Source organism: Mya arenaria, chromosome 2, assembly GCF_026914265.1.
Source record: "Mya arenaria isolate MELC-2E11 chromosome 2, ASM2691426v1".
Taxonomy (NCBI): Eukaryota; Metazoa; Mollusca; class Bivalvia; order Myida; family Myidae; genus Mya; species Mya arenaria.
This window is the reverse complement of record NC_069123.1, coordinates 62,075,652-62,219,830: the sequence shown is the minus strand read 5'-3', so window position 1 is coordinate 62,219,830 and position 144,179 is coordinate 62,075,652. Positions and strand designations below refer to the sequence as shown.

The 144,179-nt window shown below is 36.0% G+C and overlaps 6 protein-coding genes and 1 long non-coding RNA gene across 15 annotated transcripts in view; 3 read left to right on the top strand and 4 right to left on the bottom strand.

Moving 5' to 3' along the window:
• Positions 1–17,632, bottom strand: part of LOC128206877 (E3 ubiquitin-protein ligase MGRN1-like) — a 19,013-nt gene extending 1,381 nt beyond the window's left edge. Inside the window, exons 1-15 of one of the 3 annotated variants that reach the window (XM_052909600.1) lie at positions 17,493–17,632; positions 15,995–16,095; positions 12,668–12,786; positions 12,191–12,279; positions 11,001–11,150; positions 10,509–10,626; positions 10,104–10,167; positions 9,458–9,621; positions 7,624–7,857; positions 6,426–6,546; positions 5,902–5,971; positions 5,427–5,603; positions 5,130–5,232; positions 632–776; positions 1–360 (exon numbers count right to left, since the gene is read on the bottom strand). The exon at positions 1–360 is cut by the window's left edge and continues 1,381 nt beyond it. In XM_052909600.1, coding sequence (XP_052765560.1) covers positions 113–360; positions 632–776; positions 5,130–5,232; positions 5,427–5,603; positions 5,902–5,971; positions 6,426–6,546; positions 7,624–7,857; positions 9,458–9,621; positions 10,104–10,167; positions 10,509–10,626; positions 11,001–11,150; positions 12,191–12,279; positions 12,668–12,786; positions 15,995–16,091 — 1,899 coding nt within the window. In that variant the 5' untranslated portion in view covers positions 16,092–16,095; positions 17,493–17,632 and the 3' untranslated portion in view covers positions 1–112. Of the gene's footprint in view, positions 361–631; positions 777–5,129; positions 5,233–5,426; positions 5,604–5,901; positions 5,972–6,425; positions 6,547–7,623; positions 7,858–9,457; positions 9,622–10,103; positions 10,168–10,508; positions 10,627–11,000; positions 11,151–12,190; positions 12,280–12,667; positions 12,787–15,994; positions 16,183–16,341; positions 16,454–17,492 lie in introns of those variants that run through there. The other 2 variants (XM_052909592.1, XM_052909582.1) reach the window with 2 other exon arrangements.
• Positions 2,813–4,146, bottom strand: LOC128206896 (uncharacterized). 2 transcript variants are annotated; one of them, XR_008256612.1, is made up of 4 exons: positions 4,022–4,146; positions 3,560–3,737; positions 3,184–3,248; positions 2,813–2,962 (listed from the first exon to the last, which is right to left on the bottom strand). It is a non-coding gene; the product is annotated as an uncharacterized LOC128206896 (long non-coding RNA). The 2 variants fall into 2 exon arrangements; XR_008256613.1 differs by having other exon boundaries at positions 2,814–2,962; positions 3,591–3,737; positions 4,022–4,144.
• On the top strand, positions 16,492–18,765 carry LOC128206894 (UBA-like domain-containing protein 1). The gene is made up of 3 exons (XM_052909614.1): positions 16,492–16,696; positions 16,851–16,934; positions 17,483–18,765. The coding sequence occupies exons 1-3, from the start codon at positions 16,580–16,582 to the stop codon at positions 17,648–17,650; spliced, it is 369 nt and encodes a 122-aa protein (XP_052765574.1). The 5' UTR covers positions 16,492–16,579; the 3' UTR covers positions 17,651–18,765.
• A 9,939-nt stretch (positions 18,766–28,704) lies between these two features.
• On the bottom strand, positions 28,705–30,160 carry LOC128216498 (histone-lysine N-methyltransferase 2D-like). Its single transcript, XM_052923078.1, has 2 exons — positions 29,739–30,160; positions 28,705–29,233 (listed from the first exon to the last, which is right to left on the bottom strand). The coding sequence occupies exons 1-2, from the start codon at positions 30,158–30,160 to the stop codon at positions 28,705–28,707; spliced, it is 951 nt and encodes a 316-aa protein (XP_052779038.1).
• Positions 30,161–34,708: 4,548 nt separating this feature from the next.
• Positions 34,709–67,680, top strand: LOC128203567 (MICAL-like protein 2). 6 transcript variants are annotated; one of them, XM_052905047.1, is made up of 13 exons: positions 34,709–34,779; positions 46,542–46,788; positions 49,588–49,636; positions 49,898–50,039; positions 50,312–50,418; positions 51,362–53,608; positions 53,972–54,086; positions 60,202–60,298; positions 60,744–60,817; positions 61,167–61,281; positions 62,100–62,146; positions 64,542–64,595; positions 65,506–67,680. In XM_052905047.1, the coding sequence occupies exons 2-13, from the start codon at positions 46,640–46,642 to the stop codon at positions 65,559–65,561; spliced, it is 3,252 nt and encodes a 1,083-aa protein (XP_052761007.1). In that variant the 5' UTR covers positions 34,709–34,779; positions 46,542–46,639; the 3' UTR covers positions 65,562–67,680. The 6 variants fall into 6 exon arrangements, with proteins under 6 accessions (XP_052761007.1, XP_052761000.1, XP_052761040.1 ...); XM_052905040.1 differs by lacking the exon at positions 34,709–34,779 and adding an exon at positions 45,764–45,922; XM_052905080.1 differs by lacking the exons at positions 34,709–34,779; positions 64,542–64,595 and adding exons at positions 45,764–45,922; positions 64,194–64,235.
• Positions 67,681–70,242: 2,562 nt separating this feature from the next.
• LOC128246705 (UPF0193 protein EVG1 homolog) lies at positions 70,243–76,849 on the bottom strand. The gene is made up of 7 exons (XM_052965059.1): positions 76,745–76,849; positions 75,027–75,089; positions 74,775–74,871; positions 71,964–72,052; positions 71,542–71,694; positions 71,093–71,193; positions 70,243–70,605 (listed from the first exon to the last, which is right to left on the bottom strand). Exons 1-7 carry the CDS (start codon positions 76,824–76,826, stop codon positions 70,519–70,521), a joined length of 672 nt encoding a protein of 223 aa, XP_052821019.1. The 5' UTR covers positions 76,827–76,849; the 3' UTR covers positions 70,243–70,518.
• Positions 76,850–77,768: 919 nt separating this feature from the next.
• On the top strand, positions 77,769–116,943 carry LOC128211929 (lysosomal alpha-glucosidase-like). Its single transcript, XM_052917077.1, has 21 exons — positions 77,769–77,904; positions 81,153–81,952; positions 82,167–82,318; positions 82,503–82,545; positions 83,533–83,658; positions 84,415–84,511; positions 85,008–85,246; positions 89,634–89,765; positions 93,267–93,377; positions 93,832–93,945; positions 95,075–95,168; positions 95,447–95,564; positions 95,834–95,970; positions 96,705–96,853; positions 97,014–97,165; positions 107,517–107,601; positions 108,672–108,856; positions 109,270–109,355; positions 110,095–110,144; positions 113,273–113,419; positions 114,608–116,943. The coding sequence occupies exons 2-21, from the start codon at positions 81,272–81,274 to the stop codon at positions 114,671–114,673; spliced, it is 2,964 nt and encodes a 987-aa protein (XP_052773037.1). The 5' UTR covers positions 77,769–77,904; positions 81,153–81,271; the 3' UTR covers positions 114,674–116,943.
• Positions 116,944–144,179: the final 27,236 nt, after the last annotated feature.

The window sequence follows — 144,179 nt, the reverse complement described above, 5'->3', positions numbered from 1 at the left end:
CTGCCGTGATGCACACTATCCAGACATGTTCATCTTTATCCTGTCTATGCCACCACACCGTCCTGCAGGGGAGTGGCTTCAACAAGGATCCCATGTTTTGTGCGCATCCTGATCACAAGTCAGTACGTTCATGATGTTCCAGGAGGTTTTGAGAGCTGTGTCTGCTGCTGGCCGAGTCTGAGGAGGAAGGAGGGGACTTGGACAGGCGGAGAGGGACAGGGGCGGCCATTAGTTCATCGGTGTCAGGGTCTGTGTCCTCCTCGTTCATCACGGAGGCGTAGTCTGGGGGCGGGACAAATGCAGACTCTGATATGTCCTCTGTAAGGTCACCCCCACTCGCAATACTGTCAAGACGATCCTCTGTAGACAAGAGAATATCTGTTAACATCTTGTATACATCTGTAAGACATATTTCTTGAATACTTTCACATGCCCATGATTTGGTTCACAAGATAATTACATGTCACTGTCTTGAGACAAAAAGTCATATCTAATGCAACTTACATAATGATCAAGAAATATTTCAATCATGGATAATTTTTAACATTCATTCATTGAGAACCAAAGGGTCAATCACATTGAGCTTTCCTGGCCCTTTCGGAAATCAACAAAGCATTCTATTTCTCCATACCAAGACTGCACTCCTCCTGCTCATAGTCAGGTTCCGGTTCCCCCTCGGAGGTGTCCTCCCGCTCGTCATCTGCCAGGTTCTCTGAAGATATGGTCGGGTAGCCACTCACTAGCTTTTTCACCTCACGCACAGGCTCAACATGTTGCTGTAAGTGGAAAGCAGATTTCTTGGACCTTAGTTTATACTCATATTTTTTATTATTTCTATATTTTTTTGTTTTTGTAATGAATACTGCTGTCAAATGATTTATACCTATTCATACATTATAAAACTTGGCACCCTTAGTATTCTGAGAAAACCTTCACTTTAAAAACTTCCCAGAGGGTATCACCCAATAAACTAGAAATGTGTCCATAGGACACGGATGCCCCCACTTCGATTTTTTGTCACAGAAAATAAGCCATAATGATTATTCAGGATAATCTGCACAAGGGCAAATCCTTTTCAAAAATTAGATCGGATAAGATATTTTTTAAGTATTGTTGGGAAATAAAGGGCCCTAACTCCTAAATGATTAAAGCGATTTCCATGGCTATCGAACTTGATCAAGGTATTATGGTCACAAACATGTGTTAAAAGTTTGGTGAGGATTGGACAAACAGTTTTCAAGAATTAGATCGGAAACAATCTTCGGGACGTATTTTTCAAGTCTTTTTTTGCAAATAAAGGGCCGTAACTCCTAAATGACAAAAGCGATTTTCATGGCTATCGAACTTGATCAAGATATTATGGTCACAATCATGTATGTAAAGTTTGGTGAGGATTGGACACATACTTTTCAAGAATTAGATTGGAAACATATATTTTTGAAGTATTTTTGGCAAAAAAGGGCCGTAACTCCTAAATGACTAAAGCGATTTCCATGACTATCGAACTTGATCAAGATATTATGGTCACAAACATGTGTTTAAAGTTTGGTGAGGATTGGACAAACGGTTTTCAAGAATTAGATCGGAAACAATCTTCGGGACGTACGTACGTACAGACAGACAGATGTACGTACGGACAAGGGCAACCCTATATGCCGCCACTTTGTGGGGGCATAAAAATAATGTTGGAAAACTGAAAAAAAGAAACATACTAGGGATCGCTTTTTTGAAAAAACACTTGTCTCCCCCATTGTGTGGTCGTCGGTGAGAAATAATCAATGATGGACATGAAATTTGTACTTTTGGACTGGAGACAAACAAACAGGAGTCATCTTCTGGTCATGACCAACCTGCATACAAAGTATGAAGTTCCTGGGTCCAAGTATGAAGTTCCTGGGTCCAAGCTTTCATAAGTTATTGAGCGGAAAGAAGTGTGACGTATGGACTGGTGACCAACTAATTGTTTTTTTACCTGAAGGTCACTTTGACCTTGACCTACTGACCTGGAGCCGTATACATCGATCCGAGATGCCAAGATAAGCTTCGCCCACTTAGATATTGTTACTATGCGCCCCAAGCGTAAATTCAAAATGGCGGCTCACGCGCTGCTACGATAGCATCAGAATCCGATTCTCTCGCGAAGATTTCGGACAATATCAGTTAAATATTTACCAGATCAAGCCAAATTATCGGGAAAGGTGTAAGAAAAGGGATTAAATTACTTTCTACAAGGTAATATTCATGACATTAAAGTTTTGGAAGAGGAAATATCTGCCATGTTACCGCGAGATGCTGGCCTTCAATGAGAAAAAAACGACAAGCATCATATGTTAAGTGTCGATGTGGAGAGGGATTCCATACGATATAGGTATTGCTCATGAAAACCAGGGTATGTGAATTTCCAATTGTATTTAACAAATGTTATTATACTAGTAATTTTATTCTTAAATATACATTGTGAATTATAAGCAATTTTGGATCGCCATGTCTTTTACATTTCATGCCGTAATACGGAATGCGAAAAAAATATTTTCAAGTCGTCGAGTAGAGAAAGAAGTAAGATACTGTATGTTGTATTTCAATTTATTGGTTTTCATATTTCTAGTTACTGCCTCGTTTTAGACATTTAACATCTGGAAAGTCAAATGATACTTCATGGGTCAGTGTAGGATAAACACATGCCAATTTCACAGCATGATATCATGCTTTTGTTTTGATAACTTGTCAACAATCTCTGTTTTCATTTTTTTTTATAGATTGAGCGGTCATTGTTCACACGTGGTTGGCTTAATCAAGTCACTTCAGGAACTCAAGTTGCACAACTTCACCCATGTTCCTGATCAACAAAGTTACACAAGTATTCCCCAACAATGGAATGTGCAACTTGGACTTCTTTTTGTGACAACTGTTCTTTTAGGGAAGCATTTTGAGCGGTAAGTGCAAACATCCAAAGGTGACGTCCCTGAAAATAAATGCATAATAAATTTTACATTTAAGACAAGATGTTTAAAACTGACTCCTACCATTTCTCAAGAGTGTGGGAATACCTCTGTTTGAAATGCAGCGCCTATTGATTTACCGAAAGAGTTCACACCGTTAAATACCACACAACATGTGAAGACCCAAGTAAAACAGAACTGACAACAAGATCATAGGCATTGTTAGAGTGTTGGTTTCACTTACATGGACATTCGGTCTGTGTTTCTACTCCTGGTACAGTGTCTGCAGGATCCTGGACCAGCTTTTCTCTGAAAGAAATTATTGTTATGTTGATATATTTATATGCAAATTTACACACACAAAAAACTGTGTAATTTCCATGTAATAATGTTCTCTTCAGTTCTTTTGAGTGTTCTTTTCTGTAACATACAAAATACTTGTATTAAAATATATGTAACTATAATGCTGTTGTTTTGTTTTGAAAAAGGAACAGTGGCATTTTAAAAATGAGTAGAAGTCTACAAAATAATACAGTCTCAGTTTTGCAATTTATCCTACATGGTACATGTTATTCAAGTCTTCCGCGCACTCCATAAAGATAAATAAAACTCTAACGCACAGGCATGTGATATCTTGTATTAAATGCATACACTTGCATTTTGTGTATAAATGCTGCCATAAGTTTCCTTTCCAAGTGACCGCTTTGTGGGGAGTTTTCTTGAAGATGTTATTCTCCAGCCATCAGCTGATGGTGGGTCAGGATACTCTTTAGATGGTCCATTTCCTCCATGAAAGTGCTTAAATATGCATAATAGTAAAATATAATTAGTGTGACAAAACTCCACAATGCCAGTCAGTAACATATTATACATATTATACAATAAAACAGTAGTTTAAACTTGACACATTCATAACCTGATGGAAACTGTCAACTAGCATGATCTCCATATGGAGGTCAATATTTAGGACACAAGAAAGTAAACAAAATAAACATTTGGCATGATTTGCAGAATTCAGAATAATAATTGAAATGATTGTATTTTGATCGTTTTACGATAAAACCAAATTTTAATTTACTAACCTTCGAGCAGACATCTTCGTGCTGGTTTGTCCTGTTGACATTCAGTTTCTCTTGTGGCCGTCCACAGGCTTTTTAATCCAGCATTTGCACTTCTCAATATCGGATTATAGGTCGGAAATCGTTTAAATCGGCCTCCATTTAGTCCCTCCGGATACCTTAATCTGCATAACAGATTCCCCATCCGCATCGTTTAACCATTTTCACAAATCAGTCTTAAAACTTCAATAAAATGTCCGGTTGTAAACAGTTATCGCTGCTTTGTTTGTGGGTAAAGATGGCGGACGGGACTCGGTGAATAATTTGCAGCTTTCTCATTGGTCAATAATGATTAGTTTGATTGACAGGTCGGATCGATGTATTCAATATGCAAGATTGAACTAAAAGATTATAAACTGAATGTTTTGATTGGCCTGTATAATTAGCTGACCAATAGGCAGAATGGAAAAACGGAGGCATGTCTAAGGATAAGGATAAGATCAATATTGAATACCAGCCCTGAAAATCAATAGGGGTCATCTAATAATCAAGACCAACTAGCAAACCAAGTATGAAGTTCCTGGGGCAAAGTGATGTTTAGTAAATCAGGGGAAACCATTTTTAAGCTTAAGGTCACCGCCAACATATCGTTTTTTACCTGAAGGTAACCTTGACCTTTGACCTTTTGATCTCAAAATCAATAGGGGTCATCTACTAGCATACCAAGTATGATGTTCCTGGACCCAAAGGATCTTTAGTTATTGAGCGGAAACCGTTTCTTCACCTCAAGGTCACGGCGACCTTGACCTTTGACCTAGTGATCTCAAAATCAATAGGGGTCATCTACAAGTCATGACCAACTAGCATACCAAGTATGAAGTTCCTGGGTCTAAGCGTTCTATTGTTATTGAGCGGAAATGAAGTGTGACATACAGACTGACTGACGGACAGGGCAAAAACAATATGTCTTCCCATAAATGGGGGAGACATAACTAACAGTTTATTTTTGTACAAGTTTGTCTTTGTTCTTTCCTTATATATTTCATCCTTCATTAGCACCAACTTAGAAAATGTCTTGATAATCTTTATGAGGATATTTTTATCTCTACATCCCATTCCCTAAGCCACTTACTAGATGTTCATTGACAACATGGAGGGAGTCTACAGGAACTTCATGGTCAGATGAAGGTGAACGTGGTAACCCAGTACCCTCCTCACTCTCCTGCTTACGAATCCTACAAACAGAAAAACAATGTCTAAATAGATGTATAGCATCTTTTGTAATTTATGCTATAATATAACCATATTTCTGTTTCCATTTTATTCCATAATCCATACTCGTTTTTCAAAAAATCATTTTAAAGTCAAACAGAAAACTTTTATTTTTTTAAGTTGTTATTTTTTTTGGGGAAAAAATAATGAGGACAACCTGGCTGAACTGTTTATCTGTTTCTGTGTTGGAGTCTGCTGGGAGTCTGTGAGGGGGGCAGAGGACTCTGTCTTCACGGATGTGTCCGTCCGTTCACCATCCTTCTCCTCCGCAGACGCTTTCTTGTCATCCTCACTCATTTTCAACTCCTTCACTGTCTCCACTGTGGTGTTTCGCCTGATAAGAGATGGAACAGTGTGCTTTCGTACAGACATTGTCGATGATGAAAATGATGACAAACACCAACTGGATATCAAAAGCATGTTATACCGGTACTTTTCTTGAAAGACAATCAGTATATATATGCAACATGTCAAGCTTTATGTCTATCTTTCAATAATTCAATTTGCTTAATTGAACATCAAAGTACCTTCCAATCTTTTGGTCCGTGCAATGGAATATCCACATGAGTACAAGAATGTTCCTTTTATGGAAAAAAGCACTGTTTCATAACAGATCAGACAGTTTTACTTACTTCTTACTGGACCTGTGTTTGTGTCGAGATTCAATGTCACCAAGTACTCTCGGTGGGGGAACATGGATACCTGAAACACATACATGTATACTTTGTCTGCTCATCTCACATCCAATACTTTGTTATTGTCAGATTTTAGGTTATAACCTTATATTTACAAATGTATTGCACTGTTCAATTGCATCCACATTCAGATTATTGCACATCTTCAGAATATCTCTGATGCTTCAAGATCACAATTGTGATTGATCAAAGGACATTTCCTTAAGGTAAAATGAATGTGACATCAATGTTACAGTGTACTGATAACTGACCAAATGTTTTATAAACGGATGAACAACAAAACTCAAATATTTAACCATTAAATAATAGTATATATTCAAACATACAGTATTTGGGCTGCTATAATAAAGCTTTACTTTGATGTCTCATTTTGAAAACAATAAGCATTTAAAAAGCATGTGTTATGATGTGTTCCAGTGAGGTGATTAAATATAACTACCAGTTTACACAAGATTTCATACCTTCCATAGTGTTTGGCGGTGGGAGGCCACAAGGGCCATTGAGTGCCTCTATGAGTGAGACAGCCTCATAGCCTGCGGGCACACCCTCCTGGTTCACCGGCACCTCCTCTCCCTCACCACCCTACAGGGAAATATGATCCATGTGAATATTTTATATCATATGAATACATGTACTATTTGATCCTTCTTTATCTATCCATGGCAGCATTTCTTGAGAATGTAAATTTATATATGTATGCCATATATGATGAAGATCACTTTTTCTCCCACCTCAGATAAGTAGATCCAAAGATTTGGCAGTGCTGGAAATGCCTTATCTTGCCCACGGGCAAAAATCAAACAAGTGTAGTATGAAATTACATATTTCATACTACAATGGTATAAAATACCATAGCTGCTCGTCAAATTAGTATGGAAGTGTTCACGCTGCACTCAAGAAATAATGCTGACCTCTCCTCATAACTATTTTAAGAACAATTTGACTACCGGTATTAAAATAATCTGAACCATTGTGCACATATCCATGACAACCATGATTTATCACTAATCTATACCCAATTTATTTTCACTATGCTCAAAATATTCCAGCGTAAAAATACATTTGAACTTTATTTTGTTTAACTGAAGTGGGAGAAAAACATCTACCATAGACCCTCGTGTGAGAAAAGTTCATCCCAACCCTTGGCAGGGTGTTCTGCAAAAACTCAGTAAACTTTGTTTCCGTAAAACACCCTACTCTGGGGTTGTGATGAACCTGTCTTACACCAGTGGCGATGGAAGACACTTATACTCATGCATACCAGATGTGGTCCAGTCATGTGACCAGTGCAGGAAAAATTCAGTCTCCAAGCCCTAAAGAACACGCAACAACTTACCAATTGTGATCATGTGACATTCAAAAAGCAGCAAAGCACATGCCCTAGATGGAATTATACCATTCGCACCGAAAGCACATGAAATATACTTATAATTCTAATACTAACTTCCATTGGGCTTGAACTTTTATATTGTTTTAACAATACAGTTGCCACTGTACTGGCTAGTGCAATAAGACCAACCTGTATAACTAAATTGCTATGGATACATGTATCTTATTATGAAAGCCTCCATGGAGCAAAAGAGTACACACTCAGAGTGTTAAAATGAGTATCAGAATTTATCCAATCCCTTTTTGCAGAAGCTGCCATGTATACCGCACCTGTTGAAGTGGGAGTGGAGCCTGTTTCTTTCTCATGGCCCGTATCTGGAGAAGGGCACGAAACGGGGACCGGCATATCGGGCAATTTGAGGCTTGGTAGCGGAGTGATTCTGCGCATGTGGAACACAAGCACAGGTGTCGGCAGGGAAGGATGAGGGTGTCACGCATGTCTGACATACAGATGACACACTCGGCACCGCTGTCCTCCAGCTCATCTTCCTCACCATCATCATCCTGGAATAAGGGTTGCGTTAATAATTCGTATAATTATAATAAGTAAATATGCAATTAGGTTCACTTCAAATGTATTATTTTTCTCTTCCCAATGCTTTTCATTTATAATATAAACCACTTAATAATGACAGATTAAGATTCAAAAAGTAAAAAAAACATCAATTTTTCTGATTTTAACTTTATGCTGTTAATATTTTTCATGCCGTACCAAGTTGGTTTTTTTCCTTTTATAACCAAGGAAATACCGGTATGAATTATATTAATTCAACCTGAGTCAGATATGTTAGGTCATTGGAAATGGACAGCAAGCAAAATCAATTTTCATCATGTGGATTAAGTTTCCATAAAATCTATTAAATTGTTTTTGAGTCTAGGTGTATGCACAACTCTGCCACAACTGTTGATGACAACATCAGTGCTAGTTATGACAACTTTGAAAATAAAACAGTATTTTCTGACACCCTATGGTAATCCTGAGAAATCTCAAGAACGTTCCCATACTGTTATATTTATCTGCCATACACGGACATAGTTGAAACCTGAAGGGATTATGAAAAAAATATGAGATGACTGTCAAGTGACTGTCAGCACACAGGTTGGATCAGATATGGAAGATGGAAGAAAATAGATTTCTTAAACAATGAAAGTGTTATCTGCGTATGACTCAGTTACATGGTATTTGTTCATGTCAAGAATTCAAAACTGTCAAGGTGAAGGAATAAATGCATTTAGTCAATATGGTGCATCACATTACCAATAAGAATGGTTGCTCTGTGCAACATCTTTCTTTTAATCAATAGTAAATATGGATATGCTAACAAATGCTGATACAAACTGCAATATGTACCTTGAATGCTTATTCATCTAGAGGCCGTCCAGATTGTTTATAAACAAGGAAAGATGTAGGAAAATACCATCAATTTTATTTAAATGGCCTTGTTTCATTTTCTATTGCAAGTGGTCCCATTTAGTGGAAGTAAAATGCTTACAGCACTTGCACATAGTTTGGACATTTACATCCAGGCTTGCTGAAAAATGTTTCGTCTTGTTCATTTGAATTTAATGTTTAATTTTGATGACATGATGACAACAAAATTAATACATTTGAATGCAGTCAGCAGATCAAATAATGATACCTATTTAGATAATGGTTGCTCAAAAGATACAATAAATTTATTTAGGCTTCTTAAACAATGACAATTTTTAATTCCTTGAAGTGTAGCCATTCATAGCCATTGCCTTACCTTTCAATGCATTTAAATGACATCATTCTGTGGAACCAAATATTTCATGGATAAAACTATGTTTAAGTTTATAGAAGTCTAGTCTAGTTCCTGGGACTGAGGTGTTGAAGTTGGTTCATCAGAATAACCTTTCTCAGTCCATTTAGAAATAAAATTCTATCATCATGCATATGCACATTTATTACTGATTGGACTCATCCAACTGACTCAATAAGGTACAAGAAATTCCCTAAATGCATGAGCCTCTCAACAGCTGTCATTAAACTGTCAACTGGGATTTATTAAAATTAAGTTCAGTACAATTATTTTGAACCATAGTATTCATACTTTTTTCCTTTATAACAACGACCACTCACCTTGACCTTGTCATTGTTTTTGTTCTCTATGCCATATATCTCCTGGAGGAGGTAACACAGGCCATGTATAAACTGCTTCTGTTTCAGCGGCTTGATCACATAGCCGCCCTCCAGAGAACTCTTCTCTATCATCGCAAACGTCATGTGGGCATGCAACGAACTCTCTGTAAGACAGATATATTAAGATGGAACAAGGGCACTGCTGGTGGGTGCCACCACTCATAAATCAACTGTTTAGCTTTGGAAGGAGCCAAATTCAATAGTCTCACATTTTTGTTACTACTAATCGATGAGCCATGTGACACTGGTGCCAATAACATCAATCAAGCAATCCTTTATCCTATCCCCAAGATGAACAGTTGATGCTTTAAGTGCACAGCACTTGTTACCCGATGTAATGAAGCCAATTTATTGGTTATGGCCATTTATTAAAATGTGCATGTTACTGATAACTCCTTTGACACTAAGACTTTCACAATATTTCAAACTTATTTCTTATAAAAAACACACACAAACACAAAATAAAGAATTGTGAGCTGTGACATAAGTTTTACAATCTTTTGATCCCAATATGTCTAACACTTTTTGTTTTATATTAATGCACATTTTTTAACTTTTTTTCATTTACTGTCAGTTTGTAGCTTACCATCATCCTCTGCAATACACTGGATTACAACGGGGATTTCCTCCCCATCTGGGTTGTACTGTAGCTGTAATAGACAACAAACACCATCACTCATCAATGTGCTAGCTTATGTCTTTATTGTATTGTATTTTTAATGTACCTTCTGCTCAATCACTATTAAAAGTATGCAATAATAATAATATGATGTTTTTGCTAGTGAAGCAAGCCTGTGAGCTCATTGCTGATGTAACAGATATCCTGTCTAAAGTGAAGTTTCTAGAACTTTAAACTGTTAAAGCTATATATCAAATATCAAACTTTATTCACATCAAGTACTTTTTGGCCATTTGATAAAAATGTTTTGTGGGAATGTGTATTATTAGTTAATGGTAAAGCTTTTGTATAAAATCTCAACAACTGAGTTACCTCCTCTTCTGAGAAAGTTGAAGGATCAAGAACGTAGCCAGACTGTTGGAACACCTGACTGGCTCCCCGCTTGTAATGAAACGTCTCTGAACTCAGGGCTGGCTCTCGTGTGGAATAACTGTAGGATAAGTGTACATGTACCACAGTGTTCATTGTTCCAATTGTGACACATTTTTCAATCTACATTGTACTTGTATGTGGCAAGATTTTATTTTTATTTTGACACTCTGAAGTCCCATAAGTCATTATCACACCTAATATCAATGTTGCATGTGCATGGCTGAAAAATATTTATGTTACACATGATGTCTCTTAAGTCTATCACATTAATTAGATGGTATGAAACTATAGATTTTGAAATAAGAGAGAAAGAAAAGAAAACTTTCAGGAACCAAGATTGTGTCTTCTTGGTCTGCTAAATGTGGTTCTACTAAAAAGTAGGCAAATATTACACCAAAACAGGGCTAATTCACCATCTCGTCACTGACATACCTGATCTGTCCATTCACAATCTCCTCTGTGCAGAAGAGCATCACCTTAATGGAACATTTCACATCAGAGTCAAACACAAACTCAATGTTGTACTTGTTGTTAAGAGTTTCATTGTCATCTTCTGGCTGTAGCTTCTCAACCTCGGGAATTCTGAAACAAACATTTCATAGTATTTTAGGACCATCATCTTGAAAGGTCAATAAAAGGCCTAAAGGATCTCGTTATCATATGTAAGAATAATGGTATTTTTATAAGAGAGCCATAGTTAACACATTGTTGTGTAGATTATACAAATCAAAACACACACATATTTATTTTATGATGACCTTAGATTGTCAGATGGTTAGTTTTTATTGCCTCATATAGTGACTTACCATTAAATGATTATACTTATTGTTAACACCTAGAACACAGGCAGGCATGTATGATGTGTTTTTTTTCTTTCAATAGCAACTTCTCTGTTTCTACCTCAACTGGGTAGTGGTATTAACCTATTTTTTATAATTTATCTTCACATTCACATACATGTCAAATCCCATGATGCAGGAATAACCCACCCTTTTCGTAAATCCCCTACCTCCTCGTTTGGGCTGAATTTCCCATAAAAAACAAGAGCTCACAGGAGAAGATGGTTTGCTCAAGGCCTTGCGGCTTTTGGGGAAGATAAAAGTTTTTCTTATAAAAAACCAGTCAATTTGTAATTTATAAGTCAATGAAGTTATGAACCAACATGGCTTGAAAGGAATTGATAAAGGGAGACCTATGGAGTATTGCTGCGACATTATTCAGTGGTCAAAATTAGCACAAGCCCTGCAAGCCCTGCACTGGTAAACTGCATTCCAGACTTGCTCAAATTCTGGATTTAAGACAGTAGGGCTTGTTAAAAGATTTAATACCAAGCAATAGTATATGAATCGGGCTTGTTCATTCTAAGGGCTACTTTCGTTGACTGATTATTTTGAATTCTGGCCAGCAGTTTTTGAGTTTTTTTATATGTTCATATTGTGAAATCTAGCATGTATGAGGCAAAATGAAAATCCCTTGGTTTTCTGAAGTCCCCCAGAAGGTCTCAAGAAATATGGCATACGGTATATTGATATAAGCCTTCCTAGTGTTAATGTTTTATTTTCATTTCATAATTTCAGGTAATATGCCATCACTGTTTTACTAAAAACTTACAAAAAACAGACCTGACAAGTCGAAGGGTATCCTTTCTGATATTTACGAGGCTTTTCAAGGTTTTGGTTGGCTCACTGGTGCCTCCAGCTGGGTAGGGAAACTGAAAAAAGTTCATGCTCATGTTTTAAACTGATGGGAGTAAAACAACTGAAAATGACACTGCTGTGCACAACTCTAAAACAATGACTTTAATGAGACATGTCCTTAACAAGTATCCATATTGATGTTGCTTAAGGACATGTCTTATAATAGTACTTGTTAAGGGCAGGTCTTTTTCCTTCATTGTTATCTTTTAATCTATTTTCATCCTGCGAGAGAAGATGCTTTATTTTGGCATTTCACTAGAGAGACACACACATCCAGAAGACACACACCTCTAGTTATTTGGTTAATCAAATAATGTTTAAAACCATTAACAATAGAACTTACTAAGACACCTAAACTTAACAAATGATTCATTTTGCTAAAAAGCTGCAGCTGTTACTTACTGGGACAGGCTTGCTCCCAAGGAAGTTTAGATCAGAATTTTCACCAAACAAGTAAGACTCAGGCTGTGACATGTCAAAGCGCTCTCCTCCCATGATAAAATGAGTTCCAAAGTAATTTCCTGCAAGAGATATCATTGAAAGTACTCATGGCAACACTTTTAAGAGAAAATTGGGAAGAGGCCTTCCCTTCCATTATAGGATTTTTTAAATGCTTTTAATTAGGAAAATCTACCACTTAAACACATTTCAAGCTCATAAATTAATAAAAAAAGTTAAGATTGACATACAATTACATTCAAGATTTGGAAACAAACACAACAACATCAGCACAAACAATGAATTTTACATGTTTTTTAAGAAGTGAATGTATAAAAATTAGGACAAAATATACTCATTTCAATTGGAAAATTACTGAAAGTGACTAAAACTACTAAAGCCTTTGCTAAAGTTTATATGAAAACACCCTGCTTTGAATGATAGCCAAAATCATATCTTTACTAACTTGACACACATAATATTTGTATTTTTATACATGTACATATAGTTTGATACATTTATCATGACTAGAGCACTTCCTTATAGACAGAAATAGACAGGACATGCAATGATCCAAAATGATGATATGTGTGTTGAAACACTGCCATATACCAAGGCTCATATATGTTTTATTACATATTATCAAAACACCTGGCTCACAGATGTACTCGACTTCTCTTCAAATATCCTGATCAATTGAAGCTGTATAGTTTTAAACAAAAACTGTCCATAATGTCCTCTCTATTAAAATCTTATTGTGATAGAGCAACATTTCATCACTTTACATGGTATGGTAACATTGGAATGTTTTAAAGTACTGTTTTATGCATCTGAACAAATAAAAAAATCTTCAAACTTCAAAGGACACTAGCTTTTCCTTGGCCGTAACAAACATGGGCTATATTACATAATTTTCGATGACAGGGTGATGTTTTAGCAGCTTATTGATATCAATTAATGATATTATTTTTATTTGAATTCATAATTATTTTTATTTGAATTCATAATCATCATAGGAATCTGTGTTTTCAACATAAATTCGCTGGTTTCATCAATGATCATATACAACTAATTATTACCAGGCTTTTAACCTTTGTAAACTATGCAATGATAACATGTATTGGTATTTTATTCCATGTTTTAAATAATGTAAACTGTTATTATTGCCCAAAGTGATTAAAAACAAGTTGAATAATACTGTATTTCAATACAAGTCTCTCATTCTTGTCAAAGAAATATATTTAAATAATTGAAATTATCATGAATTAAATTACTGTAAGGCATTGTTTTATCACTGCGCTATCCATTTCCTAAAAAATCCCACCAAAATTAAAATTCTCTCATCAGTTTTTTCATGATAATGGTAATTTTGTCTCCTTGCCCTCATTTAATAATTCTCCTCTTACAGTCAGTGCACCAAAATGTGTTATTTGGCAGTGGAAATGTAAAAAAAAAAAGGCATGCCCATCCCCTCCAAAAGTTGCGTCTGAATTATTTTCGGGGGTTCCAAGGCATGATGAGGTGATAATGATAATAATTATTATCTCTGATTACTGGTTGCATTTAGAAATGCAATTGCACATTTGATGCAAGCTTCGTTTCTTTCTCTCATAGTACTGGTTATGATGAAAACGTAGAGAAAATGGTTTACAATGATGAATGATTCTTCAAGGCTGTATCCACTTTGGATGTTAAGTGTTCTTGAACTGTTATTATTGTGTTATAACATTCACATTAAATGAACACTAATGAACAGTTCACAAAAAAAGTTGTTGAAAGTAATGATGATTAAGTAATGATTCAATACTAATGACTGAATTAATGAAAACTGATTATTCATCAGATTCGTGTCGGCCCACTTCTATAGGTTAATGTAAACAACATATGTCAAAGACAAAGAATTGGGGCTTACTGGTACTGAGCCTTTTTCAAAAGAGGGCCATTTTGACAGGTTTTTGCTCTTGGTATGATTTTGTCTATATATAATAAATCTGTGAAAAGTATAACTCTTAAACATCATAGTTTTGCATCATTATTTTTAGGTAGTTTAAAGGGAATCAGTTACTCTACAGTACACGCTTACAAGTAACACAAAGTAACAAAAAGTCTGACAGAAGCTAGTCCATATAAACAGCCGCTTCAGAGTCTTTGACAATTTTAGTGTTGGCGACTTTACGCCTCCATATCCCACTTGTTGTTTTCCGGGCCAAGAATGACAGATCTCAGTGCTTAAACTTAGTATATGAGCTGCATCGCGCGATTTTGGGCCTTCGGACATAAATATTACAAATGAAATAATCATTAATAAAAAATGCCCAAAATAATTATTTTTCTATGTAAATCAATTTTTTCCAAACTTCTTTCTTTTTAAGGTTTGTCATTGGTGCGTCATTTTCTCGACAATTTATGATCACGGTTTACTCATGTTTCCATAGCAACCATGGATTTCGTCCCGACATATTTTGCCTGCATTAATCATCTGTGTTTAAAACTGGCAAATGTATTAAAAATACAAACTTGATTCATATCTTTATTTATGGTCATTGAAGATTCTATGATAAGAAAATAATTTAAATTATAAGCTAAATGTGATATTGATACATTAATTTTGCACGTCATTTAAATAATGTGCTTTCGTAACGACGTCATTTGAATGACGTCAAATTTAGTATTCAAAATGCGCAATACATGGTCTTACTTGTAAGCAAGTATCTTATGCAATTTAAGTGATATCATCATGAAATTTTCAGAATATCTTCCTGAAATATCATTTCATTCAAATACCTTAAAACATTGTAATAACAAATATATGACCGAGGGCCCAAAATCGCGCGACGCGGCTCATATTGAGCAGAAAGATAACGGGCACCTGTTAGATAGTAAAAAGATGGCGATGCCTTGTTGACAGATCGATCTGAATTTGTGTTTCATAAAACACTTTAAAAGTGTAACAAGAGAAAGGTATTGGCTAAAAATAATTTATGTTTAACTGTGTTTTTATTTAACAATGCAGTAGTAAATATTGTGGAGTTACAGATAAAGAATATATTTAACATTGGTATGAATCCGTCAACTTGTGGCGTTTAGGGAACAAAATGAATATCCAAATGTTAAAAAAGTTCCCTATACGCGCATTATTGTGTCTAGAAAGAAGCCTAGTCACTCTAAAATGCCGTCCAGGCTTTTTTTATGATGGTTAGCCTGTATTTTTATGATGGGCTAACCATCATTAAAAAAAAACCTGGACGGCATTTTAGAATCACTAGAAAGAAGCCTGTCTCTGCATTTTACCTGCTTTTGGAGGATATCTATAGGCATTGTTGGAGGTTGTATCTGGGATCTCAACACCCCCATTCCGCCCAGTAAGTGTACTAGAAAATGCGCCCATTGTGCTTTAAAATAAAAATAATCAAATTATAAGAAAACGAAATTATTCCCTGCCATTTTTTGACAATTCAACAACTTCCGTGTGTTCTACGTCATCACTTTTTGTATTTGTTGATAAAAGTGGCATGTGCTCGTGACGTCAATGAATTAAGAAAAATAATCAATTTGTACAGTGTTAAGAGATGCATCGCGGTTTTAGCAGTATAGACAACGGTACATAATATTAATTCTAGTACTGTCCATATACTTGCTTTCGATATCAACGCTTCTTTCATCATATTTTTCATTACAACAACAATAAATAATAGTACGAAGAAAAGAAAGATGTTCCGAAATAGAGCAGAAACCGCGCCCTTGTTGTCACGTCTTAGCCAATGAAATTTGAATATTGTATTATTGTTGCCTGTCAATCAAACGCACGCTTTACTTCCCGTCAAAAACATCAACATTGAGTAAGTAAGGACGGCTAGGAAATTTAAACTTAAACAAATGAGAGAAATGGATAATTTGAAGCAACAAGTAATGATGAACCAGTTTATGTTTGCTACAGGATGCCAGCTCGACCAAGCAAAACAGTTTCTAGTCGCGTCTAAATGGCAATTTGAGGTAAGTTTTGAGCCGGTCTGACAAAAAATTCAAGATGGCGTCTTGTTTACATTTTGATCAATTTATAAACAAAGAAATACGGGATCGTTTTTTGGAACTTTTCACTTTTTATGAGAGTTTTGTTGTGTTCAAATATATCTTTATATGCTTTCAGAGTGCTCTTAGCATGTTCTTTCAAGAATCGTCTATACCAACATGTAGAACTTGCAATGGAAATCACGCCAACGGAAATTACTCCGTAAGTTGACCTCCATGTTGTGACATCATTCAGGATTTTCGTGATCACATCGATGGTTGAATTTTAGATGGAATTTCCGTACAGCTATCTTTTCAATATCAAATTATGAAAAAAGATACATTATTTACGATTATCATTGGCTTTAGAGAAAGTAAGAGTAATTGGGTCAGTGTTTGTCTTTCCAGTCAATGTGACCTAGTTTCACCGTGCTACGCATGAATGACTGTCTGGTTAAACATAAATACACTAATCTCAACTTGGAGGCGTAGTAAACAGAACGCATATTGAATTGCGTTGTATCGTCTAGGAAGTTAAAAACGTTCAAGTGGCACAAATAAGATGTTTACTTACTGTAAAACCCCAAACTGGTTAAAACATCACCACTTAAAGATATCAAGTAAAATTATCTTGTCATTTCCGATATTTATTTAATTTAGGGTGCAGATAATGTAATTTTATCAGTCCATGATGTTCAAGTTTCAAGTTCATTTCCTTCTTAGAATTATTAAAAGAAGTGAATCATTTTCACAACTGGAGTTTTATTTCAGCTTTGTGCACCTGCTAATACTCCAGCAACTCCGCCCAATTTTCCTGATGCTCTTATGGCCTTGTCCAAATTGTCCACCACAGAGAAGTTCAGTTCATCTCCATATGCTACATCACCTACACAAGTTTCCCATTCCCCTCACACCATGGAGATTGAGGCACAGAGATAAGCTACACAGGGACAAGGCATTTATTGTGCAGCAATGTTCAGGAACAGTTTTCTATATAATTATATATTGTGATGGTTTATTGGCTGGAGAGGGACTTACCTCCTAAGCTAGATATACTAGAAAACACGTTTTCTAGAACTTGTCATTTTGTGTAAAAGAACTGGTGTGCATATGGTGGGTTTTAAAGTGTAATGTTTAAGTCTGCTGACTAGAAAGCAATTCTCAATGAAAAGTCCTTGTTTTTGCAGCACTGTATTTTCACTTTTATCATTCATTTTGTTTATACAATGTAGCATTTTTTTGTAAAATAATAAAATAATATACCTATAAATAATCATGATAAATTTCCCTGTAAAGCACATATAGTGTATAGTCTTGATAGTGACTGTGATGAAATCTTTAAGTGTATGTATTGTCTAGCAATATGAACAAAGAAGTTTCATAATATAAATTCATCATTACCTGGGTAAACATCCTCTACGAAGTTTTAATGACTGCATTTAGCCACTAGATATATAATCAGGTCTAAATAGTGCAGCAGAAAGTTCTTGTGATTGTTTTACTCAGGTTATTATTCAGTGTATCTCAGTAACATTGATATGTCAACCATCATAGCTTTCCATTGCATGATATGTTGCCCAGACAACTACTGCCCACACTGTATTCTGACAGTTATACATATATGTAAACATTTGTAATCTTAATTTATCATGATTTTGCCCATTTAAATTACATTACACAGTCATTTATACAGTGCTATGTATTTATGTATGAAAAGTATGTATTCATGAAAATGAACTTTGAAATAGTCATTGTGCTGACTAGCTTAATGATAAATCTCTAATGTCTCGTTAATATTTTTTCATTGTTGTGTAAATAGTGTTTCAAATCATGCTTTCATTATGTGAATGTTCATTCTAATTAAAGGCAACTAAAATAGTTCACCCATATCATTTTCTGACCTTTTCCATGTGAACATAATTATTTTATTAATGTTTTGTATGACTGTTCTTTTTGTACAAATTATGGTATTATATGTTGTATTGTAGCTTTGTTAAACCCTTTTGATGATACGTGAAATATGATAAAAATCCTCATAGGATGTTACCGTTAAACAGGTCTTTGTTCTCTTTACTCCCATGTGTTATTCACCTTGTTGGATAAGCATTAAAGCATGGGTGCATTTATACAAGAAACAATTATAGGAGCTAAGTTTAGCCATTATGGTGTTCGTATATATGCGTTTTACAAAATTAGATGTGGCGAGGCATGCGGACGACCTCTTAAATTTGATAAATGCATTTTAACACCCACTTACATCCAAAGTGTTTAAAATTATGTTGTTTACTGGATCAGCCTTTGTTTCAATCAGTCGATTAAATTGGTTCAAGTCAAGTTTAATGAGTGGTTACATCACTGCCTAAGCCAAAAGCTGCTGCAGCACAATTTTGGAAAACCAACAGGTCAACTCACTGCAATAAATACTAAAAATAGCATTTTATTTTGGAATATCTCTAAACATTTATGTTCTATTTTAGTGGCGATACGCATATTTGTTTGGTATGTTGTGTAGGAGATATCGAGTATTTACAGGTCGTAACGAAGGATCTTTCTTACAAACCGCTAAAAACATGTTTGACCCTAGACTGAGAATGTAAACAAACGACAGCGAACTAAGCGGCATTGATCGGATCGTATGATGACAATAACAATTACTAGTTCATTTGTACTTGGTAACTACAGTCCTACAATTTAATATTCAAAAGTGACAAAGCTTTATTTATATTTATATTTAAAACATTTAAGAGTGTCACGTAAAAAAATCGGCATATTTGTTTTCACTCGTGTGTAAAACAAGCTGTGGAGTGTTATTGACCTGAAAGTGAACCAGATGCTGGACAGTTAACCTGACCCCTTCGTACAGATTCTATTCGTGAACTATATATACTTAAGTTACATAAATATACCATACAGAATAAGTATTGCTCATTCAACATCTCCGTTGTTCATAAATATGATAATAAAAATAAGTTTGTTAAGAAAAACGTAAGATATTGACCAAGAGGCGAAGGATCCTGGTGAATGAGGATCCTGGTTATATAATACTGAAACGTTCTTTGAGATAGATGATGGCGCGATGAAAAAACCGGTCACATGCTTGTAAATATTTAAAAAAAAACTTCCAAAGCGCAACCAAATATTTACTTTTTTCGTAAGTAAAAAATAAAAGCTTTTTTTGGAATTTCAGTTGTCTATCGAATATGTGTCAAACTTGTTTTCCTTGTAAGCAGGTCATAACCAAGGTCCCTCATAAAGTTACAAGTTGTCTCAATTATGACCACTCTATTCGTGGTACTTTTTATACAAAACAATGAATACATGTAAGAAACGCTGAAGGCGGCTTAACTTGACTTGCAACATATACTGTAATAATGACAACCCGAACACAATCAGTTTGTGATTTCCTTTTCTTCCAGAATGATTTATCTGGGTCAGTAAAGTAGTTCAATGATAAGCTTGACGAAAAAAGATTCGATAATTCGGTTAACTGATTCTGTGAATTCCACTTTGTATACTAACACAGCAGTGCGTTTGCTAACATGCAAGTTAAGCAACGCTTATGATTTGCTGAAAAGCGAATTATATGTACCTGCAAGTAATATTATCTTGACTTGATACAGTGACTCACATAAATGAATCAATACCTGAGCTCCGATACAATCAACACTCATGAATTTAAGTTTGCCACGTATATAGGTCAGTCAGTCACTGCACGACGCCGTAAAAACTGTAACCGATTTATTTTGGACAAAATGTTTGGGGTTGTATATAAGATAACTAAGTCAACGACATACCGGGGTCACTCAAGTGCACATATAAAGTATAATGTGACCTTGACCTTTGATCGAGCTATGTGTAAGGCCAATGATGCTGCGCGGTTGTTAGTTTCCGTTTTTCAAACAATACATATAATAAAGTATAGTCGACCGAGTTTCAGCTAAGACTAAACATAATATGCTAAACACATGTGGTTTGGTATGAAGTTTGCCCAGCGTGACCATAACAATTTTAAGCAATATAAGGACATACCTTCCGAAGGTGGAAGTGTGAACCTCCATGTCCGTTTTTTGGAACAAATTTGCAATGCTGAATGGATGTTGGGTGTATACCAAGAACCTGACAACAGAACACTTGAAGCATGCATTAAAATGCTAAATGGTGGCACTTTCTGACCCAAAATCATGACTTGGCCACGCTTTTACCATATATGCTACGTGTAGGGAGTTTTGCGATTTCTTTGTGACTTTGTTATTCTATTTCAGCGTGGGCCTATGCTCTACTGTCCAGGCTTTATTGGTCATTTTCTCACCAGAGCATGTACGCATGGGTAATAGACAACATACTGATAGTCACATTGGAACATTTCGTGTAAGTTAATGGACGGTGTCACCACTACAGTCTTGAAACATAAAACATGCTACGTGAATATAATATGAAGGCTCTATTGATTACAGAAATGTTGCCAATTTCAAGGGCCATAATCCAGGCATGTCTGTGTATCTGGCTTGTGTTCGAAAGGGAACCGAAAGGGAACCGAGGTCACCAATATTTATAACTACTGTCTAATTTTGGTAAAGATCAGATAAGAAATGGAGGCACTTCCGTGATATACAGTAACAATTTTGACAAACTCAAGGGCCATAATCCAATCATGCATATGATTGGAGGTTTTCGAAAGGAATCGTGATTAATGTCAATATTCAACTACTATTTATAATCATAGGTTAAGTACACATCGGGTAATAAATGGAGGCTCTATTGTGTTCACAAGCTCAAATATTATGAAAAAGAAAAAAAAGCTCAATTATAACCTTGAGATAACTAAGGCAAGGGAGAGTAAAACGAACGCTGCGATGTGTTCAGTAGGGCCATTCGGAGCTCCTCGGCCATTTTATCGAAAACAACCTCGGATATCTTTGGACGGTTTACACACTCAAAAAGTGGTACGTTTAAGTCCGCTGCAAGTAGATCGCGTAGTAATTTTATTTAGCAGGTAAACTTTGTGACTTAACTCTTGGGATTCTTCATTATGTTTGCTATAATACAATTCAATGACAATAAATTTAAACTTAGATCAATAAATACAACTCTAAAACACTACATTTAACTAATGATATAATTCAAAATTTTACGAACTACTTCAACAGATGTACCGGAATACATCCGAGGTTGTTTTCGATAAAATGGCCGAGGAGTTCCGAATGCAGTAGGGCATGCGGCTACCTAGCGTTTGTATTGTATTCCTGTGGCAACGCAGCGCATACACTGCAAGCGGGAAACCGAACAGCAAATGCTCGCCGCAAACATGCCGATACTGGCAGGTTTACGAAAGGAACCAAATGTTCATGGATACCTTGAATTAATTACAGCGGTCACACATAGCCGTTTTTTTGCTCCCGTTTGAGATCAGACAGCGCTGCGACACGAACAGTGAATACGTCGAATTACTACTCCCAATGATCTGGATTGTCCTATCATAGCTTGGACGCAGTCGTATACGTTTGTAACAGATTCCTACGGATCAGGAAGAGTCCTGAGAGGTCAGCCAAGCACTCCCACCAATTAGGTGCAGTTTCTCACCACATTAATGTGTTAAATTCAGGCATTTTTGAAACTCCCCAACGCATAAGCGACCATTATTGTGCCTATGCCTATATAAAAAGCAGAAAATTATCCAATACACGTGATAAATTAAAAAGCAAAGCTACTCGATCAGGTCATTTGCGTGACTGGATCGAATATAAAAGGGTTAAAAATAAAGTTTCAAATATGAACAAACACGCAAAAGAACTCTTCTTTAGTAACCTTGAGGATAATTTTACGGAGTTTAATTCATCCAATCCACGTCTTTACTGAAAACTGTCATAATGCTAGTAAAACAAAACAGTGGTAAAGAAAATGCAATACCGCCACTGAAAAACTTAGACAATTCTTACTCAATTAATGATTCAGAAAAGGCAAGTTCTCTTAACGACTATTTTGTTTCCATTTCGAATATAGACGACGTTAATGTACCATTACCCAATTTACGAATGAAGACGAATAGCGAATTAAGTCATATTGATATTACTGACACTCAAATAAAAGTCCTTGACAACATAGACATTAATAAGGCAAGTGGTCCCGACGAAATTAGTCATAGAATGCTTAAAAATACTTCAGCCACTATTTGTATTCCTCTACGTATCATCTTTAATAGATCTATTCGAGAATGTATATATCCCACAAGATGGAAACTTGCAAATGTAATGCCTCTTTATAGAAAGGGTGACCGTACTTTGGTGTCTAACTATAGACCTATTTCGTTGATAAGTTGTGTGGGAAAGGTAATGGAACGAATTATTTTTAAACACATGTACAATTATATGCACCATAACAACCTCATTTACAAATATCAGTCGGGTTTTATTCCTGGTCACTCAACAGTGTATCAACTTATTGATATATATCACCAAATTTGCAAATCATTCAATGACAAACAGTCAACAAGCATTGTATTTTGTGACATATCTAAAGCGTTTTACAGAGTTTGGCATCGTGGTCTCATATTTAAACTCCAAGAATACGGAATTTCAGGAAATGTACTAAGATGATTATCACATTATCTTCTGAATAGGTCTCAGATGGTTTTTATAGGAACTTCATTCTCTAGCATTAAGCACATCTCATCTGGAGTCCCACAAGGCTCTGTTCTAGGTCCACTACTGTTTCTAATTTATGTAAACGATATCGCTGAAACCCTTACATCGTCAACTAGGCTTTTTGCAGACGATAGCTCTCTTGCGGTTTCATCGAACAACACGCGCTTCATGGAGGTTATAATTAATAGTGATTTACAGAAAACATTCGAATGGTCTAAACAATTGCTGGTACAATTCAATCCTTCAAAAACAGAAGCTTTATTTTGTTCTCTTAAAAACAGCTGAAACCATCTTTTATGTTTGAAACCACACCCCTAGTCCTAAGTGACCATCATAAACATTTAGGCGTAACACTTAGTGCAGATGGAACTTGGCACAACCATATAGACAATATTACGGTTCTGCCCGAAAGATAGTTGGTTCCAGGCAAGCGTTTAAATATAAACTACACCGCAAAACTCTAAATCAAATATATATATATATCATACCTACGACCAATTCTGGAATACGCCTCAATAGTCTGGGATAATTGTACACTTTATGAAAAGGAAACAATAGAAAAACTTCAATACGAAGCTGCAAGAATTGTTACTGGACTCACACGATCAGTATCAATTGATAGACTTATCAAGGAAATAGGATGGGCTTCTTTGTCAGACAGAAGAGAAATGCAAAAGTTAATTTTAGTTTACAAATATTCCCGCGGTGAATTGCCTACATACTTATCTGAACATTTTCTAACCATCGTTAACGATTCTACTCGTAATAATTTGCGGAATAATGAACATTTTGTAACAATGAATAGACGTTTAGAAATATATAACCGCTCAACTTTACCATCATCCGTGTCATTTTGGAACACGCTCAATATAGATATAAGGCAATCACCGACTCTTTCGTGTTTCAATCACAAATTAAAAGACAAATTAAAACAACGCGCTGTATCGTCTTTTTATCTATAAGGCGAACGTCGTCTATCCGTTTATCATGCGCGATTAAGAAATAACTGTAGTGATTTAAATTCAGATTTGTTTTACAACCACGTTAGAGACTCGCCGCTATGTATACATTGCAAAGAAGTCGAAGATGCTGAACATTTTTTCTTTCATTGTACATTATTTACAGAGCAGAGATTAACATTGTTCAGAAACACAAGACAATTTCATCCATTGAGTACAGCTAAACTACTTTTCGGACATTGCATGGTTTCCGCCGATCAAAATGTTCAAATATTCAGAGAAGTTCACTGTTTTATTAAAAACACCAACCGTTTTTAAGTAACAAGATCAGTAGCAGGAGCCTATTTTTCTATTTTTTCTCTGTTTCGTCTTCTTTCTATATATCTTATCTCATATTGTTCTCTATATTTCTTTTTCTTCATGTCCTTTTATAACAATACAAATTTATATTGATATAAAAACTAACTTTGATATTACAACACCTTTGCTTGGTATTTAATTTGACGTTTTGGGAGAGGGCCGTAACTGATGTTGGTATAACTCGTGGCCCGATCCCTTTGCATGTCAGATAATCACTCATTTGCTTTAAATAAGGTATATATATGATCTAATTGTATTGATTTATTGTCAACATACATGCAATAAACTATTATTAAATTAAATAACCAATTAGGTGCGTCCCGTAACATTAGGGAAACTCATCCAATTTTGTCACGTCGGATTACAATCGTGGCTATATCGTGACAGAATCTGCTCGTAACAATGTCCTGTGTTGTCTGAAAGGTGTTAGAACGGTGTTCTGTGAAATGGGTATGATCTTGAATTATAAGTCATACATCGCTATGTCGAAGTCGTTTGGACCTCGGGAAATGCCATTCGAGATAACGAACACTCGATAAAACCAAAATAAGAAAAGTGAAAAACTAAACCTTACACATTCGAAAAATATTCGACATAACAAGAACATCGAGATACTGACCGAGTACGAAATACCGAGTCACAGTTCGACTGTATATCATTGCCGTGTCTTGCCGATTGAGTTCAGAGTGCGTCTACATTTTGCGGATGTCTTCCTTTCTGAATAATGTCCGATCTCTGTCGGATCGCATAAGGGAACATAGGGATGCCTTTGAGACACGGATTCGGTCGTTTTTACCAAACATATCGGTTCAGAATCGGATTTAGGACGGGATAATCGGAACAACTACAAATTCAGCTGGTTCGGGAAGCTTCATGAACACTGTCTGATGGTTGTCGTGATTAAATGTTTTTACATTTTTTTTTCCATTCACGAACCACAGGATCTTGATCAGACTTTTAATTAATTCTTATCGGGAATGATTCTTTGGATAGTAGAGCTAATAAGCATCGAAATATATGAAAACAACCAAAACACTGACAACTTCCAGAGGATTTAAAGTTATAGGGGACGTTAAAAGTGTTTGGAGCGAAATGAGGCGGTTAAAAATCGAATATAGTAACTTCGGGCATATAAACCATGTCCGTGATTCTGGTGTTTTATTTTTATTTTTCTCCTATATTGAGGCCTAAAAAAAATGTGTCTGTTTAGGGTAACCCGACCCTACCTATAAAAATGCGCCGACCCTCACTATTTTTTTCCGTTTCTGAGCAAAAAAAATATTCGTTAGCGAATAGAGAGTTACGAAGGGCGGATAAATGCATATTTTAATCAGAATTATTGTTTATATGATAAAACATAGTCAGGCGATGACAGTAATGTAGGAAAGACTGCCATGTGCAAGAAAACACTCTGAACTTACGACAGATTTTGAAAAAAATAATAAAAAAAATCCCTACCTACCCTACCTAAAAATTTTGGGAAGGTTACCATTTTTTGGCCTGATATAAAAGTCAAACCGAGAAATATTAGAGTGGGCACACATCAAACACGTGAAACACACTAGCACGTTCCGATGGCGAATACATACGAAAGAAAAGTAACCCCCAAAAGACCACGACTTGCTGTTTTTAATTAAGTTACGTCCCTTCAGCAAAACTTCCACACAAGTTTCACATTGAAGTCTAATAATTATGTCTTGGTGACTCTCATGGCAGTATGTTTAAACACTGACGCTTTTCCAATTATTCGTTTCAGTACTATAGTTTTGTATGACTGAGTCTGTACTACAACTTGAAGAATAACGTCATTGGGTCGCACCGTATGGGTTGCGTCATTGGGACGCACCGTTTGGATTGCCTGATTGGATCGCACCGTATGGGTTGGGTCGCACCGTATGGGTTGCCTGATTGGGACGCACCGTATGGGTTGCCTGATTGGGTCGCACCGTATGGGTTGCCTGATTGGGTCGCACCGTATGGGTTGCCTGATTGGGACGCACCGTATGGATTGCCTGATTGGGTCGCACCGTATGGGTTGCCTTATTGGGTCGCACCGTATGGGTTGCCTAATTGGGTCGCACCGTATGGGTTGCCTGATTGGGTCGCACCGTATGGGTTGCCTAATTGGGTCGCACCGTATGGGTTGCCTAATTGGGTCGCACCGTATGGGTTGCGTCATTGGGACACACCGTATGGATTGCCTGATTGGGTCGCACCGTATGGGTTGCGTCGTTGGGTCGCACCGTATGGGTTGCCTGATTGGGTCGCACCGTATGGGTTGCCTAATTGGGTCGCACCGTATGGGTTGCCTGATTGGGTCGCACCGTATGGGTTCCCTAATTGGGTCGCACCGTATGGGTTGCCTAATTGGGTCGCACCGTATGGGTTGCCTGATTGGGTCGCACCGTATGGGTGGCCTAATTGGGTCGCACCGGATGGGTTGCCTAATTGGGTCGCACCGTATGGGTTGCGTCATTGGGACACACCGTATGGATTGCCTGATTGGGTCGCACCGTATGGGTTGCGTCGTTGGGTCGCACCGTATGGGTTGCCTGATTGGGTCGCGACGTGAAACACACCAGCACGTTCCGATGGCGAATACATACGAAAGAAAAGTAACCCCAAAAAGACCACGACTTGCTTTTTTTAATTAAGTTACGTCCCTTCAGCAAAACTTTCACACAAGTTTCACATTGAAGTCTAATAATTATGTCTTGATGACTCTCATGGCAGTATGTTTAAACACTGACGCTTTTCCAATTATTCGTAAAGTGCAGTTTTTGGCCAGTGTCAGTTTAAAATAACAGTGGATGGGATCTAATTCGTGCACTCTTGTTTTTTCTTAGAAACTGTTGCAACCTGTAATCTGGAATGTTTTTGTCTAACAGCTGGATAAAAGGAAGGATACAATTTTAAATTAATAGAAGACCTAAGCAAATTGACCTCAAACAATTGCCGTTTAACATTAGTTTTGTACCATATTTCCCATAAGGTTATAGTTTATTTTGGCTTAACATATTGTGCGACATATATAATGGGTCCGTAATCAACATCAGTCAACCAGTCCAACGTTAAAAACTGTGGAATGTTAAGTAAGGGAAATGGGGAATTATTAGGGTATTTTTGTTACAGCCCGTTTGTGTTTTTACGAACACTTATATTAAAGCTGCACTCTCACAGATTGACTGTTTTGACATTGTTTGTCTCTGAATCAGCTAAATTCGGCAGCAATGCCTTCAAATTAATCAAATAAGTTAATTCACAATAGAACGAATCTCAATTATTTAGACAACTGCCAAACATGTCATTGTTCTGAAAGCATTAGTACGGCTTTTAGCTATAAAACGTCAGTTTTTGAACGTAAAAATGAAAAATTGCAATCTGACGTTATCAGCAGTCTTGTATCACTCGTTTCCAGACATTTACGCAAACATTGGCTCATTCCTAGACAAATCATTAAAAAAATATGTCTAAACGGTCTCTGTGAGAATGCACGCTTGTGTTAGTCTGATTCTGCACCGAACGAAAACTGCATAAAATTTCCACGGCAAACATTAAAGGTGTTTAAACATAAAAAGACGGCAATGTTGTACCCATTTTATGTGCACAGTAAAGAAATAGATGAGAAAAAACTTGATAATAATCTAGCTAAAATAGTGCCGAAAACGGTACATTTGTTATTAAAAACCCCTTTCAAGTCCCGCCATGTTTTTGCCACGTTCACCTAGATTGTATAAGTTTACGCATAGACCATTTCTATATTTAATGTCAAATGCTATCTTAAAAGCTATAAATGCACAGGCTAAGCGCTTTTTATCATTCAAAACATTACTTATGGAAACATTTAATACCAAAATAGCATCTGACGAAGACAAGGTGAACGTATCGAGAACTGTTTATGAACGAACTAGGGTCGTACTATAGACATTGTATGACCAAAAGCTATACGTTCTAACCAGACCACCATTTCACGAGGGTTTTATGACGAGTAAGGAGAGTTTCAGTACTATAGTTTAGTATGACTGAGTCTGTACTACAACTGGAGGAATAACGGCATTGGGTCGCACCGTATGGGTTGCGTCATTTGGACGCACCGTATGGATTGCCTGATGGATCGCACCGTATGGGTTGCGTCACTGGGTCGCACCGTATGGGTTGCCTGATTGGATCGCACCGTATGGGTTGCGTCACTGGGTCGCACCGTATGGGTTGCGTCATTGGGACACACCGTATGGATTGCCTTATTAGGTCGATCCGTATGGGTTGCGTCATTGGGTCGCACCGTCTGGGTTGAGGTATTGGGTCGCACCGCCTGGGTTGCGTCATTGGGCCGCACCGTATTGGGTCGCACCGTCTGGATTGCGCCATTGGGTCGCACCGTATGGGTTGAGTCATTGGGTCGCACCGTATGGGTTGCGTCAATTGGTCGCACCGTATGGGTTGTGTCATTTGGTATGGGTTTCGTCATTTGGTCGCACCGTAAGGGCTGCGTCATTGGGTCGCACCGCATTGGTTGCGTCATTGGGTCGCACCGTATGGGATGCGTCATTGGATCGCACTGTCTAGGTTGAGGTTTTGGGTCGCACCGTATGGGATGCGTCATTAGGTCGCACCGTCTGGGTTGCCTTACATTCGGAACTCCTCGGCCATTTTTTTCAAAAACAACCTCGGATGTATGCAGGTACATCAGTTGAAGTAGTTCGTAGAATTTTAAATTATATCATTAATTAAATGTAGTGTTTTAGAGTTGTATTTATTGATCTAAGTTTAATTTGATTGCCATTAAATTGTACTATTGCAAACATAATTAAGAATCCCAAGAGTAATGTCACAAAGTTTAACTGCTAAATAAAATTACTACGCGATCTACTTGCAGCGGACTTAAACGTACCACTTTTTGAGTATGTAAACCGTCCAAATACATCCGAGGTTGTTTTCGATAAAATGGCCGAGGAGTTCCGAATGGGTTGCCTTATTGGGTCGCACCGTATGGAATGCGTCATTAGGTCGCACCGTATGGGTAGTATTATTGGGTCGCACTGTATGGGTTGTATCATTGTGTTGCACCGTATGGGTTGTCTGATTGGGTTGCAGTGTATGGGTAGTATCATTGGGTTGCACTGTATGGGTTGTCTTATTGGGTCGCTCTGTCTGGGTTGTGTCATTGGGTTGCACTGTATGGGTTGTCTTATTGGGTCGCTCTGTCTGGGTTGTGTCATTGGGTTGCACTGTATGGGTTGTCTTATTGGGTCGCTCTGTCTGGGTTGTGTCATTGGGTTGCACTGTATGGGTTGTCTTATTGGGTCGCTCTGTCTGGGTTGTGTAATTGGGTTGCACTGTATGGGTTGTCTTATTGGGTCGCTCTGTCTGGGTTGTGTCATTGGGTTGCGCTGTATGGGTTGTCTTATTGGGTCGCTCTGTCTGGGTTGTGTCATTGGGTTGCACTGTATGGGTTGTCTTATTGGGTCGCTCTGTCTGGGTTGTGTCATTGGGTCGCCGTCTTTCACTACCTTTCTTACTTTAATATAAATTCATCAAGCACAATCAATGTATCTGAATAAAATTTGACACATTTAGAAAACTTATTCTGTTATATGTATAAATATAGTAATTACGAATATTATTATATATTAAGAATAGTATGTACGATGTCTACCTATTTTTGAATGACCTCATATATTTTCTTTTGATTGTACAGTCTTTATCATATGCAACAAAGTTTTCATGTTGTACATATATTTGTGAGAAGAAATGTGTTCACTCGACTGAACTTATAGGCCAATATTTCAATAAAATCTGCAGCACGGGAATATATCTTTAGTAGCAGTCGTATTTACATGACAAGATCAGAGAATACTGCATAATTGACATTTACAAGGGCATGTACATGTAGCTTGCCCTAGCCCGTCCCAACCAAAGCTGGAAACAAAACTCATTCAAGGTTTTAGCAAGGTTTTATAAAGAACATGGTGCTACAGAAAAGAAACAGGGTTCTAAATGCATAAAGGGCACACTGCACCAACTGAGACTTGGAAGAATGATGCAGATTCCAAGAGCTACCCCTGACTTACTTTAAATAATTGCCTCGGACTCAGTTGGGTAAAATCAGTCTTGACCCTGAAAAAAAAAATATGGTCTGCTTATCACGTCATGGTACACACTACAACTATTAACCATGCGTTGTCGACGATATTTCAACATATTATGAAAGCTAAAAATCCACTAGGGTAAAACATGCATATAATTTGATAAATGGACAATTACTTCAGATTTTGACCCCAAATTTGCGCCAAAATCTTTCTAATGAATTACTCTTTAGTAACTAACAGAAACTGCAAATATCACTTTTGCACCATTTGGACGTATTGAGTAACAAATTGCCTTTTGTTATAACTGTATAAGTAGTATAATTATAACATGGGTTACAGCTCGTGTCATAATTACACTTACATCACCGCACACTTATTCTGATTCTGAAACTGCGTTAAACTTCCACATATATGAAAGGTGTTTAAACATGCCAAAATTGGTCATTTTGTACCCATATGTTAAGTGCACAAGACGTCGTTAACAAAAATAGATGCAAAAACTCGATAAAAGTTAGATAAAATAGGTACAAGAACGATATATTTGGAAAAAACACAGTTTTAACACACGCAATTTTCTACTTGCACTTTGTAAACAAACAATCGGTCAGCTTATAAATTCAATAACTTTTTTGTTCATGCCTCTAGAAACAAAGGTGGATAATCCGAGAGGAGCTTGCACGTCTGGCCTCCGGGAAGGCGTATTTATATTGCGATAAAAGTGAAATAGATTTTCTAATCAGGTCAAAATATCATTCGAACACACCAAAATACTCAAAGAATCCGCCATTTTGTTCGGCATCGAACATGTCCCTCACTTATAAATCCGCAAATATAATTTACGTTGGACCCTCTAGTAATAAGACAATTATAGTAATGGAAATCGTAAGGCTGAAAATTCCATAGTAACTGAACACGCAGCAAACGCAGATGTTTTTTTAAAAGCAATACACGTCAGTGTTCACTTGAAAACCGCCAGACCAGCTTCCAAGTTTGGACGGTCACCCGGCCTCCAATGGTAGACATAAACTTCACCACACCCGACATCGAGAATCTCCTTCTCAACTTATCTAAAGTAGCAGACCAAGAGCTGACTGCGGCAGATGTCGCACCCATACTGAGAATGATATTCCAACAGACATACAATACTGACGGAGTCCCTACCGAATGACAGCAAGCTAATATAAATACATGTATCGACCAGTTTTGTTGACCTGTATAGTATGTAAAACCATGGAACACATTAGTTTTTAGTCAAACTATGAACCACCTAGACAATAACGTCTTAGTTAAGTTTCTGCATGTTTTACAGCTGTAACGGTCCGCTGTGTGTGTTCATAATAACGTTCCGTTATAAAACGGAAGTACGTTTATAGCGGATGTATACTTGGTTGGTAATATGCAAATTAGCAAAGCCCGGGCTATGTGAGAATAGAGAAGTTAGTGTATATAAAGACCAGTGGACCCCTTCAGGGTCGAGCATGCTTTTCCCTGAAGGGATCTGTTGGTGTTTGTTGGCGGCGCACGTTAAAAATGGTGGCAGCGGTGGGAAGATGACAACTGCCAGAACGGAGTTGCCTTACCCATAAGATTCCCAGACAAGACTCAGGACGAGTCTTCTCGGAGGGGAAAGTAATGTAACGGTCCGCTGTAGGCGGCGGATGTGCGTTCATAATAAACGGAAGTACGTTTATACCGGATGTATACTTGGTTGTTAATATGCAAATTAGCAACGCCCGGGCAATGTGAGAATAGAGAAAATAGAGTATATAAAGACCAGTGGACCCCTTCAGGGTCAAGCATGCTTTTTCCCTGAAGGGATCTGTTGGTGTTTGTTGGCGGCGCACGTTACACAGCTAAATATTCCTGAAAAACCCAGCTATTACATACAGTCGAGGATCTATCCAGGTGACTCGATCAGAGGCAGACCACCGACCTCCTGATACTTGATTTCAGTAAGACCTTCGTCATCGTACCCCATAGCCTCTTACTATACATACAAGTTTCATCACCGTGAACAGATGGAATGAGTCCTTGTTGTGTAAATACCAATAGAGAGTGGTCCTTGATCGGCCTACCTCAAGGAACATTGTTAGGTCCCCTGATGTTTTACTGCGTATCAACGACATCGCACACAAGGTCTCACCATCTAGGATCAAGCTATTCTTTTACGATTGCATTTGTACAGAGCTATCAACATCGTCAATCACCAGATACAACACAAACAAGTTTTAGATTCACTCGTGTACTGTTTAACCACATGGTTAATGAGATTCCATGCCTCAAAGTACCACCTCCTTAAAATTACTAGAAAAAGAAACTACGTCGATATGCAGTACTCCATCACCAATACACCATTCAAGGTAGTCCAACATCAAACACATCTTTAATGAACTAAATTGAATTATAATTAATTAAAAAATACTTAACATCAGATTTAACCTGGAAAACTCATATTGGCAACATTACAGGAAATTAGGGTTCAAAAGACACTCGAACTCACATATATTTATAACTGGAATCAAGAAGTAAAAGGAAAAGCATTCAACTCTTGTATGACCACATCTAAAATACTCTGGGTCTTTAGTCTGAGACCCACAAGGATAACGCAAGGGAGCCGGGAAGAACTCGTAAGGGAACAGCTTAATATCTATATGCTCAACGACTTGAACTGGCAACCTCTTCAGCATAGACGCAATGTTAAGAGACGACTGACCCATTTACAAAAGGAGTACGCCCTTCCCCAGTTGAAATACAGGACTATGTTACTTCAGCGCATCGCTTTTGTACTAGGAGACATAACAAAGCCATAATTAAATATAATGAACTCCGGGCCAACTACAAACTACAAACAATACAAGACCAGCTCCCTGCCTGTCGCGTTGCCACTGCGATTGCACGGCGTTGCTAAATTTCCCAGAGCGCAGTGAGATCGCTGAATTTTTTTATAGTTTTCATGAAGATGGCGATGTCACGGCGTTCTCACGGCGACTTTGGCGTTTATACGGAGCTCCATGGCGTTCTGCTGCGTTCCTACGGAGTTCTAGTTGCGCTCTCACGGCGCTTCCACTGCGTGCATCGAGTTGTCACGGCGCGCGCATTGGATGTGCACTGCGCTTTCACGGCGCTCACATTGTCGGCGTGTTATTTTTCAGTGCCTACACAAACTATATCTTCATCGTTTTACCATTTGTTCTCGAACAGTTTGAGACCATGCTGCAACCGTCTGCCTCCGTCCAGCCAGAGTCAAAACAAAAGCCTCATACGCCTTGGGGTCCTCCTTCGTCGTCGTCTCAGAAAGAGATCCAAAGCGTCTGCATCATCCTTGTTCTGCTCGACCTACATATAGCTAATTAAGGAGTAGCAATGCTTGCTGTTGCACATCTGCCATTGTGAAAGGAATGTTTATTTAATTGCATATATATACATGTATATACTCTATACACTCTTCGGTTGGTTCATTGTCATGCAAACGCCGATTGACGCGGAATAAGCGCATCGAGAGCGAAGTAGCAGCTCCGTACAGTCCGGTTGTTAGGGCGCACTAAGAACAATGAAATTGATTGTACGCGCCGTAGACGCACCGTATTTGTAAGCGCTACAGTATAGGGACGCAGTGTCATCTCAGAGAACGCCGAACGATCGCCATCGATAACCATTGCGTTTGAACTGCGACCTCTTTGAGCGCCCGTGGCGATCCTGTGGCCTTGTAGGAGCCCTAACTGCGCTGCTACGGCGACCTCACGGCAATCCCACTGCGCTCTTATTAGAACGCCGGGTGTCGGCGTTTGTTTTTGGGCATGCTTCAAGTGCGCGCAGATCGGCGTTCTTGAATTTTCTGAACGCCGTGGGAACGAAGCCTTGGTGTGACAGGGGTTGAACAAAGAATCATCACTTCGATGATTACAATACGATTGTAGCTAGACGTTTTGACTTGATATTGTGTGTATGGTTATGAGTTACCTCCCTTGAATGCTGTTGTGTCAGAGAAGAAAACGACACGAATTGTTTAACGTTTACTAGTAAGTTCATTACTGGGTTGTTTTAAAAACCATCGGTATACCTTAAGCATAATCTGTCAAAATTGTTTATACTTGTTTTTGACAGGAAACATTCAAACCATGATTGAAGCCGGTATTCGGATAAAAGAAAATTCGGACCATTCCTTAATTTTTGTCATCTTTGTAGAGGGACCGGACACACCGTAAAAATCAAACTACTTAACAACTTATTACATTAGTAATAATAGATGTTATAAACGGGATTGTTTTAATCTCTAAATGTCTAAATGGGTTTGTTAAAAAACAGGCTGATGGTTTCTCTCTTAATTTTTTCTCTCTGTCCACTCACAGGCATCTGAATCATTGTTTGTCACTAAAATGTTGTTTAAAACCATTTTGGGTACATACAATGAGATAAACAACACATCTGAAGATATTTAGTGTCTTTGATATACAAAAAAGAAACAAGGTATGTAACTCAAACTTACCCGATTTCACGGTAGAGTCCAGTTTTATGTAAATTTCTCAACCAACATATAAACAATCCATTTTTAAATAAGTGACATGGAAAGAAGAGTCAATTACCTTTAAAATGGTGTGCGATATGTTGGTATAACTATATTGTCTTTAGACAAACAAGCATAATTCAATGTCCAATTCTCGTGTTTTTCTTTAGTCGGAAAGAGTACAGCAAATTCAGATCGTCAATTTTCCCCGTGTAAACAGTACTAAAACAGACCTATTGAAGTTATTTTATGCTTCAGTGTACAGATAAAATTAATTCTATTCCATAATATCACGAAAACCCTAACATCACAATGTTAGAAACAACTGTATCAGTCTTTAAACTAAATCCTCTTTAAATTTCGTAGGCAGCTGGCCATTTTACCCACAAGCGCCCAGATGATGTCATTGACATGTACATTTAACATCTTTGTACCGGCTTGAATGTGAGCCACACAAGCTTGGATGGGTCAAATACTCTTCTTTGGAGGTTGATCAGAAACATCTGAGCGCTGTCAGGAAAATGTCCGCCTCAAACAAAATTTTAAAGTGGATTTAATTTGAAGACTGATACGGTTGTTTCTTAAACTGTGGTGTTAGTCTTATTGTGATATAAAGGAATATAATTAATTTATCTGTACACTGAAGCATAAAATAACTTCAATAGGTCTGTTTTTAGTACTGTTTACACGGGGAAAATTGACGATCTGAATTTGCTGTACTCTTTCCGACTAAAGAAAAACACGAGAATTGGACATTGAATTATGCTTGTTTGTCTAAAGACAATATAGTTATACCAACATATCGCACACCATTTTAAAGGTAATTGACTCTTCTTTCCATGTCACTTATTTAAAAATGGATTGTTTATATGTTGGTTGAGAAATTTACATAAAACTGGACTCTACCGTGAAATCGGGTAAGTTTGAGTTACATACCTTGTTTCTTTTTTGTATATCAAAGACACTAAATATCTTCAGATGTGTTGTTTATCTCATTGTATGTAACCAAAATGGTTTTAAACAACATTTTAGTGACAAACAATGTTTCAGATGCCTGTGTGTCCACTGTCATCTGCCTGTCCTTAATGAACTTTTTTTCATCAATATCATCTACACATTTGTTTTCAAGTATTTTGCGACATGGATCAGTTTTGTTTTTCACAACCCGGATTAGTTGTGTTTGCTGTGGTTTCAATCTGCATTTAATAATAAGCATCTACAATATCAGAAGCTTTCTAAAAAACCTCACAAAGTCAGTGATTTTTTTTGTGAAATTTACCGCCGAATAATAGCTGTTTCCCCTCGCCAAACATCGTCCAATTTCCCCCCAAAATAGTCATATTTTCTCAAAAAAAAGGTAATCAATTCCCCTCAGAAATGAATAAAAAATACAAATATGAATAGTGCTTTTTGTTTTTATTTCGTAAAACAATGCATTTTAAACACAATGCGAATGCGCAGCAATAGCAGGAACTGGTTCGATCTGGGATAGGGCCCGGGATATACACCATTTCTGATCGTCATTACCAAGACGCAGGTAATTCGCCTAATGACACTGATCAATTTGTTTAAGATATATTGACGTTTTGACTTCAACTTTCTGGCAAACAATAACAAATAATAAGTGATAGCATTACCTTATAGCAAAATGTAACATTCAACTTAAAAGTTTAATCATAAATATGTCACAAGGAAATACTACATTAAAGCTGCACTCTCACAGATTGAACGTTTTGAGAACTTTTTTATTTTTTGTCTTGGAACTACCCAATTTTTGCGAAAATCCATGGAAACCAATTAAGTAAGACTGCTGACAAAAATTAGATTGCAGATTTTTATATTTAAGTTTAAAAATTTATGTTTTGTGAAATTTTCTTAAACTGTTAGTAACGGTTTAGGCCATTAAACATTTATTTTTAAATGGAAATATGAAAATCTAAGATCTGATATTTTGTCATTAATTTTATATCATTGGTTTGCAGATACAGTGGAAACTCACTAAACCGGACAAGGTCCGGACTGGGAAAAATTTCCGGTTAAGTGAGGATTCCCGTTTAGTGAGGATTTGATGTACGGAGTAAGTTTACTCAAAAATACCTTGATTGTAGGCTAAGGGATTTTCTCAGAATCTCTAATGAGATTCATTTTGTCCTCTAGCGACAGTTCAATTCTTCGATGTTTAGACGGAGGTTGAGACATGATTAAAGCACATGCAAAAGTGGTAAACATAATTAAACATTTTTGCGTTTTTATAATCATCTTTTTTTCCAAGTCTTAAAATCTTTTTTTCCAAGTCTTAAAATAAAACAACTCGCGTAATTTAATGTTTCAATCAATTTTCTTTTCACAAGTTTAATTATCGTTTGATTATCGCGCGGCAGTCAATCCACAGCGCAATCATCATTATCGATTATCGAGTTAACACAACATCACAGGTGCAATATTTAACGACGCACTGGCTGTCAAAACAAAGTGTCAAAGTGACACGCGATTCGCAAATTTCTAATACACAAAATCATTTTGACATATTTGAACAAATATACGTCTGGTTTTGTGAGGTAAAATTACGTTGACAACTAACAAATTTTCTCTCGATTTTTGTCCGGTATCCAGAATTCCGAGATTCCGGTTTTGTAATGATTATTTTACATTGAAAATAGAAGGGGAAAACCGGGACTCTGAAAAAAGTCTGGTATCCCGAGGATTCCGGTTTTGTGGAGATCCGGTTTAGTGAGTTTCCACTGTATATACGCAAAAATTTGCTCTTTCCAAGACCAAAAATAAAAAAGTTGTAAAAATGGTAAATCTGTGAGAGTGCAGCTTTAAAAGACTCAACAAAAGTGATGTCAAGTCATTGCCAAAAAGATCATTTAATTAACATATCACAAGACCAGAAAGCTGAAATTGCAATTTGTTTGCTGTGAAAGTGAAAATGCTTAATAGGGATCATTTGGCACAAAAATCATGTTTTACATGTTTTGATGATAGTAACTGTCATTAAAGAGAGTTGAAACAGTTTTAATAGGTGTCTTTGTTACTGGTTATTTTAAATGACCATTTTAATGTTCATTGTATTTTCCCAATTTTGGGAATTAACACGCTTGTTTTCGCAATTGTAAAGCCACAGGTGGTTTTGAAAATTTAAATAAAAATCACTGAAAGTATCATCTTTACAATTAATTTACAATTAGGTAATTGTATTTGATGTAAACTTTAAAATTCTCACAATCTTTATAAATTTTTCAAGATATTTTACATAAAGAAAAAGACCAGAAAATCTTGAATGTGCATGATATGTAAACTGTTATTATTGCCCACAGTGATTTAAAAGTTAAATAATACTCTAACATCGGTTTATTTCAATACAAGTGTCTCATTCTTGTCAAAGAAATATATATATTTAAATAGTTGATAATATCATGAATTAAATTACTGTTAGGCATTGTTTTATCACTGCGTTATCCATTCCTTAGGTGTCAACACTAACGGGGTCCCGGGATCCCGAGGATCCCAAATTTCAAGGAGGGAACCCTACTTTTCCAAGTCAGTATTCCTGCGGGATCCTCGCTTTGGGGTCTAACTGTTACTAATAATTAATAAAAAAACATGACGAGGAATAACATTAAAAATTTAAAAAACAAACAAAAGATAACGTCCACCATTTTTTAATGACGCTAAACTGGTAACCCATCTTGGCGACCTTGCTATTTTCTAAGATCAAAGTGAAGTCAACTTCTCCGACTTTTTCAGATATAAAAAAACTGATATCGCTCTCAAATACATCCGACATTGATCAGAACGTACGCTTGTCAAAACAGAGTGACTCCGCCTCACGTCTGTCTGTGCAATTCATCATTGACAAACAGCCCATCGTGTTAAACCTAGTTAATTTGCTCTATTGACTTCGGCCAATGAGAACGCTTGTTTTATTCAATCGAGGCACCTGTTTGCACCATTGATTTTGTGTACATGCGCTTCGTCATCGATGTAATAAAATTGTAAGGGATTAATATTTACACTTGCCATTGTTTGTAAATGTCAATTAGTGCCAATTATATGTATTTTTATTGCAGTATGTAATGTTAATTTTGGGAGGGGTCCCTGGTTTGAGGGATCGACCCCAAACATTAAAAAGAGGAGTCCCTGCAGGATCCCTACAAAAAAGTTAGTGTCGACCCCTGTTCCCTATAAAAAGAAATCCACCAAAATTAAAATTCTCTCATAAACTTTCAACGAATGGGAACAAGTCTCTAATTGAAAATCTGATATAGAATTTACCTTGTTATACTCATACATGTGATAATTTCTTGGGTCGATTCCGGGACACTCGTCGTAATGTCAACGCACACTAGGGGGGTCCGGGGGCATGCCCCCCCCCGTAATTTTTTTTAAATGGGGAACGTCTGTGGTGCATTCTATAGCATATCTGGGGCTATTTTAGTCGTTTTTAACGTCGGGAAAATGTACCTATTTTGACTGCCAAGACGTATTTTTTACTTGACATGGTTGTTTTTTTTCTGCATTTTCTTGAAAAAATAAAACCACCAGATATTTTCCCAGGCTTTAAATGAAGTGCTAACCAGGAGGATATGCAGTCTACTTTCGGTTTCATCAAAACAGGAAATAAACAACTATACGGGCACCTGTTTTCCCGCGCTTTTGAGAACATGCGTTACAAAATATTTATTTTTTCATCACATTTAAAACGTTTGCAATTTATGACACACAATATTTTCCAGACGATAAAGAAGATTTTCCAGTCGATGAGCTTTTTTTCCGTTTGGAGATGCATATAATTTTGATAGAGGGACGTGTCAACAATCGGCTGTATAAAGCGATCACGTGACTTACCATGGTCACGTGATTAAAGCACTCTATATAACCACCTGTAAACCCCATATCGTCAGTTTTATTTCGGCGTAAAAATACACACGATAGTTCGGAAAAAAGGTCAAAACACTAAAATTCCTTATGGACGCGTAAGTTGTTTAAAGTATAACGACGTATCGACTTTGAAAGGAATATGGGATGTTTTCCGTGTTTTAATTTTGTTTTTTTACTCATTTTGTCACTTTCTTTGAACTTACCTTCATGCTCGTTTGTTGGTAAAATGTGTGAAAAATATCAATTCACCAATTAAAAGCTATCATTCATAAGACCAAACAAATCATATGAAAACAATGAATTTGTATACAAGAACCCTCCCCGACTCGTTAAGCACAACAATAGGCCGATAGATCATTTATCGGGTGATTGACGATGACCTCGACGACACACGTACCAATTAACGGATTAGTGTCAACATGTCCTGTGTTTTACGACTAGTGTCCCGGACAGGCAAAATAGCTGACTTACATTGGTAAAATTAAGATAATCGATTCAGATTCCGAGATTTTTTTCTCGTTTTTTTTTTATGACTTTCCGGGACAAACATGCACCCTCCGTGACTCCGTGACAGAGATACGATTTCCGGGACAATCCCGGACGTCCGGGACATTATCACATGTATGGTTATACTTTACCAGCAGGCAAGAAGTTCTCAAACACTTTTGGAGGTATTTTTTTGCAATATCCACCATAATTTTGAACATATATATGCTCAAAACTTTCCTTACAATGTAAAACAGCTCATCTGTCCAAATAATGCAAATTTATCTGGACTTGATGTACTGAAACACACTGACACCACAGTGTAATCATATACTTTTAGTAGCAACCCTATGATTATCAAGTAGAGCCAAATAACTGTTGCTTTCTTACATGCCATATTTCTGGACCATTTCAGGGGATTTTGAGTCTGACATTAGTCAAGGGGATTTTCATGAAATCACATAATGATTTTACCTTTTTGCACATCCAGAAATATTTTATTGATGCTTTTATATAAATCATTATTTTCTTATGAGACAAAGCAATGTGATATGTGAAATACTGAATATTACAGATCTGTAATGCACTTGCAGAACATAATATGTCATTCCAAAAAAATGTAAAAGTCAATAAAAAATGCAGCAGAAATGATGACTTTCAGACTAATAGAGAATGGAATTAATTGTTCAAATATGTTTCTTTTCTTCCATTTCCAAAATAGTCATATTTGTATGCTTTTAATAATTATTATGCCCCCCTTCGAAGAAGAGGGGTATATTGCTTTGCATAGGCATGTCATGTCTGTCGGTCGGTAGACCAAAGCTTGTCCGAGTGATAACTCAACAATTCCTGGACGTATGGTCATCAAACTTCACATGAAGGTTGGGCCTGACCAGTGGATGACCCCTATTGATTTTGGGGGTCATCAGGTCAAAGGTCAAGGTCACAGTGACTTTTAATGGTAAAATAATTTTAAAGCTTGTCCGAGTAATAACTCAACAATGCCTGCACCCATGGCCCTCAAACTTGACATGGAGGTTGGGCCTGACCAGTAGATGACCCCTATTGTTTTTGGGGGTCATCAGGCCAAAGGTCAAGGTCACAGTGACCTTGAATGGTAAAAGGTTGTCCGAGTGATAACGTGACAATGCCTGCACCCATGGCCCTCAAACTTGACTTGGAGGTTGGGCATGAACAGTAGCTGACCCCTATTGTTTTTTTGGGCTCAATGGGTCAAAGGTCAAGGTCACAGTGACCTTGAATGGTAAAAGGTTGTCCGAGTGATAACTCAACAATGCCTGCACCCATGGCCCTCAAACTTGACTTGGAGGTTGGGCCTGACCAGTAGATGACCCCTATGGTTTTTGGGGGTCATCTGGCCAAAGGTCAAGGTCACAGTAACCTGGAATGGTAAAAGGTTATCCGAGTGATAACTTGACAATGGCTGCACCCATGGCCCTCAAACTTGATTTGGAGGTTGAGCCTGGCCAGAAGATTGTCCCTATTAATTTTAGGGGTCATTGGGCCAAAGGTCAAGGTCACAGTGACCTTGAATGGTAAAAGGTTGTCCGAGTGATAACTCGACAATGCCTGCACCCATGACCCTCAAACTTGACTTGGAGGTTCGGCATGACCAGTAGATGACCCCTTTTGATTTTAGGGGTTATTGGGCCAAAGGTGAAGGTCATAGTGACCTTGAATGGTAAAAGGTTGTCTGTGTGATTACTCGACAATTTCTGCACCTATGGCCCTCAAACTTGACTTGAAGGTTGGGCCTGACCAGTAAATGATCCCTATTGTTTTAGGGGGTCAGCGGGCTAAAGGTCAAGGTCACAGTGACCTTGAATGGTGAAAAGTTTTCAGAGTGATAACTTGACAATGCCTACACCCATGGCCATCAAACTTGACTTGGAGGTTGGGCCTGACCAGTAGATGGCCCCTATTGATCTTAGGGGTCATTGGGCCAAAGGTCAAGGTCACAGTGACTTTGAACGATAAAAGGTTGTCCAAGTGATAACTCAACAATGCCTGCACCGATGGCCCTCAAACTTGAAATGGAGGTTGGGTCTGACCAATAGTTGACCCCTATTGATTTTAGGGGTCAAAGGTCAAGGTCACAGTGACCTTGAAAGCAAACTAGACAATTCCTGGACCTATGGTCATCAAACTTGACATGAAGGTTGGGCCTGACCAGAAGATGACCCCTCTGGACTTTGGGGGTCATCAGCACCAAGGTCAAGGTCACAGTAACCTTTAACGCAAAAAAGTTAACAAATCTTTTCACAGTGATATCTCAACAATGCCTGAACCTATGATCATCAATCTTGACATGGAAGTCGGGCCTGACCAGGAGATGACCCTTATTGATTTTAGGATTCATTGGGTCTAAGGTCAAGTTCACAGTCACCTTGAATGCGAAAATGTTTCAAGTGATAATTCGACAATGCCTGCATCCATGGCCCTCAAACTTGACTTGGAGTTGTGTCTGACCTGTAGATGACCCCTTATGATTTTAGGGGTCAAAGGTCAAGTTACAGTGACCTTGAACGAAAAAAGCTTTTCTGTGTGATTACTTGTCTATGCCTGCACCCATGACCCTCAAACTTGACATTTAGATTTTTGGTGACCAGCTGATGACTCCTATTGATTTTGAGGTCATAGAGTCAAAGGTCATGGTCATAACACACTCTATCCTCAAACTTTGAATGGTCAAAATCTTAAAACTGCCTCAACCGCATCCAATGTCAGTGACAAATCGGCTGTCATTTCGGTCCATGCATATTTCATTCAATTGTCCATATAATCCTGACAACATGGTGATCAGGGAGGGCATAATGTTTGACAAACATCTCTTGTTTTTATATGAAGTGACTGTTAATTTTTAACAGTCACTTATTGTTTGTAGAAATTATAGATATATGTTGTGTACTTGGAAAGGTGCATCCAGCAAAAGATTGATAGTCACACATGGACATGCAGTTTCAAGAGTTTCTAAAATTACTGAAATATGAATATTTACTCATTTTGTTTTGTATAAAATTGTATTTTATTTGCTATGCCATTAATTTAAAAGAACAATGTATGAATAATGTATGAATATTGGCAAAAGGAACAATGAATGAATAAATTTCCAGGGTCTTTTCTCTTTATATAATGGGCAATCTGTTGGTGTCTTCTCTGGCTATTTCTTTGAAATCAGATCCATGACTTTGAAGTTACACACAGGGGATTAAGACGAAGTGCTAATGTGCTAATGTTATATTTCCTTTTAGGACTCTTTGTCTCTGAATAGACAACCACTCTTACAATTAAAAAATTCCTTACATTGATTTGAATACCTGAGTAGCACTTGGACGTTGAGTATTATACACATGGATGTACAAATCCATATGTTTATATGTATAAAATGTTTATAATATATAGCATTCAATCATCATATCAAATAAATCTATTTAAGTTTATAAACATAATGTTCTTTCAGATATCTCATTCTGTAATAATGCTTACACTAGTTTACACACACAAACACAAAAACGATAATCTTAGATATCACTAAATGCTGATCCAAACATTTTACCATATCTAAATTGCTACAATTATATAATTTATAAAATTATTTTAGAAAACTCCACTCATTCAGTTCAACGCTCTGAAACTGAATGACTATTTAGCGCCTAAAAATCACCAGTGTAGAACTAATAATTACACTCCATCTACTGTACATTACATCAAATCAAGGAAAATAATTTTCTTGTAATAATATCCCACACCCGGATCAAGGTCAAAATCCCTGGGACTAATGTGAAAGACTATCTTACTGTCTGATACTTTTGTGACTTAAATGGCCCAACCTTTTTGTACTTTGCTTTGAAATTTAAAAGATTATTTTTCAAAGTATTAAACTGTTTTGTTGTCCTGTTTCTGTTTCATTGCCAGAGCTGTTTATGTGGAAAGCATACAGCTATAGTTGTTTTAGCAGTGATTAATTGAAATGTGTAGGTGATAGTACCGGTCAGTTCATTTATCACAAATATTCCACTGGAGCTATAGGAACAGTTACTGCAAGAATAAATATTAGTATTCAGACTCATGGCCTGCCAATGAGATCCCTGGACAAATTTATATTTAATCATTTAGATGAGCCTTGACAACCAAAAATTCTTTTAGCAGAATACAACAGCCAAATTTCAATTTAGTATTTTAGTAGTGTTTAGAAAACAAGGGCTTAAAGGGACTGTACACCAGATTGGCACCAAAAAAAGTTTTTGCTGTAACGAATCTCAGGACAATTGTTCAATAAAATGTTTTACCGATACTCTTTGATATCATAACTGTAAAAAAAATATACCATAATGTAAAAACAAAATCGAGTCGGGGACCGGGTTCGAACCGGTGTCGCCAACATTGCAGTCCAGTGTTGTATCCACTGTGCTACGAAGGCTTACACTTAACAGTTGGAATATTTTAGCTAAATATCTATCTTGATAATATAAATATAAATGTAAACTATGTGGTACTTCAGTTAGTAAGTTTCAATGCATTGTTAACATTGATACCAAGTTTATGTCAGTTTCCGCCAATTTTCTCCTTTTTTTTTCGCGATTTCATCATATGGTGTACAGCCCCTTTAATTTTCCATTCAGTCACTAATCGTTTTATTACATGAATTATTTAGAAGCTAGTGCATTGGCACTTGCTTATATGAAGGCATTCACTGGGCATTTTGCGTGGAACACTTAAGAAAGTTAATGTCATATTTTGTCTCTTATTACTTAAATGATTAAGTTGGCAGGTGGGCACAAACTCATAAAAAATAAACTCTAAGTTACTAGAGTTATTTAAAATATACAAGTCGGGAGCATGCTTTGCATAGTGATTCAACCATATATTTTGTTGTGTTACCATAGTTTAAAAAAAAAAATCAAAAAATAAATTTACATGTTGATTTATGAATCATCCAACCAATTGACAATAATTATATGTAAACAATCAGGATTTTCTTTGTTTATAATTGTTTGTCAACATCGTATCTAATAATACAGTATCGGAAATTTGATAGTGAACCCATTCAATAACACTGGTGTGTACTGAGGGCGGGAAATCAACTGATAATGAGTAAGTCACTCAGTGAGAGACAAGTTGCAAAATATTTCATTAGGTATTTGCTGTCTAAAGGCTTTAAGAGGTTTGTGGGGTATTAAAGGAAAGCTTCAGTGTAGCTAACATTCTTGACAGTGTTGTGTGAATAGTTCAGATTTCATGGTTTACGGCAGGGTTTATATACTGAGGTAACTACCAGCCTACTATGTGTAGATATACATTTAACTGTTCGTCTGTTGGTTGTAATAGATTCAAACTATGTGAAATTTCTGTATTATGTAGTTAGAATTAGTTTTTAAATAATTGTAAGTTGCAGTTGTTATAAAGTTTATCAAAAATATAATGTATTAATTATCAATATTGTTGGGAAAGTCGAGATAATCATTTTAATTCAGTTTGGATTAAAATGTTAAAATCAAGTACCGGTATAAATTTCTGTAAATGTGAATGAAGTAGAGCAGACAAAATCCTGTTTAGATATTGAATTATTTACAATAACATTAACAAACAAACACACATTATCTTCCTGGTTATCTTTATGTGTACATTTCTAAAACACTTGATAAACATTAGATGGCCTTTATGGTTTCACACTATAAGATTATAGTTAAACTGTTGGAAGGTAGATTGTCAGCTAGTAGTTGTTAAAGTACACTTTTGGTATTATAACATTGCATACTGATAAAACTACCGGAATAACCATTTTGCAAAATACTGTTTGTAGGATATAAGCATTGTTGTTAAAATGAACATTTGGACTATTTAATAATTTGTTGAAATTAAAGATGTGTTAAATTTTGTTTCCAGTGGTGTCATTTATTTGCAACATGATGAGAACAAAACCTGACCGCCTATAGAACCATCGAAAGCCTGCAGAGAGAGCTTGTCACCAACCTCGTGTCACCATGGCAATGACCAAGGTGAAGAACCTGCAGCTATGGTGCGCCAAGATGAGTGCCGGATACAGGGATGTGGAAGTGAACAATATGGCTGCCTCATGGAAGTCTGGCCTTGCGTTCTGTGCCATTATACATCGCTTCAGACCAGACCTCATGTATGTATCACTTAATTTACTTTTATTATTTACAAATTTGTTGTAATTGTATTGGCACATTTTTTTGCCCTGAAGATAGGAGGCAAAGATGGTGATATTTTGAAATAACTTATTTTTATAATGATTATTTATGCCAAAGATTTTGTGACACATTTATTGCATGCATATTATATTCCGCAAAATAGTTGTTCAAACCATTTCACACATAATGGTTTTCACTTTTTATGTTTATTTTAAATATAAGTAAATATTTGCTCGAAACATGCATTCATGCAATACTATTTGTTTGTTCAATGTCAAGTAAGTTATTGACTGTTGCTGTTAAATTAATATATAATTCATGTACTTTTTTAATGAAGGTTTTATTATATATGATGCTTTTCTGAGAGCAAGGTTTTGAGGAAAACCCTTGAATAATTCATTACCAAGCCATGTAACATTGAGCCAGTTGCCAATGTTTTAATTAATCTGATTCATCTATTGATATCTCCATTAAGATGGGTAGACAACAAATTAGAATTAGAAATAATTGAGGTAGAAAGTTGGTCTACCTAAATGATGTTGGTCTAATATATCTCAGCATGAAATAACAAGTCATTTTTTGACACCTGTTACCGGTAAATACCTTTTACATTTTTTTTTACCTTCAGGATGTCTGTTTTTTGAAGAAAACAAGTGATGGTATCGCCACAGCTTTGGTGTGTGTGGTTGTCCACACCAGCATATATGTGGTGCAAAAAGGTTAACTTTGGCCATAACTCGTGAATCAAAAACACATGTCGCCAGAGACCTAAGCCCTAGCTTGTTCAGCAAGGCCCATAACTCTAGTTAAAGATTGTTGAGTTATGCCCCTTGTTTAATTGGAAAACCCCCAGATAAGCATTGGCATTTGCTCCTGCAAGAGCTTCTGTTTGACTTAGATGGATATTTATCCTCCAGTTATCAACATAGTCCTTTTGATAATATTTCACATAAAACCCCACAGCTGTATGATCAGATATGTAACATCTGGCTTGGTACATTACATCAGTATATATTTATGTATATCCATATCTATAACAACAAACAGACAGATTAAAATTATCAGTATTGCCTTTAAAATGCAGAAAATGCAGTAATAGCTAGAAGCCATGTCCTGACTTTTTGTTCATTATTTGTAAGTTTGTGTATATCTGACATGAGGCTAAATAACTTTCAGTATTATGATGCCATTATTGAAGGTCATGTTCATGAATAGTACATGGTATAATTATGGACCATGTTAATTTGTGCACATTTTATGAATGAAACTCAGAAGAGAACTAAGTTATACATACATACTTTAAGTTCTTTAAATGAAAGCTTACAGTGCTATGAAGTTCTGTAGTCAAGCGCAGGATTCTGTATATGGTAATCATTGAGAAAGTCTCAGGTGAAAACAACTGCCAAATATCAATTAAGTCAGTAATTGCTTTTATAGTAATTCAAAAGCTTGTGCATGCACATTGGGTGGTATCGATGCATTCAAGAGGCATTTTGCGCTGAACACTAAGAAATAAGACATTTATTTCTGTTTAATATTCAGTTGTAGTTTTTCTTCTCATTATGGCTTATATGTTGTAAGGATGAATCTGACACAATAGCTGTGGTTAAGTATGTTGGCTTCATTGTTCTTCTTTAGTCTGTTGTGTTATTTTCAGTACAGGAAGAAATTACCATGCAAATGTATTTCTCTTTGTAGAATGTTAACAAGAATGTGTTAATGAATCAATTTAAGTTTAGTGTACCATTTGTAGGTCTCTGCTTTGTAGTTGAATTTTGGCCATGTGAAGAATTTCCTATGTATAAGGGTAATAGGCATGACTCATCTACTTGTTCAAATATTTAGATTTCCGTATTATATTGACAATAGATGTTTGCATCTTTGTATAAGCTTATATTGTTTGAAGTCAGCCCACGATACCTTGTTTAGAATGAAATCAGGATGGTGTATTGTATATGTTTCCTAACCATGTACCTTAATTCTTTACTGGTATCTGTATAAATCTAGCAAAAAAGGTGGGAAGCAAAGCATTATGCAGAAGTGTCTTTTGTCTGGTCTCTTATAGAATGTCAAAGTTCATTGTTAATATTTTGACTCCTAGGCTCATCATTGTTTTTTTGAAAAAGAATTCACCAATATATAGATTCATTGTCAGACTTTGCAAGGTTATACTTAAATTTACATATCTTTTGTACCTTAAATATTCATCCATTTTGAAAACTGTGATCGTACATATTGCATTCAAATATAGCGTGAATGTTCGTTTTCAATAAGCAATTTATGTTGAAATTATATAAGGAATTTCTGTACCATTCATTATCAAATTTCAATAATAGTTTTAATTTAAAGGTAATAGTTTTAATTTAAAGCCACCACTGATATTGAGAATCAGAAATATTTCTCTATCTTCTAAAACTGTCAGTTTAAGCTGATTAAGATAGTTTTGGGTAAATAATAGCTTTAATTAAATTCCCATGTTATGCATAGAGTGACTGTTATGTTTACTTTTTGCAAAAATCTTTAAAGCTTCACTCCCACATATTATCCGATTTGACAACTTTTTCATTTTTCATCTCCGAATCAGCTGATCTTGACATCAGTGCTTTCAATCATATTAGATCTCACAAAAGAACAGATCTCAATTGATTGGAAAACTGCAGATTTTTTCATTTTTCTCCCACATAACCTCTCAGACTCTCTGTTTGACTGTTCATGTTCATGCTACAAGTAATTGAAGTCATACAAAGTTTGAAATATTTTCTTTTTCTCTCTTTCAGAGATTATGACTCCCTATCGAAAGAGAATGTTTTCGAGAACAATAATTTGGTAAGTGTTGCTTTTTCAAATATTGATGATTACAATTACTGTGTTTAATGTTGGTTTTAGAATAAAACCATCAAATATGTGATTTTAATTAAGCTGTAAAGCAATTACATTTATATGCTCCTGCAAGAACTAGATAACTGCTCTTATTTCTATATCGATGAAGAAGTACAGTGCTCAAATGAATACATTATTTGTGAACATAATTGCATATTATACCTCGTAACCTGTACGACATGATTCCTCACTGTAACTGTTTTACAGGCATTTGAGGTAGCGCAGAAGGAGCTGAATATCCCAGCATTTCTTGAAGCTGATGACATGGTTGCAATCCGAGTGCCGGACAGACTCTCTGTTGTCACATACGTCTCACAGTATTACAATTACTTCCATGACAAAGAACAGCGTAAGTAATGGAACAAAAGTTGTATTCGGGAAAAACTTTTAGAAACTTCTATACAGATTTGATTATGTTTAAATATATTAATTAACTTTTGTTCCGTGAGGAATTTAAATTATAGAAAGGGACACATTTTTTTATGAATAAATGTCACAAAGACTGCCAAAGTAATTGTCTTGAGATATAGATATAAATAAGTTTGCCTTATAGATACTTTTCCATAAAATACTGACATGTATGTTTAGTGTTATCTTTAATGTTTAACATTTGATTGTCAGTTGGAGGACCGGGGGTGAACAAGTTTGTTGCCGGGGGGAAAAAGCCAGCCACTCCCAAGGAGAAGGTGTCCCTTACACCTGCCAAGACAAACATTGGCACCAACCAGGTGGGCATTTGAACCTTTTGAATGCATCGTTTTTATCAATTTATCATAGATAACACATGCTGGATTTCTTGGATTCCAGGGAATTTTGAAATAAGACAAAGGGATTTTCATCGATCAAAAGTTATCGCTTCCGCACAAGAATCATTTGACCTTATTTAAGTTATTTTACATCCACATATCTCCTTATTATACTTCTATATAAATCATTTAATAAAAAATCTTTTTAATAAAAAAAGGGATGACTCAGACCTCAAACAGTCAAATCTGTTGGTCTTTGATCAAGATATGAAAAAATATGTCACTTTTTGAACAGTTGATAAATATACACGCCTCATTTCCAAATTAATATTTTATTTATCTTATACTTGTCTTTTCTTTATCATTGGAAACAAAAACAAGCAATTTTTCCCATAAAGAGATGTTAACTTACTTTTAGTTCACTTTTGTCATTTTCCCTAAAATGTCAATAGTAGCATTCACTAAAAGGTGTTTTAATCTTTTGTTACCAAAAAAATTGCTGTCACCTTCATCTTTATTAATCCTTATGTTAAAAATCAGAAGATACTAGTTAAGATAATCCATTTAAGCTAATGGGCAGTGATAACAATGACATGTAATGGGCAGTGATAACAATGACATGGCCTGTGAATGAAGAATTCATCTATTTTATTACTTTTTTGTGGTAATTCCGGGGAATATTTGTTCCTCAACAGGAGACAAAAGATGGATAAAATATTTGTCAGACTATTCAAATACAAGAGGGATATGGCATGTAAGGTTGATGTGGGCAAACATTTTAAAAAGCTTGTAGAATAATAATGATGTATGATTGAGCCTTGTGACTTAAACGCTTTTGTTCCTGTTATGCAATGGCTTGAAGATAATTGTGATTTATATAATGTGTTTATTTGAAAATGACTACCATATATTCTTGTTTTTCCAGGTGTCAGAGAGGCAGGACAGTATTGGAGACAAGTGCATTCTTTGTAAAGAGAAGGTCTACCTCCTGGAGCGACATATCGATTCCGGCCGGCTCTACCATCGCACATGTTTCCGCAATTCTGACCTCTCCCCCACCAGCAAGGTGTTCAAGCGGCACCCTGGGGACACTTCCGACACAGGAGAGTCCAAACACAGGAAAGTGGATATCAATGCTGGTCAACAGGGCAAGGATGATCAGCCATTGGACTTCTGGCAAAGGCGAAATCTTGCTAAGGCAAAGGAAGAGAAGTGTGCAAATAAAATGGAAGTTGATAAGCAGGATGTGAAAGCTGGTGTTAAGGACAAGAGTGAAATTAGTGGTAAAAGTGGTGCTAAGAATGAACCATTGTTGAAAAAGGGTTTGGAGAAAGGTTCTGATAGGGGTCAAGTGAAATCTTTGTTTGAGAGTGGTGAAAGTAAATCTGAAACTCCGAAAGTAAATAGGGTAAATGTAATGGACAAATTTAAGGAGTTGGAAGAGAGGAATCGGAAAAACATTGGTGCTACACAGGACTCTAAAAGTGCTTTGGATGATAAAACTAAGAAAGAATCAAAACATGTTTCTAGTCAATTCAACTCTGACATTAAATCAGATATATTCAAGCCAGAAGAAAACAAAAGTAGACAAGAAAAGATGGACACAACACCAGCAGAACTGCCATTTAAGCCAAAACCTGTTGCAAGGTTTCAGAAAAAGACTGCAAGTGAATCTCCTAAAAAGTCTGAGACAAGATCAAAATCACCAGTTGGGCTACGATCAAACAATTTCTCAAAACCTAAAACACCGCCCCAAAGACCAAAGTCTGAGTTCTCCTTAAATTTAAGACCAGTGATGAAATCAGTTGACCTGGATTCGCCCTCGTCACCCCCACCCCTCCCTCCATCATCACCCCCCAGGCTGCCTATCTCTAAACCACCAAGTGTTCAACCCTCAAATCAACCTAAAGTTAACTTTGGTGAATCACCATTATCCTCGCCAAGGAATAAAAAAGATCCTTACCATGGTGAAGATAGTGAAAAGAAAGGTACAAAATCACATGGTCCTCCTTCAAAGCCACCCAGAATTAGTGCTGTAGTTGAGAAAGATAAAGAAAGTGGTAGTCAAAATACACTTGAAATACATTCTGCAGTGACATCTAACACAAAAGGTCCTTTAAGGGAACATTCAGCTGTTTTAGTTGTTCCAAACAGACCACAGGATGAGAAGAAGAATAAACAAGTGTTTGGGGGGTTGTTAAAAACCTTAGCTGATGTTCGAAACAAGAATGAATCTGGCAGTCCTGACAGTTCAGTGGGTGTACATGATGATAAGAATGTTTCTGTGTTGGAACCTGTAAAACCTGAACAAAAGAGTGGTTCTAGTCATGATAAAGTTAATGTTACTCAGAAAATAGATCCGAGCCCAAGAACAAAACCGCAGAGACCCAAATCATCTTTTGTGTCTCAAACAACTTCAGAATTTCAAAATGATAAGCCTGAATCTAGTAGCAAAGTAACAAAGGTTACCAAAACTGTCACAACCACGGTAACCAAAGTAACCAAACATGGGCAAAATGAGCCGAAATCCAAAGTTAAAGAAGCCTCTGTTGTTACAAATACAACGTTAACTTCAGATGATGACATTCCAGAATGGAAGAGGAAGCTTGAAGAAAGGAAAAAAGAGAAGGCAAGACCAAAATCTGCGGATTTGTTACATGAAAAATCAAAGACTGAAAGTAATGTTTTAGATTGGCAAAAGGAGGCTGAAAAGAGGAAAGAGTTAAGGAAAGGGGGATATGTTGACCCTGAGAAAGGTAAAGTGATGAATGGTTCTAGTAATTTAGAAAACAAAACAAAAGCAATTACAAAACCTGTTTCACCTCCGCATCCTGCCCCTAGGAAAATCGTTGATATTACTGATAGATTTGTCAAAGGTAAGGAAACTAAAGATGATGGGTTCCAATTTGACAAAACCAAAGACATAGTTAAAAAAACAGATAAATCTCCTGAACGGAAAAAGATTCCATTTAATGGTTCAAAATTCACTGAAAACGACACAAGAGAAGATGAACCACAGAAGAAGAAGATCACAGTGCCTAAAAAATTTACGTTCAAGGAAATCGAAGACAAGTCTGTCCCGCCCAAACCACCCCGCCCTGCCTTGCCCACCAGTCCAAAGTCAACCAGGGATCACCCAACAAGGCCACCACCACCGAAGGTCCTCACATCTGTAAGAGTCCCTGGCTGATTGCAGCATTTTGTATTAAATTACATTTTCAATAAACTTTTGTAATGTCTCCAACATTTTATACATACTTTTTATCATCATTGCGTTTATTGATGCGACATGAAATTAATATGCCATAGATTTATAATACATTGAAGCACCCTTAGTTTCTAGATAAGATTGTAATCATTATGATAACACAACCTGCGTGTTTTGTTTTATAATTTAATCATAAGTATATCTTAGGCATGAATATGCTAAATTGTTTAAATGAAAATATGTTGATATGCACTATACATGCACCAAACGACCATTAAAATTACATATAAATATGAAGCATGTTAGAATGTACTGCATGGGTTCCAGGGTGGTCGGCAGCACATTTCAACGGCCCAGATCCAGCGGCAGCTCAAGGCCATTGACAGCCGCCTTACCCAGCTGGAACTGAAGGGCCGACAACTGGAAGATACCATCAGAAATGGTAGGGGCAAGTTTGTCAGGGTACTGTGTTACCATGTACCTCTCTTGGTCCTCAATATGAGTTTCTTGTGCATGATTGTATGTTATGAACTTATGAACACCCCAATGTCATTCTTATGTTCATATAACATACCTTGCATGAGGCCTTTAAGACGGTTAATGTCCATAACTCAATATTTAGAAATTTTATTTCATTTGAATCAAGTGTACTATACTATGTATAATTATTTTTCACATATTTTCAGAAAAAGAACTAAACAGTTTCTAAACTTAACTTTTCATAAAGGAATAAACATGTACTCAAATCTACTTAAATTTAAATTAAGTGTTTTGTATAAAGGCAGTTGTGCTTAATGCTTTGGGCATGTCAATTGCCAGTAATTTATTGTAGTCTACCTGGCTTAAATTGCATTCCTTTAATGTATGCACTTTTGTATGATAAAGATCGCTAACATTGTATGGAACAGGTGAAATGATTATCTTCGTCACATTCATTTTTACAGTCACCCATCATTGCATGGCACTTCAAATTATATAACATTGTTTTGGAATAGATAATAGAGTTTTGATAATAATTACATCCTTCATTATTATGATCATATACAAAAACAATTGTTTTCATTATAAAATTGGAAAAACTGTGTTAATTTGTTGTTTTTTAAACATGCTGCACTTGCCTATTACCAGTATTGTGATTTTGTTTGATAATTAAACTAACCTTGGTACACCTGTATAAACCTAAGACTCAAGGATGTGATGTTTCCACTTTGAAGGTAAAGACGACATTAAAGACAAGTGTAACGAAGTGGTATTATAGTTTTTTGTTCTGTAGGTTTGGGTCATGAATTATGAGTGATAGGATCTAGCCCGTCTAATGATTGAATTGTAGAAATGTGTGACCTCATGTTGGGAATCCCAAGGATTATTTTTAACATTCAGTAATATAATATGCCTTGCTTGCTAACCAAAATTAACAATGTGAAATACATGGAAAATACCTATTGAATACTGTTACCTGGCTTTAATTTTGGTTCTTCATGTCTTTAATGTTACAGTCATTTGTCTTGTCATAACAAATACATTGTGTACGAGTAAGTGTGTTGAAAAAGAAACCTAGAATAGTAAATGCTACAAAAGTTTCATGAAAAAGATGCCAAATTGATCACATCAGAATAAGTTTTTGATTATGATGTGAATGTCTGTCATTTTTAGTTTGTCTGTTTTTCGAAGGAAAGGTCAAGGTATTAACAAAGCCTTGGTGTTGGCGTCTGTGTCACTGTAGTGCAAACACTAAAACCTAGGTCATCACCCAAAAAATGTTCAAAATATTCAAATGAAACTTGGTACACATGTTGCAGGACACAATACACACATGTATATATATAAATAGCAATGCCCATGGCTTTAAAACATAACTGATTCTATATTAATCACACAATAGACCAGCCTGGACCCTGGTGGTGAGAAAGATCATTCAAAAGTTTTGTTATAACGAGGGGGAGTCAATAAGTTCGTGAATGAGCGTTTTAAAAAAGCAAATGCGCGTTTGCGTGTAATGAAATTTAATATACACAATAACAAATATGTTTTCAAAACATGTACAAAAAATAAATGTGAATACAATAACAATTACTAATATAAATAAAAAATACAAAATACCCATCTGCAATACCGCGGCGCACTTCGGAACAATGTCATGACGTTGACGTTATGGGCGTTACTGTTTCTCAAAGTACTCTCCACTCTCTTGGACACATTTCTGATGGCGGACAACCCATTTCCAGTACACCTCTGTAAACCATGTCTCGGACAGGGACGCGAACGATGACTGGACTGCGCTGCGGAGCTCTGCCAGACATTCGAAACTTCTCCCGCGAAGATCAGCCTTCAGTCTTGGAAAAATCGCGAAGTCCATAGGGGCGAGGTCAGGTGAGTACGGCGAATGATTGAGACGCTCAAATCCTAAAAAGTCAATCGTCATCAGTGTTTCCTGTGCACATTGGGCCGGGGCGTTATCTTGGTGAAAGATGAGATTCTCGATCTCAACATCTGGGCGCTTCTTCTGGATGGCGTGAACGAGATCACGGCGCAGAACCTGTGAACAAATTAAAATAAAATTAGGGAATTAATCATAAAGGAAACAAACATGAAACACTTTATTATTTTTGTAAATAAGCATTTATTTAAAATATAATATTTAAATCCAACTAATAAAACAATATTTTTAGACTTTTAATACTGTTTACCTTCTGATAATAACCCGCATTGATGGTCTTGTCAGTGGGGATGGCATGTGACAGGAGTATGCCCCGGTGATCCATGAAGACGAGGAACACTTTTTTCGCTGACTTGATGACCTTTGCTCTCTTTGGTGGCGGTGAAGAGGGTCGTTTCCATACCATTGACTCAGCTTTTGTTTCAGGGTCATAGAAGTGTAGCCATGTTTCATCGCACGTGACGATTTTATTTAAGAAATGGTCGCCTTCTCTGGCGTGACGTGCTAGAAAGCACTGTGACGTTTCCACATGCACGTTTTTTTTCATTTTCCGACAAAAGTCGCGGCACCCATCGTGCTGAGACTTTCCTCATTCCCAGATCGTTTTTGTAATTATTTTATGCATTGTGCCGAGCGATAAATCAAACATATCTGCAAGTTCGTCGATGCTTCTTCGTCTGTTGGTAGAAAGCTCGGATGCAACAGCTAGCTTCAATGAGTCACTGGTTACCGGTCTTCCTGCTCGTTTGTCATCGTTGATGTCCTTTCTCCCATTTGAAAATCTCCCGTGCAACTTGTAAACTAAACTTCGCTTACATGATTGTCCGGTGTTTCCTTGGTTCATGAACTTGAGCGTGTCGGTGGGCATCATTCCGACTCTGACGCAATGCTTAATGACAGCCCGCTTCTCAACGTTATCCATTGACGTCATTTACTTGAAGATAATCCTAGTGTGGGTATTTTAAAAGGTCAGCGCACCGTTGTTGTTTATGGTATGACGTCAAAATTTCGTATATACATGATCGACACGTCAAAGTGACGTCAGTAAAAGTCTGGCCTGAATCACACGCTCTTTTCCGGCAAAAATGACGTACTTTATATAACATTGTTATGTTAGATACAGCGCCATTTCAAAGTGTGCCGCGTTGTTGACAGTGTATAATAATAAATCAATATAAAATATTTAAAATATGAAATAAGTTAGTAATTAATTTCCATATTTATTAAATGACATGTGAAATATGATGTTAAAAACAATTCAAGAAAAAAAAAGATGTACAATAAGCGACAAAAAGGGGTCGTTCACGAACTTATTGACTCCCCCTCGTACTGTTCAGTCTTAGATCCTGGTACTTTAGAATTTCATTTTTTGTTCTTTAACTTAAAACATGCCTTTAAAGATTAAACTCTTACGGAAATAAAAATTAAGACTCATGTTATTGTGCACACGGAGGACAGAAGCAATTTTAGAAACATTTTTTATGTTTTCCTTGCCTATGCACATATATGTGCATATGGTATATATATACTGTAGGCCATGAAAAAATAACAAATAGTTAGCCTTCTGTCTCCTATGATGCTGCATAGCCATGCTACAGAACCACTGATGGACAAATGTGTGCTTACATGTGCACAAATTATACATAATTCTGTAGTGCCAAGAAATATACGTTAATGGTCAGTAGATGGGCAAGGATTATGAATTCGGTTTTCATTGTGTTAATTTATTATAACATTAGGAGTTATTCCATTTACGTTTAAGTTTTGATTTGAATATATTGATTTTTGATTGGTTGGTTATTACATTTAGAATTCAATGATTAATCAACTTAAGTGTTCAAATGATATTTTGTTAAAAGAGATGCCAGTATTTTTCAAATTTATGAAACAGTTACTTCAGTAAATCAGTAGTGGGCCTTTATTGATTTTAATTAGGTAAATACACTGATTAATATATTAAATAGAGGCTGAGCAAGTCAACATGACATAATTTTTAACACTGTGCCAGTTATTGTTTGTTAATATGCATTCATCAAATAAGGGTTTCCAAGCATGTGCCACGATCAGGATTAATTTGATATATGCATATCAAGAAACACAGAGCTGTAAATATAGACTAGTCATTCACTTGTTTAGTTGGGAAACCATTTTATTTAGAAACCCAAGGATTACCCTCATATTTCTACAATCCCTAGATTGGGCTGCTGACCTAACAGGTAAAATCCCAAACCTAATTTCTGAAACCTGTCTACCAGATGCACCACATGACCTTATATATAAGCTTGTTTTTAAAAAATGAGACATAATTATTTTGGTTTTACCTGTGGTGTACGGGGAGGCGGTTGGGCGGGTGCGCCCAAGTATGTTGTCTGCTCCATTACTTTCGAAGCACTTTACCAATTATCACCAAACTTGGTCAGTGTGTCATAATATTCACTCATGAGTTACCACCCTTTAATTGTAGAAAGTACCTAAAATTGGTCTTGTCTGCTTTATTACTTTAAGAAGCCTTTGTCCTATCACAATAGTAGCGATTATTTAAGCAGGCGAGGTTCATGCGACTTCACAGTAACTGTTGTATTTTACAAGTAGATGACTTCTAATGGGTTTTTTTTTAAGTGAGTACATGGTCAACAGCGTTTTGATTTTTGTATGCACAGCAGCTCAAAACAGTTATATCTAGGCACAAGAAACTTCAGTGCCGGGAGGAACATGACCATGTATGACCCCTATTGAACTGTTTGACTTAGGCCATGCAATATCATTGGTAAGTTTTGTTCATAGGATGACCCTTATTGCTTATGTTGGTCAAAAGGTCAACAATCATTGTCAATTCTTCAATAACCTTAATACAATCTCAGATTTCTGAAAAAGTAGTGATCAGGGGACATACCCTGCAATGTTTTCAATCATTGTCCTTTGCATCATTTGAATTGTTTGTCATATCACAGTTTAGTCACTATGCACATGTTTTCATCATTTTAGGTAAAGAGGTAACCAACAACAACATTATTCATTGCTTATTCACACAGCTACCCTTTCCTTTTCAATAGAGTCCATTGCAATACAATCTTTAGTATATATCTGTAGTTTATAATAGCATCATTTAAACATTGCAATTTGAAATTGTATTCATCCTGTTTTCATTCAAATAGAGTAACTTGGTGTTGCTTTGGACTAAGAAGAATAGTCTGTTTGCTTGTCCTAACTCTATAGGCTAGAACCATCAATTATACTCGCTAATGTATGTAATCACAGCCATCAAGGTTATTTAGCACTTTAAGGATGTAAATATATATACGGTAGCATGAATATTTTTAGTTTCACTTGAAAGAACAGTCTTGAATTATTCATAGTCAATAAAAATAGATTCTGAGTACTAGATGCAAGTCTAGTAAGTTTCTGGTAATGTATAGGGGCCATGTTTGGCGTAGATTGGAATTGTAAGGGTGTAAACAATTTGTTAGATATTTCACAAGTGCTAGACAACCTATAACTCACAGATCAGATGAAGTTTTTATTGGAGTTGTATCAAGATATCGCAATGCTTCAGCTAAGAATAAGTAAACTTTTAAAGTCAGTGTTCTCTCGTACCAAAGATATTCCAATTATAGCAAACTAGTACATTTCTGGTAACAAAATTGGAATATAAGAATTTGTTTTCTACTAAACAAAAATATTAAAAACACACACACAATTACTTGCCTGATCTGTGTGTTAAATTTCATTATTGCTGCTTTAACCATCTTAACATGACTCTCAATAAATCCTCTATTAATAGATGTAAATCATCCCATTTCCCCATTTTGAAATTCATATATTGAGTTTACATTTTTACTCTTTTTGCATCATTAATACATGTATATTGATTGTAACAGCTACTTAATAACCTATCATACTAAAACATCAATAACAACATCAACAACAAAAATATTCTGTCAGTTTCCATTGTATATTATAACTCTTGTAGAAATCATAAACAAAGCTTTTAGACAGTAGTCATTCTGCCTGTAAAGCATTGCTCAAATACTTCATGATGTTCCTTACTCCTAGTTTGCCTCCACCCACTATGCTGTACAAGTAGTATGCTTATTTTTTCATGTGTCTGTCTGTGTTACAGCGAATGAGGATGATGATGATGAGCTAATGATCTCATGGTTTACCCTCGTCAACGAGAAGAACGAGCTAGTTCGCACAGAGAACGACTTCATATACATGTGAGTCACTCATGAATTGATTGGTGTCCAATTGGCAATATGTTTTTGCCCTTTTAGGTTGTCTGTTTTTCTAAGAAGTTGAGGTATTGTCATTGAAAAACACCAACTTTCATACCTATTTAGTAACGTCCTTTATTAAACAGAAAATCAAGAACATAGGGGCTTTGTTGTTTGCTCTGCAGCGCTCTGAAACAATATCTGATAAAACCGACTTGTTTTATTTATCATTTTAGTTGTCTCTTATAATTATTTTCGTTACATAGAATGTGCATTTCAAACTTTGAGCTAAATTAGTTGATGTTGTTTTGATCTGTTACTGGTAATAAAGTGTGTACAAACCTCTTTTAAAGTAAGAACAAAGATCTTCCTTCAAAGCTGTTACTTTAAAATAAAGACGTTAACTGTGTGTTGAGCCAGGTGTTAACAAGTTGTTCTCATTTCACAGAAACCGTGAGCAGGAGTTGGAAGTTGAGCAGGAGACAGTGGACCAGCAGCTCCGACGCCTCATTAACAAACCAGGTAACATCATACCCATACAAGAATGGGAAACTTATCTTTAGTTTGATAAAGGGCCATTATAGTACTCAGATTTTTATCCACCTGTTTGCGTATTAAGATTGTGATGTCACTGCCAATTGTCTACTGGAATTGTTAATAAAACAACATACAGCAAATTTATTCATTTCTCTGTGCATTGATTTAAAAAAAAATGAATTCAACTAGGGTCTGATTGTTATGAAAGTGACAATTTTTTTTTGTGATCTTTTGATTATTGATTTTGCTTTGTTTGTACTGGTTAGAACAATGTTCAGAATTTATGTCCAAGCAGTTCAAAAGCTTAGTAATTAATGTCCCTTGTATTGCACAGATGACAAGAAGGGTGCCAGTGAGCGGCATCGCGAGGAAGAGCTGATTGAGAAGAAGATGGAGATTATCAACCAGCGAAATAAGATTGTAGACAGCATAGACGAGGATAGGATCAGGTCAGTATAACAGTCAGCAAGTGATAATTTGGCTCAAGAAGCCAAAATATTTCCATTATTTGGCTGTGAAAATGTTTTAAACAGGTCTGGCAAACTAAAGGCTGACTTTCATTTTACAGAGTGTCGACCTTCCGGGGTTAACCTGATATACTGTAAATGTCATTTTAGACGCAAATGCCCTAAAAGACGCACTGGAGGTCTTTCAGTGGGTCTATTTTCTAATTCTGCAATTTAAACATTGCTGACCTTAACTCTCAACTTGAAAAGCATAACATCTGCGTGGTTTGTTTAAAGTGCACATTCTCAGGCTGCTGACATCATGAATATAAACCAATCCCTATTGTATAATTTCGGTTACATACCACCTTTTAATAACAGAGCAATTCATGACTTGTTCTTGCCAAAATTTGTGTATTGATATATTGAAGTCAGTAGGCTATTTTATTGACTTACACAAAAGGTAAGTGCATCAAAATTGGTTGGTCAGTTTCAGGCTTACAATTCTTCCTACCTTTTAAATCATGCTTAATTGTGTCAAGCGTAGTCAGTATGTTATATGCTTTAATAAAGCATGCTTGGTTATTCAATAGTCATGCGCCAGTGCCTCTAATAGGACATTTACTGTGAAGCATGGTATAAGTGTCATTGCTTTTACAAGAAACTGATTAGCTTTTGCTTTTACATTGAGATTGAAGCCTTAGACCATGTAAATGTAGCTCTGTCTGAGTACATTCAATACTTTACAGCAGCCAATGAAAATGTCTTACTCATCCCATTACCACACACTATCTTTACTCTCATCACGTTGTGTACTTCAGATACCTGGAAGAAGACAGTGAGATAGAGGCTATGTTACAACAGAAAGGTGAGAAACATGGAACTATCAGAGTTGTTGTTCCCTTGAATCAGGATACAAACATGTCATTATATGGATGTACATGGAGTTTGATTGGCATAGAGTTACCCGAGTCCTTGTACTCTAGGGTCAGGGTACAAACATGTCAATATATGGATGTACATGTAGTTTGATTGGCATAAAGTTTCCCGAGACCTTGTTCTCTTGCATCAAGGTAAAACATGTCAATATGTGGACATACAAATATATGGATGTACATGTAGTTTGATTGGCATAGAGTTACTCGAGTCCTTGTTCTCTTGGATCAGAGTACAGACATGGCGCTATATGGATGGCCATGTAGTTTGATTGGCATAGAGGTACCCAAGTCCTTGTTCTCTCTGGTCAGGGGTCAGGGTACAAACATGTCAATATATGGATGTACATGTAGTTTGATTGGCTTAGAGCTACTCAAGTCCTTGTTATCTTGGATCAGGGTACAAACATGTCAATATATGGATGTACATGTAGTTTGATTGGCTTAGAGCTACTCAAGTCCTTGTTAGCTTGGATCAGGGTACAAACATGTCAATATATGGATGTACATGTAGTTTGATTGGCTTAGAGTTACTCAAGTCCTTGTTATCTTTGATCAGGGTACAAACATGTCAATATATGGATGTACATGTAGTTTGATTGGCTTAGAGCTACTCAAGTCCTTGTTCTCTTGGATCAGGGTACAAACATGTCAATATATGGATGTACATGTAGTTTGATTGGCTTAGAGTGCTTTTTTAGGCAATTCGCAAAATGAAAAATCAACTTGCAATTTTATTATTTGCTTTATTCCCTTAAAATATTGTCCAATTAAATAGAAAATTACACTTAAGACATCTTATGAATATTTAAAAGTATCAATATTGAGTGACTCGACTATTAGAACTTGTTGATGGATTATTCTTTTTGGAGGGTACAGAGAGACTCATCAGATGCTTGCCGCTTTTTGATAACAAAGCTGTCCAATAATTTGACATTGTTCACTTTGTATATTTACCCTCGCCATCGGGTAATATCCATTCGGCAAGCACGCTACAGATTTCATTAAGTCTATCAATAGCATTATTAGATTATTTAAAATAAATAAAAGCAACAGTAAATGTAGCGTGGATGCTTTGGACCATGAAATATATCGATCGACGAAGTCCATTCACTTTGACAGTTCTGCGGAAATATATTTAAAGGTTGAGGGGGTTTACATATAGTGCGCGAAAGCGCTAAATTTAGCCAATGATTGACCGAGGTGATTACATTATTTGTATTCACTTTGTTTTATGCACGCCTCGGAGCATCCCGGAAAGATTTGAGATAAAACTCGGCTTTTTCCGTATTTGTTCTATTTTTGAAAACTTACTAGAGCGTGACTCCGTACTGTCTTCTTTAGACTGGTAGCGTAAACATGTCACTTATAGGCTGTTTACACTCGACTACGTAGCGGAGTTAAGTTCAAGTATATTCTACTTTCCTTTTAACATTTTGTGGTCTTTAAAAAGCCACTCGCAGAATTTAGCGAGCTTGAATAAAAGTCACTCGCAATTTGCAAATGTCTCTCGCCTTTTGCGAGTATGCGAGTCTAAATTCGAACCCTGTGTACATGTAGTTTGATTGGCTTAGAGTTACTCAAGTCCTTTTTCTCTTGGATCAGGGTACAAACATGTCAATATATGGATGTACATGTAGTTTGATTGGCTTAGAGTTACTCAAGTTCTTTTTCTCTTGGATCAGGGTACAAACATGTCAATATATGGATGTACATGTAGTTTGATTGGCTTAGAGTTACTCAAGTCCTTGTTATCTTGGATCAGGGTACAAACATGTCAATATATGGATGTACATGTAGTTTGATTGGCATGGGTGGAGGATGGAAATATTGACAGGAGAAGTGTAACTGTGGATGTAACACAATACATACCGTAAGCCAGTCAAGCCCATATTTCAAAGTGTTTTCTTGAGTACTTTATCTTATTACTTTATGTACATAAAATAATTTAATATTAGAGTTCTTTTAATAAAATTTCAGGATATATTTGCAAATAAAATTTTCATGGAGATTTTCTGCAAGGTGAATTTACGTAATCTAACAAGAAAGTAACACTGATATACCTGCCAATATAAACCCAGAAGCGATTTTCTTTAACAGCATAATTATATAATCCATAAACTTGTCCTTTTTTTAATCAATCAATTAAGCTAAAGAGGAACAAGCCTAATAGTGACATACCAAAAAAAAGTCAGTTTTGAATTTTCCTTCCTTAATGTTTTATTAAATGATCGACTCTGTTTGAATGATTTTTATAATCTTTGATCTAATAATCCTTATTCTTATTCATCCTTTTTATACTAACTTTTTTCTTCAATAAAAAAAAAGCATTTAAGGTTACCCCTGTGGAAAAGTCAAAGAAAAAATCAGGTTTGAGAATAGGTGAGGAAATGGTTATGTCCCTTCTTGATCAAATATCCAGGTATATTTTGCCTTCTTCCCTTTCTTTAGTCACTAATAGCATGTTTATTTCACGGTTGTAATTCATATCTTTTGTGTCTTTAGTGTTTGGCATCTAATGTTTGGCAGAAGGTTAACAATAACACGGTATATGGTAGTATGTGACAAGTCCAAAAATTGGGCCCCCTGCTTGCGAGTCATGAGCAAACCAGTCTAGATAACTCACAACTTACTTTCTGACCTAGGTGAATTACAACTGTGACATGAAGAATGTAATATAGATACACATAATAGTTATATATTATGAAGTTCAAACTATTAAACTACTGTTATATTTAACATAATTATACAATAAAATCTTAACTTAGCATGCCTAAATGACTAACATGAGGGAGTAAGTCTTATTAAAAACACCTTGACCATTGATCTGCATGATTAACATCTTTTTTTTGCATGTAACAAAAACTTGTTTTACCCATATAGAATAATAATGTAAACTATATAATACTTTTGAAGTTTCAAATTCTTATTTTTTTTTATATTTTTTTTGTTATTCATCACTGTATGTTGCTCTAAGGAGCGAAGAATGTGATGAAAAAAGCTATTGCCGGTATGTAAGGGTCACCTATTTGTGTAGACAGTCAGTTCTCTGTGATGGTTTGTGAAGAGGTATTTCTGTAGCAGTTGAGCAAGCTCATGTTAGCAAGTAAACTGTCCTGTTACTGTATAGATTATGGAGATATTGCTGAATATTTAATACTTCTAGTAATGTTTTATTCATTAAACGATTAGTTCTCATCCTTTACATCAATTACAGAAATTTTGAAAGTAAGTTGAAAAATATGGATATAAACATGTACTTTAATAATACTGTAAGATTTGTCATTTCCAGGATTTTCCAAAGGCGGTAAACATGGTGGTGTGAAGGCGAAGAAGCCTGTGAAATAATCAACGTGTTGACTTTCTGTTACACCTTTAAACCCTCACCCATTAATGATTGGGACATGAACAATACGAGAGAGATGAAGTCAGAGGATGTTTTCTGTTCATCATAGCTTATTGTGCTGTGTTGATGCAATGAAATTGTATTAACTGTTTGGTGATGAATAGTTTCTTTTCAAATTTTATTTTATAGAATTGAACGTTTTTTTAACAAAATGTCTGGTATTGTGATAGCTTTTGTGTTGTTGTTGGGGTGCAATTCGTTAAACCTTGGCCATAACAATAAAAAAAGTTCGCAATATTGAATGAAACTTGGTATACACATACATTGTATGATTGTAATGCCTATTAGTCTGGCTTGGTTAAATTATTGAGTTATGCCTCTTGTTGGACTGAAAAATCCTGACGATCATGGGGGGGTGCCCTGCAGAGCTGCAGTTTATAACTCTACAATTTAACTTACATTTTGCTTCATTTTTCAATGAACATTTGATATCATATCAGATACTTATAGATCTACATTTGCTTTACTGTCATTCTAATGATCTATGTGTATAGCTTACTTGTCTCATTTTCCTTGCGCATTATAATCACATGTGGGTACATCCCGAATATTATGAGGTTGCTGCCAACGATGATATTATATTTTGAGTATGGTTTGTCAAGCAATTGTTTACAGACAGGTAATGTGTTTAAACATGTATGGTGTATTTGGGAATATTTACCTTGCCCGGCTCTATTCCTATGATATTTAGATACATAGAAATTGTCAAAAGTTTTTCCCAATAATTTTTTTTTTCATCCTAACTTGATAACAGGTTCTTTTAATTGATGTTGACAAGTACTAGTATGTCTGTGTTTTTGCATTCTCGTTCACCAGAGTGATGATGCTATGCGTATATCATTAGCAAACCGCTGATGAATGAGAATGTGTTTTTGAAGCATTGACACTTCTTATTATGCTGATAGTTTGGTCTAGTAACATTGTTTGTGCCACATCATATTTGTACTTTGTGCCATAGTGTAAACTTTTAAGTAGTCTTGTTTGGTGAAGCATTTTATCCTTCTGTTCTTTTTCACAAAATTTGTGAAAGTTGATGGTGCATAAATGATATTCTATATTCTGTAGCCTAATTCATGTTGTTACTATGTTATAAAACCCTTGTGATTAACTGGTTGACTTTAAAGCTTAAGTTTCAAACTCTCCTGTTATATGTTATTATAAGAAAGAATATTTTGATGGATTCTATATATTTATAGATCTGAGAATTCTGTGATACATGTACTTTGTATGTAGAAGTTAGTCTTTATTTTTGCCTTGCTTAACTACATTTATTTTGTCGGCAAGTTACATCTGGTTGCAACTTCATTGTTTAGTGAGGCAAAAATCATTTGACTTTGAATAACTCTAGTATATAGCAAACTTCTAAATAACCCACTTCATATCAGTTAATGACAAAATGCTAGTCATGCTTTTCCGAAGCTTCTTGACATTTGAATAAGAAGTCCTTCGACATTCACACTGGTCTGGTCACTTGTCTCCATGTCTCATGAGCTCAAACACTAATTTATAGAAATGTTATATCACGCATAAGCTTCAAACTAGATATTAAATGTATTTAGATATAAATGATTTCTGGATTTTTTTTTTTACACATTTGTACCTGCCATTCAGTGCATTTAAATATTTTTTCAAACCTTTTTCAAGTGTAGCAAAAGAATATATGACATTTATTTCTCTATATTATTCAAGCAAGCTTGTATTCAAGTGTACATAGCAGTCTACCTGGTTTCAAATGGAAACGCAAGATTCTAACATATTGAAAGTGATGCAAATAATAACAATGGTCTAATCAATTCTTGCCTCTTCTTGAAGTAATATCAAGGCCTGTTATATCTGTGATCTGTTTGACATATCTACAAACATATTACTTACATTCCATTTTGAGATTTATTTTTGTTACATGTAGAATGTTTTTATTATTCTTAGACTAGTTTTAATCATGAAATATCAAGTGATGATTCTTCATATTCTCTATTGTTGCTGGTAGTTTGGATAATGTAAAATCATGTGTTCATTCTTACTATTTTATCATTTTATATCTTTTAATAAACATTATTTTTCTGTAACTTGTATTTTTCATTCCAGTTAAGGTCACTAATAATATGAAATATGCATTTCTGAGTAGAAATAGGAAAGAAGTGTATGTTTTAATAGGTTCTTTCTGAAAATCAGTTGTATCAAATTCTCCCTTGCAGAAGGAAGATATTGGTGGCCCACATTCTTCCATGTTGAATACATTTACCATTACTAAGGGTGATAACTCTATAAAGATATATTACACGAATTGCATTGGCCGTGTGGTACCAGTGTCTGCTTATAACCTTAAAAACCATGGGTTTAGGCCCACTACTACTGGGGCTTTCAAAATGGACAATAGGACTGCTTTTTACCTGTCATTTTGGTTCATATGCTCTAATGCGTCTTCACTATCAAGCTTAAATAAATGAACACAAGCTTAACAGTTGATCATCTGTAAAAGATAGACAGTGTTTGATTGAGGGGTAAAGATGTGTAGGCATGAATACTTTCAAACTGATGGTGCAGTTAGTACAGTAATAAACGTATTGGGCTTTTAGCTGTTTTAACAGAGGAATATTCGTTGCTAACAAGTGCCTTTCATGGGGTGAAAGTGGAAAGGTCCCATCTGCTTTTTCATACAATGTCACTTAAAACGTATTGATCTTGATTTGTCTAAGATACATTCAGAAAAAAAGGAACACAAGGCCATCAGAAACGATGGATGCTCCCCAAAAGGGTACAAGTTATGAAAAATAAAAGCACAAATTGGAAAATAATATGTTTCATTTTTTTTTTAACTACCAGTTGTACACATGGCAGAGGAGTTAGTTGTGAATAGAGGCACTCTCATCAACACTTCAGTTCAATGTTGAGGAGATTTGTTTCACATGATCTTGAAATCATCATTAGGAGAAAAAAAGCAGACACAAATCACTTGGACGAAAAGAGCAAATTAGACAAGATGCAGTCAAAAACTGCCATATCCCCCACCAAAATAAGTCAAGTGTTTGATACAAAAGCAGGGGAAGTCAAAAGAATATGCAACAGACATTTAAATAAGAACTAGAGTCCTGCATTGCTACTTTTGGAGTTATGCTAATGACAAAAATGAAATATAAAGAAAACATTGTTAAGGGAGATAACTATGTAAATATGGAAGGTGGGGTTAGAGGAGCTTCCTTCTTAGTGGATACTGGAAAAGCCAAGGAGGGAGATAATTCAGCAATGACTAAAGGCAGGGTTCTGGAACTTGAACATAATTATTGCCCTCAATGTTTCAAGATTCACTGAAAACCCATCGGCAGTGTTTTAGTAATTCAACTGAAAAGGGTGTAGTAAATGTTTTGTTCTAAATATTTTCAAGCTTACTGTGCAAAAGTAGGGTGCATATATTGTATTAACATGGTAATTTATTCACCACTCTACCTATTTCATGGTGAGAGCTGTGCCTAGCTGTGACTGTTCTTATATGAGAATAAATGAATAAAGGAAGATAATGAAAATACTTCAACATGGTTGACAATCTTTTTTGGTTTCAGCCTACTAAAGTAGACATTTAAGTACATGCACTGTCCAACATTTTGTTTTGGCTTTAATGTTGCTTTGAAAAAAAGCAGGCTGGAATTTATTCCACGTTGACGACTGAGAGTAGACACTTTTCATTGAAAGTGAAACTATTTTTAATAATGAACAGCAATGTTACAGCCGTGGGGATCAGGCTTGAACAAAGACAGTTATAAAAAATCACTTTATTTAAAAGCACATCACATATAAGAGTAAGATAATAACATTAGTCTGTGACATTTGTAAAATGTTTTAATAGGTGAGACAGATTGTGCTACAAAGTTATTAATTATATAATCAAGAGTTACTGGCAGCCGACAGAAATGGCTGCAGAATCATGGACAGATAAAAACATTTTGATGTACTGGACAAGTTAGAATGGCATGATTCACTGAAAGACATAAGCTTACAATGATTATAACTTTTATTTGATAAACCGCAAGCACATCATAATGACCCATATGAACATTATACAGTAAGTGTTACAACAAGAATAAGATACAATTGTTTAACCAAAATGAAGGATGTTTTTTTAAAAAGCTTTAAGTAATAGTATGTTATATGAAAATGATTATGAACAAGCGAATGCTTCTTTACTAAGCAAAGGACTTTATAAAAATATGTAAACAAAAAAACATTATAAACCTTTCATATTCCTCCTAATGCTCTGGAGTCTGTGAATAACTAGACATCTACAGACTGAATATATCCCCTGCTTGGATTGTACTCTTTTTAATGGGAAACGCTGAAACAATTACTCAAGAGAGTGTACATTGTCGATATGGATAATTCAAGGGTCATGACACTGCAGAAAATCCTGTGAACTGGCTGTTTATCACACTCACTTGAGACATTGTGCCACCATTGTGTCCAAGTTTGATAAAGCTTTAACGAAAAATGCTTAAGTTACAGTCATAGAGAGTGAACATGATTGTGATGGGCTGGACTTTGGACAGAGTGTAGAATTTCACTCTTATTAACATCAGTATTTTCATCAGTATATTCAATAGAATATCTGGACTTTTATCAATAAATTCAATATAATTTTTGGACGTTTATTATGTATATGAAAACATCTGTTAAAAAAGGAGTATTTACATTGGACTTAAAATGAATATATAACACATGTACACATTACAATAAAATTAAACGATAATTCACAGCCAAAGAATGTCAGATCACAGTCATAAGGCAAGTTTGACCAGCCGTAGGGAAATCCTCTCACTTGTCTCTACTGAACACTAGGGCTGGACTTGTACTACACAGTAGTACCGGTATAGAGTTATTTTTTGCATAAATAAGAGTCTGGTTGTTTTCTCATTTCTTTTTCGCTTCTTCCCGCGCTATCAATTCTTCTAACTCTTTTGTTCTCTTTTTATCTATTACCTCCATTTCGCGAATTAACTGAAAAAGGAAATAATATTAATTTTACACATTATATAAAAATGTGTAAGAAGTGCTGAGTTATATAACATACCAGCTTTTAATAGTTGAGCAATTAAGCACTTACATGTAGTAAAACATTAACAAGCCCAAACCATGTTTCACTAGATGTTTAACAAAAAGTCACGTTATATATTTTATGCACAACTTATAACACTTTAATGTATGACTCTGTGTATGTGTGTGCCTGTGCATGTGTTATTGTTTGGTTTTTCAATAGCTGTTTTATGTTTTGCTGGAGGTTATATAATAAATAAATTATATTACATAGCTTAATGTGCAACCTTCAATAAATAAAATTAAACAAAAATATCATTATCGCAAAGAATCACCTAAAATTAACATGCTTGTATGCTAGGGTTAATATGCATAAAGTAAATAGTAATAGGATAAACTAAATTAACAGTGACACTGTGTTTGATTGTACATTGTGAACATGGACAATAACCTGTGAGATCTGAGTTTCTATGACACTCCTGTGCTTGGCTCCTTGTCCAACTGCCTCCATCTGACTTAAAAACTGCCGTCGCTCATCTATCTCCATTTGCACTGAAATTGTGAACCAATTATGGTCAACTTGGAATATTCAAATATTTAAGTGAACATTTGTCAGGTTTTGTAATACTAAACAAAGCTTATTATCCATAAGAAAGAATAAACATTCATATAATACACATGTTTGTAAAGTTTCTAACACATAACTCAACATTTTAATGCTGCGGGAGTATTATATCAATGTTAAAGAAATGGAATTTCATCTTCTGAATCTAAATAGCTAAATACAGCTTATATTTCTCTTCAGAAAACAACCACTGTTAACTGTTTACAGTCTGAATATATACCCCCGGTAAATTGGAAAACTGACATGAATCTGAACCAACAACATGCGCTACTCACATTCATCGAACCTATCAACCACTGGCTCCTCCTCATATGGCATGTTGCGCAACTCTTGAAGTTGTTTCATCCGCTCTGCCTGTGGGTCGATGTCCTGGCCAAACGCCATCATATTTGCAAGCTTTTCTTTCTCCTTTGCAGAGTTCCTGCTCCCTTTTGAAAATACAGAAAAAGGCACAACTTTGATACACAAGTAATACTGTTTCTGTAGATAACAACATGTAAGTAATTGTACTAAAAGTATCAGACAATAAAACACCCGTACACTCTTCTACTATCTACTTTTTCTACCATCAAATTTAAATTTGTATACAAGTTTTGCTTGAAAAACTTGAAAGTACTGTTTTCTCACAAGAGCCATACACATATTCTATGTTTTTATAATCAGAAAGGATAAAAACACGACATATATCATTTCTTACAATGTGAAGGTCCTGGCTCATATTTTGGTCTCTCATAGGCCCCTGTTGCTTCTATGGCCTCCTTTGTTCTGATGTTGTGATGATAATTTCTGCAATCACATTAATCAAAGACTTTCTAAACCACATGAAAACCAATCAAGGGGTTACAATTCAAATGTTTTGAAGGAAAGTTGTTGAGAAATAAACCCAATGAACAAATACACATATAAATTAGTTATTAAGAACATCAAGCCAAATGATATCAATAAATAACAAGAGCTGTCACAGAGACAGCGCGCTCGACTATTCCGCCGCTTTTCAGTGTAAGGATTGACTTTAAAGTGGTTACATGCAAAACCTTAACCAGAATTTCTTTGTCGAATAAAAAGGGGCCATTATTTGAATTTAATGCAAACTAGAGTTATCTTACTTGGTTATTTAAGTAGATTGGATGGTTGAGTACCATTTTATAAAGTCTCAATGCAATACATCCAGTAGTTGCTGAGATATTAACCTATGTGTGCTTACATGCAAACCCTTAACCAGAATTTCTAAATCAAATAATAAAGGCCCATAATTTGCATTATATTCAAAAAAGTGTTACCTTACTTCATTAATTTAGTAGGTTATATAGTTGGGAATACATATATAAAGTTTCATTGCAATCAGGGCTTTTTCTGCCCATTTTGGGAAAAAGACCCTAGACATTTTGGGAAATTTTGCGTCGTGAAAATGCGGAAATTGGGAAATTTTACAGTGAAAAGAAAAAGCTGTCTAGTCTCCTGTGAATAAGGAAATGATTTAATATTAGTTTATTTTCCCTTTAAAAGACCCACAATGGCTGAAATATCAATCCTTGGGGTGTAAATATCTATTGCAATAAATCATGACATATAATAGTTCATATGTCTGAATGTAATGAAAATCAATGATTTCTGAGTTCAATTACCAAAAAAACTTACAATCACATAATTTATTAGGATGTTGAAAATGAAAATGAGGTAAAAAGAACTTCTAAAAAAAAAAAAAAATATTTTTTTTATTTTAGGGATTGGGATTTTTTTCTGAAGATTGGGAAAAATATCTTATATTTTGCTTTGGGAATGGGTCCGATAGTCGGACCCGTGGGTACAATAGAAAAAGCCCTGGCAATACATGATATATTTGCTGAGATATTGACTTAAATGTGGTTACATGCAAAACCTTAACCAGAATTTCTAAGTCGAATAATAAAGGGCAATGATTTGCATTAAATGCAAACTAGAGTTATCTAACCTGGTTAATTAAGTAGGTTGAGTGGTTGAGTATGTATAAAGTCTCAATGCAATACCTCAATTAGTTGCTGAGACATTAACCAATGTGACTTAAATGTGGTTACATGCAAATCCTTAACCAGAATTTCTAAGCCGAATAATAAAGGGCAATTATTTGCATTAAATGCAAACTAGAGTTATCTAACTTGGTTAATTAAGCAGGTTGGATGGTTGAGTACCATTGTATTGAGTCTCAATGCAATACCTCAAGTAGATGCTGAGATATTAACCTATGTGTGCGTGCACGCAAAACCTTAACCAGAATTTCTAAGTCAAATAATAAAGGCCTATTATTGGCATTAAATACAAACTTGAGTTATCTAACTTGGTTAATTTAGTAGGTTGGATGGTTGAATACCATTGTATAAAGTCTCCATGCAATACCTCAAGTAGATGCTGAGATATTAACCTTTGTGTGCTTACACGCAAAACCTTAACCAGAATTTCTAAGTCGAATAATAAAGGGCAATGATTTGCATTAAATGCAAACTAGAGTTATCTAACCTGGTTAATTAAGTAGGTTGAGTGGTTGAGTATGTATAAAGTCTCAATGCAATACCTCAATTAGTTGCTGAGACATTAACCAATGTGACTTAAATGTGGTTACATGCAAATCCTTAACCAGAATTTCTAAGTTGAATTATAAATGGCAATTATTTGCATTAAATGAAAACTAGAGTTATCTAACTTGGTTAATTAAGCAGGTTGGATGGTTGAGTACCATTGTATTGAGTCTCAATGCAATACCTCAAGTAGTTGCTGAGATATTAACCTATGTGTGCTTGCACGCAAAACCTTAACCAAGGGGTGACGCAGACGCTTGGGTGAGTAGTATAGCTCTCCTTATTCTTCGAATAGTCGAACTAATAAAAATCATGTTCATCCATGATACTTACAGATAGCAACAATAAACAGTGCTACATTTACATGCAATTATTGAATTTTAAGAAGAGTATTTCATACCATTATAATAAATGTGATATTATAATGGGATTATAAATGTACATGACAATAACACACATTTGATGAATTAAATGTGAAGGCATGTGTAGTTTACAGCACATATTGTAAATGTTATATAAACCTACTTCCATTATTTACTACTCAAACTCTTATAAACTCATCCCTTACTTTGTAACATTCATATTATGCATGTTTCTTATAAACTCATCCCTTACTTTGTTACATTCATATTATGCACGTTTTACTCCTACAAAGATATTTTTGTCTCACTTAACTTATTAATTGTATGTGTTTTCTAATGTTACCACAATAATTTTATTAGACTTGAAATAGTAAAGAAAAAAGTTGTAAAACAGTTCATGTATGTAACACATTGTTATATGAAATTCAAGAAAAAATAACTCCTTCTTTAACAAAATTTCTTCTTATGATGAACAAAGATGAAAATTAAAACAGATGTTTTAAAAGAAAAGATTGATGGAGTACAGAATTAGCCATGCCATTAAGATACTATAACCTTTGCCCCTTATTTAAAAAATAACACACATGTACTTACTTTGGATTTAGAACTTTTGGAGGTTTGGGCGGAGGGAGAGCCTGCTTTCTCCGAGCACTGGATGTTGGATTGCACTGTGCAGGTAGGGTCCCACCACCTACAATAGAGCCATGTGTAATTTCATCAGAACAACCATGTGGTCATAAGTGTGAGCAGTAAACCTAACTATTTTTTTTTAACTTTCAAGCAACTGTCTTAACGTCAACATGCCAAACATCTACTTGGAAGATATATTGTTTTCTGTTTACAAACCTCTCAGTTGTTTCTCAAGGTGACGCTGTTGAAAGTTTGTTAATTTGGATTCCTGCATCATATCTGAAAAAAAGAAAAAAAATGCATATAAGAGGTCTGGAGTTAAATTAGTAATGTAATAAAATGCATTTGTTTCCATTAGACAGCAAGAATAACAAAACAACCTGTCATCAACATTTGCCATTGATAACTGATGATGACTGTACATACCAAGACAGTTTGTACTATTGGTATGTTAAACTGCTTAAAGGCAGTGCAAGTTTTTCACACCTTTTCACACCATTGACAAAAAATATTTCGACAGTGCACAGCTATGTTTCTTTACATGCATGCTTATTTATTATTTTATACAATATAATATTGAATAATATAAATCACACAATAATGAAACTTTAGAATGATTAACGTTTATTGACACACTGTATCCTGATCTTCAACTGCCATTTTAACCTGTTTTAACTCAATCGAGTTGATGTGAGTTACATCCCTTTCTAAATAAACATAAACAAACCAGTTTTTTCTACCATTGATTTCTCTGAAGAGCCAAATTCCGCCTGAAATCAACTTCAGAAAAAATAAGTCAAAAGCTTATTACTGTGAGACACAGGCATTTTTTTAGATCCAAACCTGAGGGAAAAAAGTGTGTCTTATAATCAGTCATTTACGGTATGTGTGAGTGCGCATTGCAATCAGGTTATATATGTACAGTGTAAAGATGAAAAGCTATAATGGCTTATTTAGCTTTTGAAGCATAAATATTTATCCCCAAAAATTGAAACATGTTTTCACACCATATTATAAGCACTACGTTACATGAGACAGTTTGCAAATTGCAATTTCAATTATGGAGTCATTTGGACCCTGGCACATACTGTATACAGTTCAGTTGTGAGAATGAGAATTTGGGAGCTTAATTTTAAATATTTAAAATAAATTGAAATAAGTGAGACATATGTCCACAAAGAAAGAAAAAAAATCAAAGATTTACAATCTGCCTCTTAGTTGTTTTGCTTTTGAACCATTTAAGAGATTCTATAATTCTAAAAAAGTACCCAGTTTTGACTACTGGTTATCTTGCAAACTTGTGCATGTTGTCATAGTGGTGGGGTATAATCTTATGTGCCTTGCCCATTAGGCCACTGTTAGTGCACAGACAGAATGTAACCCTGGTTAGAGCTACACTGGTTCTTTAAAATGCACCATTATATAGCACTGTCACACGGGACCCCCATTAAACATCCCTGCTAGAAGACAAATAGATTTTTTTTAGTGTTGCAGCGAGGAGTTGAACCTTTGACCCCTTGATTGACAGTCTGTTGTGTTACAACTAGACTACAGATCTGCAATTTGTGGTCTTATGTTGTATGGTATTCCAGTCTATCCAGTATATATCTATACATGGGAAAAAAAACTAGTCCAGCTTGACGACCACACATGCAGATTACCAAAAACTGGTGCCTTCAGGACAATAGGTTATTAAATTCCAGAAAAAAAGCGAAAATCAAAAAAACAGATTAGACATATTTTATGGTTTCCATAGTACAAAATATATATATAAAAAAGCGGTTTAAAAAAACAAAACAGTTTGACAAATTTGAGTACGAATTTGTGTAAACAAACGAAATTAATACAGCATGTAGCACTATTTTTCTATTTACACGGGTATATTTGGACTGTAAGATTTCTAAAAGCACATTGTAACAAATATATACGTATACTTTTCAACAACTGATGCGTCTGTGGACTGTATTGCACTTTAGGCGCATTCCAAAATCCTCCTGATTCTCCATAGTTCGCCATCTTGAAACAATTTGTGAAACTACGTGACGTCACATATGTTTACAAGCCGGTGTTTACATTGACGACATTTGAAAAAGCGGTACCACGTTTTTCCCGATTATCCAAGCAGATATAGTACGATCGCCTTTCGATTTAACTATAAATTTCCTGAAAGCAGTTATTGGTCCCAAATATTTCTGAGTAGCTGTAATATCTATTTCTAAACTAAATTCTGAAGAGGAGTTCAAAGTAGGAGTTAAAAACTCTTCAATACAAGTAGGGGTTGAACAGTCTATAAAAGGATTGAAAAAACTTCATTTTGATAAGGGTTTGAAAAATCTTTCGGTTAAACATTCGGAGCTCCTCGGCCATTTTATCGAAAACAACCTCGGATGTATTTGGACGGTTTACATACTCAAAAAGTGGTACGTTTAAGTCCGCTGCAAGTAGATCGCGTAGTAATTTTATTTAGCACTCTGTGTGACTTAACTCTTGTGAATCTTAATTATGTTTGCAATAATACACTTCACTGGCAATCAATTTTAAATTAGATCAATAAATACAACCCTAAAACACTAAATTTAATCAATGATATAATTCAAAAATTTACGAACTACTTCAACTGATGTACCGGCAAACATCCGGGCCCCAATTTCTCGAAACTTCTTAAGCTTAACAGGCTGTTCAAAGTCGTTTATTTCAATTAGCCAAAATACATACTAAAAATGGATTTTGATACATAGAAAATGGTTTCTTCTCATTAGCATACAGATTTTTCTTATATAATTTCTAAAAACTCTTAAAGAAGTAAATATAACGCATTTTATAAAACAACAAAAATAGTGAGTTTAGCTTAATCCTGTTATAAGGGACTTAAGAAGTTTCGAGAAACTGGGGCCCGAGGTTGTTTTTTGATAAAAATGGCTGAGGAGTTCCGAATGTCGGTTAAAAAGTCCAATCGTAACAACTCGGCCATCTCCGACAAGCTTCGATCTGTTGGATACTGGCCGAGGTGTTCCGATTGTTGAAAAGTCCTCTAAAAAAAGTGTTGACTGTTGCCTGCTACCATTTGTCAAACAGTCTGTACGTTTCGGAACAGGTGAGAATCTGCTATCGTCACTCTTAAATGACTTGTTTGCTACTGCATCCATTATTGCTTTGGTCTAATGGTAACACACTTGACTGTCCATCCAGGGGTCGCAGGTCCGATTCGCCGCTGCATCACTATTTTTTTAAACTAATGTTATAGACTTGTAAACTGACAAACTACAAGGAAGCTAATTATATACTTGTCTATGAGGTACAATACACAGATACTTGCAAGTACATGTATGATGCAGATTCCAACAGCTGCCCTTGGCTTACTTTAAATAGTTGCCTGTGGCCTCAGTTTGGATAAATTAGTCCCTGAAAATAAAAAAGAACTTTTTATGGGCTGCTTATCACGTCTTGTGACATAATTTACAACTATTAACCATGGCTAATAAAAACTATTTCAACATATTACCCACTACAGTAGGGTTATATTGTATAACCCTAGTGGATTTTTAGCTTTGATAACATGTTGAAATATTTTCGATAAATGAGGCCATATCTAAAGTGGGGTCTTTACAGCGGACGATATAGAAAGCGTTGAATAGTGCGGACGACATAAACAAAGAAGGGTTTTTAAAACTGCGGCCCATATAGATAAAGAAGGAAATCGAATACTTGTGTTTTCCTTGATTCGCGTAATCTGAATGATGCAAATTTAAATGTTTTTTATTAGAATTGATATAAACACGTTATAAGAACTTTTATTTGTTTATTATTAATATTAATATTATCAAAATATCGGTTTTTGGTGAAAATAAGATAATTTTGGCAAAAATAAGCACATTACATAGTAAGTAGTATTATTGTATTGCTTAAAATTAATATAAAATATATTGTAAGAGCGCTAAGTTGTAGATGGATTACTTTTCTAATCATAAGCGATAGAAAGTATCCATCTACATCCAGGCCACACCAAGTGGAGGCGATCTTGAAATAGCCCGTGTGTTGTTGAATACATGATGAGTTAGTGAGTTCGTAAATAATGAATGAAAGAATTGAGAAATAAATACGTATATAAGTAAATATTCCGGTAAATAAATAAGTAAATAAAAAAAAAAATATGTTTGAATAGTGCGGACGACATAGATATAGAACAATACTCACCAATACATCTGTTTCAATACTGCAGAAAATATAAAATTAAAACAAATCTCATTACTGTTTGAATATTGCGGACGAAAAAAAGTAGAACAAATCTCTAAAATCATTAATTGGCATACTGCGGACGATATAGAAGTAGAATAAATCTCATAAAATTTTAATTTTGTTCATTTATTCCTAATGCATTTGTTTCAATAGTGCGGGATTAGAAACAGAATTAGAACAAAACTCAATACCTCTGTTGCAATAGCGCGGACGACATAGAAATATAACAAATCTCGATATATTATCTATCGGCATACTGCGGACGACATTGACTTAGAACAACACTTAACAATACATCTGTTAAAATAGTGGCAGTGCGGACGATATAGAAATAGAACAAATCTCAACCTATCATTTATTGGAATACTGCGGACGATATAGAAGTTAAATAAATCTCATAAAACTTTAGTCTAGTATTCCTAATACATATTTTTCAATAGTGCGGACGATATAGAAGTTGAATACATCTCATAAAACTTTAATGTTGGTCATTTATTTCTTATACATCTGTTTGAATAGTGCGGCATAGAAATAAGCCAAATATCTAAACAGATTAATCGTGGTCATTTAATATTATTATTTCAATAATGCGGACGACATAAAGAATAACAAAACACATTATACAAATATTCGAATATTTAAACCTCAACACTATATATACATAAAAGTAGACTAGATCTCTTTCATACATTTTTATATTAATTCCTGATATTATACTTGAATACTGCGGACAAAATATAGAATACCAAATCTCTTTAAACAAACAAACAAACACATTAACTTTCTTTGTTTCTTTGAATACTGTGGGCATACAAAAGTAAGAGAGATCTCAACATTTTAATATAGGCCAGTATACCATATCTACTTTATTGGCCGATTAAATAAACAAGTCATAAAATACAGGGTACGTATGTCCCCAGGAAAGTACCGATCTAGGTGTGATCAACAGCAACAATTATCTTTAACGAGACACAATTAAAGATGTAAACTTATGTTAAGACGTAATTATAACACCAATCGACCATGAATTAGCAATCATCGTTTTCAAACAGTAGCAGCACCTGGAAAGTCTTTCTATACGAATAAAACTGAACACACAAAACACTTACAAAATATCAACCATAATTTTACAATAAAATTTAAATTGGAAATGAATCTCATACTTACTTTACAACAAATATATTGTAACTTTGACTTATCACAATTTTTTTTATATTATGCTTTGTCTATATTGGCCGCAGTTTTCAAAACCCTTCTTTGTTTATGTCGTCCGCACTATTCAACGCTCACCATATCGTCCGCTGTAAAGACCGCATTTTAGTGCGGCCCAAATCATGATGAATAGTTGTATTATGTATTTTAAGTAAGCCAGGGGCAGTTGTTGGGATCTGCATCATACTTTCAAGTCTCTATGGTACAGTAGGGTGCAAAAATGATTCATGTGAGGCCTGATGTAACACTAAATATAACAAAGAATTTTGTCTGCTTTCAAGTGTGCAATTTTCATCATATGTAACTCAAAGATGGGACAAATCCTGCTCCCAGCTGAAAGGGACTTAAAAACTTGAAAAATATACCGTATATTTTTTGTTTTGGTTTTGTTTGTTAAAATTGTGTAAGTAACTGGAAATATTATTGCAGAACCTGGCAATAATATTCAGCATGTTGAATGTGGCCAGTGTCTGGTAGAAGAAGAGGATTTGTTGGATGAAATTCTGTGTGTTTGGATTAAAATCACATCCGCCTATGTTCAGAGCCTGTACATGTGCATTCTTCTAAGGTTAATGCAAGTAATAAGATTCAAAGGCCATTTGATAAAATTCAATATGGCTGTAGGATTTGACCTTAGGGGGCACACCTGATGAGACGGAGTCAGTGATCCCAGGAACCCCATGTAAAAAATGGCTAATTTTAGCTTATAAGGGGGCATATTGGTGTAATTTATTCATAAGAACTCCACTATATTTACAGGAATTTATCCCTTGAAACATTTTAGGGGGGTGGGGTTGGGCTGGAACATGGGGATGCATGGGAAATGTGCCCTCCTGAATCTGCTTTTGGTTCATGTGTGTATGAAGGTAATAATTCTATTTTATGAAATTTCAGCACATCTTCAATGCAAGTTGCAGACCTCTCAAATAATTTGCACAGATAGGTCAGTTTTTGCTTCACTACACAATTAAGAAGATTATGCTTCAGATATAAGCTGAAGACAGACAAATAGAATGGCAAAAGTGACATTTTCAGGAGTGATAATTTTCATTTTGTTGATGACAATTGCTCTCTTTGGACTGAATGCAATAGTTGGCAAAGACTTTCGTTATATGTCGGAGACATCTCATTCTACAAGTGACAGGAGAGAACAGTTGGGTGAGTCTCTAAATGCTCACATGATTGTAGTTGAAACGAAACGATTTTTTTTTGAAAATGTATTTAGAGTTGGGCAAGAAGAAAATTATAGAAAGATAAGTAGTTTCCAACTGACGGATGTTTTGATTGAAGACGGAAAGCACCAACTGAAGTCCAGTTCTAAAGTGAAAATTGAAACTGATCGTCTTGCTACAAAGTCTTGTTCAATTCCGAATCCAGCTCAACGTTTTGACTGTCATCCAGAAGTCAATGGAACAAGAGAAATCTGTGAGATGCGAGGATGTTGCTGGCAGGAAACTAAGCTCAGAGTAAAGCCCCTCATTGCCATTAACTACACAGATACACAGACACCTGTGGACATCCCCTTTTGCTTCTACCCACTAGACTTCCCTGGGTACACTGTGGCTGCTGTGAAGGAAACCGACCTGGGTGTTTCCCTGGATCTTCATACAGACCACCAGTTTTATTACCCAAGAACTGTTATGAACCTGAGAGTTGATGTCATGTTGGAAACAGATGCAAGATTGCATGTGAAGGTACATTGTGTGGATACTACATTTAAATTGAAGCTGTCATTGAAACTGTTTGTAAAAGTTTACTAATAGAATCTGTTTCGAAGATTTTGATATTACAGTTTTCACTGAAAACTGTTGTGTTAAGTTTCAGTTCTGAGATTCTCATGTTATTTTAAAATCTATCTCTTAACCATTCCATGACATGCAGATTTTACAGCAAGTGCCAATATTTCAGATCTATGATGCAGACAATTCTAGATATGAAGTGCCATTACCAGTTCCTAAAGTGTCAAAGGCAGCAGCGTCTACAAGATATATGGTGACAACCAGTGGGAAAGATGAACCTTTCACCATCACTGTGGACAGAATAGGAGGAGGCAAATCTGTGTAAGAAGTGTTAGTTAATTGGTTTGTCAAATATTATTAAGACAAAATTTCTGCTTAAGTTTCTTATTCTATTTATAAATTTATGAATTCCAAATGTTTATTCAATCTTCAAGAAACTGCGTGGTATTAAGGACTAAGGTGAATCTGGTCAGCATTATTATTATATCATGTTGTTGTTTTTTAGATTTGATATGAGAAAGGCAGCTCCACTTGTCTTCACAGATCAGGTACCAGTATAAATGTTGCTTTATAGAAGATTAATTAAAAAAGTACCATCCTTTAACTGTTAACCTATTCAATGTATGTAATGGTTAGTACCATCCTTTAACTGTTAACCTATTCAATGTATGTAATGGTTGCTTTCTGAATGAACCAACTTGAATCGAACTCTTCGGTGCTTGACAGAATGGTCTAAATGGATGATTACTGAGTACAGAATCAAGAGATTTAAATAATTTGACTTCTTTAAAGCTGCACTCTCACAGATTTACCATTTTACAACTTATTTTTTGTCTACGAAAGAGCAAATTTTTGCGTAAATATCTGCAAACCAGTGATATAAGATTGCTGACAAAAGATCAGATCGCAGATTGTCATAATTCCGTACAAAAATTCATGTTTTATGACTTAAACCATTACTAACGGTTTAAGAAAAATGCATAAAACATCAATTTTTTAACTTAAATATAAAAATCTGTAATCTAATTTTTTGTCAGCAGTCTTATATACTGGTAACTGGTTTCCATGGATTTTTGCCAAAAAAAATTGTTCCAAGACAAAAAATTAAAAAGTTGTCAAAACATTCAATCTGTGAGAATGCAGTTTTAAAAGCAACACATTTTGGAGGGGGGGTTATGGCCTGTTTGTAAACTTGGAATTTGCCAATTTTTTTGTGTCCTGATAATAACTAAAGATGGGTCAATAGATTTAAATCACCTATTGGTATTCATGTTTAGAAAAAACATACAGGTCAAGTTTAAGTTTGGTTTAAACAACCAATGTTTGACAGACTTCAGGCCTCTTTTCAAAGTCAGAGTTCACCATTCCTGTGTTCAGGTGATTTTGGGAGTATTTGTCACTCCTGTGACAGCTCTTGTTTATGCTGATACATTAATCTCAGTACTCAACTTATTAGTAATGACCTTTTAGATAAGGCTGCTACAATTATCTTATTACTGCCCCAGTTAGTACAGGTAGTTAACACTTGTATTCAGTTCCTGCAATTGTCAAGCGTGTTGCCGTCAAGCTACATGATGGGCCTCGGAGAACATCGCATGGACCTCATGCAGAACCTCAACTGGACCCGACACACCATGTGGAACATTGACCAGTACCCAAGGGTAGGTACATAGTCTTGTCAACCACACTGATTGGTGATGTCGTAATTTTTTTAGTTTATTTTCAGCCTTGTGTAAATCAGTGAAGTAATTAGCAATGTAGCGTAATGATTCTTCAAAAACTTATTTTGATTTATTACTTAAATTTGTTAAGTTACAATTCTAGTATAGCAAAAATATGGCAATTGACTTCAATGATTGAATGATGTTTCCCTTTGTTTAAAAGCTGCACTCTCACAGATTGAACGTTTTGACAACTTTTTTATTTTTTGTCCTGGAAGGATCTAATTTTTGCGAAAATGCATGGAAACCAGTTAAATAAGACTGCTGACAAAAAATATATCACATATTTATATATTTAAGTTAAAAAATTGATGTTTTATACATTTTTCTTAAACCGTTAGTAACGGTTTAAGCCATAAAACATTAATTTTCGAATGGAAATATGAAAATCTGCGATCTGATCTTTTGTCAGCTAACTTTTATCATTGGTTTGCAAATATTTATACAAAAATGTGCTCTTTCCAAGACAAAAAATGAAAAAAAGTTGTAAAAGCATTAAATCTGTGAGAGTGCAGCTTTAATATATAATTTGTTTATCATACATATGTATTGAACAAAATAAACATGTATTTACTAACCACAGTATAAACCACATGCATGTTTTCAATTTGCTCTTGTCAGTAATTGTAAAACACATATTCTAGGTTAACACTTCCTGTTAATATGCTGGAATCGATTCTGTATATTGATATTCAGGAGGATGTTGACATGTATGGGAGCCATCCTTTCTACCTGGTAATGGAGGAGGGGGGCAGGGCTAGTGGTTTCTTCCTTCTCAACAGTAATGCCATGGGTATGTAGGATATGCTTTAGGGAAGTATAATGTGTCATTATGCAGCAAAAAAGAAACTGCATATTAAACTTTTTATCTAACATGTTTTACCGTAAAAATGTTATTTCTACAGTCTTACTTAAAAAACTACAAGACATGCATTTGTATATATGATTCTGATGAGCAATTTTTAAAAGTTCATAATAGACCTTGATTACCTTATTAACTCATCTGTTTTTCAAAGGAAAAGTGCAGGTATTGTCATAGCCCTGGCATTGTTGTGGAAAAAGATTAACCTTGGCCATAACTAAAAATAAGTTCAGGATATTAGCAGGTAACAAAGTACAAATGATACCAAGGGCAGTACACACATTTCTATCAAGACCTATAACTCTGGCTTCAACAATTGTTGAATAACGTCCCTATAGGCTTTATTGTATATAAAACAACAGATGAGTATTAGCAACCACTTGTGGTACTCATGTTTTCTTATTCCTATATCAGCGTTACATTTCAGACGTGGTTTTGCAGCCATACCCAGCAGTTACTTGGAAGACAATAGGAGGAATCCTGGATTTCTATGTGTTTATTGGAGACAACCCAGCTGATGTCATATTTGAGTACACAAAGGTCATTGGGCGCACATTTATGCCTCCATATTGGGGTTTGGGCTTCCATGTGTGCAGATTTGGATACAAGAATGTCAGTGACACTTTGAGGGTCACTAACAGGATCAGACAGCTAGGCATACCTCAGGTAGCTGTATTAATAAGAAATGTCATCAATTAGAACTGAAGTTAATTGACATTTAATCGGCTAAAACACGGTATTTGTCCACCTAAGTGTCTCACCAAGGTGGAAAAATGAACTTCCATGCAGGGCCATGAAATTTTGTCCATTTTTAGTTTAAAGTTTCAGTCATTGGAAATGATATTTGTTTTCCTACAGTCGCTTTTATAAATTTATTTTTTTGGCGACTTTTACATACAGGTCAGTGTAAGGTTACAGACACTACAACAGGCATATAACAACAAAGATTTTAATGGAAACAAGTCTGTAATATTCAGGTTAACACAGAAAACTAACAATTAGAATGTTAACAAACAAATGCATAAAATCTCTGCTTGAGATAAGCATAAAAAAAAACATATTTCATCCCAGTTGCGATGAACTCTAAAAATTGACAAAAATGATCACACAACTTTAACTGTAACTTTTAAAGTTTGTAGAACCAAGTGCCCCAAGCACATTGTTTTTCTAAAATAAACACTTTTCCTATCAAGTATAGTCAGTTTCTGCTGTTTATATCAATAGAACATATTTTTTGTATGAGATAGAAATAGACTGCACTACGGTTACGGACTCTACACATTGTAAGAACCAACACATACTCAACATTTTCTATTTGAAATACACATGTTTGTGTATTTTCAACAGATTAACTTTAACTTTGCTGAGTTCCTGTGTATTGAATTTAAAATGACCTCTTTCATTGACAAGTTCAGGAGCTTCTAGCTTTGAAATGATATGTTCTGTTGGCCCCATGAGAATTGTCTGACTTCTCAGGCCACACATATGCGTTTCCAGCTTTCTTCATATATTTAAGCCCATATTCTGTTTCAGATTTACTTGTAATTTCATCAACGTAAACACTTATGGGTCCTTTTCTCGGTTTGAGCCCAACGGTAACAAAATCACCAGGTTGAAAGGCTGTATCTTGTTGGGATGTTGTTGCTGCTGTCTCTTCTATTTTTCTCCTCTTGGCTTTTGGTTGCTTGGTCTCCGATTTTCTTTTCAAAGTTATTTGTTTCTGTCCTTTTGTTTGTTCTTTGCAGGTTGCTTTAGGCTGCTCCTTGTTAGATGGTTGTTTCTTCTTTACATTTAGTTTTTCTTGGACTTTACTAATAACATCAAGGTTTCTTTTCTCCCACTTATTAACTATGTCTACATTTTCACATTTTGATGTTACACCATTCACACAAGCATCACAGTAACAACTAAGTTTCCTTGAGTTCAGCTCATAGTCTTTACCAACAGACTTAACAGAGTGCAGCTTCCGTGTTCCAGTAAATGTTTGTACATTTGTTTCTGGTCGGTTTCTATTCACATTTTCAACAAATACAAATTCTCTTCTCGACAGAGTGCTTTTTACAGTGTCCACTACTTCCATATTCAGAGTTTCTTGACAAAATTGGTAAACGTCTTCAGCATTACCAAGAACTTTTCTGCTACTTATTACAGCACGATAACAAGCATTCTTTACAGTTGCACCCAACCCATCACAGACATTCTTTCCATGAGACGTTTCAAAGTAGTTTCGAGTCATTTTGGGCTGCTTTCTGAGACTGATATCAGCAAACGCCTTTTTCCCCTTGTACTGGGCTGCACACCCATCAGTCCACTCGTGGATAGGAATTCACTATAGCATCTGCTACTTCAAGTTTCTTCTTACAAGCTGGTGTCATTGTTACTCCTTGGTCAGAAAGTACTTTGGATGTTGAAGGTGACTCAATAAGCTTCTTTAAAATGGCGGCTTTCTTCTTTGGTGTCCTAGGCAGAATGCCTTTCACCATTTGCGCTCGTCTGTATATTGTTGCACGGGATAAGTTACTTTTGTTCTGTCTGCTTTCTCCATGACTGTCATTTTCATCAACTGTGTTAACAATTGGAATTGTAGGAGACTTAAGTTTAATTCGCATTCTCAAGGCTTGTGTTCGCTTCACAGCTTTTTTCTTTTTTTCTTCCAGAGCCGGTTTCTTACTCTTTTTAACACCAGGATCTTCAGAAGAACATGTTGTTTTCATCTTTTTTCTCTGTCTGTATCTTTTCATTTCTTCAGCTTTTTTCTTTCTTAAGGAGGCTTTTAATTCAGGATCTGAATTGGCCATGAGTTTCACTTTCATTCGAGCTTCCTTCTTTCTTTCTGTGTCTTTCTTTTTGATTTCAGAATATTTTGTGGAGTTTTCTGTTTTCTGACGCATTCTCCATGCCTTGACTTTCAGCCTGTTTTTCTCCTTTTGCTTCTTTTCTATGTCTTCATTCTTTTCAGCATTCATTTCAGCATTTTTTTCATTTTTCCGGGATCGCAGTGATGATTTTCAGCTCTCTTCTGTAAAAAGACATTCTGAATATTAATTAACCTTAAACGGTTGGGTTCAATGTATACCTTAGAATATTAATATATATGGTATATAAATCTTCATATAAAGACAGGTTTTGTGAAAAGAAAAACCTCAAAAGGTACAAATGTCCCTATATGGTTCAATTGTATTGTTTCTGTTCATAAAAATGTTTTTGAACATACTTACAGTAGACTTAGAAACAAGTGGCCGTATTTTGTAGAGTCTGTAACCTGAGTACAAGTACAAATCAAATATTACTTAAGCTTCAATTCTGTACATTTAACAAGTATCCACTGTGTCTGTGATCTGTATATTATAACACTGATTGTATTCATTGGCATACACGCCAATCTTTATGTAAAAATATTTCATCTCGGCTCCGTAATAGGCTACACAAAATGAAATTGTGTGTCATACTGTCATAGGATTTCCATTAAACAACCTGTTAAGACCATTTTAGTTTGTTATATGTTGGGCATGGCAATTTCAACAAATAAGCATCACAACATGTGCATTTCATGTGGACAATTGCATTAATTCAGGGCATCATGTACAGACATATGGTTTTGGTTACGGACCCTACGTAACATAGCATGGAATGTTTAGATAAGGATAATACATACCTAGAGCATCACTGGAACCAACACCTTTAGTGTTTTCCATTTGAAAGGACTTCTTGCTGGAATCTGACCGACTATTACCCAAAATAAGCCATTTTCTTAGCTGATTCCATCATTACAGCTGGACTGTTGTATTTCTTAGAAAGGCGGTTGTTTTGGATGATGCAATAATTCATCACAAATATTGTTGCATCAGCCGTTTTATTGGTATTTTCCAATAGTTAAAAGATGATGCAATATTGCACAATAAAAAAATTGCTTTTACCATGAAAAAATATAAGGAAATATGCTATTGAAAACAATGGAAATTTCAAATCAAAATTTGAAGGCAGATTTTGTAGTGTCCGTAACATTAAATATGTAAAAAAATGCAACTTAAAATCAAAATATTCCAAAAATATTTCAGCCATTAAACATACTCATACAGAGGTTTTTATTTGTGGAATGCCACATTTCTGTCATTAATACATATGTAGATACAAACCCATGGTTACGGACTCTACAGATTTTTTAACCCTGAAAATCTTACAGGTGAACCTCCTTCTTTTTAAGAATGTGAATCATGAATGCCCAAAGCAACAAAAAATTGGAAGTTTGATTAATAATCAGTCTTACAAAACAGTTATCACTTGTAAATGGGTGAATTTTCAATGTTTTTCATGCATATAACAAGGGATACTTATTGTGATTTTGAAAAATTGGCAAAAGCACCACTTTATGTTAATAAGTCATATTTTCTGTAATAATTTGTCTATTTTCTTGATTTACCCACCAAAATTTAGCACTTGAAATTTTCTATAAGCTGAGGTAATGCATTTTTTCCAAATCATCATGCAAAATAGATATATAACAGTTTGAATATATAAAAAAATCAAATGAGACAGCATAACGCTTGAAAATGGCCATTTTTGGGATATGTTTTTTGCTGTTACTCGAATACAAATTGATATTTTCACTTGAAATTTGGAGGCCAGCAGGAGTGGACTAGGTTACATGCTTTGGCTGCAAAGAATTAAGTTTGAAATTACACACTTTCCTTCAATCTATGTATAACAACCAAAAAATATAAAATGGACAAATACCGTGTTTTAGCCGAATGTTTACTATCCAGTAAATTCCTATCTGCATGGTAACAGTTTTCTTTAGCATTTGTTTAATAATTGGACTTTTTCCATAAAACTTTTATGTTCTGATCAAGTGATATAACTTTGTTAAAACTTATAGTAGTTGTTACATGATACATTTTATGATTTGTTTTGTTTATTTTTATGCAGTACGTAACTATAAGGAAATTCTTTAACATTCACAAGCAAGTTCATTTCAGTAAATGAAATGGTTTTAAATTATTTTATCAACTAAATTCAGTGAACCCTCTCTTAATGTCTGACTTGTTGTCTGCAGGATGTCCAGTGGAATGACATTGACTATGCCATAGGAAGGAGGGATTTTACCACAGACAAGAAGATATTTGGGGACCAGCCAGCAATGGTGGAAGAGCTTCACAGCAGGGGCATGCGATACATCATTATCACCGTAATTCTCTCTTGATATCATCACCATAAGTCTGTCTTACTATCATCACCATAAGTCTGTCTTACTATCATCACCATAAGTCTGTCTTACTCTCATCACCGTAAGCCTGTCTTACTATCATCACCATAAGTCTGTGTTACTCTCATCACCGTAAGCCTGTCTTACTATCATCACCGTAAGTCTGTCTTACTATCATCACCATAAGTCTGTGTTACTATCATCACCATAAGTCTGTGTTACTATCATCACCATAAGTCTGTGTTACTATCATCACCATAAGTCTGTCTTACTATCATCACCATAAGTCTGTGTTACTCTCATCACCGTAAGCCTGTCTTACTATCATCACCATAAGTCTGTGTTACTATCATCACCATAAGTCTGTGTTACTATCATCACCGTAAGCCTGTGTTACTATCATCACCGTAAGTCTGTCTTACTATCATCACCATAAGTCTGTCTTACTATCATCACCATAAGTCTGTCTTACTATCATCACCGTAAGCCTGTCTTACTATCATCACCATAAGTCTGTGTTACTATCATCACCATAAGTCTGTGTTACTCTCATCACCGTAAGCCTGTCTTACTATCATCACCATAAGTCTGTGTTACTATCATCACCATAAGTCTGTCTTACTATCATCACCATAAGCCTGTCTTACTATCATCACCGTAAGCCTGTCTTACTATCATCACCATAAGTCTGTGTTACTATCATCACCATAAGTCTGTGTTACTCTCATCACCGTAAGCCTGTCTTACTATCATCACCATAAGTCTGTGTTACTATCATCACCATAAGTCTGTCTTACTATCATCACCATAAGTCTGTGTTACTATCATCACCGTACGCTTGTCTTACTATCATCACCATAAGTCTGTGTTACTATCATCACCATAAGTCTGTCTTACTCTCATCACCATAAGTCTGTGTTACTATCATCACCGTAAGTCTGTCTTACTATCATCACCATAAGTCTGTGTTACTATCATCACCATAAGTCTGTGTTACTATCATCACCATAAGTCTGTCTTACTATCATCACCATAAGTCTGTCTTACTCTCATCACCGTAAGCCTGTCTTACTATCATCACCATAAGTCTGTGTTACTCTCATCACCGTAAGCCTGTCTTACTATCATCACCGTAAGTCTGTCTTACTATCATCACCATAAGTCTGTGTTACTATCATCACCATAAGTCTGTCTTACTATCATCACCATAAGTCTGTCTTACTATCATCACCATAAGTCTGTCTTACTCTCATCACCGTAAGCCTGTCTTACTATCATCACCATAAGTCTGTGTTACTATCATCACCGTAAGCCTGTCTTACTATCATCACCGTAAGCCTGTCTTACTATCATCACCATAAGTCTGTCTTACTCTCATCACCGTAAGCCTGTCTTACTATCATCACCATAAGTCTGTGTTACTATCATCACCGTAAGTCTGTCTTACTCTCATCACCGTAAGCCTGTCTTACTATCATCACCATAAGTCTGTCTTACTCTCATCACCGTAAGCCTGTCTTACTATCATCACCATAAGTCTGTGTTACTATCATCACCATAAGTCTGTGTTACTCTCATCACCATAAGTCTGTGTTACTATCATCACCGTAAGCCTGTCTTACTATCATCACCATAAGTCTGTGTTACTCTCATCACCGTAAGCCTGTCTTACTCTCATCACCATAAGTCTGTCTTACTATCATCACCATAAGTCTGTCTTACTCTCATCACCGTAAGCCTGTCTTACTATCATCACCATAAGTCTGTCTTACTCTCATCACCGTAAGCCTGTCTTACTATCATCACCATAAGTTTGTCTTACTCTCATCACCATAAGTCTGTCTTACTATCATCACCATAAGTCTGTGTTACTCTCATCACCGTAAGCCTGTCTTACTATCATCACCATAAGTCTGTGTTACTATCATCACCATAAGTCTGTGTTACTATCATCACCATAAGTCTGTGTTACTATCATCACCGTAAGCCTGTGTTACTATCATCACCGTAAGTCTGTCTTACTATCATCACCATAAGTCTGTGTTACTATCATCACCATAAGTCTGTCTTACTATCATCACCATAAGTCTGTCTTACTATCATCACCATAAGTCTGTCTTACTATCATCACCGTAAGTCTGTGTTACTATCATCACCATAAGTCTGTGTTACTATCATCACCATAAGTCTGTGTTACTATCATCACCGTAAGCCTGTGTTACTATCATCACCGTAAGTCTGTCTTACTATCATCACCATAAGCCTGTGTTACTATCATCACCATAAGTTTGTGTTACTATCATCACCATAAGTCTGTGTTACTATCATCACCATAAGTCTGTGTTACTATCATCACCGTAAGCCTGTCTTACTATCATCACCATAAGTCTGTCTTACTATCATCACCATAAGTCTGTGTTACTATCATCACCGTAAGTCTGTCTTACTATCATCACCATAAGTCTGTGTTACTATCATCACCATAAGTCTGTCTTACTATCATCACCATAAGTCTGTCTTACTATCATCACCATAAGTCTGTCTTACTCTCATCACCGTAAGCCTGTCTTACTATCATCACCGTAAGTCTGTCTTACTATCATCACCATAAGTCTGTCTTACTATCATCACCATAAGTCTGTGTTACTCTCATCACCGTAAGCCTGTCTTACTATCATCACCGTAAGCCTGTCTTACTCTCATCACCGTAAGCCTGTCTTACTATCATCACCGTAAGCCTGTCTTACTATCATCACCGTAAGCCTGTCTTACTCTCATCACCGTAAGCCTGTCTTACTATCATCACCGTAAGTCTGTCTTACTATCATCACCATAAGTCTGTGTTACTCTCATCACCGTAAGCCTGTCTTACTATCATCACCATAAGTCTGTCTTACTATCATCACCATAAGTCTGTGTTACTATCATCACCGTAAGTCTGTCTTACTATCATCACCATAAGTCTGTCTTACTATCATCACCATAAGTCTGTGTTACTATCATCACCGTAAGTCTGTCTTACTATCATCACCATAAGTCTGTGTTACTATCATCACCGTAAGTCTGTCTTACTATCATCACCATAAGTCTGTGTTACTATCATCACCATAAGTCTGTCTTACTATCATCACCATAAGTCTGTGTTACTATCATCACCGTAAGTCTGTCTTACTATCATCACCATAAGTCTGTGTTACTATCATCACCATAAGTCTGTCTTACTATCATCACCTTAAGTCTGTGTTACTATCATCACCATAAGTCTGTCTTACTATCATCACCATAAGTCTGTGTTACTATCATCACCGTAAGTCTGTCTTACTATCATCACCATAAGTCTGTCTTACTATCATCACCGTAAGCCTGTCTTACTATCATCACCATAAGTCTGTCTTACTCTCATCATCTTAAGTCTGTCTTACTCTCATCATCTTAAGTCTGTCTTACTTTTTTGTGAAACATTTTTGTGTATGTTAACTTCAGGATCCTGGCATTGACCCAAGCCAGCCACCAGGCACCTACCCACCATTTGATGTTGGGAAAGAGATGGACATATTCATGAGAAACCACACTGGACAACTGTTTGTTGGCAAGGTCAGGCATTGTTTATGCATTGTGGAAAAAAAAATGGCATTGACGCCATTTGAAGTTCATTTATAACTCTGAGGTACTTTGAAGATTCGTGGTCAAGTATGATAAGAAGCACACTATTTGTTTTATAATTTAAACTTTTCAAAATAACAAAAGTAATCCTATATTTTGACATTGATTTGACTTTTTTGAAACTAAAACCTCTGTTGATAGCATCATGAGGCTCTATTGAACATGATTACTGTTAAAGTGAAGATAGTGTGAGAATGGTCTAGTGATTTAGTCTGCCTCACCCAAGCTGTTTTGTATACAAAATCTACCAGGGCTGAGCTTATTGGTGTACAAAGGAATATGACACCAATACAGGTAATTACTGTATTCACAATCAAGGTTTAATAAATTGGTATAACTTAAGTGAAAACTAGGTGTATATTGGGAATGTTCTCCTTGCCCGCAGGTGTGGACCGACGAGACAGTGTGGGTGGACTACAGTCACCCTCGAGCGGACAAATACTGGACACAGATGGTCACTGACTTCCATAAGAAAGTCCCCATTGATGGACTCTGGATTGTAAGTACCAATTGATGGACTCTGTATTGTAAGTCTCCATTGATGGACTCTGTATTGATGGACTTTGTATTGTAAGTCCCCATTGATGGACTTTGTATTGTAAGTCCCCATTGATGAACTTTGTATTGTAAGTCCCCTCTGATGGACTTTGTATCGTAAGTCCCCTCTGATGGACTCTGTATCGTAAGTCCCCTCTGATGGACTTTGTATTGTAAGTCCCCTCTGATGGACTCTGTATCGTAAGTCCCCTCTGATGGACTCTGTATTGTAAGTCCCCTCTGATGGACTTTGTATTGTAAGTCCCCTCTGATGGACTCTGTATTGTAAGTCCCCTCTGATGGACTCTGTATTGTAAGTCCCCTCTGATGGACTTTGTATTGTAAGTCCCCTCTGATGGACTCTGTATTGTAAGTCCCCATTGATGGACTTTGTATTGTAAGTCCCCATTGATGGACTCTGTATTGTAAGTCCCCATTGATGGACTCTGTATTGTAAGTCCCCATTGATGGACTCTGTATTGTAAGTCCCCATTGATGGACTCTGTATTGTAAGTCCCCATTGATGGACTCTGTATGGTAAGTCCCCCCTGATGGACTCTGTATTGTAAGTCCCCATTGATGGACTCCGTATTGTAAGTCCCCCCTGATGGACTCTGTATTGTAAGTCCCCATTGATGGACTCTGTATTGTAAGTCCCCTCTGATGGACTCTTGATTGTAAATCACCATTGATGGATGTATTAAAAATATTAATCGCATGTTTCTGGCCCAAATAGAAAATTCTGAACAGAGAGAATGCACGTAAGGCAGAAACAAGGCTTGTCGTGTAACTGGGCAGGCAGCATACCTCAGGGTCAGATCTTTCAATACATGATTTAAATTTTTTCTTGCAAACCTTACATTATCAATTTGTGGAAAAATTGAAGTAAATCACTGTTGACATCAAATAGTTCTTCTAAAAATATCGTAGGGGCTTAGTATGGCTACCAACCATTGCTGAAGACAAACACTTGCTAGCCTACTTAAAAGAAATAATATGAACATACATGTATATATCAATTTTTCACATTACATTTTACAATAGAATAGGGTGATACCGTATAAGTTATTAAGGAAAATGTTTGATTGCAGGACATGAATGAGGTGTCCAACTTTGTGGATGGTTCCAGGCTGAACAGCCCGGGCTGCCCCAATACCACGTATGACCATCCTCCATTTGTTCCAGGTAATGGTTCATTGATTTGCTTAAGCCCAGGATTGCCTGGGGATTTATTTAAGCATGGTCTTATCACTTTTGGTAGATTATAATAGTCTAAGGAATTGTAAATCATAAAGATACATTGAGCAGATCAGTGATGTGGTCATTCATTTTAAGATATGTGCATGCAAAGTGGCTTTTTACTGTGATAGACTGATGAAAGTGACATTTTTAATAATAGCCAATGCACATATTGCTTTGAATGCTCAAATTACCTGACCATGAAATTGTGATCCACTTTACAGCTGTGAGAGGGGGGTACCTGTACAAGAAAACCAGCTGTCCGTCTTGTAGACAGTACATCTCCCGTAACTACGACGTACACAACCTGTATGGACTCATGGAAACAAACTTGACAAACAGGTAGGGATGAAACCAGGATCTATCACTGTAAAAAATGCTTAATAATAAGGTGCAAAATCTCAAAAGGGATTTCTGTGATATGGCTGTGTGTTCTCTCATTCGCTCATACATACTATAGATAATTTTTACAAAATCATTCAAGATTGTTTTCAAGAATACTAAAAATGTAACTTAATTATGAGGGCAAGAACATTTTTCATGACTTGCCTAATTAATTTGAATTATTATAAGTCAACTCCATCCTTATAGTGTATTGTTTTTATTTACAGGGCCCTTCGAGCTGCAAGGTCAGGCAAGCGAGCATTTGTTATTTCAAGGTCAACATTCGCAGGTCAAGGACATTTTGGAGGCCATTGGACTGGGGATAATATAGGCACCTTCCATGATATGTACAGATCAATATCAGGTTGGTCAGGTTGTTCAAATTCATGGATTGGGAATGACATTTAGCTCAGTCTTGAACAAAACTTGTAACTGTTCAATCAGTCCTTCTTTTAGCATTTATGTACAGAATGAGCGTTGGAATTCAGAATAATATTTTATTATCAGAGATTGAAAATTGTTGCATGATTGATTAATAATCAAATAACTCAGTGCTTGTAGAAACATTTTAGATTTTGGCTTCATTGTTGCTTGTTTCAAAAATGTTTTGCCTTTTGCTATTTCCTTATTTTGGTTTATCTTGCATTGATGATTTACATTTTTATAACAAGGTGAACAAATTTAAATTGAAGATATTGCTGAGAAGTTAGAAGAGAGGGAAACTAGGCTGAAATCGTTTAATATGATTGAAAGACAGTCTGAAAGGACATCTTTTCAATAATATTGCTGATATTGACTTTTATTATCAATATTTGATTAAAATCAATTATTGTAAAAACATTTGTATGCATATTCACATGTACATGAAGACATCATGACATGATCAAGCACTCATTTGATGCATTTCTAAGAGCTAAGGTATTTGAGCTACAGCCATGAAAGTTTACACGAATGTTTACCATCATCTGTACTGGTGCACCTTAGGCCCTGTTTATGACAAATCCCAGATACAGCACTTATTTATTTTGACATTATTTTTCCATTGACACCCAAAATCTTTATGCACTCCCATTGGTATAGTGTATCTGCTCATTACAGTGATATTACGGATGGGCATGTTTGGTATCCCCATGGTTGGAGCAGACATTTGTGGGTTCCAGGGAAATGCCACCTATGAAATGTGTCTGAGGTTCTACCAGCTCGGAGCTTTTTATCCATTTTCAAGAACTCACAACGACTTTAAAAGTGTAATTATTTTCACCATTTTTCTGACAAATCTGAGGTAAAATTTAAAAAACTGAACAGTTACTTTGTCAATTTACCAAACAGAGATGTGTTTTGTTGACTTAAACATGCCAAATGAATTCCAACCCTGTGGAAGACATAGTTTTCAAATGTGTTTTACAGAATGACCAAGATCCAGGGGCGTTTGACAGACACTTTGCAGACATTGTGCGAGAGGCCTACCTTATCCGCTACTCCATGTTGCCATTACTCTACACACTGTTCTACAACAGTCACATCACCGGAGCACCGGTCGCCAGGGCAATGTTTTATGAGTAAGTTTTTCAACAGGGTTGAAGAATTTTCAGCTGAAAGTCATGGTTTTTCTTGGAAATTAATGACAACATCATAAGAGCTTTGTTTCATCAAGAATTGAATCTAGGAGAATTGTCAACAGTTTTACAGCACGGTTCAAAATCTCTGTAAGGTACAAAACTAGAGGCTCCTAGCTTTTCTCGTAACAAACTGCATTCTCTTAATAATGTGGTAAACTTTTTTATTTTAATAATTTTAATCATGAGAAAAATATTAAGCATGATGAAATAATCTCACTAATTTTTATTATGAAAAAGGAATATCCTTACTAATTTGATTAAGAAAAAGGTCCAACATGATTTTTTATATGAAAGTGAAGATGTATTCTTACAAATGAAGTCTATGAGAAACAATACTCAGATAATGATGTTTTTAACCAGGTTTTCAACAAAAACCAGGTTATTAGAGTTTGGATGTCTTTGAGCGGGCGTCCAGCCATCAAACATTGGTTTATTTCCGCCTAATAACTTAACATTAAAGGGCAGTTATGAAAGTTGACCTGTAGGTAGCTTATGTTAAGTGCTAGCATGGGATTACTTTTGAGGTGGTCTGAGTCAAGGTCAATGTCACATTTATTAAGAATAGAAAAATTGTTTCTGCCCAACAACTAAAAGTTGGAATTGATGGATAGTGATGAAAGTTGGTGTGTAGTTAGCTTATGTTAAGAGCTAAGGAACCATTGCTTTTGAGGTGCAAGAGGTCAAGGTCACTGTAACTTAAAATAGAAAAATGGTTTCTGCCCAACAGTTTCAGTTAGAATTGAATGCTAGTGATGAAAGTTAGACGGTAGGTAGGTGTGAATATAGCTTAAATGAATCTGCAGATTGGACTTGCTTTCGAGGGTGGAGAAGAAGGTCAATGTATAGATTTGTTGAGTGTAAGGTAAATACTACAGATTTTTTAGCTCACCAGAGCACGATGTGCTCAAGGTGAGCAATTGTGATCAGTCTTTGTCTGTCCTCCGTCCGTCAACAATTGCTTAAAAAACATCTCCTCTGAAACTACTCGGCCAAATTCAATTAAACTTCACAGGAAGTATCCTTGGGTGTGCCTCTACAAAACTACAATAAGGGGTCACGATTGATTAACAACAACAACAACAACAAAATGACCCGACTCCCTGTTTTATTGTAAGAAGCATCTCCTCTGAAACTACCGGTCCAAATTCAATGAAACTCTACAGGAAGCTTCCTTGGGTGACCCTCTACAAAAATAAAACAAGGGGTCACGATTGATCAACAACAACAACAACAGCAACAGCAACAAAATGGCTGACTTCCTGTTTTTCTTTTAAAAAAACCCCATCTTCTCTGAAACTACCATTCCAAATTCAATGAAACTTTACCGGAAGCTTCCTTGGGTGACCCTCTACAAAAATACAACAAGGGCTCATGATTGATCAACAACATTAATAAAATGGCCATCTTTCTGTTTTGCTTTTAAAAAAAACATCTCCTCTTAAACTACCAGTCCAAATTCAATTAAACTTCACAGGAAGCTTCCTTGGGTGACCCTCTACAAAAATACAACAAGGGGTCACGATTGACCAACAACAACAACAACAAAATGGCCGACTTCCTGTTTTGCTTAAAAAAAAATCTCCTCTTAAACTACCAGTCCAAATTCAATGAAACTTTACAGGAACCTTCCTTGGGTGACCCTCTACAAAAACACAACAAGGAGTCACAATTGATCAACAACAACAGCAACATCAACAAAATAGCTGACTTCCTGTCTTGCTTTAAAAAACAACAACATATCCTCTGAAACTACCTATCCAAATTCAATGAAACTTTACTAAAGCTTCCTTGGGTGACCCTCTACAAAAATACAACTAGGCATTGAGATTGATCAACAAAAACAACAAAATGGCCAACTTACATGTACTCTTTTGCTTTAAAAACAATTTCTGAAACAACCATGCCAAATTAAATGAAACTTACAGTTGTTTCATTGCATGACCCTTTACAAATATAAAACAAGGCATCTTCATCAGTAAAGATATGTTTAAATTGCAACATTTTTATTAATGCTTTATCATAGAGTTGTGGCCCTTTGCTTAGGTGAGCGTTTAAGGGCCATCATGGCCCTCTTGTTTTGAAAAAGCAGACAACTGATATTTTGAGAATATTTTACATGTTAAAGTCATACTATGTTGATTTGTAGAAAAAACAAATCTTTCTTGCTTTATAAATATTGGCTAACAAGTTATGTCTTAATCCAGCTTATGGTAGCTTTAGCAGAAGTGGCACTCTTCCAGCATTGGTGACGCAGTATTGATGATGTGAAATTTTGTAAGATTTCTGTTGCAGTACTGTTTAGAAATTTGACTGACATCTTGTTAAATCTTTCCTTAATTTGATTTTAACATTCAAGAAAACATTTTATTCAACATTCTCTGCAAGATCTGTTTATCATCAAATGCTGGAAATAAGACTCTGCCTCCAATAGCGAAACAAAACACATTACATACTTAACTAGAGTCATTTTCAGTTACGTCTCTTTTTCAGTAAAAGTAAAGATGAAGGCTGCTACTTATTCCTAACTCATAAAAGAAATTTATTGGCTCTAATTTCTGATTGCCCTAATTTTAACCTGGTTTCGTCCCACAGTGGCGCATTTAGTTATTACTTGCCATATCTTGAGAAAATGAGCTACCAAGAATGTTAATGTGAACTACATTATTTACATTAAATGTCTAGCCTATGCATACTAGAGGTATTCAGATAATGTGTACGGTTATATGTATCACACCAAGTGATATTTAAGCAGTGGACAAGATGTATGGTTGTTGTCCCAAGGCAGTTGAAAAGGGGTATGGTTGTAGTCACTCCAAGTGACATCCAGGCAATGGACAAGGAGGATGGTTGTAGTCACTCCAAGTGATATCCAGGCAATGGACAAGGTGTATCGTTGTAGTCACTCCAAGTGATATCCAGGCAGTGGACAAGGAGGATGGTTGTAGTCACTCCAAGTGATATCCAGGCAATGGACAAGGTGTATCGTTGTAGTCACTCCAAGTGATATCCAGGCAGTGGACAAGGTGTATGGCTGTAGTCGCTCCAAGTGATATCCTTGCAGTGGACAAGATGTATGGCTGTGGTTGCCAGACAGTGAACAAGGTGTATCATTGTAGTCACTCCAAGTGATATCCAGGCAGAGGACAAGGTGTATGGTAAGGTTGTAGTCACACCAAGTGATATCCAGGCAGTGGACAAGATGTATGGTTGTAGTCACACCAAGTGATATCCAGGCAGTGGACAAGGTGTATGGTTGTAGTCACATCAAGTGATATCCAGGCAGTGGACAAGGTGTATGGTTGTAGTCACACCATGTGATATCCAGGCAGTGGACAAGGTGTATGGTTGTAGTCACACCATGTGATATCCAGGCAGTGGACAAGGTGTATGGTTGTAGTCACACCATGTGATATCCAGGCAGTGGACAAGGTGTATGGTTGTAGTCACACCATGTGAAATCCAGGCAGTGGACAAGGTGTATGGTTGTAGTCACACCATGTGATATCCAGGCAGTGGACAAGGTGTATGGTTGTAGTCACATCAAGTGATATCCAGGCAGTGGACAAGGTGTATGGTTGTAGTCACACCAAGTGATATCCAGGCAGTGGACAAGGTGTATGGTTGTAGTCACACCAAGTGATATCCAGGCAGTGGACAAGGTGTATGGTTGTAGTAACATCAAGTGATATCCAGGCAGTGGACAAGATGTATGGTTGTAGTCACACCAAGTGATATTCAGGTAGTGGACAAGGTGTATGGTTGTAGTCACACCAAGTGATATCCAGGCAGTGGACAAGGTGTGTGTTTGTAGTCACACCAAGTGATATCCAGGCAGTGGACAAGATGTATGTTTGTAGTCACACCAATTGATATCCAGGCAGTGGACAAGGTGTATGGTTGTAGTCACATCAAGTGATATCCAGGCAGTGGATGAGGTGTATGGTTGTAGTCACACCAATTGATATCCAGGCAGTGGACAAGGTGTATGGTTGTAGTCACATCAAGTGATATCCAGGCAGTGGACAAGGTGTATGGTTGTAGTCAGACCAAGTGATATTCAGGTAGTGGACAAGGTGTATGGTTGTAGTCACATCAAGTGATATCCAGGTAGTGGACAAGGTGTATGGTTGTAGTCAGACCAAGTGATATCCAGGCAGAGAACAAGGTGTATGGTTGTAGTCACACCAATTGATATCCAGGCAGTGGTCAAGGTGTATGGTTGTAGTCACACCAATTGATATCCAGGTAGTGGACAAGGTGTATGGTTGTAGTCACACCTAGTGATATCCAGGCAGAGAACAAGGTGTATGGTTGTAGTCACACCAATTGATATCCAGGTAGTGGACAAGGTGTATGGTTGTAGTCACATCAAGTGATATCCAGGCAGTGGACAAGGTGTATGGTTGTAGTCAGACCAAGTGATATTCAGGTAGTGGACAAGGTGTATGGTTGTAGTCACATCAAGTGATATCCAGGTAGTGGACAAGGTGTATGGTTGTAGTCAGACCAAGTGATATCCAGGCAGAGAACAAGGTGTATGGTTGTAGTCACACCAATTGATATCCAGGCAGTGGTCAAGGTGTATGGTTGTAGTCACACCAATTGATATCCAGGTAGTGGACAAGGTGTATGGTTGTAGTCACACCTAGTGATATCCAGGCAGAGAACAAGGTGTATGGTTGTAGTCACACCAATTGATATCCAGGTAGTGGACAAGGTGTATGGTTGTAGTCACACCTAGTGATATCCAGGCAGAGAACAAGGTGTATGGTTGTAGTCACACCTAGTGATATCCAGGCAGAGAACAAGGTGTATGGTTGTAGTCACACCTAGTGATATCCAGGCAGAGAACAAGGTGTATGGTTGTAGTCACACCAATTGATATCCAGGCAGTGGTCAAGGTGTATGGTTGTAGTCACACCAAGTGATATCCAGGTAGTGGACAAGGTGTATGGTTGTAGTCACACCTAGTGATATCCAGGCAGAGAACAAGATGTATGGTTGTAGTCACACCAATTGATATCCAGGCAGTGGTCAAGGTGTATGGTTGTAGTCACATCAAGTGATATCCAGGCAGTGGATGAGGTGTATGGTTGTAGTCACACCAAGTGATATCCAGGCAGTGGATGAGGTGTATGGTTGTAGTCAGACCAAGTGATATCCAGGCAGTGGATGAGGTGTATGGTTGTAGTCACACCAAGTGATATCCAGGCAGTGGATGAGGTGTATGGTTGTAGTCACACCAAGTGATATCCAGGCAGAGAACAAGATGTATGGTTGTAGTCACACCAATTGATATCCAGGCAGTGGTCAAGGTGTATGGTTGTAGTCACATCAAGTGATATCCAGGTAGTGGATGAGGTGTATGGTTGTAGTCACACCAAGTGATATCCAGGCAGTGGATGAGGTGTATGGTTGTAGTCAGACCAAGTGATATCCTTGCAGTGGACAAGATGTATGGCTGTGGTTGCCAGACAGTGAACAAGGTGTGTCATTGTAGTCACTCCAAGTGATATCCAGGCAGAGGACAAGGTGTATGGTAAGGTTGTAGTCACACCAAGTGATATCCAGGCAGTGGACAAGATGTATGGTTGTAGTCACACCAAGTGATATCCAGGCAGTGGACAAGGTGTATGGTTGTAGTCACACCAATTGATATCCAGGCAGTGGTCAAGGTGTATGGTTGTAGTCACATCAAGTGATATCCAGGCAGTGGATGAGGTGTATGGTTGTAGTCACACCAAGTGATATCCAGGCAGTGGATGAGGTGTATGGTTGTAGTCAGACCAAGTGATATCCTTGCAGTGGACAAGATGTATGGCTGTGGTTGCCAGACAGTGAACAAGGTGTGTCATTGTAGTCACTCCAAGTGATATCCAGGCAGAGGACAAGGTGTATGGTAAGGTTGTAGTCACACCAAGTGATATCCAGGCAGTGGACAAGATGTATGGTTGTAGTCACACCAAGTGATATCCAGGCAGTGGACAAGGTGTATGGTTGTAGTCACATCAAGTGATATCCAGGCAGTGGACAAGGTGTATGGTTGTAGTCACGCCATGTGATATCCAGGCAGTGGACAAGGTGTATGGTTGTAGTCACACCATGTGATATCCAGGCAGTGGACAAGGTGTATGGTTGTAGTCACACCATGTGATATCCAGGCAGTGGACAAGGTGTATGGTTGTAGTAACATCAAGTGATATCCAGGCAGTGGACAAGGTGTATGGTTGTAGTCACACCATGTGATATCCAGGCAGTGAACAAGGTGTATGGTTGTAGTCACATCAAGTGATATCCAGGCAGTGGACAAGGTGTATGGTTGTAGTCACATCAAGTGATATCCAGGCAGTGGACAAGGTGTATGGTTGTAGTCACATCAAGTGATATCCAGGCAGTGGACAAGGTGTATGGTTGTAGTCACACCAAGTGATATCCAGGCAGTGGACAAGGTGTATGGTTGTAGTCACATCAAGTGATATCCAGGCAGTGGACAAGGTGTATGGTTGTAGTAACATCAAGTGATATCCAGGCAGTGGACAAGGTGTATGGTTGTAGTCAGACCAAGTGATATTCAGGTAGTGGACAAGGTGTATGGTTGTAGTCACACCAAGTGATATCCAGGCAGTGAACAAGGTGTGTGTTTGTAGTCACACCAAGTGATATCCAGGCAGTGGACAAGATGTATGGTTGTAGTCACACCAATTGATATCCAGGCAGTGGACAAGGTGTATGGTTGTAGTCACATCAAGTGATATCCAGGCAGTGGATGAGGTGTATGGTTGTAGTCACACCAATTGATATCCAGGCAGTGGACAAGGTGTATGGTTGTAGTCACATCAAGTGATATCCAGGCAGTGGACAAGGTGTATGGTTGTAGTCAGACCAAGTGATATTCAGGTAGTGGACAAGATGTATGGTTGTAGTCACATCAAGTGATATCCAGGTAGTGGACAAGGTGTATGGTTGTAGTCAGACCAAGTGATATCCAGGCAGAGAACAACGTGTATGGTTGTAGTCACACCAATTGATATCCAGGCAGTGGTCAAGGTGTATGGTTGTAGTCACACCAATTGATATCCAGGTAGTGGACAAGGTGTATGGTTGTAGTCACACCTAGTGATATCCAGGCAGAGAACAAGGTGTATGGTTTTAGTCACACCAATTGATATCCAGGCAGTGGACAAGGTGTATGGTTGTAGTCACACCTAGTGATATCCAGGCAGAGAACAAGGTGTATGGTTGTAGTCACACCTAGTGATATCCAGGCAGAGAACAAGGTGTATGGTTGTAGTCACACCTAGTGATATCCAGGCAGAGAACAAGGTGTATGGTTGTAGTCACACCAATTGATATCCAGGCAGAGAACAAGATGTATGGTTGTAGTCACACCAATTGATATCCAGGCAGTGGTCAAGGTGTATGGTTGTAGTCACATCAAGTGATATCCAGGCAGTGGATGAGGTGTATGGTTGTAGTCACACCAAGTGATATCCAGGCAGTGGATGAGGTGTATGGTTGTAGTCAGACCAAGTGATATCCAGGCAGTGGATGAGGTGTATGGTTGTAGTCACACCAATTGATATCCAGGCAGAGAACAAGGTGTATGGTTGTAGTCACACCAATTGATATCCAGGCAGTGGTCAAGGTGTATGGTTGTAGTCACACCAATTGATATCCAGGCAGAGAACAAGGTGTATGGTTGTAGTCACACCAATTGATATCCAGGCAGTGGTCAAGGTGTATGGTTGTAGTCACACCAAGTGATATCCAGGCAGTGGACAAGGTGTATGGTTGTAGTCACACCAAGTGATATCCAGGCAGTGGACAAGGTGTATGGTTGTAGTCACACCAAGTGATATCCAGGCAGTGGATGAGGTGTATGGTTGTAGTCACATCAAGTGATATCCAGGCAGGTGACTCTGTCTTCCAATGTTACTTATAGGAGAGCCATTGACACATACAGAATGTGTGTTCTTTGGCATTTGTTAATCATCAATGTGGATTGTATTGACCTTCATTTGTACCAATTAACAACATTTCCCATAAGATTTGTTCTTTTATAATAAAATTCCAAGAACTTCTCTAATATCTGGCCTGGTTGTTAATGACCAGTTAGTGAAAAACATTTCAAGATGTTTACATGTACAAGTACTTTCCCCGAAACAAATCTGTAGATAACATGATAAATGTGATGGTAAATTGGCTTCTTATTTCCTGAAATAAAGCATATATTAGTGATATGGCTTGATTAATTTTCTCTGACTTAATTCCATTCTAATGGTTGACATAAAAGTAACTTTGTCATGCAAGAAGTCAATTTATTTTATGCCTGTTTGTGATATTTTATAGACAATGCGTAAACAAGATAATTATTATTAGAAATATATTTGATTTGATAATGAGAAGACCTGAAAGTACTTACCATTTTTAGCTTGTCAGATTTTCAGAAGAAAAATATATAGTTATTGTTGCCATGGTTTTATCAGCATAGATGGCTTTGTTGTATTTTTTTTAACCTTGGACATACCTCAAAATCTATTCAAGATAATTGAATAAAAGTTGGTACACATGGTGCCAGAAACAATATGAACATGTGCAGCAAGGCCCATAACTCTGGCTTTGATGAATGCTAAGTCATGCCCCAGGCCCTAGATAGTCTGGAAAAGGTAATGCTGAAAATTAAACTTTACATCTATTAAAGATATTCATATGAAACTTTGTACAAATGTAAGCAGATTCATAATGCACATGTGTAGCAAGGCCAATAACTCTGGTTTTAAAAATTGTCAAGTAATGCCCCTTGATAATTTGTAAAAAAAAAAAAAAAAAACCTGCAAAAACTTTAACTTGATCATAACCATTTAAGATATTCTCATGGGAGTGTGTAATAAAGCATTTTACCAGTGAGAATGTGGACATGTGTAGCAAAGCCCACAACTATTGCTTAATGCGGCGTTCACACAGTGCCGATTATGGCTCCCGTTTGAGATCAGACAGCGCTAAGACACGAAAAGCGAAAAAGTGGGATTACTATCCTCAATGATCTGGAATGTCCTATCATTGTCTGAACGCAGTCGTATATGTTCGTAAACGAGTCCTACGGGAATGGTCCGGAGAGGTCGGCCAAGCACTCCCGACAGTTAGGTGCATCCCGTAACATTCGGGAAACTCTGCCGATTTTGTCTAGTCGGATTACAATCGTGACTATGTCGTGACAGATTCTGCTGTATCGATCAAAATCGTAACAATGTCCTGTGTTGTCTGGTCAGTGTCCTGTGGAACGGGCATGATCTGGAGAAATTTTGCATTGCCGTTTCTTGCCGATTGAGTCCAGATTGCGTCCAGATCTTGCCGTCAGCGTCAGTTCATTGTCTGGTCACTGTCTGATCTCTGTCGGATCGCATTCGGGAGAATCGGGATGCTGTCGGGCCAGATTCGGTCGTTTTTTTACCATGACAAAGATACAAATCGGATCAGAATCGGATTGAGAATGGGATTATTGGGACGAATTCTGCTGGAAACGGCTGGATCGGGACGCCTCCTGAACAATATCTGATTGTTGTCGTGATTAAATAAATGTTTTTTACAAATTTTAATTAAAGTTTGAATTTCCAGCCACGAATCACAGGTTCTTGATCAAACTTTTGAAACATTTTAATCGGGAATGGTCCTATCAAAGACTGCAGTAAAAATCCTGAATGTGTGACTTAGGCTTAAGAAGTAGTCAATTTATGTCCCTTATTGACTAAAAAGAACAGATGGGTGTTTATGTTCCCTCAGTGGCACTCTTGTTGTTGTTTTATACCTCAACAAATCAACATATTCATTATTTTTTCGTGATCTTAACTCCAGCTGAAACATTAAGCTCATTTATAAAATAAATTAATCTGTCTGTTTCACATTTCATTTCACAATACTTCCAGATAAGATGCTTTTCAGAGAAATAGGGCAGTCGTTTTTTTATGTTTAGGCAAAATATGGGAATATTATGTTTTACAGTTCAGATTATAAAGCCCGAAGGACTTATGGTAAGTACAGCTGTCTGTGCATCTCACATTTTCTGCTGGTGATTACTTTATGTAAGATGTGAAGAACATTACTCAATGGATAATTGCTACAGCCAGTTCTGAGGTAATTTTTGGATGCCTGATTAGCTAGGAGTCTTCATATTTTGGCAACCGAAAGGAAAAAGGCAATAACTTGCAAATAAAAATCAAGTATCTCCCTGATTACTGCCATCAAGAGTGGCTAATTTGTCTGGCTAGTTAAATTTCTGTTTATCATATTTAAGGTTTCCCCATGATGCAGGCTGCTACCGTATTGACACCCAGATGATGTGGGGGTCACAGCTGCTCATTGTCCCTGTACTTCAAGAGGTACGAGTCACGTAAATAGTGTTGTAAATGCAAAATAACAGCCCTCCATTATTCAATTAAAAAGTACTTGTTTACTTCTTTACTTCTGTCAATTCTCCAGGGAAATACAATACTTTTGCCGACAGTCAACTCGCAATACAAAGATTGTAATTACTGTTATTTGTTCGTTTTTGTCTCTCAAATTCATGCCTCTCTAAATATTGCCATGCTTTTTTCATAGTTCTATCAGAAGAAAATAAGCCATACATTTTTGTTGCAAAATGACATTAATTTGATATGTGATATTGTTTCTATAATGATTGATAGTCATATTGGATGTTGGTTTCCTGTATGACAAACATCATCAGTGATATTTTCTCATGGCCTGTTGAAGGAGGATGGCAGTGCTGATTTTTACCTTCAAACAATCACAAGCATAATTCATATCTCCTTATAACATTCCTTGAGCTAAACAGATAAGTTCAGTCTAAACCAATAAAAGCTCTTGCTGTGTATTTAGACCATGTTTACTGGTAATTGTTAATGTCAGCTTTAGGGATGTGGCTGAAACTGTTTTAAAGATGATACCATTATGGGAGTAGATCTTATTTCACCCTGATCTGTTGAGATAACTGATTTATTTATGAAATAAATGAAACATATCTTTGTTTAATATGGTTTCAAAAAAGATGTATATACAAATGGGGTCAAATTCTAGCTTGACTATTATCCTTCTTGGACATTTTCTGAAAATGATGTCAAAATGTTTTTATAGTTTTTTTTTTATGTTAAAATTTTGAATATTTAAAAAAAAATATAAGTGAATTTAAAGCTTTCCATTGAAATAATACTGTTCAACAAATTATATGTCTCTTTTATAACCATGTCCTAGCTTGACATTCCATGATGTTTTGTTTTTGTTACATATTATACTTATTAATGGGAAATTAGTAGTGTATTTTTTCTGCACAAATGTACTTCATAAATACCAGTCACTTTATATCTGAGATCTACGACTGTCTGAGATCTACTTCCCCAGTGAAATAGTTATATTTCATGACAGAAATAGCAGACAATTTCAATAATTTCAGAAAGCTAGAAAGGTAGTAGCGTACCTGCCAGCAGGGTCATTATGGTATGACTTCTACAATGGGGCCCGTTACCCCGGTACTGGATCTTACATCACCATGGACGCACCTCTGTCAAAAATCAACCTCCTTCTACAGGGGGGCTCCATCATTGCCCGACAGGACCCTGCACTAACAACCACCCAGAGGTGATGTCTTGATCTTGATCGTTTCTTCATTGGATAAGTAGTTTGAGAATGACACATTTTGACATTTCACCTTAAGAAATTGACGCGAAAAGCTACAAGTATTCCAGTGTTTATTTAGAACCCACATGTATAAGTTGGCTCTTTATGGATCATTCTTGAATAAGTTTTACAACTAACCTACTAGGGATGTAGATCTTTTCTATAATCTTTTAAGAAATGCAACAGATGGTGGCTTCATTAAGTCCTATTTTAAAATGATGGTTGTCTGAAAACATTACCCTGCTGATAAAACTCTACTCTAAAAAACTCTACCTTCAGTTTGATATGGTACATGCCTTGTACTCTTTCAAGGCATACTTTATCAATTTAATGGAATAGACAAGTATTTTGGCATTAATTTCCTTTGCTTGCAGTCGTCTGAATGACTTCTCCCTATGGGTATGCGTTGGTGGGAATGGAACGGCGAAAGGTTCGCTGTACTGGGACCAGGGAGACTCGTGTGAGTATCTTGGGTAGAGGGCACTGTCTTTTCTGATTGTTACATTTTTATGTGTAATTCCTGTTTTGCCCCTGTATGTGGGTACTCCATATTTCTTCCGAAATTAAATGTATGTGATGGCAATATCCTACCACATTGTACAAAACATTTAAATGAATGAATTATTATATGCCTCAAACAGAAGGAATTTTTATCTATAAAATCTATAGAGTACAAAGAAGCTGATCTGTTTACCTGTCCCTTTCCTCTCATAATAAGTGGCTGTCACCACAAGCATTTCTGCTTGTGTTTTAATGGTACAAACCCATCTTGGGTTCATTATGGAGGTTGTCTATCAACGAGCGTCTGACAAAAGTTGAAGATCAAAGATTTCAGTTAAATTTTAACCGAGTGTTACACATGAAATTGAAAAAAATATTTGCAAAATCCGCTGTCCCCAAACTGACCAATATAGCTATACGCTTGGAAATAAATTTTACAGCTACTCAGAAAAAATGATGATTTCGAAAAAATGAGTGTACAATAAAATATAAAAAAGTGTTGTATGACACAACTTGGTAATGGACAAATTGTGAAAATGTCCCCAGTATCCACTGTAATGTAAATGATAGTGGAGTTATGTTCAATCATTCTTGTTATTTAAGGAAGCCATGTTCAAACCATGTTAAAATTGCATAGTTACAGCCTGTAATTCACTTTGTTGCTCAGCTATAGTTGCATGCTTTCATTTCATTTGCAGATGACTTTGAAAGTGGCATCTACAATTACATTGAATTTCAACAAAAACAGGTATTTTTATGTTGTGTTGAAAAACAGAAACCAATTTAGAGGACATTGAATACTTGTTATACAAAATAATTTCAAATTTGACAAATTCAAGACCCCCCATATTTCATGTTTAGGTACTTAATTAAAAGGATAACATCAATGTCTGATTCTTGCAACCAGATACTAAGTATTTATCAAATGAGTCTGTTTTTTTTTTACTTTTAATGAACCAATGTCAGAGATATGGGATTGGGACCAGTCTGGTCATGAATTATGTCTTAAGTACAAATATATTTTAGAAAAAAAAACAAATATTTGAAAACTTGTATTCTTATAGTACAATTTATATCAAATTTTATGCCCCCCTTTTAAGAAGTGGGTTTATATTGCTTTGCACATGATGGTCTGTCCATCTGTCCTTGACCTATGATCATCAAACTTGACATAGAGGCTGGGCCTGACCAATAGATGACCCCTAATAATTTTAGGGGTCATCAAAGGCCAAGGTCACAGTGACCTTTAAAGCAAAAAGGTTGTAAAAGCTTGTCCAAGTGATAACTCAATAATGTCTGGACCTATGGTCATCAAACTTAACATGGAGGCTAGGCCTGACCAATTGACCCCTAATAATTTTAGGGGTCATCAAAGGCCAAGGTCACAGTGACCTTTAAAGCAAAAAGGTTGTAAAAGCTTGTCCAAGTGATCACTCAATAATGTCTGGACCTATGGTCATCAAACTTAACATGGAGGCTGGGCCTGACCAATAGATGACCCCTATTGATTGAAGGGGTCATCAGGTCAAAGGTCAAGGTCACAGTGACCTTGAATGCGAAATGGTTGTATGAGTGATAATACGACAGTGCTTGCATCCATGGCTCTCAAACTTGACTTGGAAGTTGGGCCTGACCAGTAGATAACCCCCATCATTTTTAGGGGTCATCAGGTCAAAGGTCAAGGTCACAGTAGACCAAAGCTTGTCCAAGTGATAACCCAACAATGCCTGCACAAATGGCCCTTAAACTTGACTTTGAGGTTAGGCCTGACCAGCAGATGAACCCTATTGATTTAAGGGGTCACATTGAAAGCAAAAAGCTTGTCAGTGTGATATATTAACAATGCCTGCACCCATGGCCCTCAAACTTGACATTTAGGGGGGGGGGACCAGTAGACGACCCATATTGATTTTGAGGTCATAGAGTCAAAGGTTAAGGTCACAACTCATATTGGTCATTAAAACTTGGTCATATTTACTTATTCCCTGCTGCTAAGTGGATACAAATATCAGTCATCATCTGAACATGATTAAAAACTTTACCTACTATCCTCTTACTTTGAATGGTCATAATCTTAAAACTGCTTCAAACGCATCCAATGTCAATGACAAATCAGCTGTCATTTCGGTCCATGCATATTTCATTCGATTGTCCAAATATTCCTGACATCATGGTGCTCAAAGGGGCATAAATTATGTTTGACAAACAACTCTTGTAATCATATTTAGATGGAATGTTTGTCTGGATGAAATCCTGGTCATGAAATCATGCTCTTTTTAGGCTCACTTTCGTATACAAGCTTTAAGGCCCTCTCATCAACAAGGGTACAACAAATTATCGTATGATCAAGAGATTAAGCTTATTATGTAGTCAGCATAATAAATTGAATAGAAAGCTTCACCGCCTAAATAAATAAACTGTCTAAACCGGTCATTAAAAGTAGTTTTTGAAATTAGTTAAAGATATTATCACTAGCTTGTAATATTTCTTTTTGAAAAGCAATGATATCATCTGTTCTGGATAAGATGGTGGCTGTTCTGGATAAGATGGTGGCTGTTCTGGATATTAAGATGGTGGCTCTTTGTTTGTTACTCCTGGTGGTAATAAACAAGCAGCCAATGGTAAAACACCTTGAAAAAGTTGTCCAAAGGTTATGTTTTGGCTAGTTTGCTCATTGAAATGACTTGATTGGTCAATAGAAGTTATTGGATAAATGTTGACCAGTCAAAACATATTTTGGCCAAACCAAGGAACTTAAACCAGTTTAATATAATTGGTTCAGTAACCTGTTAGCAATAAAACATTAAACTGGTTGAAACATAAAACAACTGAATCTTTTCAGCCTAATGGTTTAGGCATCCGCGTATTGGGTGGGAGGTTGAAAGTTTGAGTCTCTCACAAGGGGCTTGTTCTCACATTGCCAGATGCCGACCCAGCAGCTAGTTAAAATTTAATTTCCCGCCAAAATGTCGTAAAATTTTATACACTGTAGATAATTAATAACACCTTGGAAATGTTGTTTTCTTTGATGTTTTGACAGTTTTTTGATGTCTTTGATATTTAAAAAATGCTGATTAGTAGGATGCCAATTAACATAGAATGCTGATTAGTGGTCTTTTGTACCGTACTGGTAACTAAGAAACGATCTCGGCCGAAGTGTGAAGTGGTTTATTGCACCATGTTCTTGAAAGTGGCATATTTATATGGTATTTAAGCATGGTTGATAGAATTTTGAGGTTTTTAAAAGAAAATTTAAGGCCAATTTGATATATATATTTTTTTTTAAAGAGCTTTAAATGTCGGTAGATTACAACAGCAAAGCGGTGTGGCGTTAAAAGGGTTTCAAAAGTGGTATATTTTACCTACTGCTGGTAGAGTTCACATGTATGGTTAAATCAAGTTTTTACTATTGCCACCCAGGCACCTGACTTATGGGATAGGAATTGGGGTAGAGAAGTTCATGAATGGAGGTGTCTCATAAGCCCACCTGGCTGGTACTTACTGAGATGAATGATACTAAAATAAACAAACACAACTTTTCTTGTATCATGGTTTTCAAAGATAAACTTGTTATTTCCCCAAGCCATTGGTGATAATGTTCAATTTGGATGCCTGGTTACCTCATAAAAATTATTGTCATTTGAAAGGGTATTTCATACTGACTTTATAGATAAAAATATTGGTAAAAAAGAAGAACATTATTCATAAAGTTATTGTTTGAATTTTGTTCTTTATTTGTAGTGACACTAGACGTGAAATGGTCAATCCTGCAAAAATAATATGGGTCACCAGGGATTTCAAACTCACATTAGTGTTCATTGGTAACCTTTACCACTCTTTATCACCACCACATTGTATAATTATGTCACCTTTCAGAATTCCCTGGAGTCTCAAGTGTTGAAATCCAAGTACAATGTGAAGATGATGTTGACGCAGGTCCAGTGGTATGGGTTTCCCGCCCCACCCACACAGATGACACTGAACGGTGTCACACAGCAACCACAGTATGATCCGAAAGATCAGGTATGTGTGTCTTATGAAGCGGCCAAAAGCAGAAAAGGATCTTTTAGTCAATCATTTTAAATAATCAGTTTAGGCATTCAGCATGAACACATGGAAAAAATGTGATCAATCCTTAAATGACATTGCAATTATGAATAACGCCATTATGTTTTCTGATATACAACTAGTGTAATAATTCTTGACTTGATTTTATGCATGAATAGCGTTGAATAGGTGAGCGCTATATGGCACCATTTAGTTCTGAAAATCATCACAGTGTTTATGATATAAATAGAATCACATTCATTGTCATTCAATACGAAATTTATTAAACTTGTTTTCTGAAATTGATAAAACCTCACTAAGACTCATTATTGTTAATTTTAGATAACTAATAAATCTGGTGTTATATGATATTCTTTAAATATACAATGGGCTGATTGTTCAGAACTTAGTTAAATATAACTGTGTGATTAATGTCATCGTTGGTATCTTTTAACTGCGAAATATTTCATAATGTGTTAATACATCCAAACAAAACAAGCTTTGTTGAAACAGTCATCTTAAACATTGTTCCAAACACTGGAATCAAAGATGTATCAATTAAACTTCCAGAGCAGTTGTGATTTGAAAGTTAACATTGATGACTTTAAAGCTGCACTCTCACAAATTGAACGTTTTGACAACTTTTTTATTTTTTGTCTTGGAACGAGCCGATTTTTGCAAAAATGCATGGACAACAGTTATATAAGACTGCTGACACAAAAATAGAATGCAGATTTTTATATTTAAGTTCAAAATTGATGTTTAATGCATATTTCTTAAACCCTTAGTGACGGTTTTAGCCATAAAACTTTAATTTTCGAACAGAAAATTGAAAATCTGCGATCTGATCTTTTGTCAGCAATCTTTTATCATTAGTTTGCCAATATTTGCGCAAAATTTTGCTCTTTTCAAGACAAAAAATAAAAAAGTTGTAAAAACGGTATGTCTGTGAGAGTGCAGCTTTAACAAGGTTGTTTACTTGTTAATTTTAAGAAAGTTCCAAACAATCGCCCCAATGTTTATTGGAATTATAAAACAATTTTTACATTAAATTGCAAATCATTGTTGACATCCATAGGCTTTAATTAATTCATATTTAATATTCTCCTAGTAATCATACCTCCTTTGATTTGAAAATAAATGTTTTACTGTGTGTTATTTCAGATTCTATATGTGACCTTGAATCCTCCCATTGACCTTAAGACCCCGTTCTCTCTCACCTGGCAGTAACAGTAAAACACTGATGTTGAAGTTGTCTGGATGAAATATGTGTCTTCTTTGAGAAAAACCTCTGACATTGTTATGGAGTTTTTATGATATGACAATTGTAACTCATTGTTGTGCTGTTATCCAATGTAACAGGTGAAGCTATAGTTTCTTAAGCATAACAATATTTGGAGGTTTCATTTTATGGGCTGGTTTGGTGCCTTAAGGTTTTTGCTGGACTGAATCACTTAAAGTGTGTTTACGGTAATTTTTTTTTTTTTGCTGATAAGGAGCTTTTAATTTTTTATTTCAAGTTGACTGCGTGATATGATTATGTCTGAAGTTTAAGAAAATGGTTGTGTGTTAAGTTATCGGAAAGGATTGTTTTCTTTTATATCTATTTTATTATTTCTTTTACCAAATTGTTGGATATTTAGTGCTTTATTTGTATGATTGTTGTTGAAATTATTTTGCTAAATATTTGAGTGAATGGAACCTCAGCCAGTATTGAAAATGAACACAAAGTTGAGGAAAAATGAAAAAACAACATGAAGCCATTTGTGATATTTATACTAGTTCACAGTAGTTGGATAACAGATGATGATGTATAGTTGAAAACAATAACTAATTTACATGTATTAGTCTATCTGCATTGTAATATATTATTTTCATTGTGTATCACATTGCTTTTTCCATTTCTAGATTAGCATTATTCAATGATACAATCAATGTATTGCTATATATGGTAAATTATATAGAGTGTGAAACACCATGTGACCATGTTGTGTCTATATATAGTAAGTGTGAAACACCATGTGACCATGTTGTGTCTATATATAGCAAGTGTGAAACACCATGTGACCATGTTGTGTCTATATATGGCAGGTGTGAAACACCATGTGACCATGTTGTGTCTATATATGGCAAGTGTGAAACACCATGTGACCATGTTGTATCTATATATGGCAGGTGTGAAACACCATGTGACCATCTTGTGTCTATATATGGCAAGTGTGAAACACCATGTGACCATGTTGTATCTATATATGGCAGGTGTGAAACACCATGTCACCATGTTTATCTTTATGTCAGTTTGCCTGCTCATATTCAGCTGATTTTGCTACATTTTACAAATGTAAATTATATTTACATTGTTTTCAGACATTAGACTATTGGTCAGTGAGTTTGTTAAGTTTTAACATTTTCATGTATTAAGAATTTTGATACATTTTACATAGTTATAGACCTGTTATTGTTAGTTTTAGCACCTAGTTTTTTTATACGGACTGCATACACCTATGCAAATTGAATCTCAATGTTTTATTTTCTGAGTTTTGAAGAGTTAGACCTGTGATATTCTCTGTATCAATAAATGTTATTGTGGGATCATTTTATTATAAAGATGATTAAACACTGCAGCTCCCCTTTTTCTCCATTTGATTGTAAGGGTTTGTATGTTTGTTTTTAAACTCACCTGAGCACAAGGTGAGCTATTGCGATAGGGTGATTGTCCGTCTGTCTGTTTGCCATCCGTCCGTTGTCAACATTTTCCTTTAAGCAACTTTTCCTAAACCAATGGGATAACTTTACAGGAATGTTCCTTGGGTTGTCCTCTTCCAGATCCCTGTAATAAAAAAGGTTTTTCCATGCAGAACACTGGTTGCCATGGCAACCAAAAGGAAAAGTTCTGAACATTTGCTGGCCCGATTTCAAAATAATTTCACAGAAAAATGTTCCTTAGGTGGCCTTTTATTAAATTCCTTCACCATGTTGATTCTTAAGAATACATGGCCGCCCGGGCTGCTTTTCATCATATGTCTGCATTGAAAATCAGTGGCCTGATTTTGGAATATTTTCACAGAAATGTTTCTTATGTGACCCTTATATCATTTTTTTTCCTTTATTGTATTTAATGCTACAAGAGTAATGGCCCTTATAATGTTTTCATATGCTCGGTTTGGAAACGGGATGTATTGTAGATTCACCTGTGGCTTTTGGCCCTCTAGGTTAATTTGTGATTAATCAGAATGCAAATAAGTGGAGCTGCAGTGTATCTTTTCAGAATACAATATATTTATACCAAAAAATACATTCCATTGTCTCTGATATTGCAAATCCTATTCTTTACCCAAATTAATACATGTCTCTATCATGCTTCAAGCATGCTTAAGTAACTGTATAGTGTAAGAATATAAGTGTGTAATAACTCTTGATTTCTTCATATTGCTTTTAATCATGCAATTCTGTGCCATACATGTACTTTGCAATAAACAGAAACTTTAACTGAAACTATGCTGTCTTTCAATGCCTCAACATTTATATATTTTCATTATGAGGACTTAATGTAGGATTATTTCCAGTTTCATGTCTTCATGATTGTATAAGAAATAAAACAAGTTCTGGTATAAAGGGCATATACATGTAGGTTTGCATATATTGGTAAATCGGATCTGGGATGTCTTGTCCACACCATAATTTGAGAACCGTTTGACCCTAGACCATAAAACTTCACTGGTAGGATGAAACTTCAGTGGTATGCTACCCAGTAGATGACCCCAGAAGCTCAAAGTTCAATATTAGTATGATACTTTGTTTCTGAACAACTTTAGAACCGTTTGACTTAGGACCATGGAACTTAAATCTACATTTCAAAGGTTGAAATGTTTGTCTTACTCTGGGCATTTTACCCTAAAACACTTATTCAATCATCCAATGTTTCTGACAAATGGTGCCAAGGGGTGGCAAACCTCTTTTGTCTTCTCTTTTTACCAGATGAAACCTGGTTAATTGAAGACTTAGATTGTTAATACATGGGGCTGGTTTTTAGGTCTGTTATAAAAATGACACCTTTAATGTTGATTTCCAAGGCTTTAAGCATTATTAATCTTGAAATTAACAGTAATCGAATATCTAAATATATTTCTGTAATTCAAGGACTTAACTACCTTTTAACACCTAGCACTGTTGAAGGTGCAGCACTCAACGCCTCTTAGCACTGGTGAAGGAGCAGCACTCAACCCCTCCTAGCACTGGTGAAGGAGCAGCACTCAACGCCTTCTAGCACTGGTGGAGGAGCAGCACTCAACACATCCTAGCACTGGTGAAGGAGCTGCAATCGAAGCCTCCTAGCACTGGTGTAAGGTGCAACACTCAACGCCTCCTAGCACTGGTGTAAGGTGCAACACTCAACGCCTCCTAGCACTGGTGTAAGGTGCAACACTCAACGCCTCCTCGCACTGGTGTAAGGTGCAACACTCAACGCCTCTTAGCACTGGTGAAGGAGCAGCACTCAACCCCTCCTTGCACTGGTGAAGGAGCAGCACTCAACGCCTTCTAGCACTGGTGGAGGAGCAGCACTCAACACATCCTAGCACTGGTGAAGGAGCTGCACTCGAAGCCTCCTAGCACTGGTGTAAGGTGCAACACTCAACGCCTCAAGCACTGGTGTAAGGTGCAACACTCAACGCCTCCTAGCACTGGTGTAAGGTGCAACACTCAACGCCTCCTCGCACTGGTGTAAGGTGCAACACTCAACGCCTCCTAGCACTGGTGTAAGGTGCAACACTCAACGCCTCAAGCACTGGTGTAAGGTGCAACACTCAACGCCTCCTAGCACTGGTGTAAGGTGCAACACTCAACGCCTCCTCGCACTGGTGTAAGGTGCAACACTCAACGCCTTCTAGCACTGGTGGAGGAGCAGCACTCAACGCATCCTTGCACTGGTGAAGGAGCTGCACTCGAAGCCTCCTAGCACTGGTGTAAGGTGCAACACTCAACGCCTCCTAGCACTGGTGTAAGGTGCAACACCCAACGCCTCTTACAGGCTTTCAAGCCGGTCTTTCTTTTCCTACTTTTCCCTACTTTTTTGTGAGGCTCCTCCTTTTCCCTACTTTTTCTTGAAAAAGCCTTACTATCCCTACTTTTTTTGTAAAAATAGTTCGAGAATTAATAGAAAAGTTTTAACAAGATGCATTGATTGAATTCATCTGAATCTTGGTTTTAATAAGAAGCCATTTCTAGTATTTTTGTAGGATTAGTTTGATGCAGTAGGTCTGCAAGAGGGGTTCTATGATGGAAATGAGTGGTGCATGTTGACAAGTCAGAGACACCATTACCAGGTTCATCTCCGCATCCTGTGGCTGAATCCCTCTTGAAGCACTGGTTTCTAAGCAAAGATAACTACATGTACATCATATTTGTCCTTCCCAATAACTCATTTACCTGCCCATACATGTCATATTTTAAAGAGGCTTGCCAGGGGATTTAGGTCTGAATTCTAGAGGATTTCGATATTACACCAGAGGACTTTTACACTGCGAAATTTAGAGCAATATCTACATTTATGATATAAGAATAAATACAGAAACGCACTCTAATTAAATTATTTTTGGACTTAGTCATCATGGTCCTTCATGGAATTTCACACTCATAATATTATGGATGCTTTACACTGTCAGCCTTGAGCTAGTTTAAAAATAAATAAATAAATATTCCTGGGGATATGGATCCCCTGGCGGGGGCCATGGGATGGGTCGGAATTCAGGTTGTTTTTTTTCGCCGGCAGGGATATAGCATGCATGCCTGCACCTGAAAAACATTTAGGAGGAGATTTAGGCCCCCAAAGTAGAAAAGTTTTAAGTTGAAATGCCTTGCTACAATTTGGCTTGTTTGAGTGTAGCCAATATTTTTTGAATAAATCTTTGTTTCTTTTTTGTGAAACTTGGTGGACTCAGTTGAGTCAATTCTTGAGCCTTTTTGTGAAAAATGGGCCAGGTATCGGCCAATATGCCCATTGTCAATAAAGCAATTCTAACTGCCCTTTCTGATAACTAATTCATCTGCCCCTGAAGGAGAGAAGTTAACTCATATTTCAAATGTCCTGCTTTAGTTTTTGCTTGTTTGGTTGTAGCCCATGTTTCTTACATGGTTATTGAAACCCCAATATAACCTTTAGAAACACAGAATTATACAAAAAATGGCAACACCCAACCAAGCCGAAATCATTTGAAAGTTGACTTTTCTTCTTCAGGGGAGTAGATCTCACGGTTGAGGTGTATTCAGGGACAGATGAATGAGTTATTGGAAAGGACAATTGGTTAAGTAGTCATTTGTTCGCATCAGGAAAGGTTGGTAAAGAGCACTACTATCCCTGCTTTTTGCTCTTAATATCCCTATTTTTCCCTACTTTTTTCAAAAAATCCTCTTACGTTTATCCCTACTTTTTGGTTATCGGTCACTTGAAAGCCTGCTCTTAGCACTGGTGTAAAGTGCAACACTCAACACCTCCTAGCACTGGTGTAAGGTGCAACACTCAACGCATCCTAACACTGGTGTAAGGTGCAGCACTCAACGCCTCCTAGCACTGGTGTAAGGTGCAACACTCAACGCCTCCTCGCACTGGTGTAAGGTGCAACACTCAACGCCTCCTCGCACTGGTGTAAGGTGCAACACTCAATGCCTCTAAGCACTGGTTTAAGGTGCAACACTTAAAGCGTCCTAGAACTGGTGTAAGGTGCAACACTCAACGCCTCCTAACACTGGTGTAAGGTGCAGCACTCGACGCCTCTAAGCACTGGTTTAAGGTGCAACACTCAACGCCTCCTAATACTGGTGTAAGGTGCAACATTCAACGCCTCTTAGCACTGGTTTAAGGTGCAACACTCAAAGCCTCCTAGAACTGGTGTAAGGTGCAACACTCAACGCCTCCTAACACTGGTGTAAGGTGCAGCACTCGACGCCTTCTAGCACTGGCGAACGTGCAGCACTCAACGCCTCATAACACTGGCGAACGTGCAGCACTCAACGCCTCCTAACACTGGTGTTAGGTGCAGCACTCAACGCCTCCTAACACTGGTGTAAGGTGCAACACTCAACGCCTCCCAGCACTGGTGTAAGGTGCAACATTCAACGCCACCTAGCACTGGTGTAAAGTGCAACACTCAACGCCTCTTAACACTGGCGTAAGGTGCAGCACTCAACTCATCCGTACACTGGCGAAGGTGCAGCACTCAACGCCTCTTAACACTGGTGTAATGTGGAACACTCAACGCCTCCCAGCACTGGTGTTAGGTGCAGCACTCAACGCATCCTAGCACTGGTGTAAAGTGGAACACTCAACGCCTCTTAACACTGGCGTAACGTGCAACGCTCAACGCCTTTTAGCACTGGTGTAAAGTGCAGCACTCAACGTCTCCTAGCACTGGTGTAAAGTGGAACACTCAACGCCTCTTAACAATGGCGTAAGGTGCAACACTCAACGCCTTTTAGCACTGGTGTAAAGTGCAGCACTCAAAGACTCCTAGCACTGGTGTAAAGTGCAGCACTCAACGCGTCCTAACACTTGATAAATGTGGAACACTCAACACCTCATAGCACTGACGTAAGGTGCAACACTCACCCCTCTAGCACTGGTGTAAGGTAGAACTCTCAACGCCTCCTAACACTGGCGAAGGTGCAGCACTCAACTCCTGTAAGCACTGGTGTAAAGTGCAACACTCAACGCCTCCCAGCACTGGTGTAAGGTGCAGCACTCAACGCCTCCTAACACTGGTGTAAAGTGGAACACTCAACGCCTCTTAACACTGGCGTAAGGTGCAGCACTGAACGCCTCCCAGCACTGGTGTAAAGTGGAACACTCAACGCCTCCCAGCACTGGTGTAAAGTGCAGCACTCAACGCATCCTAACACTGGTGTAAAGTGCAGCACTCAACGCCTCCTCGCACTGGTGTGAAGTGCAGCACTGAACGACTCCTAGCACTGGTGTAAAGTGCAGCACTCAACGCATCCTAACACTGGTGTAAAGTGGAACATTCATCACCTCTTAGCACTTGTGTAATGTGCAACACTCACCCCTCTAGCACTGGTGTAAGGTAGAACTCTCAACGCCTCCTAGCACTGGTGATGGTGCAATACTCAACGCCTCCTAGTCTCCTATGGTTTAAGGTGCAGCACTCAACTCCTCCTAACAATGGTGATGGTGCAACACTCAACGCCTCTAAGCACTGGTTAAAGGTGCAACACTCAAAGCCACCTAGAACTGGTGTAAGGTGCAACACTCAACGCCTCCTAACACTGGTGTAAGGTACAACACTCAACGCCTTCTAACACTGGTGATGGTGCAACACTCAACGCCCCCTAACACTGGTTTAAGGTGCAACACTCAACGCCTCTAAGCACTGGTGTAAGGTGCAACACTCAAAGCCCCCTAACAGTGGTGTAAGGTGCAACACTCAAAGCCCCCTAACACTGGTGTAAGATGCAACACTCAAAGCCCCCTAACACTGGTTTAAGGAGCTGCACTCGAAACCTTCTAACACTGGTGATGGTGCAACACTCAACGCCCCCTAACACTGGTTTAAGGTGCAACACTCAACGCCTCCTAGCACTGGTTTAAGGTGCAACACTCAACGCCTCCTAGCACTGGTTTAAGGTGCAACACTCAACGCCTCCTAGCACTGGTGTAAGGTGCAACACTCAACGCCTCCTAGCACTGGTGTAAGGTGCAACACTCAACGCCTCCTAACACTGGTTTAAGGTGCAACACTCAACGCCTCCTAGCACTGGTTTAAGGTGCAACACTCAACGCCTCCTAGCACTGGTTTAAGGTGCAACACTCAACGCCTCCTAGCACTGGTGTAAGGTGTAACACTCAAAGCCTCCTAGCACTAGTTTAACGAGCAGCACTCAACGCTTCCTAGCACTGGTGTAAGTTGGAACAGTCAATGACCCCTAGCAACGACTAAAGCTGTGAATCACTTTGACCATATCAACTGATCTCTGTTGTTTAACGAGATAGTACACTGTGCAGAAAGAAATCAAAACTTGTGATTTGAAAAGATGTACTAAAAGAATTATCTTCTTTTAATTTGATTACAGTTATTTTTCTTGCAAAGTGGACATCACAATATCAGTCTTTTTTCTAATAATTCTGACCGGCCAAAATACATATTTAAAAAAGTACAAGTATGCATGTAATTGGATAAAATCTTTAAGCAACGATTTCTAAAATGTGGCTGTTGTTGCTGTTTGTATCAGTGTATAAAGAAATTTGATCTTGACTTCAGTTACATGGCCTTTTTCATTTCACTTCTTTTTTTATACAAGTACATATAACATTTTGCAAGTGACATTTTGCATTTGCAGACTTTGTGTCCTAGGAAATCCCACAATTGTACTTACTTATTTTTCTGCAGAACTGAAAACTGTGCTAAAAGACAAAGTAATATAATTATAACCATTACTTAAACAAGTCGACCCTTTAATATGGAATTCAGTTTTTTATAAAAAAGATCTTAGTTATATGGGAGTAAGTTACACTAAGTTTATCAACCACAAAATTGAACGAATGTGAACAAAACAAGGACGTAGACCTTTCTGTAGTCTAAACAGCGACTCTGCTCTATGCTCAGGATATATGTCACAAGCAGAAACAGGATTCCAAATCATAGCATTATGTACAGCGGTATGACTTCTATCTACATTACAGGGATTATTGTTGGCACACACATTCAGCTAATCGTTTTTCACAGAGACTTCCCACGCATCCTATAACGTGTTTGTTGACAGACAAGAACAAAACCAATCTACATTGTAACAGTGATTATTAGGAAAACGGAACTTCTGAATAATCATTAAAATTATAAGTATTTTTCTACTTGAAACTTCAACAAATGTGGAAACGTTGTCACTTCATTTATCTATCGATTGCCTTTTTCTGAAAAGCGCAAAATAGGTTGATGCAAAAATATTTAAATTGTTTATGTGTATAAATCATATGACTTAAATCATATAAACAAAACGAACATGTGATTTGAGTACATATAAAAATGATAGCCTTTATAAATTATAAACGGGTTTTTGAATTCATAACCACGTGACCACAAATAAACACAGTAAAAATGCCAAAAGATTGCTTATCCTTTTTTTATCCGTACACAAATCGTACGCTTTTCATCATTCAAGTTAAATGTGTTTCACATCGTGAAGCATTATAAACTATTTTTGCTTCAGTCTGTATTGTGCGCCGTTAATAGACTTAAACGGGCAAAATTGATAGAAGCCATAAGACATTCATGTATATCTTCAAGGATTGATCACATTTTTTCTTGCGTTGATTCTGTATGAACGCAGTAGAGCACGCGAGCAAATTCCATTAAGCGCGCTACTGACATGAATGTTTGAACAAGAATATTCATTACGAATAAAAATTTCCAGTATCTTTTGCAATTGAGTATTTCTTCTTTAAGCATTGAAACCGACAAGATACGTTTGTATAAAGGAATAGCTGAATGACATTAATCGGAGCCATTGCACTTTGAGGCGATGACTGTGTTGCACTTATCATTTCTGTGAATGAACAGTTTCCATCATAGCGATACTACAGTTGTCACATTCGAATGCATGCTTTTGCTTCCTTCCAGAATGTTGTATGTATGACGTATCATCTAGTTTTGTCAAATAACAATGTAAACTACAGGGATAATCGCAGTAGCCAACTATTTAACGAACACGAAAAGCAAACAGCTGAGGCTTGCAGACACAAGACGAGAGTGCCCTCAAAACATCACAGATTCACCAAACAGGCGTCCAAATATCCTTACTAATAAATGTTTTAATTATCGCCTTGCAACGGTCTGCAAAACTAGGAGTTCACTAGTTGATGTGAAACAATTTTATAGGCACATAGCCTCGCACTTGACCCAACGCCTACCAATAATTACAAAAAAAGGTTGTCTATTTAAAGCCATCATTATCTTGAAGACAATAAAGACAATATATATTCGTAAACGGATATGCTAACAACCTTAAATAAGTCCATACAACGCAACCGTGTCAATTCTTCACAGCCATAGAGATATGCAGTTATCATGCAGTTGGTTGTCTCAGTTGTGTGTCTCTGGCTCCGTGTCTGTTCGGTCTAGACCTCGTGCCGTTAGGCACATTCTTTGTTGAGTATTTGGTAACAGGCAGAGTATGTCCACGAAATTTTCACTGTAACAGAATTTGACGCCAAGTATTTACATAAATGTTATTTTCTCTTTTTTCTTTATGGTCACTCTTCAAAAACATCGCTACCATCTGCCGATGCTATACTGACTCGTACAACTATATCATTAACTTAACATGTTTTATGCGACCATGCAGTTTTTACCAGCAACGATAACTACTGGTCGTTCACAAACATAAGAAAGTGCGTGGCTGATGTGAGCGCTATAAACTCTAATTATCTTGCACCTGTTCTATATATTTATGTTGTTGTTTTACTAATAACATCTCATTTTGAAGACGTTAGACATGCTAATGGACAATAATTTGTGTTGCCTATCGCCGGTTTTACCCCTTCCCTGGATCCGCTAGTGCCTCATTAAACACCAGTGTTCTGTAAGGAGTATCGACAAACAAGGGTCAGACACCTCTTGGTGATATGTACAGCAAATGTTGGCACATTTCTGGCGTAGATAACTCGGTCTAAGGTTTGCATTCCAGCGATTATCATGCATATGTGATATGTACAGCAAATGTTGGCACATTTCGGGCGTAGATAATCCGGTCTAAGGTTTGCATTCAAACGATTATCATGCATATGATGCATTACACATTAAAGTTCTGTAAAGACGATTCATAACCAATGCATCTGCTATTATTTCATATGTGTTGTCAGGGGGATCCATCGATGCAAGATGCACGAATCTTTATTTAAAGTAGGGTATATGATAACAAACAACATTAGCTCTATTAACTTTTTTCCGACATGAATAACAAACACACGTAAAAAAACCCATAAAAATGTAACTGGAATTAAAACGATAAAGTAGCATAACCCCGTAGGGAAATGGACCACAAGTATGCCCCTTTTTATTTTGATATTATTCATTTTCAGTTTTTTGGCATTACATGTCTTTGGCCAAACACAAACATTATAATATATACACAGATGGCCACGCAAAAGAAACAAATAAACATATTTATATCTGACGACTATAATGCAAAATACATAAACATCAAATAAATAAAGCAATACATTGCATCAAATAATATATTATTAAATATATATCACAAAAGTAATGTGTACATTGTTTATAAGTATACTTTTATAAAATCTTGGTCAAGTTAACAAAATGCTACAAAACTATAATACATTTATGTAATCTAGTTCGAATATGGCTCGGTAAAAGGTGTCAGAACATTGGCAATTTTTGTGTTTGTTCGGAACGCTTGTCATCTAAAATTCCTGGCTGTATTAGAATATGATTAATGTCCAAAATGAAGTAGAATTGTGCGGATTGGATCAGCCGCCTGTCGGGGACTGCCACCACTTTCACTCCTACATTAATACCAACGGAATAACTACAAACTTGAAGTCGGCGCACAGAATATACAGGGGTCATCTTAGGTTTATGAACAGTATTTCTGCTAACCGTATATGGTAAATAAAGCTCTCTATGGGCTTACATCAAAGGAATTATGAGGCCTTTGGTGTTGTCGTTGCTTGTCGTTCTGTTCTGTTCTTAATAAAAGCCATCAAAAGGTATTTGTGCCGACTGAAAACTTGTCTCCTCCGTTGTATGTAGGGTAAATTGGCTTGATTGTAGCCATGGTTACTTTGTTGCGCTCATAATAAATATATAATAGATCTAATATCATCGACATCGGTATTAGCAGGGACTTTAAACCGTAGTCTGAAGTGATTTCGAATGAATGAACATATATCTTAGGATCGTTCATTATGATTAACACATTGGCACACACCACCTTTCTTCGGTCGTAATAATGCCATTATGACCTACATAACTCAAAACAGACCTGAGTGAAAAAGTCTGAGACATTTGATAGCTGGAAGGCAGACTGGTTGGGGGTAGGTTGTGCGTTTAATGGCACTAAACTATGTTTTGGAACTATTGTTAGACCTTTTTAAACACCAGCAAATGCCAAAGATGTAATTAATGATTACATAGACCATTTATGACCAGAATAAACAAACGAACAGTTATAAACATAACAGTTAAAGTTTCTGTTATTGGTTTAAATAAACCATAGTTTGCAGGTATTGAATACATTAGCAATAAATTGATTATCAATACCTGACTTTTGCTAATAATTTAAGAAGGTTTGTGAATTATAGAAAGCTTTTTTTGTCATTCGGATGTAGCATGTTTCATAAAAAATGCTTTCTATGACCATTAACCTAATTTGACCTTAAATCCATTTTTAGAGACCGACGACCCCTAGCCCCCATGCCTATCTTGTAATCTACAAGTATGATTGTTTCGCCAATTGACTTTTTTTTTCTTACGTAAGTCACATTATGATGGTTTCACCAAATGACAATCTTTTTCTTATGAAAGTCACATTTTCTGAAATAAATGGCAGACTAATTGGTAATACATCAAATGACAAAGCGGAGAAAAATTGACAGCATTCTGAAACCGGTCTGTCAGAAAATGGATAATGATCGAAGATTATCTTTTCCGGATATATATCGATCGTTAAGGGAATATTCACCGGATTTTTTTTCTTTTCGAAAATGTCAAGTCCAAAGTTTTCCTCGGAAAATAATCCTGCAATCAAATGTGATAAAAATGGTAAAGAAAATATAAATGGATTACACCCAAGTCAAACGAGATATTCCGCGAACTGACAATTGCTCAATTGTATACATAAGCAGAAACATAAGCGGGAACCCACCAAAATTGTTAGTATATGCACAATTATTCAGATACATGGATTTTGTACTCGCAAGAGAATATCAACAGATTGGCTGAAAATGTACCTTTAATAGTGGAAAACCTTTATGTGCATTATAAATCAAGTGAATCTGTGTGAGGCAGTGCTTGACCCATGTGTCATTGGTGCCTTTACTAATATGATTTCCATTTGAGGAACAGTGTACTATTAAACTAGCGTCTGAGAACGATGATGAAAAGTTAAACCAAATGACAGAATGGCATTTTCCGTGAAACAAGCATTAAAATAAAAACTTGGCAATAGTGATATAACTGAAATCATATATTCGCTGATACACATATAAATATATCTTAAGTGGCCTTTGAACATTCGTTATTGCAGTAATTGTAATGTTACACTTAAATAAATGTATGAGTATTGATAAAATAAAATATGTTATAAATTTTTATCCCATGCACTATTTGTTGTTTCATAAATGCTTTATTTATCATTGACTTATTGGTTGTGAGTACGTTTTGCTCTTCATTACCATAGAAAATAAAAGTCGTTCTATATGTATATATGATAAAAAACTTTATTGTCAGTCGGATGAAGTCTTTTTCATAAAATGCCATGTGTGACCATATTTTTACATTAATTCAACATGAAGAAAGCGAAAGCTTTTTTTACAAATATTACGGAAGTCACTTTTTCTGAAAGAAATTGCAGACTACTTAATAATAAGAAATCAAATGACAAATATAATAGTAGTCACCATCCTGAAATAAGGAATTTAGATCGAATATTAAGTCAAGCCTTCTCAAATAATAATAGACCGCTGGAATACAAAACGCGATTTACGATTTTTTTTAAATGCAAGGAACTTTTCCAAGCCAATTAATGACGCTTCAAAGATCCTCAACTCAATTTCAGTGGCCGGATTCGATCTACTCCAGTCCAAAACTAGGTTCGGTAATGTGAATTTAATCGTATCCAAGAAAGAGTCCCTTCACTCAGCCAAAATTCAAGACATCAATGAGCTTGTTAGTTCAGGCGACGTCTTGTGATCACTTCAGATTTGAGACCAGTTATTTAACAACTATATACCTTAATTTATGTTCTTAGATTACATTATTCAATGCGAATTTGTTCATTTACAACCGAAGCCAACTGCTATTATTCAATGCCATATAGTTTTATTGATATTTTTGCAAACGTGATTTTATTTGAGCAGAACAGAACAGACTATTTATTTAGACATGTACAATGTTCATCGTCTATATATACGAGGGCTGTTCGTAAAGTTCGTGGACAACATTTAAATATGATTAGTATGTTTAGATAGAGAAAATAAAATGATACAGTCAAAAAATACATTTAATTCCGCACTGGATACACGCACTCGTACATACATTTTTAATGTATATCACGATAACGTGCTTATACAGCATGTAATGGTATATGATATATATCAAATAATCAAATCAAAAAGTAACATCACATGGGTATTCTTTTCTTTAATATGCCGACCGGTTTCGCTTGATGCATATATATGCTGTTTCACATCTTTATAAAGCATCATACTATTTGTAACAAAAAATGGATGCTGTACTAATAATTTATCTTTCAACATTCAATAAATTATTTTTAATAACAAAAACTTCTTTAATTTGCAATGCTAGTTTGATTTATTAATTAATTCCTGTCCTGTCATATGATTTCAATAATTGTAGAATTTTGCAAACAGAGGGGTGCATGTAGTAACAACTGTAACGTGCGACGTCAAACAAGGCTAACAGCTCCCTTCAGAGAAAAGCATGCTCGACCCTGAAGGGGTCCGCTGGTCTTTATATACAGTAAATTCTGCATCCACACATAGCCCGGGCTTTACTTATTTGCATATTACCAACCAAGTAAACATACGTACTATGAAAATACTTCCGTCTATAACGGAATGTTATGCTATGAACGCACATCCGACCGTTACATCACTTTCCCCTCCGAGAAGACTCGTCCAGAGTCTTGGTCTAGGAAACTCAAGGGCAATGCAACTCCGTTCCGGCAGTTGTCAATTTCCCACCGCTGCCTCCATTTGTAACGTGCGACGTCAAAGACGCAACAGATCCCTTCAAAGAAAAACATGCTTAACCCTGAAGGGGTCCGCTGGTCTTTATATACAGTCAATTCTCAATCCACACAGAGCCCGGGCTTTGCTAATTTGCATATTACTATTTGAACCATGTAAACATACGTACTATGAACGTACTTCCGTCTATAACGGAATGTAATACTATGAACGCACATCCGCCGCGGACCATTACACAACGTTTTAGATATTTCTTTCTAACATCGGAATAACATGGACATATGAATATAAAATGAAATTCATCTTTACTATCATTATTATTACAAGTTAAATAACATCGTTCCTCTCTAGGTGTTCGGTTTCAGGCATATCTACCAGTCTGTATTCTCATTGGAAGTACAGATGGTCTAAGTTTGGAGAAAAATAAGCGTAGTTTTGGGGGTAAAATATATTTTTTGTACTCTAATGAAGTTTCAGTCTCTTTATATCTATATAAAACTGTACTATTATTTAGCGTTCTGAGCCAATTCCGTTTAAAAATATATAATAGTGTACCTTTAAACTCATGCAAATATTACTTTACAATCTATTTATACATTGTCAAATACATGAGAAACCATGATCGTCTAACAAATTCTTAACATTTGATACCCAATTTCTTTGACTACTATTACAATCCGACAAAGCTTGCACATATACAGTTTAAAAAATATATTATCGGTCTTAAACTGCTCTTAAACATAAACTAATATTTCATTATTCTTATATACCTTTGTGTATAAAGCGGATATCTTTTGCTACCCATGTATTACAATACTCGTATAATGTGTCAACATTATTTTGCAAATGCAACTCAAAGTATTCAATACAGGCAGAAAACAAAAGAGGGGATATAACCTCCCCTTGGCGTTAACCATTAGTATAATACTCTGAATAATTAGAACATGACTTGACACTGGAGTTAACTTGTTGGTACATATCGCGTATAATTCAGAGAAGTTTGCATTGCATCCACATTAATACAGTTTAAGCCACAATGCATTTCTAAATATGGAATCAAAAAAGTTCAATATTTCGACAAATAAAACATAAAATCGTTTATTTTCATTTAAATATTGTCCGAATTGTGCATCCGAAAATTTGTTATCTTCATTACAAAAATGTTCAAGTAGTTTAAGCACAGTGGTATTAAAATAACTTAGACATACAACTCACAAGGGTTATACCTCTATAATTGTTCACATCATTAAATTTCCTTTTTGCAAAGGGCTAATACTACCATCCATCCACTTATCCGGATTAATACCGGAGTTCAAAATACAATTGAATAGATCACATAAATGTGCCGATATAAAATCTAAACTTTCAATAAAATATTAATTTAACAAACAATCATTGCCATAGGCTTCAACTCTTTTTAAAGATTTTTAAATTTCATCTACAATGATAGGCTTGTAAAATTTCGGGAACGTTTCATTTGGTTTATTAAAATCTTTTTTTTTTTCACAAAAATCTTGCGATTCTTCGTTTGAACAATCAAGCACATTACTGCCGATATTTTCAAAATATTCTCGAAAAGAATCTATTTATTTTATTAGAAACAGACTTATTCTTATCATCCCAAATACCTTTGGGTTTAGTTTTCTTCAAGTTCTCTTTTTCAGACATTTTGCGTCTATAAAATGCATGTTTTCTTATTGTCTATAATATCATTATTTAATGCATTTACCGTCGCACAAATCTAACCTATTGACATTTGTTTTATCACAATTATGCAAGTTTAAAGGATTTAAATACACATTAAGAGCTTTTACACATTCTTTATCAAACCAGTCAGCATTTTTATACTAGGATAGCTCTCTTTCTCACAAACTAGGATAATTGTCCAAATAAGTATGTTTTGCAAATAAAGGATCTGCATCACTTCGAATAATTTCAGTTAAATTATTTATGGCATCATTTATTGACTGTTTGGTGCACTAATCGGAATTGATTGCTGGTACAGTTTGGGTTGGGAATTGGATTGTACTCTAAACTGAGTTTTCTTTACGTCAGAAGTAAGGTTCAAAAGTTGGGACGCCAAGTTTATCAATCCATCCTTCCACCCGCCCGTCCGTCCCTCCGTCCGCTCGTCCATCCACCACACCCTTCCTTTTTGGGTTAGTTCTATAAAAGTCTTACTTTGTAAACTTTGCTTAGCTCTTACACACTAAACAAATGTGAGAGACTATACATCAATACCAAAAAGCAAATGAATCTAAAAACGTTAACAGGTTGAGGAATCACATGACGTTTGAACGTTTTGCCACAAGACGAACAGACATGTTTATCTGAAAAATCAATTTTATTTAATTTAAAAATGTTACCGATATCTAAAAACTTCATAAATAATGAACCCACTTAGAAAAATAAAGGTTCGCTATCGACGTTAACGAGAGACACCCACTCTATACTTTGCATTACTTTCTTATTTAAAAAAAAACCCTTTTTATTGTCAATTAACGTACCTGTTTCTTTACTAGGGTTTTGACCCGTGATGACCCATGTCAGAATCCCGTTGTAGTCATGTGATTTCTTACCCTGGTTACTAAACAATGGTTTGGTCCGTCGCATGGTGTCGATCTTTTGAAGCATTTACAGCAAATTTCTATGATTTAAGTCCGCTACATTATCTACATCTTTATTTGTCGAAGGGTTTTGACGTGACATGAGAGTTTTGTAATAATGGAATTATATATTTTGTGTGTTAGACGTCTAGAGTTGTCCCTTTACTCGGTCTCAATTCCATTTATTAATACCTATCTTTCTCATATAGACTAGATCATATATAGAATAGACACATCACTTTCGGTCAATTAGCCACGACTTTATGAAGTCGTAAATAAATGGCTTCCAGACATATGTATGCCCTATGTCGGATTTGTTTGGCATAACCATTGGTCATTTATGTCATGATATAACGTTATGTTGTGTTCATTTATTCAGCTTTATTGCTTTTTTTGGCACATCGGAAGTTCATATATACCCAAAGAAAATAAATATTATTTTGTATTCGTCGGCATTTGGATATTCAAACGAGCGGGCAAAATAGTAAGAACATTCATTTATTTTTCATTTCATTAAAATAAAAAAGGGCGAAGGTAAATCCATGTTTATCCTAAATTATCAATAGTTAGAATGGAAATTATACTAGTATATAACTTTATTTGGACATATACAGTTTGCGTCGATCCTATGTAGCATGCTAAGGGCCCAGTGTCACTTAGGATTATAAATTAGAGAGAAAAAAGTGCGTATATAACTATGATAGTGTCTAATATAATGTCTGATAAAATACCGAGGTCCACACGATGCTCTATTAAAAAAGTATGGGTAGAAACAACGAAAAAAATCTCTGGACAACTGATTCACTATATGATTATGAGGTAGATAATTAGGCGGACCATAGCGCATTGCAAACAGTACCAGAGCAGTTGCCAGGCTAGACTGGATAAATAGCTGTATAACTACAGAAATACTGAATTTTTTTAAATGATATTTCACGTGAAAAAAATACCTCCTGTTTCTAAAATAAATGTAATGCAAGCATTTTCAAATGAAGAATTATGAAGTTGTTTCGTGAAAAATCACAGATTTAATGTGCCAAGACTAATTGTGACATTACAACCCTTTTTAGTTGAAAATAATGGATCTTTGAAGTGAAGTATTTTATGAAAGTAACAGTGTATGTATGATTGTTTTGTTTAAAAATTACTTAAACCAAACACTTCTTATAATATATAAATCAGTATAGAATTCTTGGTATTAAAATGCCATGTGTTATGCAAATATCGTGATGACGTTTGCGCGCTTAATTTAGATTATACTTTCGCATTAGTTCTGCATTTTGTAATTGCGACAAATTAATATTTTCTTTCATTCTGGGGGTTAAAAATGGTGTCAAAATGGTGACGAGAAGTCATTTGGGTGTATAAACAAAAATATAAGTTAACATCACTAAAACATAATGGGAATTTAATACGTTGTTTTTGCAACATGGCTTCACATGGCTACGTATTTAGGTGTCTTGCGGTTTCTTCGGTGAAATAGTAAAAACAACCGTGTTTTTTTTGGCGTTTCCTGAAAATAGGTGCGGTAAGTCCGGCGAATGAAACAGTAGTTTGAATGTATGAACAATTAATCCAAGTTTTGTAGAATTGCGCTTCAATTACTTGACTCATTTGTTATACTCAACTCAAAACTCGTTTAATTTACTAATTCAGGTTACAATGTATGCAACAACATGAATAGGATATATATATATAACGCATGTTTAATTATTGATAATCGGGTACAGGAATTCGAAATAACTGATTAATAGTACGAAATACAATACTCATCTATACATGTACGTGTATAAAAGCTTAGCAGGGCCACTGTTGTTTTATCCGGTCTACAAAATGGGACAGTATCACACCGCGTCAACTACGTTATTTAGACCGCGGTATAATGATCAAGTATGCGGGTCCAAATTGGGGCATATCAATATTGCCTTTTGAAGAAGAGTCTGTAAGTTTTGATGTGTGATGGCGCAAGTACTATACATAACACTTCTATTTGCATACAACAGAATGTTTAGATGTTATAAGTTTATTTGAAATGCTAGCATTGAGGATTTCATTAGAAATTAGTTGAAAAACTTTAATTGGTTATCCTGTGTTATATATATTTCTTACACATTTGAGCCCTTTAGTAACGTAGATGTACTTGTAAAAAAGAACATATTTTGTTTTGATGTTGTGATTTAGTTTAGATGCCATCCCTAGTATTTGTTATATATATATTTGACATTTAGTATGTAAAATGAATTAGATACAAAAACAAGGTCGAGAAATATTTGTGTTTAAAGGCGTATTTTTATTTGTTACTTAAATGTTCCAATTATATCAGACTGCTGTATGACTTTGTCAATAATTGCAGTCTCAGTTTATTCGTCAATATGGTTAATTTTGGGGTAAATAATAAAAAGTGCCATAAAGAAAAAGAACTTTTCGCCCCTTCTGGAAACAATAACGAATACGTGCTTGCAGTTTTGGTCCTTATTATACGTGATTTCAAGCAATTACAGCATTGATGAAAAGTTCAACCAATCCACTCTTACGTACATGAAGTGACTAATGTGTATGCGTATTCTTCATTCTATGGATGTAAATTTAATATTTAGATTGACTCGTCTTTAAGCAAAAACGAACCATGATACTTCTAGAACTGTTTTTTACGTTTGAAGGGCAATGAAAGCTACTGTAACGGGGTTATGCTCAATAACAAACTCCAAGTCCAAAATTAATACTTTTTTAGAGAAATAATTCTTATTTTTTATGTGCTATACAATACATTTCAGCTCCTCTCTCCTCCTTCTATCCTTCTGCTCTGGAACACTCAGTTTATAAACAAATCATTAATGTCAGCCGACATCTCAGCTCTGACGACAGACGTTTAGCTTCTAACTTTGTACAAAACGACAATCAAGTTCCTTTTAATATATTATAGTTTAGAAATCTTTAAGTTTAATTTACAGTTATTTAGTATAATGCACTCTGAGAGTGACAAGTGTTATCAATTAGTACCCAAAGTTCCAAAATAACCTGTCAACTCTTCATAGTCACCTTGTACAATCGCATCAGAAACTCTGTCCTTAGCATTTTAGACATTCATGTATGTGACGAATATTGTCGTCTTTTATACTTCATAGATATTTTCATGAAAACCCAGCTGAGAAGTTTGAAGACCATAACATCTAATAATCATAACTCATATATAGCATACATCATTAATTTCACATTATTTAATCAATTATTAAATTACACAAATATAAATCCAACATATGCCACTATGTTTCACTATTAAATTAATTTGTAATATTTATTTTACCTATTCTGTATTTGTTATTATTAATGAACGCTAATGTTGCAGCGTCCTGTGTGTTCGAATGAAAACAATAAAATATAAAAGAACATGTAACTGTCTTGAGGTTGAAATTTCAAGTTCGTGCGGTCTATTTCCTTTTTTGTCAAGCAAGAAGATGTAATGCTACGCAATACCTATTTTATTCTTTTAACACTGTTTCAAGGTGAGCATCAACATTTAGTAAATGAGCGCTAATAGAGTTAAACGGAAAAGATCATAATTAACCAGGAAATAGAATAGATTTCTCTTTGACCAAATTAATAAAGACCCCAATGATGTCTTTGATGACTCTATTAGCCAGTCTCTTATATCGAATAATATGTCAATTAAGAGGACGTCCCAAGATGTTACTATAAATAGATACGGCACAACCCTTGTCGATTCTTGCAAGGAGCTTGCAAATGGTAGATCTTCATTTGATAAAGATATAGGCAAATTTACACGTTAACATGCATGCGTTGTAGACAAAACTATAATATCTAAAAGTGTTATTTGTATTTTTTCTGAGTTTGAAGTTTTAGAATATTGTCCTTGACTCTCTGATGTGCATTGTGCAATAAGATTTAAACATGGAAGTTTGCTACCTGAAAGTGCTAATATTGATGAATTAGAAATAATTAAAGCTTGGGATATTAGTAAAAAGAATGAACTTTTAGCGAATTTAGATGGCCAGAATATCAACGATATCAACATATTATTAGATAACAATAACATACTAGATGATAAGCGAGTGTTTCAATGCTTGGCGATGTACTGGTCGAGTCAGCTAATACGTTTGATTTTTATGTTAAAAGCAATGCAACAAAATATAATAATAAGAAATTCATACATAAAAAATGGTTTAACCACAGTTGTAAAGAAGCTAGAGCTGATTTTCATAGAAGTAAAAACAGATACTCAGTATCTAAGACAAATACTCATAAAAATGGAACGTTAAATGCTAGCAGAATATATAAAAAGGCTATTCGTAATGCAGTATCAAATTTTCGAGTGTCTTTTTAAACGAAAATAAGAGAATTGTAAATCGCCCAGGGAATATTGGAAATACATTAGTAGTCCAAACACTAAAACCAAAAATGTTGAAGTTGATGAAAAGAAATTCTATAACTTTTTTAAAGACCTAAACTCTTCGGAGTTTAATATCAATGAAGAGGAGCCTCAGGTAAATTATCCAAACATTGACTTTATGAATCACCTCGGTGAGGTCATCACTGCTGAAGAAATTATGAAGTTAATCAATAACTTAAAAAAATTGAATAGCTAGTGGCATAGATACAATTTTAAACGACTATATAAAGTCAACTAGCAATCGCTTTATAGATATATATGTAAAATCGTTTAATAAAAATATTTAACACTGGTGTAATACCAGAAACATGGCTAGTTGGTGTTATAGTACCGATATATAAAAATAAAGGGGATGAAAAATTACCCGAAACCTATGGACGTATTACGTTACTGAGCTGTCTAGGCAAATTGTTCACGGCTATCTTAAATCAGAGACTTACCAGTTATGTCGAAGAGAATGAACTCCTCAATAAAACCCAAGCAGGTTTTACAAAAGAAATCATAGTACTGTTGATAGTGTATTTGTACTCCATATGCTAGCGGAATACTATAAGAATAAGAAAGATTAATTGTTTTGTGCTTATATAGATTTTAAGAAAGCATTTGATTCGATCTGGCGTGCTGGCCTCTGGGAATACTTATTTAATATAATGTTAATGGAATACTATTTTCAGTTATGTAGAATATGTACCAAGGTATCTTGCCTAATGGTGAACAATAATACTTCTGATCTTATTTAACTGTAGAAGAGGCTTACACCAAGGAAAAAATATCACCTGTTTTGTTTTCCCTCTTTCTGAATGATTTAAAGCATTACATGTTAAGTAGCAATACTCCCAGTGTGAATATTGATGATGAGAACATAGATGTGTATCTTAAACTTGTTGTGCTTTTATATGCTGATGATACAGTTATCTTTGCGATAATGAAAGGGATTTTATATTGTCAATGGAAAACGTTGTTAACTTTAGCAATATGTGAAAGTTAGATATTAATGTAGATAAAATGAAGATATTAGGATTTGGTGGTAGAGCTTGAAGGGATAGAAATATTACAGTGTTAGGTCAATGTTTGAAGTTGTAGAAACTTTTAAATACTTTATATTTTTAAAGAATAGAAATTTGCAAATGCCAAAAAACATGATGTTGATCAAGCGAGAAAAGCTTTGTTTAGTCTATATGTCAGAATAAGAAATTTAGATTTACCGCTTGATTGCCAATTGAAATTGTTTGATAATACTGTTGCACCAATTTTGTTGTATACAATACAATAATACAATACAATAAGTTTTATTTCAAGTCGGCAAGACACAAACATATGCAACATAAGCTCTGATGAGCTTTTTAACCGACCGTTAACAAATGAATATGAGATCAACAAGAGTAAAAATAGCTATAAAAGGAAAAAGTATTAGATATTTCTATATTATATATCATCTAAAAGCACACATATTAAGCATATCTAAAGCTGTGGAAAACGCTGCTGATCCTGACCAGTGGCCTAAAAACTGCTATAAGAACTTATGTAAATAAAACACTGAATTATCAATACCAGCACAAAAGTGCGACTGCAAAGAAAAATGGTTTTAAGAAATCAATTATCCCCCCAAATCAGATTTGAGAAGAACTGATCAGCAACTTTCTCACAGAGGGTAACTACATTAGCTAGACATTCTCAGTAACATATTAAAACATTTAATGAAATCAGAAATAAGATTATACGACACATATAAAACAGAATGGATGTTATGATGTCCTAAACAATTTGACATGCATGGAACAAAAGCAGAAATATTGACTACAAAGATGCAACAACTTTGTCACAAGCAAGCACAACTCAAAAATAATAAGCAAAAGTTGACATGCAAACATACAAAGGCAAGCATAACGCATAAAATGAATAAGGCAGAAAGCAAACAAAATATTATTTGGGTATACGCACCTGTGCTGTGATTAAGTTAGAAAAAGAGAAAACAATAATTTAATTTGATGAGGAATTACAGGCAATGCATCTACAGTTTTGACCATTCCAGGAAGCCATAAGAGATTTAAATTGATTAAAGTTTGAACATGTTCTGTAGTTTTCTGGTAGTGAGTCCAACAGCACAGGGGCAGCATATCTGAAGGAATTCTTACCAAATTTAGTTGTTTTCACTCTAGGAATTTCCAAAATATTTGTGTATCTGAAATTATATTTAGATTTTCTTTTATGTACTAATTCTGATAAGACAGGAGGTGCTAAGTTATTAAGTATTCTGAAAGTTTCTATTGCCATGGTTTTCATTCTTCTTATATGTAAGCTTGGTAAGTTAACTTTAGCTAGTAGGTTATTGTAAGATGATTCATAGTCATAGTAGACAAATCTTAAAGCTCTTTCCTGATTTTTTTCCATTTTTTTAGTATTATCTTCAAAACAAAAATGCCATAATTAGAACCAATTCTTTTCAAAACATTAAGTTGTCTTGCTGCCTTTTTACTTTTATGAACATTAAAATTTAACTGATAATCTATGTCTACACCGAGCAGCTTAACAACTTCATCGCAGGTAATATCAGCTGGACCTATATTAAAAGTTTTTTTTTTCAAAAGTTCTTTTTCCAACAGTTATAGCCTGAAATTTATCTGGATTAGCTTGCATACAATTAAAATTAAACCATTCAATGAGAAATTGACTTTCTTGTTCTTAAACGTTTTTAACTTCATTAAAATCAGGTGAACTAAAAGATAGTGTGTTGTCATCTGCGTAATTATAAAGTGTTCCTTTCTGTATGAAATAGAAAATATCGTTAATTAATACATTAAACAGTAAGGGACCTAGTATGGAGCCTTGAGGCACACCTTTCTTTATATTTTTCCATGAGCTGACGACATTACCAATTTTGATTTGCTGTTTGCGTCCAGTGAGATACGATTGAAGAAGAGTTGTTGCTGATTCGGATAAGCCATAGGCAGATAGTTTACTTAATAAAATGTTATGAGGTAGGCAGTCAAATGCTTTTGATAAATCCATTAGGATAGCTGCTAAGTATAAATTTTGGTCTAAGGCATTTTCCCAATCTTCTAGAAATTTTAAAAGTGTAGTTTGGCAACCATGGCCTTTCCTAAATGCACATAAAAAGTTATCAAAGATACTGTCAAAATAGTCAGAAAGCTGTAAGGACATAACTTTTTCAAATATTTTAGATGGAATTGGTAAGATACTGACTGGTCTATAATTTGATTTTGTCACTGTGTCGTTTTTCTTATGTAGAGGAGTAACCTGGGCTTGCTTAAGTTTATCTGGGAATACTTGTGTTGATATTGCAAGATTGACCAGGTCTGTTATTGGTTCAACAAGTGACTGCTTACCTAATTTTAATAATTTTACTGATATTTTGTCTGCTCCTGTGGCTTTTTTACATTAAACTTGTCAATAATTTTAGAAACAGTCCCTGAGTCAGTACTCTTAAAGCTAAAATTACTATCTATTTTTTCTTGTTTTATTTTATTTAAACTTGGATGGTTATTCTTATCAAAAATATAATCCTTCCCTATACTATCTGCTACATTTACAAAATAGTCATTAAAAATATTTGCAACTTCCCTATTTTCAGACACTATTTTTTCATTTTCAGTTAAAATTATTTTGGGTTGTGAAGTACTTGATTTATTTGACAAATAAGGTTTAATTGTATCCCAAAAATCATTTTCCTTACAACCACCTATACAACGTTCTTGGAAGTAGATATTGATCGATTTCTTTTTTAGTTTATTTACATAATTTCTCTGTTTTCTATATTTTTCCCAGTTTTTAGAGGTTCGAAAGTTCAAATATTTATGGTAATGCATTTTTTGTTGTAAATAGCCTTTCTTAATTCTCTATTCATATATGGGAGTTGTTTGCTTCTTCTGTACATTTCTTTCACAGGAACATGATTATTAAAAACATCTGTGACATCTGATTCAAATTTCTCATAAATACTGTCTATACAAGATTGTTCATTCTTGGTACGATCAAAAGTTTGTATATTAATTTTCGAAAGATCATCATTAAATGCTTCAATATTCAAGTTTTTAAAACTTCTGTACTCAATTTTTTGTTTTTCATTCTTTGGAGTATTGTTGTTTATAACTGTACATACTATGTTGTGACAATCACTTACACCTGTTGGAAAATTTAACGTTTTCATACATAACATCTTGGAATTTGTTATAATTACATCTAAAAGGGATGGAGTACCATTTTTCATAAAACAAGTAGGTTTTTTAACAAATTTGTTAAGTCAAACATTTCCATAAGATTTATAAGTTGTATGCTTGTGAAGTGTTGGGATTTGGAAACCTTAGCACAACTGAACAAATATAAACTGATTGTATTTAGCATATTTTAAAAGTAAAAAAGGCACACATGTTATGCTGAATGGCGGCTTAGGTAGGTTCCCACTTAGTAGTGTTATTAAGAAACGGATTATACGATTCTGGTATAAACTTACTAACAATAACTGCAATTTATCGTCGATAATGTATAAACTACTTTATAATGAGTCAATTAGAAATAATAGACATTATCTGTGGTTTGACAATGTTAAGACTATTTTTTTATGAATGTGGACTTTGTTTTTTTATGGCAAAACCATTGCTTTGACAAAACAAAGAAATACTATTTAAATCTTGTTGAAAATTCGCTAATTGATCAATACAAGCAATCTTGGAATAGTACTGTAAATGAACTTTTCCAAAGTTTAACAATTATAGGATTTACAGAACGGATCATATGTTTGAAGATTTTTATGGTTCAATTCCAGAAATGTTTAAATCACACCAACAGGAAGCAGAAAAATCTAAGGAGGACCTTTTAGACTTAAAAGCCCGCTCAATGAGAGAAAACCTTATGTTTTACGGCATCCAAGAGAGCCCTTCCGGAAAAGTCGAAGACTGTGAAAGGTTAGTCAAAGACTTGATCAAACTAAAACTAGATCTAGACACTGATAACATGACATTTGATCGAGCCCACCGTCTTGGTGCCCCATCAAGAGGTCGAACCCGCCCTATCGTGGTTAAATTCCACAGCTACAACACCAGAGAAGAGGTACGTACCAAAGCCTTCCAACCGGAAGTGAGGTCCGCCCTGAAGGATAGCAACCAGGGTATCGGCATCCAAACGCCCCAGGAATATCGGGACGCGAGGAAGGCGTTCGCGCCGCTCATCAAGGACGCCCAGGAGCGAGGACAGACCGCCCGCGTTACCGGAATAAACTTTTCATCAATAGGACACTGCACAAAACGTTCGTTAACGGGAAGCTCTGTGATCCACCACGTGCTTAGGACAGTCAAGAGAGATCGGACATAAAATTACTGTCATGGAATGTGAATGTACTATCCAGAAAATTATTTGATATTGACTTTTTAGATATTATACAACAGTATGACATTATTCTATTATCTGAAACTTGGATTTCAAAACAAACTTGTTTAAATTTAGAGATAAACAATTATGTAAGTGAACATATTACTGGAAATAAGGCACATAATACTAAAAAAGGTCGCTATAGCGGCGGATTATCAATATACATACATAAAACTTTATGCAAATATTATGAAATTTTGATAAAAACCAACATGGTATATTATGGTTAAAACTGTCAAAACAATTATTTAACTTTGATGAAGATGTGTATATTTGTTTTACATATATTCCTCCTATTCATTCGAAAATATTTGCAAATGATCAATTTGATTTTTTTGAAGAAATAGAACTAGGAATTGAGAAATATTCTCCATACGGCAAATGTTTTGTCTTCGGTGATCTTAATAGTAGAAGTTCAAATATCATAGATTTTATTTCATTTGACAAGTATATTGATCACGATAATCAGCTGTCAGATTTTGTAAACATTCCCCCACGTGCGTCTAAAGATCACGTGCTTGATTCATACGGTAAACGATTGGTTGAACTTTGCCAATCCACTTCTTATATTATAGGCAATGGTCGATTGCACACGGATAATAACGTGGGAGATTATACTTTTCATTCCCATCAAGGGTCCAGTGTAGTAGATTATATATTATTGAAGGCCCATGACATTAAGTACATATCAAATTTTGAAATATTAGAACCAAATGAATTCTCAGATCATTCAGGTATATTTTGTTCTTTTGGGAGACATATGATAGAAAGAAATAATACAAACGATACTGAAAATGACGTAAACAAATCAAAATACATTAAATGGGATTTGTCAAAGGTACAGGATTTAAATAATAAAATAGCTTCGTATCACGAACAATTAACATTATTGACTGAGCAATTAAACTCAAGCACTAATATTAATGAAACTACGCAATCATTTATACAAATAGTTCAAGAGTCTGCGTCTTGTATGTCTATTACCAGAAATACATTAAATACAGATAAAATACCACATCCGAATAAGAAAGTATGGTTCAATGCAGAATGCTATAATGCACGATCTACATTTAAAAAGGCAAGGAATAAATTCATACGGAATAAATCGAGTGATGAATTGCGCCATAATTATATTGCATCAAAATTTAATTATAATAAGGTTAAACGCAAGAATAAAAATAAATACTTAGCCAAGGAAAAGGAAACATTAGAAAAATTAAGCAAAACTAAACCAAGGGAATTCTGGAAAAGGGTGAAGAACCAGTATAAGAAACGCCCCCAAGATGCGGAATGCGGAAAATCTAAATATTTCTGGTCTTTTCGAAAATTTTCGGGATTTATATAGCACCCCGTTAGTAACGATGATAATGTCCTACGAGATGATATTGTTGATGAATACCTTGATAAAGAAATAACCGTTGCTGAGCTAAAAGATGCAGTATTTTCCCAAAACAATAATAAAAGTAGTGGTCTAGATAATATCCCCGCAGAGATATATAAGCATATATTTCCTCATATTGCACCGTTTCTGCTTAAACTTTATAACTATATATTTGCAAAGGGGGAGTACCCAACATGTTTTGGGGAGGGTAATATCGTCCCTATTTTCAAAGGCGGGAATGTAGAAGAAGCAAAAAATTATCGAGGAATCACACTCATTAATATTATAGCTAAAATTTATTCAACGATATTATTAAATAGGCTCACTAAATGGAGTAACACTAATGAAAAAAAAATTGAAAATCAATTCGGATTCCAGAAAGGAAAGTCCACAATTGACTGTGTATTTATACTTCATTCAATAATCGCTAAAACTCTTGCATCAAAAACGAAATTATATTGTTGTTTTATCGATTACGAGAAATGTTTCGATAAAATCTCAAGATCTCATTTATTTCATAAACTTATAACCAAAATGTTAGCTCATTGTTCGTAAAAGCTATTCAGGCCATGTATAATACTGTAAAAGCCTGTGTTCAATATAAGGAAACGGCGTCCCCCTTTTTTACCTCAAATATTGGAGTAAAACAGGGGGATCCCAGTTCAAGTTTGATGTTTGTATTTTTCGTCAATGACATACTTAATAATATTAATCATAATATAGATGGGCTATGCAGTATCAATGATATCAAACTATACTTACTATTATTTGCAGATGATGCAGTTATTTTTGCCAATACACCTATGGCGCTACAATCAATGCCTTTGAATTAAAAGTAAATATACCAAAGACTAAAATAATGATATTTGAGAGGGGAAGAAAAACAAAATATACATTTACATTCAATAATACTAATCAAGATATAGTAGAATCATTCAAATATTTAGGCATAACTTTATTTAAGAATGGAAACTGGAACAGAACGCAGAAACACACCGCTC

Excerpts from the sequence above, each read along its gene's own strand:
- LOC128246705 (XM_052965059.1), bottom strand. The coding sequence starts at position 76,826 with ATGGCGAACTATGGAGAATCAGGAGGATTTTGGAATGCGCCTAAAGTG. Across the intron at positions 74,872-75,026 it reads CCTTGAGAAACAACTGAGAG|GTGGTGGGACCCTACCTGCA; the intron begins GTTTGTAAACAG and ends GCTCTATTGTAG. Across the intron at positions 72,053-74,774 it reads CCAAAAGTTCTAAATCCAAA|AAATTATCATCACAACATCA; the intron begins GTAAGTACATGT and ends ATGTGATTGCAG.
- LOC128216498 (XM_052923078.1), bottom strand. The coding sequence starts at position 30,160 with ATGACACAACCCAGACAGAGCGACCCAATAAGACAACCCATACAGTGC. Across the intron at positions 29,234-29,738 it reads CCAATCAGACAACCCATACG|ACAGTGCGATCCAATGACGC; the intron begins GTGCAACACAAT and ends ACCTCAACCTAG.
- LOC128203567 (XM_052905047.1), top strand. The coding sequence starts at position 46,640 with ATGGCAATGACCAAGGTGAAGAACCTGCAGCTATGGTGCGCCAAGATG. Across the intron at positions 60,818-61,166 it reads ACGCCTCATTAACAAACCAG|ATGACAAGAAGGGTGCCAGT; the intron begins GTAACATCATAC and ends TGTATTGCACAG. Across the intron at positions 61,282-62,099 it reads ATAGACGAGGATAGGATCAG|ATACCTGGAAGAAGACAGTG; the intron begins GTCAGTATAACA and ends TGTGTACTTCAG.
- LOC128211929 (XM_052917077.1), top strand. The coding sequence starts at position 81,272 with ATGGCAAAAGTGACATTTTCAGGAGTGATAATTTTCATTTTGTTGATG. Across the intron at positions 85,247-89,633 it reads GACAGCTAGGCATACCTCAG|GATGTCCAGTGGAATGACAT; the intron begins GTAGCTGTATTA and ends TGTTGTCTGCAG. Across the intron at positions 109,356-110,094 it reads CTGGGACCAGGGAGACTCGT|ATGACTTTGAAAGTGGCATC; the intron begins GTGAGTATCTTG and ends TTTCATTTGCAG.
- LOC128206894 (XM_052909614.1), top strand. The coding sequence starts at position 16,580 with ATGAGAGAAATGGATAATTTGAAGCAACAAGTAATGATGAACCAGTTT. Across the intron at positions 16,697-16,850 it reads CGTCTAAATGGCAATTTGAG|AGTGCTCTTAGCATGTTCTT; the intron begins GTAAGTTTTGAG and ends ATATGCTTTCAG. Across the intron at positions 16,935-17,482 it reads ACGCCAACGGAAATTACTCC|CTTTGTGCACCTGCTAATAC; the intron begins GTAAGTTGACCT and ends GTTTTATTTCAG.